The following is a 137692-nucleotide window of genomic DNA, read 5'->3' as shown; positions in this document are numbered from 1 at the left end:
ACACCTATCTCAACCATACATTTCCACAGTCATCTTCTTGAACTGAAGCTCTAATTGCACTCTTTTGTCTTCAGTGCATTTTCTTTGCCTCTTTTTCAGCCTGCAAACATGTCAAAAGATCAACCGTTGAGATTAAGCTAACTTAGGGTGCATTTGGAAGAACGGTTGGAACTGGAGTGATTAATCGCAAAAATTTCAACTGGAGAGGTAAGTGTCTGGTGCGATTTTAACTGCTCTAATCTTGCTACACTCCGAAACGCACACCCTTAATAGTAGAATTGTTTATGTTATTAGAATCATTTCTTACCGCTTTGACCACTCGGTCGAATGCATCTGGTCCATAGGTATCTATGAACCTCTCCACAGATTTCCTGGCATCGAGGCTCATCATCTGGAGAGCCTTCCTCTGTGTCTCGGGGTAGTTTGTGTTTACCAGACCCCCGACTTTCACATATTTCCTCACATACTTCTCATATATATAAGCTGCTCCATTGAAAATTGGCAGAACCAACCAGAGACAGAACACGAGCTTGATGAATGTCCAGAACGGAAACCTGGACACATGAAACACGAAACCTTATATCACAGTGATTAAAAGATTTATATTTGGTGTGATATGTCATATGTTTATGTTTTCTTACCATTGTAGGACTTGCCAAAAGGATAACTCAAACAGGGTTATGAAGGAGTAGAGAACCCAATAGGTCAGCCACTGCTGGTCATCCAGCGTCGAAGGGCTCTCTATAGCCCTCATCGATGCATACCTGTCATGACCACCGGGTTGAACTACATTAGGTTAAGGTATAGTCAAGTCGAGTATATAAAACCGAGAAGAATGTTGACTCACAGAGGGTACAGAAGCATCACGCCCGGGCTAGTTTTCAACCAAGATGATCAAACAAAAGGTTTCAGTTAATTCCTCAGAGGATCAAAAACATTAAAAGCTCGATATGCATAATATTACTAGTAAGCGAAAATCTACCCGACTAATGCATTCATGTTTCTAACAATAGCTGCAGCAGCACCCATAGAATATGCAACTTCTTTGGCTCCTTTGAGACTTGAGATTGTTCTCTTTTTTCTCTGAGGTATTGAATACAGGTGAGAAGGAAAGCTCACAGGTGCCAAAATCTGGTAATAGGGGCTGCCAGAAGCCCAGTGGGATTTATCTGCAGAAGAAAGAATATGATGCTGTGAAAGGAAAGCATAGCTTTTGTGATTGGTCAAAGCCTTCTTTTCTGCATCAACAAGAAAACTATGTAGCAAGTAATGGCAACAAGAAAAGAACATGACCATCAACCTTAATCTATCTTCTAAACATTTTTTACTTAATGACAACATATTAATACTTACATATGCCAATATTCGATAGTTATAACAAACTCAATAAAAGATGTAGAGTTCAGGTATAATTAAGAATTCTTTGGCCCTGTTTGGTAACATAGTTAGCCTATCAGCTAATTTTGACTTATTTGACCACTATTAGCTGTTTGACTTGGTTAAATATTTAATATAAGTGTTTGATTAATTAACTTTTTGTAATCGGTTATTGCTCCAAAATGCTAAAATTCAAAATACTACTTAAAGTAACTTTTTTAATAAACTTTTATTTTTTTAACAGTAAAGAAATCCATTAACAAGCTTCAAAAAATAGGTTTCAACAATAAAAGGAGGGAGGGGAAGAGAGTCACTCCTTGCCATCAGACATAGAAAAAGATTCCCGGACTAACAGATGGACAATACTAATATGGTGGCTATCAGCATGTAAAAAAAGTAATTTTGCATGTAATTAGTTATTAGCTAACTAATTTATCAAACATCTTTTCATAATCAGCTAATACTATCAATTAATCAAGCTCACTAATCCAATTAGATAACAACTATTTACCAAACACTCCATTTGACTAATTTGAGTACTAACAACTATTTACCAAACACCCCATTTGACTAATTTGACTGGAGTTGCCTCTGTTCTTGTTTTGGTTCAATTGGAACATGTCACTTTAACAAGGGTAAAATTGTAAAATACATGTATTACTCAATAATATAATAATAATAAATGGGCTTGTAATGAGATGAGGCCTAATGGGCTTTGACAGTATGTTCATCGTGGTGGGCCGGCATCGGGTTGGCGCCTTCCAATCCAAAAATTTGCTCCATTCAACCAATTTCTCACGCTGACACATATCTCGGCTTAACGAAACCGTCTCTCTCTCTTTCTCTCTCGCTCGCTCTTTCTCGCTCACACAAACACTTACTCGTATTTACTACAAACACACACATGCCTGAACAGCTGTGGGAACAAACCCTAACCCAGGTCCCTTGAAGATTCTTTAGTACTCTCTCTCTCTTTCTCGTGTGTGTATATTTATATTTATTCATGTTTTGCAATTGAATACGATATTTCTGCATTTATTTATTTGTATCGGGGACCCGAAGTCCGAATTGCAGCTTTCTAGGGTTATTTTGTTCGGATATGGTTACCGGCGTGCCACTTCCCGATCCGACACCTTTTGTTGGGTTTTAATAAGAAGAGTCTGCCTCTTTAGCCTGATTACTAATTACTTATCACTTTTTTGTCGAATCGGGTTCTGGGTTCGGGTGAGACCCGTTATCGGGATGCTGGGTCGGGCGCTTCTTCTTTGAACTTTGAACTGGCTCTCCAATTTTTCAGCTTCCCTTGTGTTTGCCCCTTCTTTGAGTGTTAGTATGTGGAATTCAGTAGCTTTAAATGTTTGTAATTTCGAAATGGAACTTTTGCTCCATAACTGCAGCATAAAAATGGGTTCTTTTTGTAATTCCGTAACTGTAGTTCATAGGTGATTTTCATCCAAAGAATAAAAGTAGTTTAATTTGGGATTTAATATGAAAATTATATAAAATACAATTTTGACAGAGTAGGTATACTTGTCAGATATTTGGACAGAATATGACAAATTCATTTGTCAAATATTATAGTGGTTCTTATTTTATGCTGTTTTAAGTGGTGTTTATTTTCTGCTTTTTGGAGAAAAGTAAAGTATGGTTGTGGGAATTTAGTTTGCTTGCATGGTTGAGTAATAGTGCCGCAAGAACTTGGGCTGATTGATTGTGAAGATATGCTTTTGAAGTTAGAGATGAGATAAACAGAAATGCTAATTGAGGAGCTATTTGTGCAACTATTAGTAACAGGAATGGAGTTTTTTTGACCTCTTAAATTAAATGCGTGAGTTATAAAAGCAGGTGCTATTGGATGTTTAGTTTTTGGTTGGGGCAACCAGTACTATTCTAAGTCAAAACTCAAGACACTGATGGGAGTAGGTTGTAGTTCTTGTTGATGTTGTATACAATGTCTTCTTCTGAAGTGTCGTCTTTTATCTTATTTGGTTTTAACCTGTGAACACTCTTTTTGTGAGATGTTTTCTATGAGCTAGTTGGAGCTCTTTTTTCTGTTGACCTTATTCCTGGTTGTTTAAGATTGCACCGCACCTATTTACAACCCATATAAGTTATTTGAGAACTCAAAGTGTCTCAAAATGTGTAGATTTTGGATAAGCCATTGAAGACCATAAGTAATTTGCATGTTCATGCAAGTGAATTTGATTTTTGATGTGGTTTCTTTCTAATACTCACAAATGTTAGTGTTTGGATTGACTTTGATCGAAATGAATTTGGGGTCATGGGTGCCCAACAGCAGAGCTGAATGCCTTAATTATTCTTTCTATTTACAGATGTATAGCAGTATAGATACGTTCCATTTCTTTTCCCCCCTTTATATATTGAGACTATCATTTTATTAGAGCTAAAAATTGTTGACTTGTTTAACCTACTCTAACATCTTCCTTAACAATGATATCAGGTGTTGGTAGACTATCAGGAAAGCAATGGAGATAGCAGATGATTCAGTCATAGTCAATTCTAGTAGACTGAAATCAGTCGTTTGGAATGATTTTGATAGGGTCAGGAAAGGTGATACTTTCATAGCTATTTGTAGGCACTGTAATAGGAAACTTAGCGGGTCAAGTACCAGTGGAACTTCGCATTTGAGGAATCATTTAATCAGATGTAGAAGAAGATCTAACCAAGACATAAGCCAGTTGCTAACGAGGGGCAAGAGAAAGGAAACAACTTTTGCTGTTGCAAATTTTAGTTTCGATCAAGAGCACAGAAATGATGAAGCAGTCAGCATTGTAAGAACTAAGCTAGATCAAAACTGCGTAAAAGATGGGATTGAAGGTGGAAGTTTTAATTTTGATAACAGAAGGAGTCGGCTTGATCTTGCTCGCATGATCATATTACATGGCTATCCTTTGGCTATGGTTGAGCATACTGGCTTTAGGATATTTGCTAGAGATCTTCAACCCTTGTTTGATATCCCAACATTTGATGGAGTTGAGGCTGATTGTAGGGAAATTTATTTGAAGGAGAGACAAAAAGTATATGAGGAGTTGGATAAACTGCCAGGGATATGCCTAAGTGCTGATACATGGACTGCTAATGGAGATGCTGAATATTTATGCTTGACAGCACATTATATTGATGATTCTTGGCAGTTGAAGAAGAAGATTCTGAACTTTTTAATGATTGATCCTTCCCAAACAGAGGACGTGCTTTCAGAAATTATCATGACAAGTCTAAGAAATTGGGATATTGATCGAAAATTGTTTTCGATGACATTTGATAACTATTCTATCTATGACAAAATTGTTAGCAGAATCAGAGAGCAACTCTGCCAGCACAGGTTTCTCCTTTGTGATGGACAATTATTTGATATACGTTGTGCAGCAAATTTGATCAAGTTGATGGTCCAAGATACTTTGGAGAAGTCATGTGAGATACTCAGCAAAGTTCGGGAAAGTGTTCAGTATGTTCAACGCTCTCAGGCAACACAAGAAAAGTTCAATGAGATGGTTCAACTTGCTGGAATTAATAGCCAGAAAGTGCTACGTCTTGATAATAAGCATCAGTGGAGTTCCACATACATTATGCTTGAAGCTGCTTTAGAATACAAAGATGCATTTCCCCTTTTGCAAGAACATGACCCTCAGTATGGAGTGTGCCCTTCTATTGCAGAGTGGGACAGGGCAAATTCCGTCACTACCTTTTTAAAGCACTTTTACGATGTTTCCAATGTTTTTGCGGGAAGCAAGTATTCTACTGCAAATATGTATTTCCCAGAAATTTGTGATATTCATTTGCAGTTGATTGAATGGTGTCAAAACTCGGATGATTTTATTCATTCTTTGGCATTAAAAATGAAAAATAGATTTGATGAATATTGGAAGAAGTGCAGCTTGGCCCTGGCAATTGCAGCTATCTTAGATCCGCGCTTCAAGATGAAACTGCTTGAGTACTACTATCCACAGATTTATGGTGCCGAGTCTCCAAAATGCATTGATATTGTTTCAAACTGTATGAAGGCTCTGTATCATGGCCATGCTATCTATTCACCATTAGCTTCTCATGGTCCGGGAGATGATCGCGGGTCTGATTCTAGAGATCGGCTAACAGGTTATGACCGATTCCTCTATGAAACTTCAGAGAGTCAAAATATTAAATCAGACTTGGACAAATATTTGGAGGAACCACTGTTCCCTCGGAATGTTGATTTTAACATATTGAATTGGTGGAAGGTTCACACACCGAGATATCCCATTTTATCCATGATGGCTAGCAACATTCTAGGAATTCCCCTGTCAAAAGTTTCGCTTGAGTTTATCTACGACACTGGAAATAGAGCAGTTGACAGTGCTCGGGGTTCACTAAGATCCGATACTCTGCAAGCGTTGATGTGTGCCCAGGACTGGATGCGCCCCGAACTTGAAGGTTAATATCTCCACATTACTCTCTGATTTTAACCGTTCTTTTATCTGCTACCAACATACATTCATCATTTATGTGACTGCTGCAACAGATTCCAAGGCTTCATTGAGCTCCGCTACTTTGGCCGAACGCTATGATCCAAAATGACCGCAAGATTTTGGTGTGCTTTTGCGATTCAAGCATTGCCGTACTTTTGCACACAATCTGTACATACTTTTGTCAGGAGGTCTGTACCTCTTCTTTTATCCTCTTTCCATGCCAAGACTCTAGAATTAGTTAGTTTTACATTCCATCTTGTTGAAAAAAGGTTGCACAAATTTTGGGATCTCCATTTTCATTAATTGTTACCCCTAACTCCCTCCTGGTGCAACTGTAAATAGAGCATGGATATTGCTGTGGGCTTGATTTTGAACATAAGAAATTTTGGCTATGGTGTTCCATCCATGGCTGATGGCGCTTTTCGGCCGCCATCACTCTCTTTTTGCTCAGGTAGTCATCTCTTCTTCTTCTTCTTCATCCTCAACATTGTTTTTCAATTCTGAACCTCACTAACTGTTACTATGATAATCTGATTCCAATTTTCAGCCCACTTTTTATTTCAAGATTGCACCTTTTATGTCCATGGCTGCACAGTTTGCTGCTGAAGTTGCTGATACATTTCAGAGATGAAGGCAAAACCAAAAACAAAATCCCCTCTCATGTACCAAAAATGGGTACATCTGTGATTTTCCTAGACATTGACATTGATGTGAGTCGGCAGTCTTTTGTCACAGATTATCCAATTTTTGTACCTTGTTAAAAAAAACACATTGATTTTCGTACAAGCGATTTGTCTATTTTTATATTTTTCTAATTTTTTTTGAGTACTATTGACTCTTTTAAAGCGTAAGCATAGTATCTGTTAAATATACTTTCTCAATCAGTTGTAGTTCAGAGAGTTAATACTCCATCACCAGGGTTTGATCATGCGATCTTCTCTCATAGAGATTAGAGAGTTACAGAGGTGTCAAACTGTCAATTGAACATAAGGCGTTAAAATTTAAAATATTGGATACAGATCAAATTTTGTCAAAATTACGCTTGGGTTTTACTTTTAATAATGATAGCCAAAAAAAAAAAAAAAAAAAAAAAAAAAAAAACTAAGAATTTCTACTCCAAAGGGTCTGCATATGTGTAGATTGGACTGAGATAATATCAACAAAAATTGAATTCATGAATCTCTGATACAAAAATTATATTTTATTCACTCAATTATCTTTTTTTTGAAGCATTTTATTTTAATTAATTAATAAATAAATTTTTACTCGAACTCATTTGCAAACTAATTTTATCTATTTTTTGGGTTTCAAAAATTGAAAATTTTAACGGTGCAAACTAATTTTATCTAATTTTTTGGGTTTTAAAATTAAAAAATTTGACGGAGTCTTAAATGGAGTTGAATGTTAGACTGATTGGATTTACTTCCTCAGAAATGAATTTATAGAACTGAGAATTAATTTTGTAAAAGTGAAACATAATAATGTAAATAAAAATAAATGCTGATTTTAGCAAAAACCCTTAAGTCTTGATACTCGCATTAAGGCGCGTGTACATAAGCCTAAAACTCCTATTTTTAGATGCAAGTATGAAGTATCACCACCGAAAAACTTCAATCTAGATCGACTGGAGATTTGTACAAATAGTTCGAGGTAAATATTCTCATTTCAGTATATTTCATAACTATTGTGATCTCAATTCATTGTTTTCTTCGTATTATACTCAAATCATTCCATGTCCATAAACTGCTTGATAAAACGATTCACTCTCACTCAACTCACAGATACTGTATTAATTTGCTATGCGAAAATTCCAAATAAAGAGAATTCAAAACATGTTTGACTTAATTTCATCACGTTTACAGTCTACTTGAGACATAAAGTAATTTTCTTTTGTGTTCTTGGAATGCAAATGGGATTAGAATGAAGTCTAATTATGATGATGATATGAAACCTGGAATTTTAATACTGGCCTTGCTGATTGGAAAGAAAATGTTCTCTATCTATGAAGATGGGTTTGTGATTTGTGAAGTATTTAATGAATTTTACATTTGTTGCTCTGTATAGAAATATGATGAGAATTTTGTTTTAAATTAGCTGTGGTTTGTTCAAAGAGAGCAGAGAAGAGGATTTGGTTAGAGGACTGATGCTGTGATGTTAAGAGTTTTGACAGTTTATATGGTCAAATTAGTGAGATCAGAAGAATATTAGGATGCATTTCATTTTTGATTTTTTTTTTTGGGGGTGGAAAAACTAATGGCATTGTCACATTTTGTATCTTGTAGACATGTTTAAACGTGGAAACAGGTTACAGAAGCAATCGAGCAACACTCAGTATATTCGGTTGACAGTTTTAGGTGTATTTTTCTTATTTCTGTGTGTCTCGTTTATTTTGTTCGGGAGAAGTGATGAAAGATCTGGTACCTCACCGCCAATATTGAAGCAAAATTCAAACAGTTTGAGTTCTGGTGTTAAGTTAGACCCCACTGTTGAAATCAAGAATGGGACGGATTTGATATGGCAAATACCTGACATGCCAAAGGCGGTTCTGTTTATTGCACATGGTTGTAATGGCAGAGCGGCCAACTTTTGGGATAAATCGTCGAAGTGCCCAAATTGTGTTGGTCTTCCTGAAGAAAGGCTTGTTGTAGTTAAAGCTCTTGCTAGAAAGTTTGCGGTTCTTGCCATATCAAGTGCAGGAAGGTGCTGGTCGTTTGGAGCAGAAAGGCATACCGTTAAAGATATTATCAAATGGTGGGTTGCAAGACAAAAGCTCGAAAACCTGCCTCTTGTAGCTCTGGGTGCTTCCTCGGGTGGATACTTTGTTTCTCTTCTTGCTACAGAAGTACAATTTAGTAGCATTACTCTAATGATTGCCGAAGGATTGTTTGATAAAATTGATACTACAAAGGGATACCCGCCAACCCTCTTTGTGCACATGCCCAAAGATGGAGCTAGAAATCTTAGCATCGAAAAATTCCTTGTACGTTTGAAGGGGAATGGCGTTGATGTTGCAGAGATCAAGTGCATGGAATTCCCACTGTCGTCTGAATTCTTAGCTGAGCGTATTCAAGGTCTCGATCTGAGCACCTCGGTGAAACTGTTTGGGGTATTTCAGGAGAAGGGTTTTGTAAACAAGAGCGGTTATATGACAAAAGACGGACGAGCAATACAATGGAATGGAGCCTTCAAGGAGATGAAGTCTCTTCTTCCAGATATGTCTTTAGCCAAACACATTCAAGAAGAAATGAATCTCGCCTATGGATACCACGAAATGACAAGCTTGCAGTCGGAGCAAATCTTCGACTGGTTTGAATCTCACATGACCAAATATGCAATTTGATGCCAGCAAGAATGCTAAAAGCCTAAAACCACATTTGTTGGTTTCAAACTTTCAAACAGTGCTCTCAACTGATCCTATTGCTATTTTTCATGAGATTCAAACTGTAATAGTATCTGGAAATGACAGCATATTTACTGCAGCCTGTAGAAACATGGTCATGTCAAAAAGTCCAAACTTTCCTTGTTGGTCAAAGAGTGTATAGTGCCATACCCCCCAAATGGTAAACTGCCCATCTGCCCCTCTGTGCTGGATAAGTTATCTTTTTACAATTGAAGGAAATGCAGAAGACATTGAGAACAGAATATAGAGTTCCTATTATTATTATTACCTTGATATGGCTTTTCAATTCCTTTTCTTTTTTCATTTTTTTTTCTCATTTCTCCATTGTTTTCTGTAATCAGGTCAAATCAAAAAGTATGTCCTCAAGCCATGTTAACATGTATGTCCTGACTTGCAATACAAAACAATTTTGGCTGAGGTTTCTTTATCACATGTATGTAGTAAATGTTTATGCACCATAGTTCCCAAATTGTTAATGATCATTTGCTGTTGTTTGGGTGACGAGGGAAACAGACAACCACTATCTGTGAGGGTGCACTAAGTAAATCCCGCATTGTGACCCAAGCTGGTAAAAGACCAGAACGAGGTAAACCCGTCTAGGTTACGTATAGGCTATAGCTAATCAGGTCAAATAAAAAAGGCCAATAGACTCAGTTGTTGGTTCTATGTGTTTGATGCTTTTTCCTTACAAATTCTGATGTTTTATGACATTCTTGAATTCTGTCAAAACAGAACAAACCAATCCTTAACAGATAAACCAATATAAATTAATCATAAGCAACCCACAAGACAACATGAGACTACATTCCCTGCTGAAAAGCAAATTCCCATGCCAACAGATACTACATAGGTCCAAGATTGCACAATGTGCAAACTTCAAACACCACTACAAGTTCCAGGATAACTAGAAAGAAAACCCAAACCAAAAAAAAAATGAAGAAAAATTTCATACAACATAAATTGAGCTATAGCAAATCAGCAACTGTAAGTTAAATACAGCTATTAATATGCTACACGGACCGATGGCTTCATTCCTTACTTCAACAACAACAACAATGTACTTATCACTCTACATGTCCAACCACAGCAAACTGCAAAATCCTCCAGGCGTTAACGCTGAACTGCCCGAGATCTCTGAAGCAACCATTGCTCCCGGTTCTTGATCTGGCCTGCAGAAACATGTATCGGGGTTTAGTCTTGAAGGAGACACACCCGTGCTAATAATCACTAATTAGTAGTAATTAAGTGGAGTATTAACATGATTGGATAAAATGGATAGTTTCATTTGCTGTATTAGTTAACTGCAAACATGTTCTTACTGCACCTGCAACACAACATGGGTTAGGAAATGACAGCAGAATCAGAGAAACACTACAAAGATTTTCACAAATCCTAAGTTACACACCTAATGCAATGCAGAATTATCATTGCCCAAAAAAGGCAAAATCCCTAGCCCCGGGCTCCCATACCCCTGCCGGACAGGATTTATAGAAGTGGTAAATAGCGGTGACTCAGCGGTCCTTGCCCACAATTTGACTCACAGGAACCAACCGAGCTACCCACCCGAACACATTTAGCCATTATCAGATAAAATTCAACAAGGTTTGGGAAATTACAACAAAATCAAAGGAGAAATACTACAGGGATTTTCACAAATCCTACATTAGACACATACTGCAATGCAGAGCATGCTACATTACCAAAAACATTATTCATAAATAACTTAAAAATTCAACTGTGTCCCTCTCATGCAATTACTGAACTTATATGCACTTTAAATGGCTACCCACCACAAAAGATTCGATCTTTATGCAGAATTGCATATCAGTTTCGAATCTTTTCACTCACAACCCAGAAATTGCAGAAAAAATTTGAGGGATTTCTACTAGTAAAAACTTCAAGAACACAAGCTGATAGAAAAGGGTGTTGTTTGCTCTCACCTCTTGGGGGGATAAAACAACCTAGGGAAAAATTGGGGCCTGAATGCCATGGCAAAACAGCTCAAAAAAACAAAAACCCTAATTGGCTCAGAAAGAGGATGGCAAAGATTGGAGCTTTACATAGGAGAATGAATCAACAAAAACAGTTGCAAATAGTGCAATGTCTTGCTCTTGCCATTGTATAGACAGGCAGATGTGTAGTTTATGTCTGATGATGTTTTGTGGGGGTTTAAAAAGGGATTTGTTTGCCCTCCCCTTTCTCATTCTCGGATTACCCGAAAAACGAGGTGCACCAAGGATTAAGCCGGAACGGCTACATTAGCATCACAAGTCTACACTCATAAATTCATAAAGTAGGTCTCCCCCTCTCACTTGTGTGCTGGCGCTTTGCTCAACACCCCAACACCCTTCAAAATTAAATTTTGACTTCTACTCCCTCTCTAATCTCTATCCACCTCTATTGGCACCCCAAAAAACGTGATAATAAAACTCTTTATATTCATTATCTGTGTATACATTGATGGATTTTATACGATGTCACAAAAATAATACGTCAAATATAAAAAAGAAAAAAATATTAGCACGTAAAGGAAGGAGAAGAGTGGAGGATAGTTGCGGTCCTTGCGGGCAGACTAGCTGTCCGCCGTTCTTGATGTGCTTAGTGGCATGTGCTAGACGTGGCACCAGCTCAGTACATGCACGTGTTGCGTCACGCATCTTTTGTTTATTTATGGAATGTATGTGTGCGAAATTCTTTGGTTAGTAAAATAAGTAAATATATGTTATTGACCTACATTATTTGTAATTTAATTAAAAAAAATTACCATGTCTAATAACTAAGTTAGGAATTTTGTTATGTGGGATTGGAAAGTAAGAGTACTTTTATAAATCAAAATACTATTCATAAATTATTATGTTATAATAATCTTTTACACTTACTCGTATTTTGATATATAAATACATACACACACACATATATATTGTTACTTTTTTTTTTTTTGTTAATTTTAATATATTGTGGAGTCAATTGTTGCGTTTTGTAAATGCGATGTGTGCAACCATTTCAAAATTTATGGGATTTTTTAATAATATGTTTCTCTTTTATTTTTATATTTTTTCATCCTCGTGTATACCTATAAAAAAATTCATTTTTAATCATCAACTATTGTAATATTGTTACATTTAGCTCTACTCTTTCTTGACATCTTTAGATCATTGACTTTCATTTGATTGCCACAATTAATCATTAATTTAAATTTTATCATTAACTTTTTACATATTTGATTGGTGTCACCCATTTTAGGTTTATGAAATTATGTGTAATTTGTTTCCTTTTTTTTTTTTTTCTGTGCGCGCGATGATATAGGTTGTAATAAATTATGGAGTCAAACCGTTACTCTTTACAAATGTGATTGGTGCCATCAATTTTAGGTTTATGAAATTTTGTGTAATTTGTTACTTTTTTGTCGAGTTAAGCTATATTAAAACGTGTAGTCAAACCGTTACTTGTTACAAACGTGAATGGCGCCACCCAATTTTAAGTTTATGGATTTTTGTGTAATTTGTTACTTTTTTTTGGTTAATTTCGATTGAAATATAATGCGTAATGCGTTGTCAAATCGTTACGTTTTGTCAACAGGGTTTGCGCAGACCATTCTAGGTTTATGCAATTTTGTGTAATCTATTTCTCTTTTTTTTTTTTTCATCCTCGTGTATACTTAGGGAAAAAAAGAGAGATAAGTGAAGGACAATTGTAAATAGATTGGCCACCACTTTTGATGTGCCCAGCGACAAGTGTAACACGTGGCACCAGCTCGCCACATGCACGTGTTGCGTTCGTACATCTTTTATTTATTTATGGAGTATATGTTGCAAGAAAATTTTGGTTAGTAAAATGAAGTAAATGATATTGTGATTGGTGCTACCACTTTTAGGTTTATGTAATTTTGTGTAATTTATTACTACGTACTTTTTTGTTAGGTTAGGTTGTATTAAAATGTGGAGTCAAACCGTTACTTTTTATAAAAGTGATTGGGGCCATCCATTTTATGAATTTTTGTGTAATTTGTTACTTTTTTGTTAAGTTAGGTTGTAATATAATGTAGAGTCAAACCGTTATGTTTTGTATGTGTGACTTGTCCAACTCATTCTACGTTTATGGATTTTGTTTAATATGTTTTTCTTTTACTTTTATTATTTTTTTCATTCCCATGTATATTTGAAAACAAAAATCATTTTTATTCATAAGCTATTGCGGTATTGTTATATTTAGTTATACTCTTATAATTTGGCCGCATTACATCCTTGACTTTCATTTATTTGCTACAATTAATTTTTAATTTAAATTTCATCGTTAATCCTTTTACAAATGTGATTGGTGTCACCCAAGGCTCTTTCTAAATTAAAAATTTATATTAAAATGATTAACAATTATGTTGTGTGTTTTTGTATCTTGTGTTAGTGTTATGAAATTTTGTACTTAATTAAGAGTATGAATTTTGTACCTTGAACAAACTAATAATTATGTCTTATGTTATAATTTATATGTTTTGTGTTGTGAAATTCGATACCTATGAATACAAATTATGTACCTAAATCATATTTGAAAAATAAGTAAATTATAACATGTGTATGTGTGTATATATATATATATATATAGAGTTTATTTTCTTGGATATTTCTCAAAATAATGAAAATTTAAAGATTATGTGGCTATGAATGGGCTTGAAGTGGATTTGAAGCCATGAATTTTCATGAAGCCCAGATAGAATCTTTGTTTTGTAGTTGGTAAGATGTATTGTGAGTTGTTATATTGTGAACTGCAGTTCTAAGCGGTGTATAAATTGTGTATTTTTAGTATTGAAATTGTAAACATCGAAAATATAAATTGTGCTTCTAAGTTAAAACACATAACAATTATAGAAAGAAATGTGAATACAAAACAAGATAATCAGGCTATCCTTAACCCAAAAATTTCTCTCATTTTTTAAAATGGGTCTCACTTCCACATCATCAAATTTGTAAATTCTTCATTATTTGATATTTTCATATTATATTATAAATATAATAACTAAATAATATAATAGGAAATAAAAAAGATAAAAAAGTACACAAATCATATTTACCATGCTTTTTTCCCACTTTTTCATTCTCTCTCCTCTGGCTAATTTAGCAATTTTTCTCTCCTATTGCAACACACATGGCATTAAATAATAATAAATAAAAAAAACTCTCTCTTGCCACATAAATTAGAAAGGGGGAGATTGGCAGGGTTGAGGACAACCTCAATTACATATAGATTAACATTGTGTGTTCGTAGTATATAAATTGTGAATTTTTAAAAAGTAAATTGTGAACATTTAGTATGGGTCCACCTTACAAAATGAACTCGGGTCCACCGAATAATTTGCCATGTATTGTAGCACTAAACATATTTTAAAAAGAAACCTTTCCCGGATGATTAGCCCAAATTTGTGCCTAACGTTTCTTTTTCATATAAAAAGAAAATTAAAACATTAAAATGATCTTTCTCCTACATTATTAGGTTCAAGGTGATTAAACATTAAAACACAGATTTTCAAAAAAAAAAAAAACATTAAAACACATCCTTTAATTCTATTCAACTTTTCGGCTAACTCGTCTTATGATCTTTCTCCTACTAATTATTAGTTTCTTTTTTTTTTTAATAATAATAATTTTTATGGAAGACGAAACTGAGAAGGGCAGGCAAATGAAAGGCAAAGAGAACTAAATTAAAAGATATTTGGTATCTGAAAAAAATGATATTCTATCTCTTAAAGAAAGAGGAATTGATATATTAGCAATGCGAGTAAGACACGTCAAGTCAAAGCTTAATTATCAGTTCTTTTCATTCTAAAGTCTGAAAATGATATCATCCATTTGTCTACTTGGATAGGTGGTCCATCAATATTGTTATGACCTAATTCTGACTTTTATTATTTTTATTTCGTATTTTTGGAGAAATAATAGATAATGTACTTGAGTACATAGGAGCTCAGATACACAGAGCTCTTACCTACTCTTTTTAAGAATTGTTTTTGATGTTGTTGTTGAGGAAATAAGGTTTCCTTTTTTGATGATATGGTCTGACCGGCTGAGGTAGTGCTTTGATCTTTTGGGTTATGGCTAGAAAGGGTATTTTTTTGTAATACTTGAGTTTAATTTGACGGGTTTTTTAATATGATATGTTGTATGTAAGTAGAGTAGGCAGTTCAGTAAAAAATTCAATTCAAATATACGTGAAGACAAAATATATTGTCTTGAATTGGGCACATGTCAAGTAATTATCAGCCAACATAGTGAGAATTTGGGTGTAGGGGCAGAGACAGTGATGGTATAGTACACGTATTAATTGTAACAAGTTACGCACTTCAAATTAGCGGCCAAAACAGAAAAAACCTAGGCGTAAATGGTGACATAGTATGCATTCGATCATATTAACCATAGCATACCATACACTCCTTCCCCATTATTGGTTGTAACTAGACGACAAGTTTACCAAATTGTATGAATAGAAAGTAACATCCAAATAGACATGCAATCTTCTACAATTTGTATACACAATATACTGAAAGGCCCTTAGTCGGTTATTAATATTACATTTATATTTATTTAACATGACTATTTAGTCTAATTAAATCGTGTTTAAAATTAACACCTCGATCTGAAACTAAAACTCAGCATAATATAATTAACCAACATGGATCAATAAGATGCAACCAACTATTTGGTCATCAATGTGACTTATGTGTCAATGTTACTTGTGTGGTCCTTCAACAATTAACCAGCATACCTACACCTATTTTAGCTGCTAATTAATGTTAAACTTCCTTTCCTAAAAAACAGCAGAAAACGATGGAAATTTGAGGTAACACATTTGCTTCCTATGTTTTTTTGTTAACAATCATTATCTATGTTGTACGCACCACTTAAAAAATGTTGCTTTCTTACCTGCATTAGTAAAAATACTTGTGGTTTATAATAACGTACAATGCCTTGATTCAATGCATAGTGTGAGAAAAATGTGAGTTGTGATGCAACTAATTGAAGTGGCTCTCCTAGATGAGAGGCCATGGGTTTAATTACGAATTGAAGTGGCTCTCCTAGATGAGAGTCCATGGGTTTAAGTCCCAGTAAAGGCGGTATGGATTCTTTGTGCTTCAATAGGTTGAGAAAGTCGTTATGAACCGATACTATATTGTAACAGAGTCACTAGTATTTAATTACGAGCATGAATAACGTAAAATTAGATAAAATTTATGTTGAAGTAAATAATTGATACATTTTAAACATTCATAGATAGAATTGTAGAAAATTTAGTATTTTTTTATCCTATAGTATAAAATTAAAGAAAAGAACAAAAGCAAATAAATTAAACAAAGCATAATCTAGCTAGTAGCCACGCGGCCCACGCCCACACTATTAGTGGCGGCTAAGAACGCTTTGATTCCATCTGGCGAATTCTCTATAACTCACAACCCAAAATATTCCTCTGTCATATATATGTGTTTTCAGGCATCCCGTATGCAGGAAAATTTGTCTCTCAATGAATATGTCACGGACTGCAATAATACCATGTCCTTTCTAATCAACTCACGAATGGCACAAATGATATTCAGATATAAGCATACGAGTCCCTATCATGCAGTAAATTCAACAATTCAATATTATGGGTGACATGAGGCTTCAAACTTCTGACCTTTGATATGTGTTTGTGTTTAACATTGATTTACTTTTTGATGTACTCCTAACAACACATGAATCATAGTATGAGTATGACTCTTATAGTAAATCAAAAAATATATTTTGTTTTACCTAAAAGTTTAAATTGATAATTAAATTATACACTTATAGGTAACGTTCAGGTGTAAATACTATTATTATTGTGTTAAAATAAGTTTTTAGTGGAACTATTTTATAGTATGATTTCATTATAAAATTGATAAACACAAAAACAATATCCTCAAAAGAGGTTATGTCCTACCAAGAGTTTTGTCATTTATTGGTGATTGATTGAGATTCTATCAATCCAAGTTTTTTTAGATAAAAGAAAGAAAGAAATACGAGTGAAATTCCAGATGGAGGGTCAAAGGAGAATGGAATAAAAATGAGGACACTCTCCTCCATCAAAACTGCTGTGTTTGGAAAAAAAATAATAAAGGCCAAAAGGTTTTAATTTCAACCAATCAATTATCAAATATCAATTGCTACTTTTCTCTCCCAACTTTATTTATATCTTATTACAATAAATAAATAAATAAATAAATATGCAAAAGAAAAAAAAAAAAACAGCTTTTCTCTACTCCTATGATGTCTGTTGTTATTCTCTCCTTTGGTCTTTCCACCAACCCTTCACCCATAAAATTTCTCCTACCATAAAAAAAATTAATAATAACGTTTTTGTTGGATAATACCCTCAGACCCATCAAAATTAATCAATTCGGAGGTTCAAATAATTTATTACTCTAAGGCAATAGTTATCGTGTTTTACCCCCTTTAAATTTAACTCAACTGAACACAGAGGCTGATGAGACTCGATTCTTAGTCTTTCTTCCCAAACTTCACTCATGTGACCAATTGAGTTGTCCATGCAGGTCCCCTTAAATTTTGTTATACAGGCAAAACAAGTGATTTTTAGTTTATATTATAAGAAATAATGATCAAATCTAGTACTACAAAAATTATGGTAAAGCGACACTAACAATATCAACCATCAATATGGGTCCAATACCATTTGGCCATTCGGTGTTACGTTGTTTGGAATTTATAATTCAGATTGAATTGTTGTAGGAGTTATATTCAATCAATTTATGCAATTTTTAATCTCACGAATAACATGTTTAACAACACACTCTTAATTTCATTGAATAGATACTTTTAACACATTAATCCAAGAAAATTAGTCCAAGACAATGATCTTTCCTATCTTGCCCCTTTAGACTCTCTAGTCTCTACAAGGAAAATAAGGAAAGTGGGGGACCTTCATTCTTTAGAACCACTACACATGTAGATATATCTCTTTGGACCCCTTTCTTGATCTTTTCCATGAATAATGGAGCTTCGTTAATAACTATTAAGTAAACTCAATTATATATATGTATTATTAAATATCACTTCAAAATCGTAACGATATTTATTCTTTTTAGTACTATTGACTCTATTATAAAGTAGTATATGTCTTATACTTTCTCCATTTGCAACCGTCCAAAGAGTCAATACCACTCCACTGAGTTCGATCTTGTGACATTCCCTCAAGGAGAGCCACATATGTGCCTTTTGAGTACAAGGTATTTGACGATATCCATTTATTGTACTTATATCAAAAAATCTAATAGATTATATTTGGACCAGATTTTAAACGCATAACAATACTTAATACGGAGTAATTAAATTTTACATATTATATTATTTACATAACACGATTTTAATGTTGTTGGAAAGAAAAAAAAAAACAAAAAATATTGCAACAATAATGGTTACATCCCAAAATTGCGGCAACATCTATCTGTAATTTGGTGATAAATTGAAGCCCCAAATAACTTGACAACTTTTCGTTCTTATCTTCAACTCTTCCATCCATTCCAGGTTTCCAGCCAAATTCAAATACTACAACAATTTTTTATTTATATTTTGTCTGCACATGCGCATTAAATTCTAAATGTTACACATGCATATTTACAATATTATATCTGCTTATTATATAGATAGATACTAGTTCAAATTTTACCCGTGCTTTCCGTGCGTTCGGTATGAATTCATCATCAGATATGCATAAATGCATTATATAGTGTTTGAAAAATGCACTATAATGAAATGTACTAATGCACCATAAAACGCACCATACACTAAAAGAAATGCACACTTAAGAGTGCATTTCAGAACACTTTTTGGTGCATTTATGTGTATTTAATGGTGAGTGACTGCACAACCGCACGGAAATCACTATCCGTACAAGAACTTGACCTATGTGTGCGTGTGTGGGGGGAGGTTGAAATGTTGAACTGAGAATACATGTCTCATATATCAATTCGGATTGATAAAGGGTTGGAAAACAAAGAAAAAAAATGAGAAAAGAAGTTAAACTTTCGTGATTACAATGGTACACTTAAAAATGTTTGATAGTGTATTTACATATAACTAATATTGCACTTATATAAGTAACTATTATGGATTTTAAGTGCATTATCAGTTATTTGCGAATGGATTATTAAGTGTTTTTCAATGTATCGTCATAGAAGTGACACAATATTTTTTCTTTATTTTCAGCCTTTAATCAACTTAAATGGAAGAATGAAATTAATCTGCACTTTTTACATAGAATATGTGTTCTCATTATGATCCTTCCCATGTCCATATATATGTGTGTGTATAAAATTTTAATGAACATTCCATATTTAGGAAATAGGAAATATATTGTGCTGGTGGTTTACAATAAAATTAATATAAATTAGGAAATATTTGGTTTTTATCTTTTAGTCAAATGATTTCCTAATTAATTGTACAAAAAATTTGGAAGGAAGCACAACATTTTGAGTTCAAGAAAGATGCCTAAATACACATGACACATCTCGTATGTAGTAAAAGTTGATCACTTTGATATTTTATTTATATCTTTGTCTATAATGATTTAATTGAAATAATCAAAATATGTTTTTGTTAGTACTAATTTAAAATAATTTAGAAATCTAATTTGTAATGCTACACCTTTTTATAAAGAAATTAAAGTCTATATCTACCTTTAAGAAGGTCAACAATTGAGGTAAAATGAAAGCATTGAATTTGTGAAAGAATTTTCCTAATTTAACAATAGATTCCTCAATACCAAAGAATCCCTATAATCCATGTGAATAAGGTCTTATCCACATTTAAATATTTTTTATTTTACGAAAAAGTTCACAGCCGTTACTCAAATTAAATGTATGCTCTAGGAAGTAAACAATTTAAATTTCTTATAATTGACCGACTCAAACTAAGAAAATTAATAGACAGTTCCACGAAAAAAATCAAACTTAACACCTTGCAATTACCAAGTCAACTATCCGACACCGCATTTAATTCTTATTTATTAAGAATTTTGTGTATAAAAATGTTACCCTCTTTTTAGAAGATTTTTTTTAAAAAAATTTATGGTTAACATTAAACAAATTTCCTTTTTATTTATTGGGATTCCATAAAGTAGTGTACATGTTTTACGGCATTATCTGTGTTATATTATATATATATAAATAAATGTTGTTTGTATTAATTATATATATATATATACAGAGATTATTGCAGATACAGATACTCGATTTAGTCCTTTTCCTCCAATCATACTCCACTTCCTCTTCTGCCTGTGCGCCTTAACCTTTGTATGTATGATGTGTTGGGACTTCTTCAATTGTGGGTTTCGTCTCTTTTCTTACTATCTAAAGCCAGCTTTCTCTCTCTACTCGCCTCTCTCTCTCTCTCTGCTTTCTGCACTTGTTTTCCGGCGGGAGAGAAGTGAAAGAGTATAAGAAAACAATTTCTCTGCTTCTACGGAACTGTTTTTGGTCTTCGTTTCTCCTTTCATCTCCCCCTCTTATTATATTGAGCTTTGGGACTTGTTGATTCTGCAATAAAGTGTCCAGACTTGTTTGTTTGTGTGTGTGTGTGTGTGTCTATGAGGTACTTCCTGTATATCTTTTTCTCTTTTTTCCAGGTTTTTTTGGGTTATTTTTCTCCAAATTTTCAGTGGGGGTTGGAGTTATGAGTTATGGCTATACCCAATTTGGATTTGCTGAATATAGGATTTGGGTTTTGTAATTTTGGCTGAAATCTTCTGGTATTGGGTTTGGGTTTGGACTTTTTTTATTGTAAAATTCTGGTTGGTTTTGCAAATGGTTGGTGAAGTCAAACATGTTTATCTCTTTGTTAAGTGCTACAGGAATTGATCAATTTGATACAATAGATGACACTGAATTTTTATGGACAGAATTTTTATTTTTTAAAATTTTTTATTTGTTTATATTGAATTATTCTTGCTGATGATGGGTTTGATAGAAAACTAGAAAAGCTTGATTTTTTTTTAATTAACTTTCTGCTACCCATAGTTTCTTAATCTCAGTATAAACAGTTTGTAGTTGCTGATTTGAGTTATAATGATGATTTTATGATTGTCCCAATCTGTTATGTCTCTGAAGTCTGAAGACCTCATTTATGTTTGTTGTCGGTGGTGTTATTGCACTTTAATTGACTGCTGTCTGCTGCTCTTTTATCTTACTGCTTGTTCTTAATTTCCAATTGGATGTGTATATTTTGTTAAAGTTACAATCTTTTTATAGTCTGGATATGTGTTTTTGTTTAGGAAGTGAGAAATGGAGTCGCCTTCGAAGAATCCTGTTTTTGATGACTCTCTAGGTATGGTTTTTTAGCCTAAGCGTGGGCATATCTGCATTTTGTTTGATCTTGTTGTGTAAAGTTACATTAACAAACATTTCAGGGAAAGTGAGAAATGCATGGTCTATCCCCCTTGGAATTGCGGCACACCATGCCTCGACTGATGCAAGCTTGTTCTCGAGCTCATTGCCCGTTCTTCCTCATGAAAAATGTTTGTACAAGCTTTATGTTTCCATTTGGTATATTGTCGTTCGTTTTGGATTATTTCTTAGGGTTTAATTTGATTACCTGCAGTAATCTCGAACAAGACAGAGCAGTGTGGTCAATCAATTGATGATAGCTCGCCTAGCTTAAGTCAATTTCATCTAGAAGATGGAGGTAAATTCCCGTTGGAAGATGAAACGAGTCCACCTGGGAACTTTCTTCCCGGGGATGAGGACGAACTATTAGCGGGCATAATGGATGATTTTGATTTGAACGAGCTGCCTACCCAGCTGGAGGAGTTAGAAGACGATCTCTTTGGCGGGGGAGGATTTGAAATGGAATCCGAGTCCCAAGAAAATCTACTTAACGGCTTTGCCAAGTTAAGTATGTCTCCTGGAAGCAGTATCGCACCTTATGGCTATTCAAACGGTGTAGGAACAGTTGCTGGGGAACATCCGTACGGAGAGCACCCTTCGAGGACATTGTTTGTTAGAAATATTAACAGCAATGTAGAAGACAGCGAATTAAGATCTCTATTCGAGGTACATTTACGTCTGCCAGTTGTTTTCTTGTCTCTAACTCGACCTACCCTCGCTAAAATGCTCCCCGCTTATTACAGTATTGAAAATGATTGGCTGTTCTTATATTAGCATCAGGCACTTCTCATCCTGATTCATTGAATAGTTATTGAATTATTGGTTTTCCCTTGAAGCAATATGGCGATATCAGAACCTTATATACTGCTTGCAAGCACCGAGGATTTGTGATGATATCTTACTATGATATCCGAGCTGCTCGAACTGCTATGCGTGCTCTGCAAAATAAGCCTTTAAGGCGAAGAAAACTTGACATTCATTTTTCAATCCCAAAGGTGTGGACTAAGAGGGCTTTTAAAAAAAAATTAAAAAATAAATATGGTTGACACTTGGCAGTTTGCGATATCAACTTCTGATTAATGTTTTTGGTTGCCACATCCAGGAAAATCCATCGGAGAAAGACATTAACCAAGGAACTCTTGTTGTGTTCAATTTGGATCCTTCAGTATCTAATGAAGACCTTCGTCAAATATTTGGGACTTATGGGGAAGTCAAAGAGGTTTGTATCTCTACTTTTGCTATATTTTGCTGATGTTATCGGTCTATACGAACTCTTTTTATCTTAAAATATGTGTTGTGGACATTCTTGTTGAAAAATGCAGATAAGGGAGACACCACATAAGCGACACCATAAATTCATTGAGTTCTATGACGTTAGAGCTGCTGAGGCAGCTCTTAAAGCTTTAAATAGGAGTGACATTGCTGGGAAGCGGATAAAGCTTGAACCTAGTAGGCCCGGTGGAGCCCGTCGAAAGTATGCAGTTATATCAATTTTTAGTCCACTTGCATTTGGTTATGGATTGCGTGATTTTGTTTGAATCTAGCCATACTTTCTGGGATATGGACCGTCGTGTAATTATTTTTATGAGCATGTTGAAAATTGAAATCCGTTACTAGTCAAGATTACATCAATGCAAACCGCATTTTGGAGCCATATGCTTGACCTCTGATTTACCCCCGTTTTGTTTTATTGTATTTAATAGCTTGATGCAACAATTGACCCTAGAGCTGGAACATGATGATGTTCGAACATTTAGGAATTCGGTTGGTTCACCGATTGCCAATTCTCCGCCAGGTATTTACTTTTCATTCTTGATAGTTTGTGCTCTGCTCGTAATTATGGCTAGTGTGGTATATAAGCTGACGTGATGGCAATATCTAACAGGCAGCTGGCCAAATTTTGGCAGTCCGGTCGAGCCGAATCCGTTGCATAATTTCAGTCAATCTCCTGGTTTGAGAAATCTTAGCCCTGTAAATGGCAATCATATGTCGGGGCTTGCCTCGATCCTTCCCTCCCACCTCTCGAACCCTGTGAAGATTACACCTATTGGTAAAGAGCCTGGACGGGTTAGCCATGTAAATCAGGTAACTAGTAATAATACTAGATCGACCCAAGGAGTAGCTTATCATCATTCTTATTCGCTGAATGAGAATAAACTAAGTTCGAGCTCGGGATCCGTCTCTCTTGGCGACTCGAAGCCATCTGGAATTGGAACGCTTTCTGGTCCTCAGTTTCTTTGGGGAAGTCCGCCTATTCACTCGGAGCGTAACGGATCTTCTGGCTGGCCGACATCGTCAATCGGGAAACCATTTGTATCCAATGCACAAGGACAAGGCTATCCTTATTCCCATAGACAGGGCCCATTCCTTGGGTCACACCATCACGTGGGATCTGCTCCGTCTGGAATTCCCTTGGAAAGGCATTTTGGGTTTTTCCCCGAGTCACCCGAAACATCATATATAAGCCCCGTTTCCTTTAGCAGTGCAAGCTCTAGCCATAATAACGGAAGCCATGTGATGAGTATGGGTTCCCCGGGGGCAATGAATATGGGCGTTGCTTTTGCCGGTAGTTTTACTGAAAGCGGTTCTCCTAGTGCTAGAATGATGCCGTTGTCAAGAAACGTTCCAATATTTTTTGGAAGCGGTTCTTATGGGGGAATTGGGTCGAGTAACGGCGAGGGTTTGATTGATCGTGGTCGAAGTCGTAGAATTGACAGTGCGAACCAGATGGATAACAAAAAACAGTATCAGCTTGATTTGGAGAAGATCATGAACGGGGAAGATCCCAGGACTACTTTGATGATTAAAAACATCCCAAACAAGTAAGAGTATCTCTATTTCCGTCTTGGAACTTAGAATCGCATAATAGTGTTTATTATTAACATTTTATTTTTCTTCCTAAAAGATATACTTCAAAGATGCTACTCACAGCAATTGATGAGACCCATAAAAATTCATATGATTTCCTCTACTTGCCTATTGATTTCAAGGTAAGCATAACTATTATTTCCGATTTTCCGTATTTATACTTCCGGGAAATTTTGACTTAAATACAGTTACTAATTATGTTGCCCATGTCCCCAGAACAAGTGTAATGTTGGCTATGCTTTCATCAACATGGTTTCTCCTCAAAGTATTATCTCTTTCTACGAGGTTAATCTTCTTTTCCTAACTATAACGAGTGTTAATAATGCGAAAAAACTGAAAATTTTGCTTCTTGAGAGTGCGACTGTTTCAATGAATTAGTTACTGCGAGGTTGTGCTCTCTTTGTCGGGAATTGCTTAACATAATGGTGTCCCTTTTAAACATCTCTTATGGGTACAATAATTGCTTCAACTCGAAACATTTGTGCAGATATTCAATGGGAAAAAGTGGGAAAAGTTTAATAGCGAAAAAGTTGCCTCATTGGCTTATGCGAGAATCCAGGGAAAAGCGGCTTTAGTTGCTCACTTTCAGAACTCGAGCTTAATGAACGAAGACAAATGGTGTCGCCCGATTCTGTTCCAGTCCGAGGGCCAAGAGCCAGCTGAAGAGGTAACGATAATTGTTTATGAATCTACACATAATCTACACATTTGTGAATCCACTCTACCCTTTCTAATGAATCGCCTTCTTTACCTTTACCGATTATTGACTTTGGGTCGTTCTTGGGTTTATCAGGAACCGTTGCTGTCCAGCAACCTAAATATTTTTATCCGCCATCTTGATGGGTCGTACTCGGGAGATTCCCTTGATAGTCCCAAGGGCAATAGTCTTGAAGAGAAGCCTACATTCACGCTTGAAAACAATGGCGGTGGGTTCTAACTGTTAATATGTATTCCAAAAACGTACATACTAAACTTACTAGTGGAACAGCGGGGGAGTACCTTGATTGGCTTTGTGCTCGGTGTCTAGTTTTTGTACAAAGGACACTCCATGGCGCTTTGTACAAACGATTAAGAAGCAGGGAGCGTTTTACGTTTTGTAGAGCAAATTCGATAACTGACTGTGGTTTCTTCGGGCGAGCGTTTTGTGCAATCTCTACTGTCCTTTGTGCTCAAGCTTTGGGGTCATCAGAACTGGTTTGTGGTGTGTTTTACTTATTGTATAAATCAATGTTTAGAGAAGGGTGGAACAGGGCTGTTACCTCAAGTGTATAAATTGCAGACAAACAGACCCTACATCAATTATTGTATCATGTTCTCAAGGAAACTGATTGTATTTATGACATGAATGTAGAGGGTTTTTTTTATCCAACTTTTTGTTTGTTTCAAATCAAATGAATAAATAAAATGAGTTCTTGAATGTTCTGATTTATAAGCCTCTAGGTAAATATGAGTTATATGTTCAGATTACATCTGGTTCTTTGAGAGTTAAACTTAACTCTTTGACCAATTCAGTTGGAGGTTACTCCTATCTCTGGTTATACTCTTGATACGGAAAATATCAGTGTCAATTGATCACACGTTAGAAATTTCAATGGGCATTTCGTGCACCTTGTGCGGCTTGGACGACAGTGTCGATGTTGGGGAACGATAGTGTGCAATATCACCCAATAAAAGTTTACCGACCAACCGGCCAAGTACTTTTGGCAGGGAGTTTGGTTGGGGTGTCACATCTGTTAAAAGATAACGCAGGTGTCTTAAAGATGAGATCAACGAGAACAAAAATCTCGCGCCCGAAGCCGTTAGGCACATCTACCTGGGCGTCACGCATCGCGTCGCCCCCTACTTGACCCTTGGTCGAGCGCGGGAGAGCGAATGTTGGCTTGGTTATACTTAATACAAAAAATATCGGTGTCAATTGATCACACGTCAGAAATTCCAATACAAGTAGACAAGTAAAATGTGCATATATTTATGAAATGACACACAGAAAAGCAAGAGATAAAGGATCAATTTAGCATTTCAGAAGTGAGTTGTTGCAGCACAAGCACTAAAACATTTTGAAGTTTTTCATTGTTCCTGAACTAAACTCCAATTGTAAATTATGGCATAGACCAGAGGGTCACAATTCATATTTGAAGAGTCTCAGCTATGGATCCTGCTAGACTCAACACTTCAAAGGGAGCTTTATTTGCAATGGCTTTTACAGTATGGGGACACGAATCCGTGATCCAAAAGTGGGAAAACGCTTTCTCTGACCGTCCTGAATCACAACAGTTGCAATCAGTAAAACTAGAGGACCGAGGGGGAAGCTGAAACCGATGTTAGAAAACTGAAAAGTATGGACGGTTAGACGGTTACCTCCATCCTTGTGCAGGAAGCGCTCCCATGACCGCTTAGGGAAAACACCGTGGGTGACATAAGCGCTCACCTTAGCCGCCCCGTGGGCTGCCAAAACTTTCTGGAAGGGCCAAAGAGCCGAGTAAGAGCAGCAATACGAGACAATATTATTTATCATATGATACCACATCCATATCATCCACCCCGCTAAAAGTTGTAACCTAGGATAGTATCTTCTACCGAATAGCATATCCCTACATCATTTAGTGCTTTAAAACTAAGCTGTTACCAATGCCTACGAGATTTTGTTCGACTCCATGCACAACAAAAGCCAAACTACCAAAACCGTTCTGTGTGATTCAAACTTTGACACGACTACATTAACAAGAGGAATACCTGGCACTCAATTAGGGTACCTCCCGACTGCACCAAGTCATCAACAATGATCACATGACAACCATCGGGGCTGCCTTCTTTTAGCCTGACTATTCTCTTATCACCTTCCCGAACTTTTGTGCAGATAACCTAAGATTTTTCAAATACCAAACATTCAAGATGGTGCTAAAAAGTTGAAAGAACTATACCTTCGATTCATTGAAGTAAAAAGAAAAAGGAAAAGAAGAAAAAAGAAAAAAGAGTTCTGAATATAAGACTAACAGCAGGGTAGTTGCTGAATTGCTTGTAAAACCGCTTCCAAGCTCCATCATCGGGAAACGCAACAACTATCTGCAAAACAAAAACTACTAAGATGTAAAAGCAATACCAATGCGTTGCATAAAGGAAAACGTTTGTTACTAATCCTTTCTGTACAAGTTTCACCGATGCGAATCCAATCATCAATATTAGACAAACAACAAAAAATAACGTGAGAGCTTGAAACACCCACCTTATCAGATTCTGGAAGCTGCAGAATCCGTTGCTTCAACAAGGGAATTCCAGTCTCAAACAAAGGCAAGACTTGGTCCCCGAAATAAAACCTTTCCTGCAGAAAAAGAGACAACAGAGAGTAGGTCAGAGAAGCACATGAGAACCGTTAATGAGGTGAAGAAACGTCATAGCTTTGGGCTTATAAAAGATATAGCAGCCTCAAACATACAAGATATAGTGCATATTGGATAAATTTGAAACTTTTTACTAGTAAAAGTGAACGAAATTCCAAATTTATTATATGTGCATTTGCCAAAAATACAATATGATTGATTTGTATATCTATCAGACCATGAAGAGATGGGCATAAGTGAAAGAATCAATGGAATCAAGAAAAGCCCTCAATCATAGGAGATAAAGTAGCATACATGAATACAAACAAATATCGAATAAGTACGTAGCTTAAATAGCAAAACTAACCTGCAAGGCATGGATGTCATAGATAACTAAACTGGTTGGACCACCTTTTGATATCGGAATATTGGATAATATTCTTGCCATGGTAAACGCAGTTGCGACATCCCCTTCCTCTTCCATTCTCTCAAAGGAACCAGTTGGAAAGAACGGCAACACTAACGTAAAAGAGGCAACAAAGAGCCTTGGCAGTGCAAATATGACAGAAAGCTGTTCAAAGATCACTGCAGGTGAGCTGAATGACGCAAGAAAGGCAACGTGTTGGCCTCTGATGTTTTGCGCATTGTTTATAAATAGATTTGGAAAACCATCATCAAAACTCCTGAAAAACCATACATCAATCTTTATGAATACATATCCAAATAAGATGCAGAGTATTAAATTTGAGAACCCGAAAGGCAAAAACATTATTCTACAGCCAAGTATTATCATCTCCCTAGAATACCAATCAATCTTGCACTCAACCTCTAAAGGCCTAATATTTCCCTAGAACACCAAATCAATCTTCCACTCAACCTCTAAAGACCTAATTTTTAATCCTACTTATGACATTGAACTACACTTTTGTCAAAAATGGCACCTTCAAGTGTCCTTAATTTAACTTTTTTAAAATAAATATTTTTTGCTCCTTATTGTGATTGCATTAATTCACAGAGAACCAATGAGCAATACTTTTGCCCTTTTCTCTTCCCCACAATCTTTAGCCCAGGAGCCAACTGAACTGACCCTTATCTCTTGATCCATCAACTCCCCATTCTACAAAGAGGTGGAATCTCTCCAAGGAAGACACATTTGACACCAATCCCAGAAGATTGAAGCTTTAACACGAAAGAATCGAAACAAACAAAAAAAAAAAAAACAAGGAAAAAAGGGAAAGAGAACCAAGGGTGTACCTCCAGTTAATGGATTGGAGCTGAATGAAAGGAGACTCAGAAGCGATTTTGCGAGCCACGTCCTCCATCTCTACACAGTAGAAGAGCAGAACCTGCTTCTGCTGCCTCGTCGCCAAAGCTTCTGCAGCAACAACACCCTTGTCTTCCATCTCCACAAGCTCTCTGCTCTCTTCTCTCGCAGTGTTCTTGGGTTGCAAGTGAGTGTGGAATTTCACTTTATTTGAGGGTTTTTGCTTTCTTTCTCACTTTTTGCCGCCAAGAAAAAGGAGGAATTCTAAAAAGGGGTGGCTGCGAACCGTCCAAAACGATGCCTTTATGCGTTTTTTGGGCGCAATCCCCACAATGCAGCTCGGCCTTTTTTCTTGCGCTCGCCCGAAATTCCCTCATGTTCATTGCCGTGCTTAATGGTATTCACGCCCATTTTATGTCAAAATTGAAAATTTTCAATAATTCTTTTTGTAACAATTATTTTTGAGTGATAAAGGAAAATCACCATTAGATACTGGTATAAATATGGATAGTGTTTTTCGTGTAATCGGTGCGAATTCACTATTAAATATGTATAAATGCACCACACAGTGTTGAGAAATGCACCACAATGAAATGCATTACACATCAAAAAATGCACGGTAGTGGTCCACACCTAATGGTGCATTTTCAAACACTTTGTTGTGTATTTATGCATAACTAGTGGTGCGTGATCACACGACCATAGGGAAGCACTATTCGCGTGAGAACATGACCATCATTGTCATTATCCAATGCCTCAACGGTAAACATTGTGTAAATCCCGTATTTTGATCCTAATTGGTAAAAGATTACAAAAAAGTAAGTCAATGTATGTTGTATATAGTTGATTGACACAAACTAATAAATCAATAGGCTGTTTGCACTGAGAGTCGACACGTAACAATTAATAAATAAATGTCATCAACAAACGTTTGATCATTTAGGTTAGATTTGTAGTGAAATAGAGTTCGATCATCTTATATGATTTTGGTTGCTGAAATTCAATGAATTGCTAATTAACTTTTCTTAATAAAATTTTATGATTTTGTGAATTGATCTAACCAATTTTACAAGTTAGTAGGCTAAACAGACTTTAAGTCTTGGTCCTTATTTAGACCAAACTTTGTTGGTGGTCAAAAATACGTGGTCTATGGTTTTAGGTTGTCTGATTTGGTGTTCAAAGATAATTTGTAGCTTAGGATTTTGTCTCTCTACAACAGGTGGATATAGAAGCACATAATATAGTTTTTGGATTTCATAGGTTATGGTTTAAGCTCATAATTTTGGGGTCTTGGGCCAGTTATTTGCCTCTATACTAAACAAGCTAGCATTGCTTAATTGGAGAACATAATCTGTCAAAATGGGCCTAACCTTAATTAGAATGTTCTCTTATTCTAAAGAAATACACCTTAATCTCGAGAACTGAGACATCACGTCCTAAGTACATTATTCAAATTAACAATCATGAAATTCCACGAAATACTCTACAAACAACCGGGCGGGGACAGTATTCCCTTGGATTTTCCAATCACATTTCTACAGCTCGACAGCGCCGGCCCTTCACGAGGGAGGAAGTAACTCAGGTTTATGTCCGCAAGATTAACGTCCTTGCATGGAACCAACGGGCTACATTGCAATGCCAACGCAACCTTCGACGTCGATGTCCCCCAAATGTTGTTGAACGTCACGTCGTTGATCTGCACCTTCGAGTGCATTGATCTCTGCACAAGATAAACCCACAAAGAAATGATAACAGGTTGTGATTGAAAGCTAGAAAATGGATTTTTTTTTTAGTGACGAGGGACCTAACCGACAAAAGATACATAGTTGACTAGCATAAACTAACAAAGCCAATAAGTCGTTTTTATTGGCACTAGGTGCCCTAGTCGTCAAAGTACACATTGGCTAATTAGTTGTTTTTGTTGCCATTAGTACCTAATGGGCAAAAGACACTTAATCAATCGACTCAAATCAAGAAGATCAATAAGTCATACTTGTTAGCACTGGATGCCCTAGTCGTCGAAGGACACATAGACCAATAAGTTGTTCTTGCTACCACTAGGTGCCTAGCTGGCAAACGAGATAGCTGAACCGCTCAAACAAAGAAGGCTACTACTGCTCAGGGTCAAACTTATAACCATGTGGTAATCAAGTCAGACGACTCACTAACATGAACAAAGTCAATAGGTGGCATCTATTGCAAATCGAACTTATAATTTTAGTTACAATGTGAACAGGTAAATTAACTTGGTTGGGATGGCCTGAACTTCTGTTTGTAGATTTGTGGGAATTAAGGTTTTGAGAACTTACGTAGTCGCCACAGCCACCGGGGCAATAATTTTGGTCGATGACTATCGGATTCCTCACATCGATCATGTGAATGTAGCCAAAGAAAACATCAGAGACCAAACTCGACATGGACGGGGCCCACGTCTTGATCCGCACGCCGTTATCCGTGCCGATAAAAGTACAATTTATGACGTGGATGCCGGAGATCAAATCTCCGATGTTCTTTCCGATGCTGCCGATGCTAATGCCGTGGCCGGGGCCGCACGTCACTTGAGAGATCCTGATGTTCCGACTGCCGGCGACCATGGCGACACAGTCATCGCCGGTTTGGATGACGCTGTTGGTGATGTGGATATCGTTGGATAATCCGATCTTGATTCCGTCGGTGTTGGGGCTGTCTTTCGGCGCCGTCAGCCGGACCTTATTGAATCTCAGACCGTTGCACGCAAAGATGTGGAAGTGTGTGTTCTTACTGTTGATTGATTTCAGATGAGTCACTCTCGAGTTGTTCACAAAGTTAAACGTCAATGTCTACCAAAAAAACAAAAACAAAATTATAAATCCCGTCTTGATGGACCACAACTGACCACTACTGAAAATCAAACTTGAAACGATGTGATTACCAAGTTAACAGCTTAACAAATTTGAGTGAGATAATTAATCTCAGTTAATAATAATAATAATAATAATAATAATAAGCAAAACCAAAGGCCCGCGGACCAGCCGGTGGGGCGAACTAGGGGTGTATGAATCCTAGTCCGCGGACTTAACGGACCAGCCCACAGAAGCCCGATAGAAATTAAGCACGTGGTGGGGTGGATCAACCCGCTTTAACAGTACTAGGTACATCCAAAAATGTAAATCTGACTTACCAGATATTATACATACAGTACATAAAATTAACTTAAAAAATTTGGCGTTGTATCAATTTAGAAGTATAATTAGAGTGATCTTACTGCGGGGAGACGGCCACACTGGGAGTTGGTGGAGCAATCATTGTAAGGCCAAGCACGGTGACCTTGACCATCCAAATACCCACCACCTTTCACCACCAAATTGTTCATGTAATTGAACGCAATCCAAGTGTCTGTGTTGAACTCCGACCTCTCTGTAGGAGACTTTAGGGTGCCCTTAATCAAGAAGGCCAATTGATATGCCTTGCATGGTCCACTAAATTTCACTGACCCCAACTTGTACACCCCACTGGGAATCCAAACTCTACTCCTCCCATAAAATTGGCAAGCATCATCCCATGCCCTTAGAAATGCCTGAATTCATCACAATCAGAAAAAGGTTATTTGATTTATGAGAAAATCCTAATTGGTACTCGAAGGTGTGTAACATATATTGTTTATAGCTAACTGAAAGGTCAATAGGTTATTTTCACTAGGAGTCGATCTGCAGTCTTATGGTTACCAAAAGAGAGCAACCCGACCAACTTAAGTTGGGTGAAAACAATTATGATCAATGACAATGGCTAGTACAACTAGGCACATCACTGATGTTGATAAGCACAATATAATTGGCATTTGTGTCAATCAGCACAATATGTGTAACACATAGTGTCAATATGCACAATACATACCCCTGAATTAGTGCAAAAATTATTTATTTTTTTATACAAGTTCGGTCGACATAATATACACGCCCTGCAAATTAGTCCTTAGATGTGATAGCTACAAAGACTTTTTTTTAAGATCAAACCCTACAAGTTAGTCTAAATATTGCCTCAGTGAGGCAAAAACACATACATACACACTCATATACATATACACACACAGACATATATATATAGAGAGAGAGAAAACAGAGGAGAAACTTCAATTCAGAGGATATAAACATTCTGGTTTCAAAGTTAATTAATCAAAAAAACATTCTTGTTATAATCTTCTGGTGATTGAAAGATTTAAGGATGAATTACCTGAACATTGTCAGTTCTTCCATCAGGAACAGCACCATAGTCCAAAACATTGAAGAACCTTGCTGGTAAGGGTTTTGCACCATTGCCTACAGTGAAGAAAATGGCCAACAAAACAACATAGAAAGCTCCGAAACAACGTGGTATGGAGGCCATTTCCTTCTGTCTGATATTCTTGATCTGTGATTATGATTTTTGATTCCTTAACCTACTCATAGCCTAATTTATATAGTGTATATATGTGTTTATATATAGTACATTGATTGTGTTTTAAATGTGTTTATAATAAAATGATAAATGAGAATAATCCCAGTAAGGCATCATCTTACCTAATTTTAATCTTTTTTACCTTACATAATCTTTTTCCTCATTGTATGCTGACAAATAGGTTGTTGCCTTTTATATATAGGGAGAGAGGGGCACAAATTATGCAATAAAAAAAAAAAAAAAAAAAAGGTGGGTCATATCAAGTTGTGGATAGAATTTTTCAATTATGGATATAAAATCAGCTGGGTTGATTGTACAATCGACTTGATAATTATTGTCTATTGACTTTTTTGGTTTGAGTTGATGATTATATAATATGTGGGTGTGTTTAGAAAAAATTACTATTAACTCCAATTAATTCATAATCGGATTATTATCGAATACTATTTAGATGAGCTTTCCGGCCTTTATCATTCCAATTCAAATCTTATTTAATGGGAAATAAGCTCCACTTGAATAATATTGGTACTATCAAATCTTATATGAGAAGATCCTCCAACACTTGTTGATTTATATATTTACAAAGTTCTAACTTAAAATCTTATTAAAAAAAATTAAATCTTTCCACTCAATGGTTGATTGAGGACTCCATATGAGACATGTTTATTGGTTTTCTCGATTTGAACTGGTCAATTATGATAATTTAGGCTGATTTATCTCATTGTGATTTTTTACCGGTTAAAGTCTTTTAGATAGGATTGTGGGGATTCCATAAATCATCAATGAGATGGTTGATTGATAAATTATTCTAACATGGAAAATGCCAAGAAATTGCTCACATGGAAAATTGAGATTCATGTCCATTGATATGTCGTGTCAATGATTTGGCTAACACACAAAATTACTCCGTAATTAACTTGATGATTTACCTATATAATCAACTGCAAGAGAGATATCACATATATTGGCGAGTTCGAGCTTCAGTAGGCGGCCACTTAAAGCGTCTAATGGGCACGTACACTACACACACTCACTCGATGGGCTATGCTGGTGCGCAAAACTTACACTAGCTAAGCAACTTATTTTTTTTTCTCTTTCTTTCTAAGTCAATTAAAAACCTCAAATACTACGAGATACTCTCCCTCTCTTCGGCCTCACCTAACAAATCTAAAAATTCTAATTTGTGTTATTGTTGAGACAGTCTTATACCTCATGGGTTATTTGATGGTATCTTTAGTTACATGTTTATTCTCAATTTATGATAATCATCACTTATTCATAAATATAAGTTGGTAAGATGATGAAGAGCTTATAGGCTAAAGAAAATTCAAATATATAATTGTGGTAAGGGAGCATCCAATTAAATAATGAATTCAACTTTTTTTTTTTGAGAATTACATGGCTATAATTACTCCATGACTTTTCACTGATGTTCACAAAATAGGTCAACAATGTCATGCTCCCTTTTTAATACATGCATGTGCTGTGTTCTCTGCTCTATCTTCTTTACTTCAATTCCACCCAAACCCAGAAAAGGATTAAGTGTTTATTGCATGCTCTTTCAATAATGCATGGCATTCTACCCATGGTGTGAATGAGATGATCAGTCTCTTTCAATACCAATAATATTAGTTTTGACTAGTTAATAGCATTAGCTGATTGTAAAAAAATGTTTGGTAAATTAGTTGTTAGCGAATATATAACTAATTGCATGTAAAATGACTATCAAAAATTGATTCAGAAATTAAAATTGATTTGAGCAATTTTTTGAATTTTAGCTTTTTAGAGCAATAAGTTGTTACAGAAAATTAATTAATTAAACACTCCTATTGACTGTTTAACCAAGTCAAACAGCTAATAAATAGTGTTCAAACAAGCTAAAATTGGTTGATAAGCTAACTGTGTTACAAAACAGTGCCTTAGTGTATTATGACTAAAGAAGCATGTGATTGACAAAAAAAAAAAAAAAAAAGATAATGCATGCCATTCTAGCCTTCTAGAGTTCTAGGTATGTATATATGGGCAAATTATATCATGGGCGGCCAATTTCACATTGCATTGTGGACGTTTATCCAAATAATATTCAGATTATGTATCTGCTGTAAATATATTATGTGTTTCCATTAACATATTATATGCTTGTAAATAGATTGAAGAAACATAATATTTAATTATAGACACATAATATGTTAATAACAGGTAAATAATATGTCGTTAACATATTAAGTATTTATAATTAATATATGTTTTCAATTTATTTACATACACACAATTTATTATCTATATACACATAATTTTTAAATCAAAATTTATAATGTTCCGTGGACCGTAACATAGTCAATGGTATAACAATCAGTAGATATGTGTGTATAGCTTATAGCATGGAAAAAGGTTATAATGAAATGAAATAATGCCATTATGTTAACAGTTGTTTAATTTTACTATCTTTTCGAGTTTTCGGCGTTCAACACGTACTTCAATAACTAATAATCCGATATCCCAATCTTCATTCCCAAATTTCGTAGAAAAACCGTATCACTTTAAACGGTGAACAATGAACATACGTGGGAACTTCTATCAACTTAGGACTTCTCTAGTTCTTTGGATATGTCTTTTATCGATTATTAGTACTAATGATAATGTAAGATTTTTTTTTTTTAAATAAAGAAACTAATTCATTAATCATAGGCTAAAAAGTTTACAATAAAAATTAATGGAATGGTCAAGCATTCCTTACCGTCAAACATAGAAATAACTTTCTTAGTAATGCTGGCTGTTTCACAAATTTGAAGTTGTTCGAACCCACAACCTCCTATATTGAGGGAGCAACTTGATATCACTGGACCACAATGTGCCAATGTCCTTGGCAATTTATTATCTAAATATATAATAAAATATTTTGTCCGAAGAGGGAGGGCCGACAACCTCGACCTATTCGGACCTCGTCGACGAGGACTAGAGCAACGTGGGGAAAGCCGAACTGGAAAGAACGTTGTTGTCGTTATGTTGTAATCCATGAACGTCGTCGAGGCTAAGTTCACAAAGGAGAAGGATCGAATTTTGGGTTGCAATATATAACATTAATTGTTATAATTTATATAATTCTATATCGATCTAAATATTTTTATAATATTATAATAAATCAATTATATGCAACGCATGTGAAATGCACGTGCGTTACGGGTGAAAATATTAGTATAACTAAAAATAGCATATATGAATTGTATCAACTACCATCCACACCAGTCACAAGTACAAAACTTTATAAATTTATAGATAATAATAAACCGCAGATTTCCCTACTTTTAAGCATGAACATGGAAAAGACCCTCATCATGGGTTCAACAAAATAAGTCAATGCTCTCAAAGTAATCATCAATCCATGCTCATCAACACTTACACAACCACCAATCCACCAACACTTAAACACACAACAAAAAAAACACCAATAATCCTTAAAAAACCCTCAAAGATTATTATGTTCCTGTTTTTGGACCAACGACGCCACCATCTCTTGAAACATTCCGTAATCAAACTGCGGTTGCGGCGGCGCGTGGCCGCCGTGGCTCTGCTGATAATCGTACATTATGGGAGGCGGGAAATGCGGCGCCACGGCGGGGTACATTTGGTTGGCGAAGAGGTCCCGGGGCGGCGGCTGAGGCGCTGAGGATGGAAAGAAGGAGGGCGGCGAGGAGAACATGGCGGCGGCGTTTCCCCGGAGCGTGGCGGGGCAGTGGTGGTTGTGCTGGCCTTCGTAGGTGGTGATGACGGTGGTTGGGTCTTGGTGCGATCTCTCCACACGCTTCTTCACTGGGCATTTTTGAGTGGTGCATTTGTAATAGCTCCTATATAAGTACGTTGTGATTAGCTTACACGCAACCTTGCCTCATACTTTTCCTTACTTTTTGGTATTTAATGTGGACTCAAACCTTAACATTACCAAAGACTAAAACCTTAACATTACCAAAGACTAAAGCCTTAACCTTCCCAAACAATTTTTGGGTTTTCTTAAAATTCTATATACCCTGCAACAAAATTATAGAATAACTCTATTACAATGTAGTATTGTCCTGAAACACAAAGAGTCAATCAATACCCCTTGCACTAAGTTACAACTTGGTATCACTAGACAACTAGACCACAAGGTCTTGGCAAATTATCTATATTTAATTGAATACCCGTAAAATTTTAACACAAAATATCTTCCATGGGTGGCATTCACTTAAATCAAGAATCTTGGCCCATTACTATAGGCTACCCCAGCTGAATTAGTCGAATAGTTGACTTCAAAATCACAAGATTTATCAAATGTCAACTCTTTTGAAGGAGTTGTCTGATCTATTCACATTTTTAGTTTGAGTTAGTCAATTATAGACAACCTAAACAACTGATTTACCTCCTTATAGTCATTTACTAACCTGCACCCTAAGCTTTGATAATAACGAAAATGTATTACACATTCACTATAAAGAAAATGAAAAAGATTAAATCAACTAACCTAGGGAAAGGGCTGTTCTTGACTGCCTTTTGTCCATATTTTCTCCATCTATATCCATCTTCAAGATTATCAATCTCACTTTTAGTGATGAAGGCAAATCGAGGCTCCCTTTGCTTTTTCTCCTCTTTCTTCTTGCCTTTGTTCCTGAAAGAATTAGCAGCAAATTAAACCTAGTTTCTATATGCAAAAAATGGACTGCCATTTTAGTTCATGATGAACATATATATAGGTGCACCACTGTATATATATGGGTCAAAATTAGGGTTTCTGCGTATCATGCCAAGACTTGATCTTTGATTAACCAATTAATTGAATCGTGGCCTGGGGAGAACCAAAACAAAGGTAATATACTAATATTCATTACAATGAATGATTTGAGACAGAAAATTCCTACTAATTTCAGTGCAATTTCGCCTAAATTTTGGTATTAAAAATAGTTGAAAAGACTGGTAATAGTCCACCTTTGAACTAATCATGCCCAATACTAACACTAATTAATTAACCTAATTAATCCACGTTGGCTTGCTAAAATATATACCAGTTAAATAATCAATCAGCATTCTTGCTTGCAATAAAGATATTTAGAACACAGATTAAATAAGCCACTTATTGACTTTCTTGGTTTGAGTCGATCAACCGTAGATCAGACTGGTTTATCTTTTTTGTGGTTTAGCCATAGACCAGACTGGTTTACCTCTTTATGGTTTAAAAGAAGAGTTTGTCCCGTACAAAGATTGAAGTAGTCGTTCTTGATTTTTCTTGTCACTCAAAAAAATTAAATAAAATAAAATTAAAAATAATTTAAATTAAACCTACATTTTCTTGGACTTGTCCTCTCCATCTTCACACTCTACACCCTCTAGATTCTTGCTGCTCTTTGAAGAATCTTCTTCTCCTCCGGCGGCCTCACTGGAGGAGGAAGACGCCGGCGGCTGCCCAACGGAAGCGCTGCTCTTTCTAGAGCATTCTTGAACGTGGTGGTCCGAGGAAGGAGGGCCGACAACCTCGGACCTCGTCGAAGAGGACCAAAGCAACGTGGGAAAACCCGAACTGGAAACAACGTTGTAGTTCACGAAAGGAGAAGAAGGATCGAATTCTGGGTGCGGGAGATTCGATGAATACAGAGAAGGGTTTCGATGATCATCGCCGTCGTCACCAATGAACGGATTAAACCCGGTGTGATCATGGTAAAACTGGTTTTCAGACATGGATCCAAACAAGGGTTTTCAAGATTTTTGGTATATGTGAATGTGAACAAAAAAAGGGTTGCTTTATTATTGATCCAAAAGGGTTACTTGTATAGCTTGAGAACTGAAGAGAGAGAGATAGAGACAAAAAGGTGTGTTGAGTTAGCTAGAGAGAATGGAAAAAAAATGGATGGTTGTCCTTGTTGGAGAAGAATGGAATTTTGAGGTACTAAACAAGCTAGAAAGATAGATAGAGTGGACCGACCTTATAATGCAACTTAAAAGCTAATTTATTACCCTACTTATAAGCTTATTGATTAACCCTTTTTAGATATTAAAAGACCAACACGTATCACACTTTAATTAATAACATAGTTATTGGAATAATGGAATTCTATGGAACGTATCCAATCACGTATCACACGTTAATTAATCACATAATTATTAAAATTTCATGAAATGTTAACGTATTCAATAGCGATTGGATGTCTTGTAAACTAGTTAGATTATATATATCTTTACAAATCACATCATATTAAATAGTACACGGTATGATGATATGTATAAACGTTATACAACTACGTACCATTTTCCTAGAATACGTGTTGTTAGGAGATATAAATTGACCCATAGGCCCCCAAATACCATTTTCCTTGATCTATCACAAAATGGTTGATCATCATATTGGTATGCATTAATAATTAGATTTTTAGCTTGTGACCACTAATTCAGAGTTAAATTATTTGAGAATTTCATTTTGCGAGAGTTTTTCCAGAGTAACTTATTATTCTATTAGCAATACTGGAATAAAAATATATAAAAATCAGGTTAATTAACAACACTTTGGGTGTTCATAAAGTTTTTTTTTTTAAAAAAAAATAATTTCTATTTGAAAATAACAACAACAATATAATAATCTAACATATTCACACTTGGTCGTACGTTGCACTAGTAATAAAAGACTGCTTTTAAGCACATCACGGCGGTCGTCATACGAAATTTGAGGAGTGGAATTTTCACATGCGTGTAATGGTATCCCGATCAAAAAGTTATCCAGTTTTATATCCAAAAGGTTATAGTTCCAGTCCTTTTCTATTATAAATATATTGGTATATAAAATAATTTTAGTTGATTTAAATAAAAAGAAGATTATTATAATTAAATGTGTATGTCCATATCACGTATAAACTTGATAATATTATTGCAAACACGAGTCTTGACTTGAAATTTTAGTGGATCGGATGAAGTAAAGTATAAAATGCCTTTCAATGATCTATATGAGTTCCCTAGGATGCTTACTATAATTTCTGGCATGGCAAACGTATCAAAGTTTTTAACTCTCCCTCAATTAATCAAATCAACTTGTTGATCTATGTATCAAGGCATAATTGTCTAGAGAGAAAATTTTAAGATACTAGTCAATTAGTATCGATGTCTCTTGTATTAACTATTGAGTATAAGTGTATAACCTAAAAGTGACTGCAAATCTTTTATTGAGTTCAAACCGAGAATGTTAATAAATAACTTTCACAAGGGTTTGAAACCAGGCCAACGCTTAACCAACTCAACTAAAGTTAACCCGGTATTGTTTGATCTAATCCTATAATTAGTTGTAGGTGTTTTTTTCATTTTTTTTTCTAAAAGCTATATTTAAAAAGAAAAAAAAAAGTGAGTAAAAACACATGTATCAGAAATTGACACCTGTGGGTTGGCACCGTCGTCACCAGAAGCAGGTGAGGAAGACGAAATGGTGGCAGTCAAAGTGTTATAATATATATTGAAGGTGGGAAAAAGCTGCCTTTTTAGGAGCCTGCCTCTCATACGTGTCTGCTAACGGGCACCGTTGCTTGACCGGAGACAACAACACACGTGCCGCGTTCTACAATTTTTCCGTTACCCCTCCGATCCATACTTACCGTTGCAGTTAATATTTTCGGTCCAACCACAAAACTTTATATTACACATAAAAAAAATATAAAATGTTGTGTCATAATTGAGCGAGGTACCAGTGAGACGGGTCAAATTTATGATAATTGTTTGTTACTAATGATATTTTAAATAAATTTATTATTGGAATATATTACACTTGTCTTGATTCTCGAAGTACATTTTCGAATTTCATAATACAAGAAGGCGTTGGATTCGCTTAAATGGAAAAGTGACTTGCATAATGTCCTCTCATTTATCCCATATTCCTATATACTTTAGCCATGCACGATAGTGTAGATTTTTTTTAATTTTTTGGTGGGAACGATAGTGTAGATGCATAGCGTGACTGGTCTAATTGGCCTATAGATAAGTGTCATGTATTCCTCATTGACAAGATTTTCGGCTTGTGTCCTAATATGCATGTAGCTTTACAAAAATCAATTAATCTATTAGAGAATGAGAATTTAATTAGGTCCGTACTTTAAATAAATAAATAAAACCTAACACCAGCTCAGAAACTTAGATTATATGAAAAAATGTTGGATACAAAGAGGGATAATAGACCTCTAGACACAAGAATCAGCTGTCCTAGCAAGAGAATGGACCAACATGGCAACACATTCGCTGATCTCCGAATAAAATGGAAGGGCACTGATTCAAAGTGTCTTGCTAACCTACGAAATTCTTCGATTACACAAGCAGCATAAGAAAAGTCTTGCGAGAGAGACCATTTAGGAGGTGACAAACATTGAGACAATCTAACTCGATTAAACTCGTTGCCACCCATTAACCTTCAACCATGCCAATGCTTCCTTAACCCCTAGTACCTCAGCCTCAGCTAAATGGGATCATTAGTGCCATCTACTTGACAGATCACTTGTTACTAAGTGCTTAGCTTAATAGCTTTCCAATAAGTTGAGGACTTCTCAATGTAAAATATTCAACAGATCACATGTACAAGGAATCATCTACAGTTAATAATATTGATTCTTTTACTTGTTTGAATGGTATATGTTTTCAACTAGATAAAAATTAATGTTAGCACTAAACAAAATAAAAATCCCAAAAAAAAAATAAAAATCCTAAGAATATAGGCTCATGATTGACTCCGACGTCATGGCACTATCATTACTTCCCGAATTTTGTGGCGTATTTCCTTTACAATCATACGTACCAAGTAATAATTTGGTCAAACTTCTAATTTCTATAGTATGATACGTAACCTACTAATGTAACGACAAAATATTCAACAATAATACATCAATTTTGGTATGATACGTAATAGTATTGTATGTTTAGTGTATTATGCGTTTTGTTAGTAATATTTAGGCTATGTTTGGCAAACCTAGCTGAAAAGGTAGCTGAAAGCTTAAAAGTAGCTGAAAACTGAAAAGCTATAAGCTCGAAGCTGAAACCTGAGGAGCTGGTATGCTTAAAAGTGTTTGGTAAAATTAACTTTTTGATAAGCTGATAAATGTAAAAAAGACTAAAAAAGACATCTTCATACAATTTAAATAATTTTAAATTTAAATAGGTTAGTTTATATATTAAAATATAAAATAATAAAATCAATATATTTAAATAAAATATAAAGTAAGAACATATATTTGAAAATATATAAAGTAAAAAAAAATATTTATAATTCATAAGATTAGTTCATACAAAAATTAATGTTCAAACATAAATATCAAACTTAAATTACAACCAAACATAATGAAAAGAAAATATCAAAGGGGTTTTAATTGAGAGGGGTAAAGGATGTCATTTATTTAAAATAATAAGAATAATGATGGAAAAAAGTTAAAAAGCTACTAGCTTATTTTGAAAAGCTACCCCAAGTAGCGTTTCAAAATAAGCTCTTATTTTAAGCTACTAGCTTATTTTGAGAACATTACCAAACAGAACTTATAGCTTATTAATAGCTTAAAATAAGCTATAAGCTCCTAAATAAGCTCTGTCCAACAGAGCCTTAGATGAGATAATCTGCATTTCTTTCAACTTAATTAAATAAAAAATATCCTTATCCAACATAAATAATTAAATATAATTAGTCTCACTATTGTATGGTTTTAACACTTCGATCGAAGAAACTTGTGATCAATAAAGAAAAAAAAATTATTATTATTATTATTATCATCATCATCATCATCATCATCATCATCATCTCCACAACCGTTTCATTTTAAGATATTGTTGGTGTGTCTTTCTCTTGTTTTATGTAGTTTGGTTCTGTTTGTCTCTGTTATACTTTAAAAAAGAGTCACGCATATGACACTAATAATGTAGTTATGTACATTTTTAAAATTTTAAATTGAAAATGTAAAAAAGGGAAGAGGGAGACCACCCCTTATTGAGAAATGAGTGAGCTACACGTCGAACAAGTTTTCAATAGAATTTTATTATTATTTTTTTCATTTTCATCTTTTAGTCCAATCCATATCATTGCTTCATCCTGTGCTGCGCTTCCCCACCAGCAACTAGTGATGATATGAAAAAACATGCATGTTAACGTACTATTGAACACATCCATTTATGTATCCATGGCTAGCTAGTTTCGATGTGTACATAGGAAAACAACAAAAAAGACATAAACAACAATGTATCTAGGGTCAGTTCGTTCATATCAAATGAAGCTCGCGTGAGATTTCCATGAACGGATATATCTCCAAGAGCTGTCGTTTTTTGCCTGCTCAAATATGAATAAAGTTGTAGTGGATTCACATTTCACACAAATCGAAAAATAATGTTACAATAATACCATATATAGTTTAAAATTAAAAAGTTGTTCATATTTAATTGTATATACAACTTATACTAATAGAGTTATACAATAAGACAATCAGTACAATAATCTAAGTTCTGATTAGATTTGTGAATTTTTCTGTCTTCAAAGGTTAGGAAACTGGCCATCAAGACATAGTTCCACAGGAGAGATGGATCAATTCCTCCGCCATTACTTCAGACATCACATCAGCATCCAGCATGGGTCATGATCAACCTGAGCCACCAGCTACATGTTGCAATTAATATTATATTAGTCCTGTTCGAAAGATTCCAAAGTTATGCTTCCTGCCAGCTAATATGAATAGAGGCGGCAAATTATACTGTGCACCACGGTGCACATTGCAATGTGCACCACGTATCTAAACGACGTCGTTTTGAGCATTGTAAACTAATCGTCCGTTTTTTTGGAAATCACGTTTCCCGTTTCGGCCGGTCTCTGTATTTATGTTAATATTCTGTGTATTCCAGGCAATCATTCTGTGTATTATAGGCAACCGTTCTGTGTATTATAGGAAACCGTTATGTGTATCCATGTTAGTAACACATGTTGTGATTTCATGTTAGTAACACATGTTCTGATGTGTTTGTGCATTCGAATGTTTAGGAGGATGAGTTCTGTGTATTTTGTGTAAATATTATGTGTATTCATGTTATTAACACAAGTTGTGATTTGTTTGTGCATTCGAATGTTAGGAGGATGAGTTCTGTGTATTATGGGCATCAATATTCTGCGTATTATGGGTAAACATTCTGTGTATTCTAGACAAACCTTCTGTGTATTCTATATAATGATTATGTGTATTATAGATAATGAATTCCCTGGAGTCATTCGCATCCACTAACATCTGTGTATTTTGTGTCAATATTCTGTGTATTCTGGGCAAACATTCTGTGTATTCTAGGCAAACGTTCTGTGTATTATAGATAATGATTATGTGTATTATAGATAATGAATTTCGTGAGTCATTCGCGTCCGCGTCTACTAATACTGAAACGACGTCGTTTTACGTACGTTGTGCACATTGCTATGTGCACCGTGGTGCAGGGTATAACGATTGAATAGAGGCGACCACTAGCTTGTCAATGTTTTTTTACTTTTTAATACACTTTTTGACTTGATAGATAATCCAAAACTCACTTTGTATTTAGAGAATTATACTTGAACTTATCGATATTATTAATGAAAATTCTACATTCAATTGTATTTACTTCATATTTTACAGTGTATAGATTTCATATCTAATTACATTATTACATATGGAGTTATAAATATATTTTATTATTTATTTTTTATTTTTAAAAGTGACATTTTTCTCTATAACATTGTAAAAAAAAAAAATCGATATTTACGTAAAAATGATGTGCTTTTTTAACTTATAATTTTTTGTGGTACCCCCACAAGTTGTAGGACGCAGGACCCAAAAATCTTTGTTACTTTTTGGCGCATCTATCCATTGCATTATTATTGCCTACAAACATGGAAAAAAGGTTTTATGCAAAACTTTCTACTATTTTATGACGGCTCCATCATGCGAAGATGGAAATTATGTTTTTTTATATAAATATTTTATCATGAGAAGATGGAAATTATGTTTATTTTTTAATATTTTATAATGTGAAAATACACAAATAAATTCCCCATTCATTGTTTAATTTGTTTTCATACTTTTGGGTAGAGACATGTAACCAACCCACTAATTAAGGATGTTTTAATACTTTTGGGTAGAGGCATGGAATCCTTAAAATCGCTATCTAAATGTGAGTAGGTTGCTTATTGATAACCGTTTTAAATCAGTAGCTAATCGATAATTTTATTCGAAGTTAAATTTAAAATTTTGTAGTTATCAAGTCAACTGTATGACAAACTTGGCATAATAAATCTTTGTGTCTTCTTGCTAATAGCTATTTTAATTGCACATAGTGTCTCTAACGATGACTAATTTGACTAGGGTAATATGTTATTTAACACCTAATTCGAATAGCATTAAGTATAATACAACGATTAACTTAATCGAGTCGATTTTATTGGTCTATCTATCTTCTAATGAATTTAAATGAATGGGATAGTATCATATCGCAGCTGAAGTTCTTGGAGGAAAGTGATGGATGTGAAGTGTAACACGCTGTACTGAGAAACGTGATTAAGATGGAGAGGAGAGGGGGAAAAAAGGATGAAAAGGACAGAAGCAATCACTTAGGCGTGGCTTCATGAAATGACCTAAGAAAGTATAACCAAGTCCCATGTTACTTTTGGGGATTTTGTCTGCTGCTTTTTTGTTTTGTCCAAGGAATAGAGGATGGCTTAATTTGAATCCTCTAATTCGATGCATTAATCCAACTAATGAGGGCTAGGAATTTGAATCTTACCCAAAATTTGAAAATAGAAGTATAGATTTTAACTTGTTGTAAATACGAGTGTACAAGTAAGGTCTGTTAGAATGTCGATTTGAAGCATATTCTGTGATTTATCTCATGCACATGTGTCTCGGAAAAGAAAGGGGAAGAAGATTTAAGTTTAGAGTTTAAACTCATTAATCCAACTAATGCACATCTAATTTTGTTATTAGTTGACATTATGTATCGAGTCCTGACAATCTTAATACAGTGAAAGCAACACCGTACCCAATGTGACCCAATGTGGTAAGCTCGTTGCATTGTGAGCACCAGGTATTAATCTTCCTATATATAAGAAGACGATGAGTCATTATGGTTTACCTCTCCATTATTCTATGGAGTCGGGATATTAGGGCTTGAGGGGGAAGGCATGCCTTTTGTACCTTAGTTGGCATTTTGTGTAGGTTGGGTTTGCATTAAATGAATGAAATAGCAAGTTGGGTATTCTCACATTTATCAGTTATCACCATGTGCCTCCATGCCAACATGTGATTCTCAAGTGGAACTGTGGGAGTAATGATTCAACTTTTCTTCATCATTTTAAGTTACCAAAATGCATGTATACATTAGTGTGTCTCCATACATACAATGAAACAAATTAAAGAAAGATTCATCATGCATGTATCATAAATTAACCAGTTGACCAATTCAAAATATGGTTAATAACTTACTTTGCAATAGTTGTTTGACGAAGGCTTGGAGGGTCAAATCCAGCATCATATCATTAAAACGTAACTGCCTAACATTAGTTGTTATGTAAATGTAAATACGTATGAACAGATACTACATTGTAACATAATCACTAGTATTCAAACATCTTATGGTCAAGTAATATAACTGTGGCTCTCCTAAACGGAACGTCACATGTTCAAATCCCAGTCGAGTAGTAAATGCTTGATTTGTGTCGTTATGTCTTTTAGAGTAGTAGACTAGTAGTAAATGCTGAAATGATGCATACTTGATCTTATAGCAGCCAATATGCGAAATTAGTATCATAGCATGTTTAGAAGAGGCTTATATGGTTCAGTAATTGTAAATCGTGCCAAACATTCCCCAAGTCTCTATATGGGCCTAATGGGTCACTTGTTATGGTAATAAATATAAGTCCCAATAGGCCCAAAAGACAAGCACTATCTTAGACATGGATCTCCTTATGGGCCTCAATTGTAAATTATGTAATCAAATTTAAAAACAAAACAAAAAAGAAAATTGTTTTTTTTTTTTGAATACTACTGACTCTATTACAATGCAGTATCTATTCATAACTACTTTCTCAACTTATTGAAGCACAAGAGTCAATATTGACTCCACTGAGGCTTGAACCCACCACCTCCCGCACTGGACCACAAGGTCCTTGGCAAAGAAAATTGTTATAAGGTCCATTTGTAAACCCAAAAATATTTTTAGAAAAATAACTCTTTTTTAAAAAAAATATATTTTTTCATTTTATAGTGTTTAGTTGAACGCGTAGTCACTACTTAAAGATGTGCATTAAGTAAACTTTGCTCGTATATAATTATACACAAGCACACTAGGAAGATCACGTGCAATAAGCTTAAACTCAACTAAAATATCACTAACAAGAATCGAGTTCATAATTTTTTTGATATAAAAATTATACTCACGTTTTACCCACTTGATCACTCATTTCGAGAAGTAGGGACTAAAGAAAAGTACAAAAATACAGCTAACATTAATTGAAAAATTGTTATCTTGTACTTGCTGCATATGTGACATCTGCCCAAGGCCTACCCTACTCTCCCATCCAATAATTCATCAAAGGTGGTCCTGAGATTCATTTATTGCAACCTTCTCAAAAATTGACTGATAGGCACCGGACAATTACGAGAGGAGTCAAAGCCAAAGTTGCCATCCAACGGCTTTGTCGTTTAAAGCTGCGTTTGGTTATGTTATGTTACATAGCCTAAATAACATGAAAATTAACATTTTTTCAGTCAAATTTGTCGCAAAATCAATTTAATACAATTTATTTTTGTATATCATATTTATCCAGTACACACTCATCAATATAACTTGATCACGACAAGAATTAATGTGCCAGAAAAAATTTCGTTTCAAGAATTTGAAATAAAACAATAATCTCACTAAAGAGTTTGTAGTGTAATGTCATATGAGTCTAAAATTTCAAACTGGGCAAAACTGAAGTCATTATCATTTGTGGGCATGTACGATTTTCCTTTCGAATGAGGCTAAATTTTCATTTAGGACAACAAACACAACCAGCAGCTAATAATGTTGATTGGATTCAATGATACTTGCACACAATTTTCTTTTTTTTTCCTTAAAAATTGGTTTAGACACATCCCAATCATTTGGGTCCCACAAGGAATCTTCTTTATGGTCTCTCTCCTCCCTTGTCCTCAATTATTAGGACTGTCTGAGCTTACCATCATCCCTTGTGGATTCAGGTTGGTCCATTGTCATTGGTAAAGAGAGAAGGCAATGAAATCAATGAATCATTGTTGGGCCGAAGTCGGAAGGGTCAATTCCAGTATTATGTCATCAGTATAGAAAGTCAAGATGGTCAATTCCAGTATCATGTCATTAGTATATGTAGTACTGATTGTTACGCAACTATTACTATCAACTATAACTTTTCACATAATGGTAAAAAGAATGTCAATAGACCAGCCTGAAGTCAGGAGAGTCAATTCTAGCATCATGTCATCGGTATATATAGTACTGATTGCTATATGAGTATCTGTTACTCAAGTAAAAGGTAATGTAGTTGCATATCTATATACCGATTGCTATATGAGTATCTATTACTCAAGTAAAAGGTAATGTAGTTGCATATCTACCATAAGGTATATAGTAGTGAACGTTTGATCGTAAAAACGATTAAGGGTGATATGATTGATCCATAAAACCCTAATGAATGAATGACTGAGGGGAAGACATGACATTCAAGAACAAGAACATAAACTCAACAAAAAACCTTAAAAGAGACAGAATGATCTCAAGGTGTCATGTATTGAAGGGCAACAAAACACAATAACTTAAAAACTGTACAGTAATGATCTCAATCTTGATCTCTACTACATAACGCTCCCCTTCGATTCTGGCAGCTCGCTGCCTAATGGTTGTACTAAATCTACATTGAAAGAACAGCCAACGACTCAAGATTTAAAGCAACACTATCATCCATGTGGTTATCTGTCACGCACAGGAATCTCTTATCTTCAAACAAACGTTTGAAAAGAGCCCACAATTATTCACCGGGGTCATGTGTCTGTGAGTCTGTCTGTTCCTATCCATGGACGCTGTCTGACTGTCCCGCTCTGCTTTCCACATCCGTTGAACAGCAACCGTCCTTTATCGAGTCAATTTCCATGCTCGCTGTTCGACTTTTTCTGTTCCTACGGTCCTGAACCAATGCATATATAATATAAAAGCTTAAGCTCTGGCACACTGCAACCTCCCGCTTTTACAACTTTCTACGACTATATAACTCATTTGCCATATATAGTCATCAGACCATGATAATAATCCATCAGTAAAACGTAGTGTGAATACTTTTTTTATTTTTTATTTTTTTGTGTTATTGTGATAAGTCTCTACCCTATAGTTAGACGGTGGATACTCTCGTTAGGAATGATACCAAAATGCAGTAAAAAAGAAGAGATAAGGGCATGTTGTAAGAACTAGGCAACTGAAAACTCGAGATTTTGAGGAAAGAAACGGGAATGCACCTCGCGATAAGGGAATTCATCTGCTTCCAGCATCCGAACGACCTGACTCATTTTAGGCCGCTTTTCAGAGTCGGGATCCACGCATCTAAGAGCCACCAGAAGTGCACGTTTCAGAGAGCGGGTACTAGGTTTAGCTTCGAGGTTAGGGTCCACGACTTCCTCGGCTCTGCGGTACCCAACCATCATTTTGAGCCACTCGACAAGATTGACCTGTCAAGGGGACACATCAGTTACTAAACCGAGCATTGACACACACAAACACCAAAAGGTTATCGGGATTCGGGGGGGATTGGGTGGGGGAAGGCGTTAAGGTTAGACTACCTCATTAGCGGGCCGACCATAGTCCACCGGGTCTCTTCCAGTAATTGCTTCGAGTAGTAACACACCAAAACTGTAAATGTCGCTCTTTTCGTTCAACAACCCAGTATTTGCATATTCCGGAGCCACATAGCTGAAAAACATACAAGAAAACGAGAATTTTGACTCTGTTCAACCATTAAAATCAGTGAATGCCTTTGAAAGCGAATACATAATAGACAGAACATAGCAAAAAAATCATACCCAAATGTTCCCATTACTCTCGTTGTTATGTGACTTTCTCCAGAGTCCAAGAGCTTTGCCAGTCCAAAATCCGAAACCTTGGAGTTAAAGTCACTATCAATAAGAATATTGCTGGATTTTATGTCTCTGTGCACAACTTTAGGCTCTATAGCCTCGTGTAGGTATGAAAGCCTGCAAGAAATATATTTTATTCTCGATTATACGTTTGTAATTGCAATAAAACAAATTAAGAAGTACGCAATCAGTACAAAGTTAGAGCCCGAAAAGGGGAGACATAAGGTACAAATTGAATCAGATGCGATGGATAGTTGAACTTACGCCTTAGCAGTACCGAGAAGAATCTTCATACGAGCTTCCCAAGTAAGGGTACCATGTTGTCTCATGCCTCCATGAAGCCACTGCTCCAAATTCCCGTTGTTAACATACTCGTACACCAGCATCCTTCAAGAGAATATATAACGAATAACTTCGGGAAACAGATATGCAATTCGGAATAACGGTTTTAACCAAGAAGATGCTCACCTATGAACACCTTCTATGCAATAACCAAGAAGGCGCACAAGATTCTTGTGTCGAACATGGCCAATGGCCTCCACTTCAACCCTGAATTCTTTCTCTGCTTGCCCACTGAAGGGAAATCGGTCATTTAACGATAAATGAAAGAAAACGGGGAAAAAATAAATTATAAAGTCAATACTCACAGATTATTTAGGAGCTTCTTTACTGCTACTTCTGTCCCGTTAATCAATCTACCTTTATAAACAACTCCATAGCCTCCTTCTCCAATCACATTCTCTGCAGAAAAACGGTTCGTTGCAAGCTCAAGATCTCTAAGCGTGAACCAGTGGCCCCACCCGAGATGTGAAACCTCGGGCAAGCCAATCAAAGGAGATGCCATGGGAAGTCCATAAGAAGAAGACTGCTTTCGAACGGTTCCCGAGCTACCTTCCTCCCCCGATTGTGAACTAAATCCCCTTTCGTGATGGTAAATGGAGCTGCATTGACTGATGTTATCCCCGTCACTCGATTTACTCCTATCTAAATGAGCTATCAGTTTCTCAGAATTCTTCTCGCTCGATTTATCATGGATAGTTAGAAACAAACTTTCAGGCTGATCATTTACAGCAACTCTATCAATCTTGATATCCTTCGAGACGTTAGGTATTTGATAATGTGAGTACTTGTCAAGTTTTCGTCTAGATTTTCTCTGAAACGTTACCCATACTGACAAAAGACATAGAATCCCAACGATGAACACACCAACACAAATACCAATGATAACCCATAGTTTTAGACCAAAAAATGATGTCCTCTTCGACAATTCAGCATTTAAATCCCCCGATGACATTTTCAGCAAAAAACGATATGCAAAGGCAAAATCTGTCTATGTCCTCTACTTTTCGAACTCCGATTTACTCCATTGCTATCCTGAATCCCAGAAACACGATGGAATTAAACGTGTAAGGAAGCTGCAAACATATCTCCCCAATTTTATCGATTATATAGCGGTTTGGAATGCTTAAAGAAGCCACAAATCAGCACATCTAATTCAACATCCAAAACCTAGAGACTATGAGGAAAAGTTTTCCAGTTTCCACTGTAACAACTATAAAGGCACAAACTTTATGGCAAAAACTGAAATCACAACACACAAGTATAAAATTATGTATATTGCAAACATATATATGTACTTGACCTAACCAATAAATGAAGTTCTGAATTCATCTGAAGCAATTTTGTGAAAAAGAAGCTAAAATTTACCATGTCTAAAGTCAACATCCTCAACAACACACAGTACCCAGAAGTATAAAAGGTGATTTTTTTCCCCCAATAATGCAACTAAAAAGGAATAAACTTTGATATCACCACTAGGGATGGAAGTACACAGAGTCACAGACATTACAGTCATTCTTGAATAAACATTCATACACAGTACAACAACCTTCTACTGCCCCAAAAAATTAATTAATCCATAAACTCAAGTAAATGAAAAAACATCAAATATTCCAAATTCTTACTAGCATTGACAAAATTAAAGAGGGCTGAACTCCAATTACCCAGAAATCTTTATCCTGGAAATGGGAATACAATTGAAAGAAGAAAGAAAGAAAGAAACAAAGGCATGACTTAACACCAAAGCAAATGAAACATAAAGACAGATAATTGGATCTGATATAAAGTGATTCAAAGGAGAAAAAGAAGGGGAATTACCTCCAGAAAAGAAAAAGAAAGGGAGAAACCTAACCCCTCTGATCTTCCTCTTTGAGAGAAGCCAAAGGAGTAAAGAAAAAGCCTCTTTTTCCACCAGAGACCCAACAAGCATAGATGGATAAGCCAATGCAGAGATGAAACACAAACACAAACACAACACTCAAAGAACCCACAAAAGCCAAAGCCAAAGCCACAGTTTTTTCTCTGCAGATGAGTAGTTCAGAAGCAGAAGAAAGGGGGGAAAAATGGAAATGGGCTAATGTGGTCCAAAAAAGAATTGATGAAAACAATACAATTCCTCAAACACGGCCAGACAAAAAATCTAATCTTTCTCACGGACAACTGTAGAGAGAGAAACAGATGCCAAAAATGGTAGGGTGGGTTAACACAGTTTGGTATGGTGGTGTGAAATGTGGGGTGCAAAGGGACCTCTCAAAGCAAAGCTGGATAGAAAGCTTGGTTTGCAATGGAGGAAACCTGAGAGAGAGAAAGATAGAGAGAGAGAGAGTAAAGGAAAAGCAAAAGTGGTGAACACACAGCATTTATATCGTGGCAAATGCTAACCATAGCAAATGATATCTACAGTAACGTTTACAGACAATATCAATTTTTTATTCTGATTTTCATTATTATTGATTATACCTGTATTTAGGGGGAAGATTATACCTGTATTTACATTATACTAGTTCAACTTCATATTTATTGCTAAATTATAATTTACCTTACAATATTAAGATAGGTGGATGAGATAAATCGTGAATGTGTTTTAATTGATTTATAAATCTTCAAATGCTTGTACTAGTGTTCACAACTAGATATGTCAATTTTAGTTCAAAACCGATGAGCTAGCCCGATAAAATCAAATAATTTTAGGGTTATGACCAATAAAATTTAGGTTGGTAAAAAATTATCAAGTTTAGCCCGAAATCGATAAGTTTGGTGGTTCAGACGGACTAGCTTGAAATTAAGTGGGTTGGCTCTATAGCCCGAGTTACTCAATGAGTCAATGCTACTATTTGTTTCACAATTAACGTGTAACAAAATATATGTATGAGTTTGTACAGTTGTAAATAAGTTTATTTTTAATAGAGAAAATGGATTAAATAGGTCCTCAAGCTTTACCTAACAAATCAATTAGACCCCCTAAACTTTTTAAATGTGCAATTACACCAATCAACATTTTATTTTGATGCAACGAAGCTCAAAAATCAGTTAATGATCTGCTATCACATGTCACTAGGGTTTCGACAACATTTCTAACAATAAAGCGACCAACAATTGGTGAACGGTCGATGGTCGCTTTTGAAGTACGGAAAAGGCGACCCGGTGGCCGCCTTCTTCTAGAAAAGACAATCCAGTGGAGAAGGCGACATTGGTCTCTTACTTCATTCTTCAAAAGCGACCCACGACTATTCACCGGTTACTTTGTTGTCTGAAATGTCGCCGGTGGGTTATACTTACAATACGACCAAATGTGTATCTCCTTCCATGCGACTACTAGCAAAACAAAATTGACAATTGTGTCTCAAGACTACTATCATTTAATTATGTCTATATCTTTTGTGCTTGTTGTGCTAAAAATATTATATATTTTTCAAATTTTGTCGGATATTAAATATCAAATCTGTAATTATTACTTGTATTGCCACTATATAATTATGACATGACTAATTACTTGAACCGGAGGCCAAGGATCTTGTGGTCCAGTGGCATCAAATCCTTCCCTTTATATGGGAGGTAGTGGGTTCGAACCTTAGTATCAGCAATACTGATTCTTGTGCTTCAATAGGTTGAGAAAGTAGTTATGAACAAATACTACAATCTAATAGAGTCAGTAGTATTCAAAAAAAAAAAATTACTTGAACCGAAGTTAATTATTTATGGTCATATTATCATTCAAGCATATAGTTTTCACTAATTAGCAATACTTACCGAATATAATTAACTAATTCAAAAGTAATTATCATATATTGCATATCACACTATTAGATGTCATGAATTTTGACAATTTATAAATAATTTAAATATTAAATATTTAAACTGTAAGCAATAGTAATTATTATTCATTTAACTATATTTTACTGTATTTAAAAAAAAACTATATTTTACTGTATTCATAACTTCATATATTATTATTATTATTATATACAAAAAAAAAATCATAATTAACATTGTACATTTCAGTTAATGCATCCAAATTAGAAGAACTTTACTATTATTTTAGTATTAAATTGTAGAGTGATGCTATTTTTTTTTTCATTTTTTTTGGTGGCGATAGAAATCTGTTGTCACTATCCAATGATATGCATGAGATAAATATCGCTCTTATGTAATAGCCCACAAACTATACAAGAGAGACAAATTACACAGGGATGACCTTTGCGATGGCCTTTGATCGAGGGACGTTGGTGGGCCATGACTAACGTAGGCAAATGGTATGCGTCTAATCTTTGCTAATATCGTATCGGTCAAGTTTATCGGATAAGATCTTCTTAGTGCAGTGAACATGGTCGGGATTTGTTTGGGCTATTACACATGAGTGGATTGATTTGTACGTAAGCGCGTTTGCATGCTATTATACAATAGTGAAGTTACTTAGTGTACGTCATAAAATAATGACTGCTAATTTCTCTCATTACCCAAAATAAAGAAAAATATTATTTTTCTAAATTTCTAAACTGTAATACATGTGTTCCAATTGTACTATTTACTCAATTACTCCGTATTAATTGATGGTTGTAGATTTGTGTGGGTGATAATGGCAAATGTATTCTTTTGGAATATGCTTATTGTTTTCCATTTATAGTACGAGATGAAATAATTTGTCGAAAACATACTTATTTTTTTTTCTCTTTTAGTACGAGATGAAATAATTTGTTGAATTTTTGAGTACTACAGACTCTGTTAGTATGTAATATCTGTTCATGTCAATAACTAATGACCTCTCATGTGAAAAAATCACCATATGCCATTAGACCACAAATTTGTTGAGTAATAATTAGTAGTTTAATAATACAAATATTGGTTTTCAAAAAAAATAATACAAATATTGTATTCCTAGGATATTAATAAATAAATAATTTTATTATATTTTAATTTAAAGTCAGGGAGTTTTTGTATGAGTTGTATGTTGCAGAATTCTGTGACCACTGACCTCAGCTGCTCAGCAGTATGAGAAATTGAAAAACGCAAAAAATAAAATAAAATAAAATAAAAAGTCAGAGAAATTGGGCATTTAATAGAAGCACAAAAGGCATGGTTGGCATCACTGTGCTCGAGAAACATAGGGTGGGCAGTTATTTAGTGCTTGACAGCTTTCAAGTATTTACTTTTTTTTTTTTTGGGTTTTTCAAAAAGTTCTTTTTATACGTTAATTCTAAGCCTTCAAAATTTATGTTCAAAAATATTGGAGGAAGTAAATCGCAAGTCATCTAATTAGTCTTTAGTTCCACCCTTGTCTATATGTTCTGCAGACAAATAGTATTCATCACCTCTAATCAATTTTTTGAATTTTAGATCTCTCAATATTTTTTTTTAATTTGAACTCTAAAATTAACATCCTAGATCTCTCAAACTTAAAATGTAGAGACTGGTAAATGAGATTAATAATGAATTATGTCTGAAATGACGCAAATTATATTATAGATCAGGGTTTACCATGTGCATTGTAGACATTGATTCCAATGATGTATCTTTAGTTAATAGAATACGTATTTGTAAATAAATTAAATATTTATAATATGTGTTAAAATTTTATGGTCTAGTGACATCAAGTTGCATTTTTATATGAGAGGTTGTGAGTTTAAGTCTTAGTAGATGCAATACAAATTTATAATTTTATACTTTTTGGTTCTTAATAGCAAAATTTGTGAACTTATTTCAAGTTAATTAATGAACTTATTTCAAGTTAATTAATCAATTCTTGTGTCTAGAAATGGGAAAAATAATTTTTTGTCCGCATGCCAAGATGCCACGCTTAAATACAGCTCAAATTTTGGAGTCATTAAAAGGAGAAAGGTGGTAGCATGACCTCATTGGACTGCCACAGCCTATGATATTTTGTGCTCATAATTGAATTTCATGGTTTTGGGAATAATGAAGTCTATTATATTAACGTTGTTGTCTCTCTAGCTTTAAGGTAATCAAATAAAATAAAATCATTTTTTCCCATTCGTTTCGTTTCAAATATCAAAATCCTTTTAGATGTGAATTATTATTATTATTATTGTTATTATACTCAAACTTTTTTCTAAAAACTAATACAATGAGATTTTAAAATGAAATTGATGAGGTTATACAGTAAGTCTATTATATTAATTTATGTTTTGATATTTCCCGACATATGTGGTTGAGAAGTTGCATCACTTGCATTGTAGACAAATATGTCAATTTCATTGCCACTGCTCCTGACATTACATCAATATATACACATGTCACTAGAAGTCACTAACCACATCCTATCATATTAGACTTGTAGGGAGATTCAAGCGTTGCGTAACTTGTGTTCCCTACTATGTTATTATAAATATGAATTTCCACCAATCACTAATCACATCCCATCATATTAGAACTGTTTGAGCTCATTTTATACCTAGGGAATTTTCACTTGAACTTATCACATCATTTGATTCCACATAAATTATACTCTTCATATATTATACTTATCATACAAATACCCATATCTTATAATGTCATCATATGCTATATATTTTACTTCCGTGCATGTCAAAACCTAATGAGTTAGTTTAGTTATTTCCCTTGGACTTTATGTTAATATCAAAGCAAATTGTTATTGAAATTATAATCTTTGTATTCCATTGACGTATTGTTTAGTAACTCTATAATACTCATCTACACATAAAATTATAATCACCACTTCAATTTTCATTTTTAGAGATTTTTTTTTGAAGAATCATTTTTAGAGATTTTATTTAATTAATATTTATTCCCTCCTCTCCTCCCCCTCGCTCTCCGGTGATAAGGCGGCTTTGCCTAGCTTAAGTGGATATGTTCAATTGAGCATATCCACAAAGAAGTAAATGTGTGCATTGATTGAATGACATCACATTTGGGCTCCGAACAACTTAATTTGCTTACATTGTATACTATATAAGATAGAGTCAAGTTGTTATTTTACTTTACACATATATTACGCGTTCTAAATTTATGCAATCTCGTATTATTTATTATTATTTTTCCATTATTATGTATTAAGAAAAAAACAACAAAAAAAAAAGTTGAGATTTCAAATATATTAATTAAAAAATGAAAGAAAAAGTCCAATCGTGGATGGAGGGACTTGCGTAGTCAACAAATTATCCTAAAGCCCCCTCTAATGGTGGGGGAAAACCGAAAAAGTCATTGATTTTGGACAATAGACTTTTCATTAAAGTATGGCTCCTACAAATCCTTTTCTATCTTCCCAAAATTTCGACAAGATTAATTAACTAAATTGATGTGCCTAATCATATAACAAGTAAATTTAACCTGGTCGTTAAATAGGTCGAGTTGTTGAAATATGATTCTCGTACTGTAAAGTTATGACTTCAATTTTTATCAATACTCTCTTAATTGAGTTTATTACATAGGGTCTTAATGGTATAATTTACTTATTATGTATAGTTTGCAGACTATTACACAACATTATAGTTTACCCAATACACACCATCAAGTAATAGTGACGGTGAGTTTCTCTAGTCACAAAAAAAAAGTAAATTTAACCTTAAATACACACATAAAGGTTAAATATTTTAGTTTTTATTTATGTTTAATTTGTTTTAAAATAACCATATATATTTGGTCCAAAATATTTGAATCGAATAAGATTAATTTTTTTAAGTAAAGAATCAAAAATAAAAATATCATTACGGAATAATATAGAGGGTGACTAGTTGGCTTAAGTGGATAAAATCAATCTTGGCCGTTAACTAAGAGAATCTCACATGGGAATGTGATCTATGTTTTAAAACCTTATATTGCATAGTAACAAAACCTTGCACGTGCACCACATGTATGGCACGTGGGAATATCTTTATACTAGGATTAGCAAAAAAAAGAATTAAAAAGAATTGGCAGCAGCAAGCAGCAGCTTTTGCAAGTAGCCAATCTAATTTTTTCCTTTTTTTTCTTTTTTCAATTATTAATTATCCCATGAAGAATTAATACATTATTATTTTAAAAAACAATTGACAAGAATCAGCTGAGATCAAATCCTAATCCCAATCAATAATATACAACTGGACAACGTAACATTCCTTGCAATTTAAATAAAGAAAAAGAGAAAAAGAAGCAAGCTTTTACAACTTTTGTTGTATAAAAAATTCGTTTAAAAATGTTATAATATTTTATTTTTTGAAAAAATTCAGTCATTATTTAAAAAGTGCACTTTGACAAAATTCGCCTTGTAATCCCAACTCAGGCCACAAGCATTGTTGTAATCTTTGATTCCGTGTGATGTTAACGGTCGTGTTGCAAATTTGCAAGTCTAACCAAAACACTAAACCCCAAAATAATGTTTGCAGTTTTAGCGATTTCGAGTAAAACACGATGTTTTGACTCAGTCAAAACACTAAATATGGTCAAATATGCCAATAACCAAACAAGGCCTAAGAGCTAAACATTTTATGATTTTTATCAACATCATGCTTTGTGAATTTGAAACAAATAATAATCTTTAACTCGTTATTTTTATATTTCAAAAATAACAATTTAGGATTTTGACATGGCAATTTATAAAAAATGAGTAAAAATAGCACAATCCTTGTTGAAATTGATTCCTAATAACAACAAATTAAAATTCACTCAACAAATTACTGACAGAGTTTCCAGACCAGCTAACAACATATTTGTAAGCAAAAAGGATTTGAGTTACTCATGTCTCCACATATTTGGATATGGTGATTTAAATACCTGAAGAAGTGCTTTCTTTCTGTTGAATCTAGCTTGAATAGACTGTGTTGATGATAGACTCCAAGCCTCGGGTCTTTCCCTTCTTTGGCAGCTCGTTTTCTCAAATCAAAGAGTAAACCGGCTCCAAACGAATTGGCATTGCTTTTGTCCACCAGAATCAGAAGGATCACCTGTCAAATGGAATCAAAAGCAGAACAAGCAAGGAACGAGAAAGAAAGTGCTGCATACCTGAAGAAGAAGCCCCAGATTCAGGCTTGCAGGAAGCTTCTTGTTGGGGTGTGATGTTTTATCCTATACTCCATCAACATCTCTTTCCTCTTATCCTCATCCATTTGAAAATATGAAAAAATGTTTATTATAGTAATAGAACTAAGTAACTATTGGTTAACGTAAATATTTAATGCAAATATTTTAAACTTAAATAAAGCTCAAATATCTCACTAGAAATCCAAAATACCTTTGATTAGTACACAACAAAAAATTTGCAAGAAGAATGTCTAATGAAGCCTATTTTCCACTATTTACAGTCACCAGAGCTCTACTAAGCAATACAAAAACAACATCAAGTTCACCCTTCATTTTGTATCATATGAAGAAGAAATGAGCAGAGGTTCAGGTCCATACTACATGACTGTTAGCACAAAGGTATTTGAAGTTACTCCTGTTCCCACTGTGGAGGATATGCTGATTTAAATACTTGAAGAAGCACCTTTCTCTTTGTCAAATCAAGCTTGAATAGGCTGTGTTCCCGATAGACTCCGAGCTTCAGGGCTTCTTTCCCTTCTTTGGCAGCTTGTTCTCGCAAATCAGAGAGTGAATCGGCTCCGAAGGAATCTACATTGCTTTTATCTGTCTTAACTGCAGATTCATCCATGGGCATTGCTGATTGCTGCTTGCTTTCTTCAGCATTGCCTTCTTTTTTGGTATCCTCATTACCATCAGTACTTCTGCTTCCCCACCATTTATAAGAGATTGCTGACAAGCCATCTGATGGAAATCCATATTTAAATTCATCAGAACCAGCTGTAGTTCCTTTTGGCAAGTTACCACTTAGCAAATGCTGGGAACTCAAAGTTTGAGCAGTCTTGCTTCCTTGTTGCTGGGAAGCAGCTGCGGATTTTGGCATTTCCTGTCCAGCACTACTGCCTTTGTTTTGCAATGGGGAGCCTCTACAATGAAATAAGTATTAAACACTAAAATCAAAGGCATATAGAAAGTGAGAATTGAAAATCAGAATGAAACAGACAAGAAGTTGATGGAAGCTAATTCATAAGGTCCTCTGTTGGTGGAATTCAGATCATATTAAGTACAAGTGTTCACATGATTTTTCAGTTCCCAATTTCAGAATTCATAATGACAAGGAAAATATGCGTATTTGGAATGACAATGGCAACTATATATACTACCAACAAATTTGCCTTCCTTTATCTCCATTATTATGCATCTATCAAGCTCAGGTTTCTCAATTAGGTTTGGTGCTAGTCAAATTAAAAGGCTCTACTCCCCAAAATAAATTTACCTAATCCAACAAGTTCTTTATCACGCACAAAAAGTGGGTTAATGACTGAAATGGGACGAAAAATAGGAGAGTGGAGAAAAATAGAACGATTTTAAAAGCTGGACAAAAATGGGAAAAGAGCATTTGGGACTTGCGTTTGAGGTCAGAACGCAAGTCCCAAATGCGTTTGTCATTATTATTATTTTTTCAATCGTTGACCACAAAAGCAAGTGGGACTTGCGTTAAGAGCTTTGGTCTCCTTCTCCTGCGACCAGAGAAGGCGACTCTTTTTTTTTTCTTTTCTTTTCTTTCTTTTTTTTAAATGATGAACGCAAGTTCCACTTGCGTTTTTGAAGTATTTTATACTTCAAACGCAAGGACAACGATTAAAAAAATAATAATAACAATAACAACCGCATTTGGGACTTGCGTTTCTGACCTCAAATGCAAGTCCCAAATGCTCTTTTCCCTTTTTTGTCCAGCTTTTAAAATCACCCTATTTTTGTCCACTCCCCTATTTTTTGTCCCATTTCAGTCATTAACCCCACAAAAAGCAGCTATAAGGAAATGACTCCCTGTTCTATAAGAGAGACAATATGCAAGAGATTATTAATTAAAAATGCAATATACCTTTTTCAAAAAAAATTTAAAAAAATGCAATATACCTAATTCTAAGGAAGCTGCAAAAATATATTGCACAGCTGTTATTCAATCTTTAAGAGATCCCCGCTCATCCATCTCGAGTTCAAAGAAAACCAAGTACTAAAATTGTTAAAATAATAACATCTCATTTCAACTATGAGAAAAAGGGCTGATGCAACCCTACATTAGGATGTTATATGAATTACACTGAATTAGCATGTATAAATCCATGGGCTTGAAGTGTGCCTCCCAAAAATGTAAAATTTGAAACCTAATTAGCTTACTTAGATGTGGACGGAGTAGAATTTGCTGATAGGTTAGGCTTTTCTCCAGCAGGTTTTGGCAATTCAGCATGCTGTTCCTGTTTTTCCTTCGCAGCATCCTTTTTTATTTCCTCAATACTCTTTCCAGAAAGAAACTGAACCTCGCAGACAATTCCAAAGTGAGAACAAGGCAAATTGCAGGATTACCTTTTCCTGAAATAAAAGTTGCATCCAAAGGAGGGCAGGTCCGAGTACTTAACTATCAATATACAAGTAAATATATATGTTTAACTAGTAGCCAACCCCCCCCCCCCCCCCCGGCAATGGTTAAGAACCATTCTCATAGCATATTGTGGCACAGTTTTGAAAGCCATATAATCAACATCATACCTTTCTATATGGCCACCTCACAAGACCATTCTCATAGCATATTTTCTTGAGCACACTAGTACAAACACCTGTAGAATAGAAGTCAATCAGTTCACGTAACAGGTACCAGACGGGACTCGTGAAAGAATACAAATCTGATCTCGTGTAAGAGATAACTCCATGAAACACATAACGCATTACGTGAGATGCACAACCTCCATTCTTACTTATGCCTAATTTTAACTCAAGAGACAACTCCAGAAAATGCTCAAACTTACACCTAACAGTGAATAAATTTGGCAAAAACCGATTGATTCCATGTTATTTTCACTGTATTGAAACGTATCCGATGCAATGCAGGATGATTAGTGCTCATATATGCAGCCAAAATTTGTTCAGACATAGCTAAAATTACTACAACAGTACCATCATGCATAATATTTTGGACTGCGCTACTTCTACTCCGAAGAAATTTGGTTCAAGTCCGACCTAATATGGCCGGACCTCATTGAAGCATGCTCTAAGAAAGGACTAAAAAATTTCACTTGCACATTCACCATATATCCAACGAAAGTTACGAAACCCTAGCTAATCATCATTAAAACGCTATCAGATCTTATATATGGCACGAGATTAGTGAGATACAGAAGCGGAGTTACCTAATGTATCAGCAGCATCGGAGAGGGGCAGAGAGAAGAGCTTTGAAACCTCGTCGAACGAGAGTGATTTGGGATCCGTTTTGATATTCGGGTTCGAACCTGGATTTGAGATCTGAACCGCACTCATAGTTGCCGTTAGACTTGGGCCGCGGCCGCCGGGACGGAGTTTGAATTGGCGGTGAATTTACCCTACTGGATTGAGTTACGTCGGCTGCGGCCGTTACTTTAACCGAGAGTGGGAACGACGATGGATTCGCTTACGAAGGCATGTCGTCACGTGATATCGTGGGAATTTGTTTTGTTTTGTTTTTTTTTTTTTTTCCTGCTTAAGTTAAACTAAACTTATCATAGAATATGTTTGTTTATTTGGCTTGTTAAGCATAGGAGGATCCTGACTAATGTTAATGTGCCAAACAGAATCTCACATCTAACATTTGCTGTTATTTTTTGGCAGGACAACTAGAGGATTGTAATCACATATTTCGCTGCTGCAAAGAATCGCAGAGCATTTGGCGTGCTGTTATGAGCCTAGTGGTAATGTCTAACCTCAGTCGATTAGGTTGGAAAGCTTGGCCGGTAGCGAACATTAGAGGAGACAGCAGAGTGGGGCTTGATAATAGTTGGCCGGCGAGGTTTGCAGTTCGTTTATGGTGGCTATGGAATGGCGCAATGATGCAATATTCAATGAACGTACCACTCCTCTTAGTCAGAAGATTTTTTGGTTTGAGCAAAAGGAGTTGGAGATTACTCAGGCTAGTCAGGTAGTGGATACTATTGTCTCGTGGAAGAAACCGTCGCAAGGGTGGAAAAATGCAACGCCGATGGTAGCTGCTCCACTGTTAGCAATGTCGCTGGGTGTGGTGGTGTGTTGCGTGATCATCACGGTTGTTGGAAAGGATGTCTTATGTCAAAGATTGGCCATTGTTCAGTAGGGGAGGCGGAGGCTTGGGGCGCGCTCCAGGGGTTGCGATTGGCTTATAGTTTGGGTATCCAAAAGCTCATTATTGAATGTGGTTCAAATACTATGATTGATCTTCTGCGAGGTAACACTAAATTGGGAGGCAACTACAGAAACATCATCCAAAGGTGCATTCATGCGACTAGTATGTTCAAAATCTCGAATTCACTCACGTCTGCAGGGAGCAGAACAAGGTTGCTGATGTGTTGGCTAAAGAATCTCTCAACATCAACCGTGATTTGGTTATGCTGGAGGAAACCCCGAATGGGCTGAAGACGAAGATGCATGAGGATCAAATTGGCGCTAGCTTTTATCGGCGAGCTCCTCTCAGTCGGGAGGATGACGATTGCATATAATCTTTTTTTTTTTTTTGGGTGTTCCCCCCTTCTTAAAAAAAAAAATCATAAATTAATTAAGTTAATATTTAATTTAGTCATCGATTATAGTGACTTCTCTTAATTTCGTCTTAAACATAATTGAAAAAATTACTAGGCGTTTCTCAGACACTGGGGGCGCATAACAGGGATTAATCAGCGCCTAGGTGCCCGTATATTTTTTATTTTATTTTTTTAAATTTATATAATTTTTATAAACTATTTAATACTTTAATATTTAATACTAAACTATTAAATATTAACCTATAAAAACAACTATAATTTGAATAATTTAGTGTTATTTCGTTCAAAACGATGTCGTTTTTAATGAAATAATACATTTAAAAAAGAAGGGAACAATGACTAATCGGTGCGCCTATGAGGCCTAGTCGGTCGCTTAGACGGGATTTTTGCAACACTGGTCCTAAATGACATTTTGTGCTTAATTAGGTCTTCAATTTTGATGGTTTTACTCAATTGAGTTTTCTATTAAGATAGCTTGGTAATTTCGCCTGTAGAATCATTGAAGGACGCAAATTGCGAGTATCTTGTCAATCCTCTAGTTTTCATCTCTTGCTTGTATAATTTTGGCACAACAGATCTTCATCACCTCTAATCACTTAAGATTGTCCAATGATGTATTGTCTGGTCATCTTTAACTCCTAAGTTATAAGTTAAGATTTAAGTTTCTTGAGGATTATTTTTTATATCAATTAGTCACTCAATAAAGTGGTTGATTTGGTAATTTGAGAACTAAAATAACCACTTTGTGCAAAAATTAAGAGTTAAAAGATGGTAATACATATAACTCAAAATTAAAATATGTATATAATTATAGGGCAAAAATGTAATTTTCCTTTTCTATAATAGCCCACATATTTTTAAGTTTTTAAAGTTTTAGCCTCAGAGAAGGGTCTAATGAAAAATAAATGATTCTTTCATTTTACTTCCGATCAATTTTCCGAGACTGGTAACGAGGACTGATAGATAGCGCCGACGTTATCCGCCGTGAACAATGGCTTCTCCGGTGATTCAGAGATCACCGTATTCCAGTGCCGCAACAGCCGCAGCTTCCTCTCCGCTACAACGTCTCACCAGTATCAGAGATAGATCCCTCGTCGCGAACCCTACGTCTGCCGGCGGCATAGCTCCGACTCCGACCACTGGCACCTCTCCGGCTTCACTCTCTCCTCCAATTACCTCGCCGCTTGACTCGTTCGCGTCCGATCAGATATTTTCCGCATTCCTGTCGCCGGATTTTGATTCCGCGCGATTCTCCTCTGCGGCTCTGTCGTCCGGATCCGCTGCGTCTCGCATCGAGAAGCTCCAGGAAGGTCTCCGGCTACTTGACCACCAGCTCCGACATGAAGTGCTCTCCCGCCACGAGGATCTGCTCAATCAGCTCTCATCTATTCGCGCGGCGGACTCCGCTCTTTCCTCTCTCCGTTCCTCCGTCTCCTCTCTCCAGTCTTCGCTCCAACGAGTCCGATCCGAGCTCTCCGATCCGCATCGCGTCATTGCCGCCAAGACTCTCCAGCTCTCCAATCTCCACTCTACCACTCAGCTTCTCCAGTCCACAATTCGTTTTCTCCGCCTCTCGAAAAAGCTCCGCGATCTCATGGATGCAACGCAAGACCACGAAAAGCTCGACTTATCGAAAGCTGCACAGCTCCATTACGAGATACTCTCACTCCACAACGAGTACCATTTGTCCGGGATCGATGTAGTGGACTCGGAACTGAAATGGGTGACTGAAACCGGGCAGAAATTACGGGCTGAAGGAATGCGTGTATTGGAGAAGGGAGTTGAAGATCTGAACCAAGCAGAGGTTGGGGCTGGCCTGCAAGTGTTTTACAACATGGGGGAGCTGAGAGGAACTGTGGACGGGCTGGTGAGCAAGTACAAAGGATTGGGCGTGAAGAGTATAAGCTCAGCATTGGATATGAAGGCAATATCTGCAGGTGGAGCATTTGGGCCGGGGGGTGTGCAGAGGAGTGGAACACCGCAGCTTGGGGGAAGCGCAAAGGCCAAGGAAGCTCTGTGGCAAAGGATGAACAGTTGTATGGATCAATTGCATTCCATTGTAGTTGCAATCTGGCATTTACAGAGGGTTTTGTCCAAGAAAAGAGACCCCTTTACTCATGTTTTGCTTCTTGACGAGGTCATGCAGGTGAGTAAAAGCTCTTATTTGTTCTGCTCAAGCTGAATTCATTCTCTAATAGGTGCCATGAAAATCTTAATTTTCAGCTTAAGACAATTTCTGATTGTATTTACTGTGATGCTAAGTGTTTTGAGTAAAAGCCACCTTGATATTGTTGCTGTGATGGTGTGATGGTGGGTTTCTTGGGTCCTATGAGATGACTCCTCTTTGAAGTGAATATTTCTGTGACCATTTGTTTCTTTGCTTACCTTTCTCTGTGCTTACATTTTCACTCTGTGATGATTTTTCCATGGCTGTTGGCACTCATTCAGTTATTCTTTGAGTGTGCTGGTGGTCTATGCAGCATGGATATAGACACAAGGATATGCAAGTTTAAATATAGTGGGTCATGACACATGAGGGATTTATTTTTAGTTACTATTAGTTTATTATCGTTATGGAGAGAACTCAATGCATAGAGATATTTCAAGAAAATAATTTGTTTATTAAGCATCTTTAGCATTTAGCTACTCTAAACAGTTGCATACAGATTTGAGGATTAAAAAGAAAAGAGCAGAAACAAAAGTAAAGACCAACAATTTGAAAATTTGTTGTTCACAAGTTGATTTCATGATTTGCAAAATACACAGCAACACATGCCCAAAAATAAAAAAGAGGACGAGCCCTAGGGAAGGAGGGATGAAATAGTTGGAAGAATCCTCAGTTTCTGTTGAGAATAACCATGATTTTGTGTATTTGGTTGTGAAAAATGGATGAGGGAATTTGAAAGGAACTTTGGTTTCTATTTGCAATTTTTACCTGTTGAAGAGATTCTTCAATCTTAAATCATGTAATAAGCATGTCCCAGTTAGAGGATACACATGCCACCATAAATGTACATGTATCTTCACATGTCCAGCCGTCCAGGTGTCCATATCCAGCATGGAATCCGTGGATATGAGGCCTTAAATTTGGTGTTCATACTTTCTAGCTGGTGACTAGTATTTTTACTTTTATTTTTTGTTTTTCAAGAAGCATTTGGTTTTTTGTGGGGTTTGTTTCCTATGCGGAATTAGATTTCTATTCCTCTTGGCTTATTTCTAATCTCTATGACCTTAGACTGATGAAATTAGAGGATTATTCTGTTAGTACCTTGATGTTTCAAAGCAGGCACTTCCCATGTTTCCAAAATGTAATTATTATTGGGTATTTTTTTTGGGGAGGGGGGTGTTATCCATTATCCTTGAATTCATTTTTGTAATAAATATCATACTATTGGTAAAGATAAGAGGGTTAAACAATCTGGATGTAACTTCATGAGTACCAAGTAGAATATAGTGTTTGCTTTGGATTTATGCAGACATGGCATCATATGCCCTGGTCTCGCAGCTGATTAGTGTTTGCTTTTGATTTATGCAAATTCTATCATATCCCCTGATCTCACAGCTGATTAAAACTGTTTCAAACTCACTTAAAGATATTCTCTTGCAAATTTTGCCTCTCTTTAAATATAAATAAAATTGCTTAAAATGTACTCTGCTGAATAAAAATGCTTGTGATTGTTCAGTCTGGAATTTCTGCCACTTTAATCCTACATTACTTGGCTGTAGACATTTTCTGAATGTTTTCAATCGAGAGAAAAACATTCTGAGCTGAATTCTTAATAAAAAGATCAAAGATGCCCTCCTTTAGAGTGTTGATGCACCAAATGGCATTTTTAGTTTTTGCTTTCTCACTTTTAAAACTCCTATATGTTTCCCACTTTTGACAAATATTTATTTCTGTCACTCATTTAGTTTTCTTGGCCACTTATGTGACTTCATACTTCATCAGGATGGTGATCCTATGCTAACAGTTCGTATTTGGGAGGCCCTTGTGAAATCTTTTGCAAGCCAGATGAAATCCACTTTCACTGCATCAAGTTTTGTGAAAGAGACATTCACGACTGGGTATCCAAAACTTTTGTCTATGGTAGAAAACCTACTTGAAAGAATTTCACGTGATACAGATGTCAAAGGAGTTCCACCAGCTCTCACTTCTGAAGCAAAGGATCAAATGACTTCTGCTATTGAGACATTTCAGACAGCCTTTTTGGCACTCTGCTTGAGTCGCCTGTCTGATCTTGTTAATTCTGTATTTCCCATGTCTACCCGTGGAAGCATTCCCTCAAAGGAACAAATCTCCAGGATTATATCACGAATTCAAGAGGAAATTGAATCAGTACAACTTGATGCTCGGTTGACTCTTCTTGTCTTGCGTGAGATTAACAAAGTTCTGCTTCTGCTTTCTGAAAAAGCGGAATATCAGGTAGATTTTTTTTTTAAAATTTTACTTAGTTATTTATTTTTTTAATCTTGTCAACCCAGTAAAGCAGTGTGCTCATGATTTATGTATTAGAGGCAATAACATTTGCCACAGATCACTTCCTACCTCTTATGGCTTCACGTGGTTTATGCTTCTTTTTCACATTCTACCTTTGTTGTGGTTAACATTTGTCTTATTTTTGGCTCCACCTTGTTCACTAGGTAGATATCAGGGGCTTTTAAGATATCTTTGAGTAGTTTCAAATTTGAATTTCACCTGAATGGTTTGTTTTTACATCACATTTCATGGCAGATATCTGCAGGACCTGAAGCACGACAAGTAACAGGTCCTGCCAATCCAGCACAGCTCAAGAACTTTGCGCTGTGTCAGCATCTGCAAGAAGTTCATGCCCGTGTGTCATCTATGGTGGCAGGACTTCCAAGTATTGCATCTGAAGTTCTTTCTCCTGCATTGGGTACAATATACGGTGTCGCAGGTGATTCAGTGACATCCTTATTCCAAGCAATGCTGGATCGCCTTGAGGCTTGTATTTTACAAATTCACGATCAGAATTTCGGGACTCTCGGCATGGATGCTGCTATGGACAACAATGCATCACCTTACATGGAGGAGCTACAAAAGAGTATTGTTCATTTCCGCGCTGAATTCTTGTCCAGGCTATTGCCCTCTTCGTCAAATGTTGTCTCCACCGGAACAGAAACCATTTGCACTAGACTTGTGAGGAGCATGGCCTCTAGAGTGTTGATATTCTTCATTAGGCACGCCTCACTCGTTAGACCCCTCTCGGAATCAGGCAAGTTGAGAATGGCTAGGGACATGGCCGAGCTGGAATTAGCAGTTGGGCAGAACTTGTTCCCAGTGGAACAGCTCGGTGCACCATACAGAGCACTCCGGGCATTTCGCCCAGTTATCTTCCTCGAAACATCTCAACTGGCATCATCCCCTCTTCTTCAAGATCTTCCACCCAGTGTCATCCTTCACCATCTTTTCTCACGTGGGCCTGACGACCTGCTATCGCCCATGCAAAGGAACAGACTTTCTCCTCTGCAATATTCACTTTGGATGGACTCACAAGGGGAAGATCAGATCTGGAAAGGCATAAAGGCAACTCTAGACGATTATGCTGCAAAGATACGAATGAGAGGAGACAAGGAGTTCAGTCCGGTGTATCCTTTGATGCTGAAACTGGGCTCGTCGCTCTCTGGAAATAATTGAACCCTCGAACAACACACAATCATATGAGAGCGCTGGCAACAATGAAATTTATAGTAAGACGAAAATCCTTCAGACTTCAAAGTAATGAGGGTTCTACAGGTACACATCCCCTCCAAATGGGACTTTTGCCTTACCATTACCCTACAAATGAACTCCTGTTATATTATAGCTTTCCTATTGTAAATCTCACTGCAGGCCATCTTGCCATTTCTTTTTCCAATCTTCTTGATTCTTTATTTGTATTGGAAGATTTGAATCTTCTTGGATGTGTACTAATCTTCCATTAGGAGAAAAAGAGAGACTTTTTGTCAGCTGACCTTCTTGTCAAAACTCAAAGACTGCTCTTTTCAACTTTTGAGCATTATACTTACAAAGATGATTTCAAGCACTTTGAATGTGCAAAAATCTTCAGTTCCCTCTCAATGTGCAAAAATCTAATACACAGAATTTAACTTCACGAGGTACAGGATTCATGTTCATAATACATATACACATAAACACGATATAATGAACATGAATTCTGTACATGAACATAAATTTTGTGTATTATGTTAAGTGATTATGTGTCCTCAGTTATATAATTTTGTGTATTATGAACTTCTGTGTGTTACGAAGTCAAATTCTGTATATTATATATATACATAAATTGCGGAGAGAGAGAATTCTTTGGCAATTTCAAGGATTGACTGCTAACATGTGTGTATCCCCCCACCCCAAACACACCCACTTTAAAAGGTCCAGATGATGATTGGATATATATATTATCCCTAATAGATAAGATATTTAGAAATATCACGTCAAATTATATTTTTTTTGTTCATAATCTAACACTTTATTCATATTTTTAATTATTTGTACATAAATACAATAACTATGAAACAATGTCTCGAGATACTAAAATCTTTTTCCATTTTATTTGGATGCAAATTGCAGCATAACAAGACAACATATTGAATAGTTTTCTTCTGCTTGCGTTTACGATTCCATCGTCTGCATAATTTGCAGCTTCATCACCATTTATAATTAATTCTTTTTCTTTTTCCCCAAATTTATCAACAAAAATTTCCTGGTCAAACCTTAAGAACGGATCAAATTAGGCAACTCCAACCGAGTTGATTAGACAATTAATTTGATAATCACAAGTTTCACGTTCGACCCCCTATGGAAGATAGTCTTATTAGTTTGAGCCGATTATGTTCGGACATTTAATTTGGTAGCCACAAGTTTCACGCTTGCGCTCGACTCCCTATAGAAGGTAATCTTTTTTAGTTTGAGCCAGGATGTTAGGGGCTTAGGGCAACCAGTTTACCTCGATCTTTTTGTCGGCAAGGATTAAAAGATAAATTTTACTTAGAGTCCATAGTCACTTCCTTGTGATCCTTTTGTTGATTAAAATCACAAAACAAGTTTTTATTCCGAACTTATTTTTAGATAGTGATGGCAGATCGACTTTCCATAAATCAAATCCTAAGAATTGACCAAACATTCCCCATTTCATTACTAGCCTCCATGTACAAACAATGATTGGCATATTATCATGACTTTCTCCCATATGCTTGAAAACCGAAAGATGGATAGAGATCGTAAGTACGTGGGAGATAATGAATTAATTAGGATATAATAATTGTTGCCATTTTGGGTTTTTAGTGCAGAATGAGCATCATTTTCAGCATCTTCTTCAAAAACCCAATCTTTCAAGCCACTCATATTTATAGGAGCTCGTAGGATCTTTTCGATAGAAGCAAGGAAAGAAAAACCCCCCTCGTAGATTTCTAGGTGAAGATCGAAAGTGGTGGAGTTTAAGGTTTTCTTAGAAAAAAAAATGGGGAAGAAAACCATGGCTATTGAATCTTCTGCACATTCTCACAAGAAAAAGCAGCAGCTCATCAACAGAAATCTGCAGATTAAGTTGTTGAAGCCCAGAGTTTACATCACAGATTCTTGGAACTTCAAGAGCTTAGTCCAAGAACTCACCGGCAATAATGGCGGTTGCCCGGTTTCCGTGCCGGCGCCGGCGCCGGTGCCTGTTATGGATGACGTGTCGTTCGAATCGTCGGAGGCGAGTGCTCCGGCGACATCTTTTGAAAGTTATGATTATTCCACCGGTCCATGCATGAACCGGACTGATTTTAACACGTTGGAGTCGTGGCTTTTGGAGACGACGATGACGACTGCAGATATGCGTTACGATGATGTTTACGTTCCCATGATGGCTCAAGAAGAAGATGTCTCTGTATATGATTACGATTTGTCTTTTTCATCCCAGGATTTCTCGGTTGTTCTTTTGGAGACCTACTGAAGTACAAATAGCCACTGAGACACGAAACCACCCCTTTGATATGAGAGGGCAATCAGGTGAAACTAGACCCAAGGTCTTGGCAAGTTAATTAGGAATCTTGTTTTGAGGTAAATTGCAGGATATCAAGATTATGTATCTTAAGTGATTGTATAGATTTCTGAATGTACATTAGTGTCTACAACAAGTTTAAATTTATAAGATTATTTTTGGTTGGATAGTTAAGTTGATACTAATTGTTAAGATGTATTTATTATAACTATATTTATTATCACATATCTCATCCTTCTTTCTTTATTTAATAACATGAACATGTTGTATAAAGTCTTTATAGTGTAATTTATCTCTTTCGTATAATTTGCGAGCATTTAAGTAGTGGTTACGGTTCCTGGCTTATCATCCAAAAGAAATGACATGAAAGTATATTATATATGAGAGTAAATGTTGACATGTATTATGCTTTTTCATATTTATATTGATTATACATGGTTAATATTAGTCGGTCTCGTTATTATGACAAATATAATATTTTCTCACTTTATTTAATATTGTATAATCATAAATTATGAGAAATGATGTCAAAGCATATCATTCCCATTCATCAAATAGCTATCAAAATTACGGAGTACTATTTATAACATTTTTTTTTTGTAAAGAAATAATGTTGAAGATATTGTACGTATTAGGGTAGAATAGTATTGTTAGTTTTTGTACATGCATTCATGCTTACTTCAATATTTCTCATAATTTATGATCGAATGATAATGGTTGTTTATAGAAAAGTAAAGGTTTTACTAATAGAGAATTTTCAAAAAAAAAAAATGGAAAATTGAAAACAGTCCAAGGCGTTTACTATGCTTTATTATAATTTTTTTCTTTCAAAATTGAGAACTATTCTCCATTTATGAAGAAATCAGAGACACACTGAAAAAGTGTTCTCTAATTAGGAAACACACCGGTGAACAGTAAAGTCTTTAGTACATCGAATCCTGACCACATCTTTTTTCCTCAATTTTCTTCTTTCTTCGTCACGATTTTCTCTAGTTTTATCACTCGGTCTTCGGAGTCGGACCTCCATAATCATCGACTCAGACAATATGTTAAAAAAGTTTCCTCTATTTAACTATTATTATTATTTTAGATGATGAGAAAAAACATAGTCATTATTCATTATTGGTGTAAATTTTGTTCAATTCTTGTGTAATAACCCACAAATCATACATAAGAGACAAACTACACTAAGAAGATCTAGTGCGACGAATCTGACGAAAAGGTGTTTACAAAAATTAAACTCATGACTTTTGATACGAAAATCATGCTTTATTTATTTGGTCACTTTTTTCGAGGTTATATAAGAATATACTTATCAATACTAACTTATATATTATAGCGTAAATATCAAACAACAAGACTCCATGGCCCAATGAATAAGGCGCTGGTCTACGAAACCAGAGATTCTGGGTTCGATCCCCAGTGGAGTCGTACTGCATTGCCACCCAAAAAGAGCCTTAAAACTCATAAAACCAAGATTCAAACTCTATATTATCCCGTATCAAATCAAAAGTCAATTTAATTGGCAGCTAATACATAGATGAGCAGTCCAAAAAATAATAACACTACTCATCTCACACCTATACATTTTTTTTTTGCACTGCACATATACATGTGCATATATGCATACATTTCGTACACACACTCGTGTACATTCTGCATATATACATATGTGTATGTGCATAACTACATACATCCTTACCAGTTACCAAAACCAACAAATCCGGGTACAAAACAATTTTTTTCGGTAGCAAATCTGCAGCCACTACACGAGGGTATGCACTGGCTAAACCTTACTTCATGTGTAGTATCCCGTAAACTACACAAGAGAGGTAAATCGAAGAGAGGGTAGAAAACGAGATCTTGACTAATTAAGGTTTTTGCCCAACCAATATTTTAGCATACATCTGCCTTTTTCTCATTGTCTGCTACTACTGGGAATGTTTCTTGATCTGTCGTAGGTTGTACTGCTTCATTGCTGCCCAAAATGGAGCCTGCTTTGTTCTTTATATAGTGCCATTTTTCTTGGAAAAGATAGAAGAAGACAAGAAGAGAAATCTGGGTGCTGAAAATTATGGTCCAAATGTTTGTGCTTCTTGATGTTCTCTTGTTGTAGGCTTGCAGGCCAGTGTAGATGTTGATTACTCCCAATAATGAGAGTGCAGTGCCAAGTAACCAGTGTGCAAAAAACCACACACTCCTTGCCTTGCTCCCCCTGTAATGTAAACAAACCCCTAATTAACCCGAGCCCCGGCCAGTCTCATCCTACACGATGCGAATTGAATACCACGTGTAATGTGCGGTTTTGTAATTAGTTTAAACTTTTGGTCTAGATGACAGGAACATGTGAAATTGAGTTCCTATGCAGTGACCTTAGTTCAGGTGTAGCTGCGCCTTAACGTGTGGTAAGTGCGGCCGCACCAATAGTCTTAGGAAACACACAGCAAAAAATGCACACACAAAAAAACACAACATTAGGTACGCATTACCAAAAATACACTATTAGGTATGCATAAACGCACCACACAATGTTCGGAAATGCACAATTAGGTGTGGGGAGGTATGGTGCATTTTTTTTGGGTGTGTTGTGGTTTTGTGATGTATTTGTGCATTCCACTGTTGTGCACTTTCCTAACACTATTGGTGCATTTTTTAAGCGCTGCACCAATTGCACGTTAAGGCGCGACCGCATTTGAGTGAAGTCCATAGGTAGTATTGTAGGATGTGTTTACCTGTGTGGCCGTAGGATTCCAATTAAGGTTTGCAGCCATACGATGATGTAAAGGGCTAATCCTAACCTCTGGTGAGTGTTGCTAAAAGAGTTGTCGAAGTGTTTCAGTGACATTGCTGCTCCTGCTGTTGCAAGGAGGACAGCAAGTATCTGCACAATACATACACATATATTAACCATTTATCACTATAATACTCTAATTAAAAGCATTTTACTAATTGAAGATACTCTGAGAATTTTGGTAAAATCGAACTCGTAACCTTTAAGTACGGTACGAAAATCATGCTTCACCTACTCGAATATACGTTTCTGGACCCGTATACATAATATTGGTTATGTAGCATATATATATCATTTGTCTAGCATCATATGATTAAAGAAATCTTTGCACCTAACTTCACAATTATTGCTCACACCCAATGCTAATTTCAAAAAACTAATAATTAAACTGTTGTGTTAAACAAAAGATGTTTGATTACTCCCTTTTCTTGTCCTACAAGTATCCACCACTGCAATCAATCTTGTAACTAATAAAGTTCATCAACTAATTATAGTTATCTATCAACAACCTGTGGGCTAGCTAGCTAGCTGAATTATTAGACAATGTGAATCATTAATCATTCCTCATTCACAATCATTAAAGCTTAATTAAAGGAGGTTGATTATTTAATTTGACTTTGGTATTAAAAAAAGTTATAAATGTTAAGATGATAACCTGTTGTTAACATTCAAGCTGGTATACTGTTTTCATGCAGATTAAAATGCCAAATAAATAGGGAGACAACCCCAACTAAGTTGGTCAGATTGATAATTTCATAACCACAATGTTACAAGTTCAACTCTTACGTAGGATCGGCCTATTGATCTTTTTGATTTGAGCCGGTCAGTTATTGATAACTTAGGCTGGTTTACCTCATTGTATTGTGCTCCTTTGCGGGCTAGAGTCACAAGTCTGGATTTACTTAATGCATACCCTCAGGTAGTGATTGCGTGTTTCCTGGTTTGAGTTTGTCAGCTATAAGCAACCTAGCTAGGCTCGTTTACTCATTATATAGCCCTTTGCTGGCTAGAATCACAAGGTGAGATTTACACAATACACACTTTCGAATAGTGGCTGCAGTTTCTCTCATCACTCAAAATGTAAAATAAATAAAACTTATTATTAGAGAGAAAATGTGAAGAAAAAAAGTAAGACTTGCCTCTAGGACAACATGTGTATAGAACATGATCTTCACCCTTCTTCCATGTTCCTCTCTGTGAGACATTCTTATCACCAGAATGCCAACAGGCATCAAGAAACCTAGGGAAGCCCAGAGGAGAAACCCATGAAGTTTGATCTCAAACAGCAGCTTTGGATTCACCTGCATAAATTCAACCATGCAAAACCATAAACTCAGGACATTAAAAGAAAGAAAATGAAGAAGAATTGCAGAAGCTAGGGGGGATTATACCTGATGAAGATTGTGTTTGTTGTGTGTGTGGTTCCAATCTCTTTCTGCATGGCCTTGAATCAATGGAAATGGTAGAAGAAGAAGAGTGAAGAAACCAGCAGAGATAGCAGAAGACAGCATTTTGAGGAGAGGTTCCATGTCTGTGATGAAAACTAAGTCTTATGTTTGATGGTTTTAAACTTTTAATGGCTGTTCTAAGCAGAAGAAGATAACCAATGGTGTTGGACACAGAGAGGAAGCACTAGGAATTGTTCCCCTTTTCTTTTGTGTGCTTTCTGCAACTCCTCAATGCCAATATGCCCACAGTTTTCTTTGTCTTCTTTACCTAATCTTTCTGTAAATAAAGAACAAAAACAAACACCATTCTTTAGGTTAAAGTGGGATAATGCTTTATGCTATGACTTATATATGGCCATGGCTTTAATCAGAGAGGGTTTAACTATATATTACTGTGTATTACAAAAAGTGGGAAATGGGCATTTGCTATGTTTTTCAACTATATGGGGACCCTTTTGACAGGCTTTTTTTATCTTGATGGAAAGTAAAGTGGAATTCTCAGAGCAGAGTGGATTCAGGATTGGGTTGGAGGAACACATTTTTCAAAAGAAAATCAAGTAGATTTCCCTTTTCTTGGTACCAACTCTAGTAAGTATTTCTCAGTGTCACACTACTTATTTAGGGGAGTTTTTATTGCAAAAATTGAACCCGAAAAGTTACTAAAAAGAACTAAAGTTTTACTAGACCATGAGGCAATGGTAGCATAGTTGGATATATCTAGTTTAAGTGGTATACACTGGCCAGTGCGTAAACCCTTTTTCTGCGTAATAGCTTACAAACTATACAGTAGAGGTAAACAACACTAAAAAAATTTTGTGCGATGGGAAGTAAACTGCACATATATAAGAATCATGCTCCAGGTACCCACTCAATTCAATCATTCTTTTCGAGGCAAGATTAAATTTGCCCCTCCTAAGATCAAACTGAAAAAATTTATGATATCTGATTAGGATAATGATTTGGATTATTTAAGAAACTGAGGATATGTCTACTTAGGATCTGTTTTCTAATGATGACCTGTACATCACACTTATGTTACATGGAAATGATACACTTAGTACAAAAATGATGAACATATACAGGCAAAAAGATGAAGACAGGAGGAGCATGACACTGCTACCAACTTTTAATTTGGGTGTGGACTAAATCTGTGATTGCTCAAAAGCTATATATCCCTCTGGTCCCTCCATTAACAGGGTAGTGCAATCAGTGTTTGTGTATCATCATTGTAAATTTGGCCTACCTGCTTTGCTTCTTGGCTTATGGGGCATAATGCATGGACCATTGGATATACATAGTCAAGAATATAATATAATCTCTATTGATTTTGATATATATTCATGAAGATTAAGAAAAATAGGCTTTTGGGTTCCAAATGTTGATTGGTGGATAGTTACATTTCGGAGAAATTAAAGTTTACCGTGTTAATTATCACCAGTATGGGTGTTTTTTGCACCCGATAAAACCTAAAAAGTGTTAAGTTTTGTATTTTCCCATTGCTCAGGTAGGTAAAATATGAAAGCTAGCTTTTTCCACATTGAGTGATTTTTCAATTGGTGAAAGACATTCTATAATTGTATTTTATGTAATACATGAGGGCTATATTTGTTGATAGTATGCCTCCAAATGGAGTCTGATCGTTGGATTAGTTTCATCCCATCAGGTTTGAATACTTGTCGACGACACAACGCCCCCAAGTTTTGAAGGTCCAATTTTTTTAAAAAATATTTTATATATAATTCATTATTTTTATACTTGATAATTATTATTTTTAGAATTAATAAATTAGTCTTAATTGTAATAAAGTAAAAAAAAAAATTTAGAAGGAATTGACATTAAAATTTTGGTCAATAAATTTGTATTTATATATGCTCGAAAAATATCGCTATTAAATTAAAATTTTTGAATTGTATATTTTTCTTCGTTGAAATTTTGTGCATTATATTTGGACAAAAAAATTTATTATATTTTTATTTTTGTTATAAAATACAATAATTTGAAGTCCAAATGAATTTGGACTCATTTATAAAGATTTTCTAGGTCTTCTAGACTTTTACCTTTATCTTAGGTCTTTTGGGTTATGTTTCTAACCTTTTTAAATAGAGATATCTATGTATTATCATAGTGAAATCTAAATGTTAAAAATATCTTTCACCTATGTTATTGTTTCTCTATTATAATCTTTTTCTTTCTCATTTTACTCTATTGTATTTAGATTGCATCTTGGAATAAAAACGTTGAAGGTCCAAATTAAACTATTAAACAGACCGTATTTTTAATAAAACAGCAAAATGAGGTCTATATTTGACGATGGTATGCCACCAAATGATTTTGCTTGAAACTCGGTTGGATTGGTCTCATTTCGTAAGGCGTGGATACCAACGCAATATGAAAAAAAAAAAAAAAAAGAGGACATTCTTTAATTATATTATATGTAATACATGCATGAAGGCTATCTTTAATTTGTCGACAGTATGGTATGTATAATTAAGGTTTTTATGGTGTACTTTTTCTTTTAACATGTCACATGCCTTCATATTATGACCTCAGACCAAACTTCAAATCTTTCCACTCCAAATTTGATTTACACCATATGATAAGAATGGATAACATCATCTCATTTTGTGATTATTTTAATTCAAAGTTGGTAGCTAGAGCTGAGCAAATTAAAGCTAGTAAACCTTGGAAATGATTGCACAAATCTAACAGCAAATGAATTAGAGGCTAATTACTTTTTCTTTTCTTTTAATTGAGGAGGAAAATCGCAGCTATATCTGAGCATGTGCACTATGTAAACTCCATAAATTATACACGAGATATAAATTGTATTAAGAAAATCTGGTGCATGCGACGGATTTGATTGAGAGAGTATTTGTAAGAATTAAACTAGAGAACTTTGTATATAAAAATTATGCTGTCACTCATTCAGTCACTCTTTTTTGGAGAGAGAGTAATTACTTGTTAAGAAAAATGATATGGCTAAGAAAATATTGTTGGTTAAAGCTATGATTGGTGCTCTCTAGCTTTCATTATTGTTCTCTAAAGTTGCTTCATATTTTTACTTTCTTTAATGCACTCAAACAAAATGGACCCAAACCATAATGACCAGCCCATGTTCCGCCCCGGCCATCCAAGCTGAACTCAACTAATCAAAAAATTGAACCTAAATCTAATCTTTTTTTGGTCTTAGGATTTGTAGAGTTTAGAGGGTAGTTTTGTGGTAATTGATAAGTTTAAGTATTCTCTAGCTGTTGGAGTTATGGTACGGACCGATTAAGTGGTTGTTGACAAACCAGCCGAGTGATTGTTGGCTGGCCGACCAGGTGATTGTTGATCGACCATCTTTACAAATTAGTCCCTATTTACCCATCAATTGGGTTATGGGTAGGCTTACAAGGTTGTACCCAGGCATTGCCAAGACACCCTCTCCTCCCCACTTACCATGGTTAAAAGACAATGTGTAACTTGTATAAATAGCAAAATTTCACATTTCTTATGCATGCAATCATTCAATAGCTGGTTCACTCAAATTGAGAACGTCAATAAATTGTAAACTTTGTAATTACCAATTCAACAATCAGACCAACTTGACTGGGTGACCTTTGGATCCAAAATCTTACACTATGTTTTCCGGGCAATAAGCATGAAATTATTATTTTTACTTTCTTTAGCTTTTAATAACAATTATTGCAAATTGATGTTAATTAATTGATTAGTGAGGATTTGTGTTGCCGTGAGAATCGGTCTTGGTCCATTTTATTTACACTCTATGGCTTATGTTGGAATTGGGATGGACAAGGAGACAAAGGAAGCTGTAGATGCTGGACTCACATTCCCGTTACATATGCACTACAAAAAATCAGATCTACCTAGAGGTAAATTAATAAAAATGTATAAGTATTTAATTTGTAAGTAAATTCGTAATTATTTTAACTTATTTTTACACCCAATTATCAATTTATTTCTAATTGCACTTCCCTACTACTTGCATATCATTATCAACACTAGGAGTGCGAACGAGTCGAACCGAACTTGAATAGTCAAATCTCAAAACTTGGCTTGACTCGAAAAATCTAAGCTTGGCATGAACTTCACTCGACTCAAGTTCGAGCTATTCGAACTTGGTTTGAATACAATAACTAATTTTTTTTAAAAAAAATAATAATAAATATCATAACAAATAGTATGAAGTCGCGCGCTGGTTGGGAAACACCATAGACGTTTCTCAAAGTGTTTTTATCCCGAGCAAGTTGCTCACTGAAAATATCCTAATGGTAACTGAGGTCGGATATTATTTGAGGCGGAAGCAAGGGGCAACTGGGCTGGGCAATTTGGTTAGAGTGATTAAAACTAATAAAAATAAAAATTAAATAGTTAAGGTACTAAATTGACAATTTTAAAAGTCGTAGATGGCAATTAACAAAACCTTAATAGTGATAGGAGATAAGAGAAATCTTCTCAACATAAAAATTCTATACCTAAACATGGCCTCAAAGTCTTTGGTAAACTTCATAGTACAGTTGGTATAATGATGGCCACCAGCTAATTTAAAAAACGTGTGAAACATTATTCTTTTATGATATGATGTTCATTGTGATGTTGAGTATATTGTTTAAATTTAATAAACATTATATATATATCTTTAAATAATAATAAATTTTTGTTAGCTTCTTATATTAGTCGATAATTAGCTTAATAATAACAAGAATTCAAATTTGACTTTCTTTTAGAGTTGTCTATTCGTCTTCCTGATTTGAGCCGATCAACTATGAACAATCTAGAATGATTTACTTTCTTGTGATTTTGTGACGGCTAGAGTCACAAAGCGAGTTTCACTTAAAGCACGCTCTCGAATAGCAGATGAATTTCACCACACTCCACAAGAGGTAAATTGACAAAAAAAGATTTTAAAATTTTTATTGAGTGTAAAAAGCATCAGTACTGATCGACACCACAATCCCTATCAAATATATATTAATTACTTATATAAAATGATATGGAGTATGATATAGTGTAGAAAGAATGTACTTAATCTTCTTCGCCGCCTGTGGAGTTCGTAGGTCATGTTCCTGGCGAATTGCCAAGCACTTGGAGTGAATTTTCCTCTGCATAGATTAGTCGTTATGTTACAACACTTTTATATCTCGTGTTAGCTAATTGATTTGTTGACGACCTTTTTAAAAAGAAAAAATACGAGAAAATTTGATTATGGTAATACGTTAGGCGGTCAGTTGGCTCCTAGGCAAGATTTTATTACAACACTGTTCAAGTTGTTGATCACAATACAATAGATTAACGTTGTAAAATGTACGGAGTATAATTTATATATTGTGTTCATTTTCTTGTACACTTACTAATCCTATTTAATTTTAAAATTTTCCTTATTCTTGATGTATTAATTATGTATATTATCTTCATCACCTTATAATCTTATTATTTTTATTAGACATTTATTTATTAGTGCAGTCGTTATACCGTTGACCATGGTCCACAATGCATTGTGGACCATGGATCATGGCTGATACTGCAGTTGTATTGAAAAGATACTGCAGGTGTGTTGAACGGATACTGCAGGTGTGTTGAACGGATACTGCAGTTGTGTTGAAAGGGAACTGCAGTTGCGTGAAACAGAGGCCGCGTCATCCGTCTGGAACTGCAGTTGTGTTGAACTGATACTGCAGTTATGTTGAACGGATACTGCAGTTGTGTCGAAAAGATACTGCAGTTGTGTCGAACGGATGAACGGTCTCTGTTCCGCGTAACTGCAGTTTCCTTTCAACACAATTGCAGTATCTTTTCAACACAACTGCACTATCTGCTCAACACAATTGCAGTATCAGCCATGATCATGATCCACAATATAATTTGCGTTATTAGTGTACTATGTAATAATATTTAATTTGATTAGTTATATATATGTGCGTGTTTATTGGAATTAAACGTCGGAATCATCAAATAGTTCTATTAATGCGCCCTGCAGTCAAATTCTTGGAAGTTAATTAGAAGGTAGATATACCAACCCTGGACCCCAGCCGTGTGAACGGCCAAGTTGGTTTTCTCCTAGGACTCTATATTTTATGTTAATATTTTGAAATAAATGAGCCAATCAAACACTTATCATTGTTACACTAAAATTTATAATTAGTACGGGGTATAAAAAATACAACTTCATTTCATTAGATTCGTGTAGTAGTTTGCCTCATATTTTGATAACAGACCCTCAAACTCTCTAAGTCAAAACTTGATACAACAGTTAAATAAATCGTGACAAAGCACTAGTCACTCCAACACAATCAGTCATCCAAAATGATCTCAATTTATATGGAAGTCCTCGAACTAAAAGCTTGCAAGCCCAACAGTAAATCATAAATTCTTGAGGTTTCGTTTTCTCATCAATACACAAATTAGCTTCTAATGCACAAGTTACATTATTGTCCATTTCTAGCTCCTTCAAGATAACTATCTAACACGGGGAGGGAGGTTAGGGGCAACCCGTACTATAAATTTCTTTCATAACATTCGTAATCGTTATCTGAGTCGTTATTCAATTGAAAACTTTTTATTACTTCTTTCTCAATTAGCTAGAGACCATAATAAATGACACAAAACTCAATTCAATTCAAATTAAAAATTTTAGAGAAGCAAACAAATCCATTGGAATCATAATAATTAAATAGGCGAAAATGAAGGGTCGTCAAAGATGTACAACATTGACATCATGCATATCCATGTCGCCTATGTAATATGTATTCATGCGTTGACGTCAAGTCCGGGCTTGATGTTTCCTTATATACGGAGTATAAATCAAACACGTCTCTCACTTCGATTTTTTTTAAATGTAAATTCAGATCTTTCTTCGTCTGTTTAACGGTCTGGATCCACCTGAATGCATAGAACTAGGGATGGCAATTTCAATCCGCCCCGCGGATAATCACCCGAATCCACCCCGCATGGATCGGGTTTTTTTGGGTGATAGTGGGTGGTGGGTCGGGGGTGGATCTTAAAAATGTAAATCCGCGGTGGGTCGGGTTGGATTCGGGTTTTGTGTACGAAACCCGCCTAGCACCCCACCCGACCCACCATGTGTGTATACATATATATAATAGTAAAATAAGTAGTACTAGTATATAGTTTATTATAAAAGTTTCAATAATTTTGGGTAACTTTTTGGTATTTTTATATCTAAACTACTAAATTTATTTTTTTAAATTAACAATTTAGTTATTATATTATAATATTTCTATTATTTTATGTTTTAGTATAACTAATGAATTTTATTGTTTAATTATGTCTATGTAATTTTGATACTCATTATTTTTTGAAAAAAATAATAAATTGATAAGTGGTGGGTACCCGTAGTGGGTACCCGCACCCGGTGGGGGTGGGGATGGATTCTAAAAAAGTCCACCCGATGCGGGTTGGGGGTGGGGGTGGGTGGAGAAAATGAAATGTGGGTCGGGTGATGGATGTAGCCCTCCCCGACCCACACCCGACCCATTGCCATCCCTACATAGAACTCAGGTTATTTCAGAGTTCTTTCCCACAAAGAAACACCTTTGTCACTTAAGTTACCCCTTTAAACTGAACTTTTAAACTTTAAACTATAAATACAAGGATTGAACTTTTAAACTTTAAATACAAAAATCATGTTCAATCCTCTCAATTACTTCTTTCAAAACTGCTTTGATTTTTGAGTTTTAACATAGAATTTTTTTTAAGGGTTGGAGGGGGAACCCTACGCCAATACTAACTATATGGGATGACAATTGAAGCATGGACTCCATCTCAACTAAAAGCCCTCACGTGAACCATAGTCTTTCGAATCCATAACCTTTTGCATGACTCTGATACCAAATTGGAACATGTGCTTCATGTCAACTAAAAGCCTAAACTGATAATTGGACCATACATTTATGTTTATATATTATATATGCTCAACAATGACTTGCTCCAGGTACAGGAACACCTATCAAATCAACGGAATTCAAGTTGTATTTTTTATTATTTTCAGTATTAATTATATTTTCCACAGTTCATAGTTATCTAGACCTACAAAACTACTATAAATTCCGGGAGATCATATTTCTTATACTCACACTAGCCATAATAACCCACAAAAGGAGCTATCAAGAATCATGGCCGGGGTAATTCCATCATCACTCTTTTTTCTTCTTCCTTAGCTTTCTTCTTATTCTTCTTCTTCTTGATATCAAGCTGAGTTTATTTATTTATTTTTGTGTGTTGGATTATATAATATTAGCAAAAAGCAGTGATTAAACTTGAGGTGAATGGGAAGAGGCCAGCTTCAATAGCAAAGAAGATGGGAGTGGGTATGTTGAAGACGATTCTGCCATTCGAGTTCGTATCAGAATGCTTTAACCACACTGCTCCCCAGAATAAAAGCAAAGCCATGCAGATAGCAGTGGGATTCCATGGTGAGATCATTATCACATAAATTCAATTCCACACTTTTATATATATATATTGATGTTAGTATTTGATATGCTGTTAATTACAATCATATATGGTATACATAATAAATAATACTGAATACAATATAATCCGCATTGCAACGTGTATCCAATGATAGGTAAAAGTGCAACCGTCTTGAGTGCAATTTTACTTGCTGTTATTGTATGCATTTGTAGAGTCGCACATATTGAGTGCATATCTATGAATACATTATGTAGGTTTGTTTACTTTGTAGTTGCATGTAAATATGGTTGCAGAAGGCGCTAACTAGCCCCTAGCGTCTAGGCGGCGACCTATAAAAATAAAAAAATTGTGCATGTTTGTGAGTATATGTACCTAGTCGGCCGAGTTAGGCACTAGTCGCCCGCCTAGGAAGCAATTCGGCTGGGCTTAGGGTCGTCTACAGTCAAGGCGACCTAGGCGGCTGATTTTTGCAACAGTGCAGATAGATAAGACATTTTTTTCTATGAAAAGTTTGAATTGGTTACTAAATTATCACTAGTTTAAGCCGATAAATAATGAACAACTTAGGTTCGTTTTCCTTTTACCAACTAGAATCATAATGTAGAGTTTATCTAGTACACACCTTCAGACACTGATTACGAGTTGTGGGTGCAGGAGTGAACTCGGCAGGACTGGAAGGGGAAGGAAAGGATGAGCTAGTTGTGAAAGGAGTATTCGATGCGGTGGAGCTGGTGGCGTTGCTGAGGGAAAGGGTCGGCGGAGCCACCATTAAGAGCGTGGGTCCTGAAGAGGAAAAGAAGAAAGAAGAACCCAAAAAGGAAGATCCCAAGAAAGATGATGATAAGAAGCCGCCGGAAAATTCAGCAGTCGTGCATCCTTGGCCTTCTCAGCCATTAGTATTATACGAGATTCCTGAATATACGCCGAGATGCTTCCCTTTCTGATTTTATATATATATATATATATATATATATATATATATATATATATATATATATATATATATATATATATTATATTATATTCTGCTAGGTTCCAAATTTCGGAATGAAGGAGTTTACATCCAAAATTTGGTGGACGTTTTTGAATCTAAATATGCAATAATAATAGTGAAATTTTGAGTTTTATTCTTCAATTCATTGTTGAATATGTTATATTTTATATTTTGGTAAAAGTTTTGAATAAGTATTACTCATCTTTTTTATGTGTCTGGTCTAATTAATGAGATTCTTTATTTATTTGTATATTTACATACTCATGCCTGAACACATATAGATATAGAAGTAATCGAATTTAATTTGTTTGTTTAAGATGACTAAACATTGAAAAATTGAGAAAAAATGTGATACTATTGTCGTATGTACAACACAACACTCACACTAATCATATACTATACATAATAGAATGTCAAGTTTTATATTAAATGATATATGGAACAAAATATAAAAGGTTACATCCCAATCATGAAAATATGAGGCAAGATAAATATAGTGTAGACTGTAGAAAGAGTAGTCTTCTCCGCCGGCTATATAGGGAGTCAATTACATTAATTTGTGATGAATTACCATGCATTTGGTGTGAATTTTCCTTCGTGTAAATCAGGGCCTTTTTTTGATTTGCGTGGCCCTGTGCTAGTAAATAAATGAGGCCCTATCAAAATATAAATAAACTGCGAATTGAAGAAAAGTGATTCGCGTGAATATTACGTAGTAGAATTTTTTTTTGAATAATACGTAGTAGAATTTAGATCAGTCATGGAAACCTAATTTTGAACAAATATAATCACAAATACATATATTAACTATTGAGACAGGGCTAGACTAGGGGCCCCCAAAATTTTGAGGCCCTGTGCTGTTGCCCATCTTGCACGTCCTAAAATCCGGCCCTGGTGTAAATTAGTCGTTACCACTCAATCTTATTCTAATTGATTGTTGACTAGATTGTTTTTTGTTTTGTTTTGTTTTGTTTTGTTTTGTTTTGTTTTGTTTTCCCTCATACACAACAAATAATGCTATTTTCCCTCTAATGTTGCACTGTACTCCTGATGTGGCAATAAAGCTTAAGTGATGACTGAGTAGTTGGAGCATGATTCTCGTACAGTCGTACCATAAAATAATAAGCTTGATTCTTGTTAATATTTTCACAGTCTAGTCATCACACTTGATTTTCTTAATATATCGCAATAAAAATCTTTGATGAATTGCACAATGTTTTGGATTTTATAATCATCAAGTTGGGTGAATTTAGTTTAATTTAAATGTGAACATATTAATTATTGATGGAAACAGGAATTGTGAAGATGGTTTCGGCACGTTGAGACTTGAAATGAATCAAGTCTATCATCTAGAAATTACTAATAGTGACAAAGCTAGTATCGGTAATAGTTGACTAGTAGTACGACCTAACATAATAGACATTTAGAAAATAAATCACTTATTTATTATTAATTTCTTTTTTCTCCACTAAGTTTGCAATTAGTAACGGGATTAGTCAACTCATGATGCTAATTAAGAGATAATACCCGATTACAATTAGTACCAGTGTACCACAATAATAAAGATGAAAAAAAGAGAATTGACTTGTAAGCTAAGCACTTTATGATTTAAGAAACAGTTATCGCTATAGATTCCTTCAATATGTAAATTATGTATTTTTTTATCCGAATTCACCTTATTGCAATGTGGACTCGGATCTACATAAATTTTTTGCCCTATTCTCCTTACTCATCTCGTTAAAAAATACATTCTAAAATCTTACTCCTAATTTTATTTTTTTCGTAGGCCTATCCTATGTTTATCCTGTTTTTAGTTTTTTTTTTTTTTTTGTATATATTCATATTTCTCATCACAATACAATTAACTCGGTCAAATATAATAACTTTTATATTTGAGTGGTCTTTTTGTACGTCAACAGATTTATTTTAATTATATACTCCGTATAAAAAATGGAATTAAACATCCCAATCATCAAATAATTTTCTTAATGCACCTTCCAGTCAAACAATTGGACAGTAGATAACAACCATGGACCACATATAGCCGTGTGAACGACGCTGTGTTTTTCTCCTAGCACTCGAATATTTTACGTTAATATTTTGAATTAAACGACAGGGAAAAAAATCTTATTTAAAAGTAACGAATTACTTCATTATATTCCAAGATCTAATGATCAATAATCTCATTAAATAATAAGTGATTCATAGTCAAATAATTCAGACATTATTCCGAGTGAAGTTTTCAACGAGTATAGTATATATATAACTGTTTTTCTTTTTTTTTTTTGAAAATTATAACTCTGTTTATTATATTCAAATTTAAATTTCTTTTAAGTATGACGAAAAAAAGAAGAAGAAGTCAACAACTATATATTCACGCGCCAAGCGGGCTGTAAGTTTGCTACATGACCTTCGCAATCACCATGTTTAGTTGTGTTAGACTGGGGCTTGGAATGTTGAGTTCAACATTCTAGCATCGAAACACATTCACTACTAAGTAATATAACTTGTGGTATAGTGATAATCGTTTAATCTGAGCAGAGCTGGTTTTTTTTTATTTGCGTGGCCCTGTGCTGCTAAATAAGTGAGACTTTATCAAAGTATAAATAAATTGCGAATTGAAGAAAAATTACAAAGAGAAAAATGCAAAAAAATCTAATTTTAGGCCAATATAATCACAAATACATATACTAACTAGCTATTAGGTTAGGGTTGGACTAAGGACCCCTAAATTTTGGGACCCTGTGCGGTCGCGTATCTTGCACGCCCTAAAATCCGGTCCTGAATCTGAGCTTCACTATCTAAGCGCTAAACTCAAACGGAGACTCATTCCATCCGAAACCTAATTAAATTGGAGAAAATAATGAAGCTAAGGTCGAGAATTCAAAGATGTACAACATTGTTGAGATGATGCATGATGACGCATGTGGTCTATGTATGCATGTGTTGACGTTAATCCCTGGATTGATTAGTCTTATAAATCAAATTATAGAATCACTCTACCTTAATTAGCTCAATAGTTATACCATGGACTCGGAGTCCACATTGTGTTAAAAATACACAATTTATATACTAAATATTTACAATTTACCTATTAAATGTTCACAATTTAAATTGTGAACATTCATTATGTAAATTGTGTATGTATTTTTTGTCCGAATCCACCTTGTAATGTGAACTCTGATCTACAAAATAATTTGCCTACCTTGCTCATAACAACATAAATTAAGTTGCTTTGTCTCGGCCTGGATGGTCGACTTTTCATGGAATCATTGCATTATGAATTTTAACCTATAACGATAATAATACAAATATAAAATAATCCCATTTGCATTATTTTATTTATTTATTTATTTTTATTATTGTACGCATCTCAGAATCATCTACAGTTCTACCCCCACTAAACTACTATAAATTCCGAGGTCTCGTATTTCTTTTACTCCCATTAAAACATAACCCACATTTATTAGCTTAAGCTACAATCATGGCCGAGGTATATATCTATCATCACTCTTTTTGTTCTTCCATATAATTTTTTTTTATTAATTTCATTTCACTTTATATTATATGAAGCTGAATTTATTTATTTATTTTTGTGATTTGGATCAGCAAAAAGTGGTGATTAAGCTTGAGGTGAATGGGGAGAGGCCAGCTTCATTAGCAAGGAGGATGGGAGTGGGTATGTTGAAGACGATGCTGCCATTCGAATGCGTATCAGGACACTTTAAACACTCTGCTGACCAAAATAAAAGCAAAGCCATGCAGATTGCAGTGGGATTTGGTGAGATCACTAACACTAATTTAACATCATATATATGATCACAACTTCTACTACTATACCATGTTTACACCAAAGCTATCAACAGCTACCTAAATGTGGGCTCAGAATAAAACCAGGCCAATTCTGTACCCTAGTTGATAGATAAACTAGCCTAACTTGTCCAAAGTTAACCAGCTTAAACTGTGAAGGTTAATAGGCCACTACACCGGCCCCATCGGAAGTGAAATTTTGATTTTCTAATTACTAAACCAACAATCCCATAAGCTTGGTTGGAGTTGCCTACACCTTAGCTTACCCGAAAGTTTTTTCTGGATAAAACATGTCTTGTGACCCTAATCAACAAAGTATGATAAACCAGTCTAGGTTGCACATAGTTAACCAGCTCAAACCGAGAAGGCTAATAGGTCACTCCCACCGAAAATCAAACTTATAATTTTGTTGTTACCAAACCAGCAACCCAACTAGGTTGTATATAATTAACCAGTTCAAACCCGGAAAGCTAATAGGTCACTCCCATCGAAAGTCAAACTTATAATAACTTTGTTGTTACCAAACCAGTAACCAGTTCAAATCGAGAAGGCTAATAGGTCACTCAGCTCCCACCAAAAGTCAAACTTATAACTTTATTCTTACTAAACTGGCAAACCAGCAACCCAACTAACTCGGCTGGGTTGCCCTACACCATAGAATTGTCTTATATATCTCTGGGTGCGTGCAGGAGTGAATTCGACCGCACTGGAAGGCGAAGGAAAGGATGAGTTAGTAGTGAAAGGAGTAATCGATGCGGCGGAGCTGGTGAGGGTGCTGAGGGACAAGGTAGGCGGCGCTCATATTAAGAGCGTCGGGCCGGCAGATGATAAGAAAGAGAAAGAGAAGAAAGAGAAGGAGGCAAAGGAGAAGGAGGAAAAGGAAAGGATGGAGAAGATGATGAGTTCTGGATTGGTGTATCCTTGGCCACATCATCAACCATTGATATACGAGGTTCCTGATTACAGCCCTCGTGGCTGCTTCTTCTGATGATCGATCAATCAATCCATATATATATATACATAAATATATAGTTGCATACATATGCAACATATATGCATGCATGCATGTCTTACATATAGTCTGCTAGCTTAGCAGTTTGGGATACTTGATGAGTAATCGAGCTGCTAATGCAACTGTTTGTGCGTATGCTCCTGAGTGGTATGTAATATATATACAATTTTTTTTTTTTATATCTTTTTTCATATCGATACACTCACTGATTTACCTTGCATGATGCACGACGAAAAGAGGTATTAAATATAATTACTAGTGAATATTTACTATTGCGCTATAGCTTTTGTGGTGAAATCAAAACATTAATTTGCTTGAGTTTACTATTATTAATTCTTGTTGAGCATTATATTAGTCTATCCATTTTAGTTGAGACTACATGTCCTTCAATAAAATTACCTTTCTAGCTACACATTGAGCATATATTGATATATCATCCACTTATTAATCATTTTAAACTTATTAGTCTATGAAATTAATCTCATTACTTGGCAAATTCTGAATTCACTGGAACCTAATAAAAATCGTTAATTAACCTTAATTACTTACCATAATTGCTTATAATAAGTCAATTTTATCAAAACTTCAACACTTAGCTAGTGGGCCATTTGGGGTAATAACTAATAGAGTTAGTGAGTTATTTAAATGGATTTTCTCGATTTGAATTGTTCAATTATTGATAATTTATATTAATTTGTCTCTTTATAATTCTTTACTTCCGACTAAGATTAAAAAAATAGTTTTATTTAGAAGATATATACATTCAGATAACAATTACAAAATTTCTAGTAAATCGAAATATCTGTGTTCATCGTAATATGTACGCATGAATGACACTATGACAGACGACTGATCAAAGGAGTTTTTTTGAATTGAACAAATCAAAGGAAATTCTTGTCTGGAACTCGCAACGTCGCAACCCTATGAAGGCTCTGTGGAAAGTGTCGATAAGGATCGGAGTTGAGTATTGAACGGACGGGGTCTGGTTGGCCGTTAATTAGTATTGCGTTGGGTCCCACCTAATTAAATCTGATGTTACTTGTGTTTTAGCCTTTTTCCTACTAACGATGTTGATTTTTTTTATTTTTTTTTTGTAAATACTTATTTTAAGATTTTTCTTTAAATAAAAAAGTGTAGGTTTGCATTTTACAGATTTTTGTTAAAAATAATTGTTTTTAGATGTTAATTTTCAAGAAAATTGATAACATTATTATTATTATTATTATTATGGTGTGAGCAACCTTATTCATTGAAGAGTTAAATCAATTTAGGTTGCACAAAAATAAGAAGATAGACATATAAAGTGTGGCTGAGTGAGTGCATCATAATTTTTATATTAAGGCAAAAACTTGTGTGAGATCGTCTCACCGTGAGACGGATCGGATTGGGTCGGGTCAAGATGTAAATGTAACACTTATAGGCACAAATTGTCATACTAATCAGGAATAAAAATTTTGTTACTTATACGGGTAAATGTAATACTTTTTCTCTTATAAGTAACAAAAATTGTATTCCTGATTAGTGTTATATTTGAGCATATAAGTATGAAATTTGCACATATAAGTGTCACATTTGCATGGTGTTTCGACCCGACCCGTCTCACGAATAAGGATCCGTGAGACGGTCTCACACAAGTGTGACCCTTATATTAAAATATCACAAGTTTAATTTTCACCAATACTTTTTCTATTGAGTCATAAGAATCATATTTCATACGTATAAAAAAATATTTCTTTTATTGATTTACTATTCTACACAATATTATATTCCATGTGCATCCAAAGAATGAAATCTAGCCCATGCTTATCCAATAAATGATTAATTAGTTCCGAAATGAGTAGATAAGTGTGTGAAGTACGACTCTCATACTTGAAAGTCACAGGTATGATTTTCCTTCTTTGACCCTTTCTTTATCGAACTCATCATACATTTTCTTAGTTTTTTTCTTGTATAGTATAGTTAGTTTATTGAGGAAAATTATTTAATTAATTTTTATTTTCAGTCAATGCATTTTCTTGGAATCTTTGGGATAATATTAAATTGGTAATGTAGTTTTCTTGCTCGGGAAAATTTTTCCCATTTATTTTATTTTAATTGCAGAAAATTATATTAGAGGCGGATTTAATTTGTTTTCAATTCACGACAAATAGTAAGTCTGCTGGTATGGTGAAGTCAACCGTAATTATATTATGGTCCACAACTTGGTGTATCCGACTATCAAATAATATAATGTACATTCGGTATACAAATAATATATTTTTAATATATTAAAATATACATTATATTCAAAAAAAATTACATTTGAGTACTAAAAATATTTTTAACATATTAAAAATATATTTTTATTATAGTCCACGTAACACTGTGTGGACTATAATTTTTCAGTCAAGCGTGGGCGACACGTTTAGTTGACAACATCAAAGAACGACCCGGCGGAGACTTGAGCTTCTTCAAAGTCTCCCATGGCCATGGGCCACAGTTTCTGTAGACTAGTCCAACCTTATCAAGTTTTCCGTATTTAATGATTTATTTATGAATAAATTTATAAGAAAACAAGTTACAATGAACGGGCATCTACTACACAGTACATTTTTTTTGAATACTACTGACTCTATTACAATGCAGTATCTGTTCATAACTACTTTTCTCAACCTATTGAAGCACAAGAGTCAATATTGCCCCCGAGGCTTGAACTCACCACCTCCCGTATAAAGGGAAGAGTTTAATGCCACTGGGCCACAAGTACATCATTGGAAAGGATGTTGTAGTCAATGATGTTTACAACAGGCAAGGAGGATGATATATTAGGTTCGAGTGTTCGACATGTCACATGTCTCAGGATATTGACAACAAGTGATTGAAAAATTAAAAATAAAATAAAATTCGGTCATAGTTGTCAAAAATTAATTTTCAAAAATCAGGACAAAACTACGTAGAAATTCACCATAATGTTAAATTTGTTTACTAGCGTTCTCTCCATTTAACCCCTCCATTATAATATAGAACATACACAATCTATATAGTAACTAGACCCTTAAGTTCGTCTATCTAACCACTAGTCATAACTTCCAAGACCAAAATACTTGCACTGCGCCGTGACTGATTATCTTGCTAAGAAACATAGTATACCAGTTTTCAGTGTTTCATATTTAATGTCATCAAGTCAAATGATCCATACTAACGTCCAAAGTCGCATATAATTAATGTAAACATAAATGTAAGAAAGCATCATCACATGACTATAGACCATTCTCTTTCTAACAAGCTTAATTATAAGATAAACTCATCTAAAGTATGACGATGCATTTATATAAGATTGTAATTGTAATACTATATGAAAGATATATTCTTATATAAGTGAATAACAAGATATATAGTTTTTTTTAAAAAAAATGAAAAATGGATCGTTGTTATAATTTTTCGATTATTGCCCGTGACGGTAATAATGGGTTTACCGGTATATTATTATTTGAGTAACTGAGTATCTGAATACAATGTAGCGTATAGTGTTTGGTGTACAAGTGAATTCAGTATCTATTGTCTAGTAAGAAGTGTCAGAAGTGTCCCTCACTATGTGGTTGTGAGGCCTTTTATTCTTTTTCAGCTCAGTAATGGAGCATTGATGAAGAGTTGAACGTTGGACATCAATACGTAAGGTGTTGAATGCTGAGGAACTGAACGTCGGTTGGTTGTAGCTTTTAGGTACACGCAAATACCCGAAGTATTCCGGGGTTATCGATCCACAGGGAATGGTTGGTCAAGCACTAACTCGGATTGATTCTTGTGAAGCTAGTTCGACAATAACATGGTTATAACAACAAAACTAAATAAAAATAAAAACAACAAATGAAGAGAGATATATTAGATGCAACATATGTAAGGATATGGATCGGGTCAATATCTATCATGTGTCAAACAAATGTAGAAAAGAAGTTTTATCCCTTGTGAATGGAGGAAATGCACTAAAGTCCTCGGTGCCACTCTCGTGATCTACCCGAGTGTGCCAAACCGCAAGTTATCTACTCTCGTAGTCTACAAGCGAGGCTCGTCTTAAAGATCCTAAGCAAATCAACATGCCCAAACTCAAGTTAATCCTACAAGTTGTGAGGAGGTAGCCTAAACTAACCTCTAGATTCCAACACGCTGTCACCCGTGAAGGAACCGTTTTGGCTAACTTCTAAATTCCAACCCGCTCTCGCGGTGAAGGAACCGAAGATTAGCCGAGAAATCCCCCTATAATTTATCAAGCTCTCGCATTGTATAAATCAATAGGTGTGGCAAGAGTGTTCTAGCCATGCCCGATTCTCACCGTGACACAACAACAAACAAGCATGTAATTGGATCCATTAATCACACACTTTCAATAACAAGTCTTGCACACAACAACTCATAGAAGCTAAACTAACAATTCATAATAATTGAAGAACGAACAACAATCTAGACATAAACACAATCCATAATCCAAATATAAATAAATTTAAGAACAAGCATCTTGATACAAGGTTAGCTCAAGGTAAATTAAGGGAAGAAATTCCCCTCGATCCATCGGATGAAGCTCATAACCTTGTATCATCCCTCTTCTTATTACAAAATAAATCCTAATCTACTCCTACACTACTAAACAAGCCTCACTTGGAGGTCTACATTTTTAAGGAGAAGAAAAGGAAAAGAGAAGAGGGGAAGGGACTAATCTAATATGAAAATTGGATCTTGAAGAATGGAGAAATGAGGGGTATTTATAGTTGGGCAAAGGCAGGGGCAAAATTGGAATTTTAGACTGCAGAATTATTGTGCCTGGGCAATTTTCTGGAATTTTAGACTGCAGAATTATTGTGCCTGGGCAATTTTCTCGAATTTTAGACTGCAGAATTATTGTGCCTGGGCAATTTTCTCGCCGCGGCGAAAGTGCTGAAATTGTGCCTGGGCAATTTTCTCGCCGCGGCGAAAGTGCTGAAATTTGGGCAGTGTGTAAATTGACAATAGGCGTCTGTTTCAGGACGCAGACAGACGCCTATTGTCCTCCAGAAGTCTGTTTCAGGACGCAGACAGACGCCTATTGTCCTCCAGAAATTCTGCACTTTCTGCAGACAGACGCCTATTGTCCTCCAGAAATTCTGCACTTTCTCTTTTTGCTTTTGGCCCAAATATGCTCCATGTTTCCTTCCATGATTTCATGCCTTTTGTCTTCCACTTTTTACTTTCCACCAAGTTGTTTTGTCATCTTCCCTTTTGTCCACATGCTCATCACACTATTACCACTTTGCATATTTTTTGTCTTCAAAGAATTACATCCTCACGCCACTTTGCCTAATTAACAATAAGATTAGGATTAAATCATCTAATTAACAACAATTATGACACAAAGTTCCTAATTTAATATTATGTTCAATTATATATGATTTTCATCAATTATGATCCATTATGAACATAATATTAATATTAAGTGGTAAATATAGATTTAAATATGGGATAAATATATGATCAAATATGCACTTATCATCGGTCATCAATGCTGAGGAGCTGAACGTTGGCCATCAATGCTGAGGAGTTGGACCGTTGCGCATTGATGCCGAAGAGTGAGGTGTCTTGGTAGTTTGAACGGCAACTGTCTCGGTTATGATAATGGTTCCGGGTCGGGTACCCAATTACCCTGTCACCAGCCCCCCACACCCTAGTTAGCGAGAATGGCTGAGGTAGCTAGGGAGTAATAGCTTGGCACTTGTGCTAAGGACTTGGTATGTTGGATCTTCCAATAACTCTGGTAAGTATAAATTTTTTTTTTTTTTTACGCACCCTCACCTCGGCACCGTGCCGAGGTCACGTGGCTTGTGACTTCGGCACGGGGCCGAGGTCGCATGACCTCGGTGCTGGGCCGAAGTCGTGCTGCGGTGACTTCGGCCAGCGCCGAAGTCGCGCGGTACCGTGACTTCGGCGCTGGCCGAGGTCAAGCGGTACGTTTTTTTTTTTTTTTTTTTTTTTTTTTTTTTTTTACTCTGTGTGTGAGTTCACTTCGATCAGCCGTAGGCTCGGTCAAAGGTCAGCTCTCCCGTCAGGTAGCTAGCGAGATCGGATCTCGTGCCGGCCCTAAGGGATTAGAGTGTGGTGTTTTTTGAATCCAAGCCCTTGGCTGGGCTCAGAAAAACACTCTCCCGTTAGGTAGCTAGCGAGATCGGATCTCGTGCCGGCCCTAAGGGATTAGAGTTTAGATTTTTTATTATTATTTCAACTTTTAACAAAATTGATCTGGGCAGACCATGACCAACTACTGAGTCCTTTTGCTTATGGAGGTGAACGCACAAGTGAAGGAAGCAAAAGCACTTGAAGAGGAAGCAAACGCACTTGAGGAGCAGCGTCACTTGAGGAGGTGATACCACTTGATGAGGTGACACCAGCTTGATGAGGTGACACCCGCTTGATGAGGTGACGCTGCTTGAGGAGCAACGCCACTTGAAAAGGGCGGATGCACTAGATGAGGTGACGCTGCTTGAGGAGCAGCGTCACTTGAGGAGGTGACGCCGCTCATGGAGGTGACACCACTTGAGGTGTTGACGTTGCTCGAGGAGGTAACGCTTAATGTGATTGAGGTGGTGACCTCGCCCGTTTGATGAGGTGCCACTGCTTGAGGAGCAGTGCCACTTGATGAGGTGACGCCCGCTTGAGGAGCAGCGTCACTTGATGAGTTGACGCTGCTTGAGGAGCAGCGCTACTTGATGAGGTGACGCCACTCACCGCTTGAGGAGGTGATGCTGCTCGAGGTGGTGACTCTACTCGAGGTGGTGATGCTGCTCGAGGAGGTGACACCACTTGAGGAGGTGACGCTGCTTGAGGAGCAGCGCCACTTGATGAGGTGACACCCGCTTGATGAGGTGACGTTGCTTGAGGAGCAGCGCCACTTGAAAAGGGCGAATGCACTAGATGAGGTGACGCCCGCTCGTGGAGGTGACGCCACTTAAGGAGGTGACGCTGCTCGAGGTGGTGACACTGCTCGAGGAAGTGACGCTCCTCGAGGTGGTGACGCTGCTCGAGGTGGTGACACTACTCGAGGAAGTGACGCTGCTCGAGGTGGTGACGCTGCTCGAGGTGGTGACACTGGTCGTGGAGGTGACGCCACTTGAGGAGGTGAGGCTGCTCGAGGTGGTGATGCTGCTCGAGGAGGTGACACCACTTGAGGAGGTGACGCTGCTTGAGGAGCAGCGCCACTTGATGAGGTGACACCCACTTGATGAGGTGACACTCGCTTGATGAGGTGATGCTGCTTGAGGAGCAGCGTCACTTGAAAAGGGCGAATGCACTAGATGAGGTGACGCCCGCTCATGGAGGTGACACCACTTAAGGAGGTGACGCTGCTGGAGGTGGTGACATTGGTCGAGGAAGTGACGCTCCTTGAGGTGGTGACGCTGCTTGAGGTGGTGAAACTTGTCGTGGAGGTGACGCCACTTGAGGAGGTGAGGCTGCTCGAGGAGGTGACTCTACTCGAGGTAGGAAGTGACGCTGCTCGAGGAGGTGACTCTGTTGCTTGGAAGTCCACGGCTTGGGTGGGAGCCGCGTTCACTTGATAACGCTGCTTGTGAGTCCATTGCTTGGATGGGAGCAGCGTTCACTAGGTAACGCCACTGCTTGTAAGTCCACTACTTGGATGGGAGTAGTGCTCACTTGATAACGCCACTGCTTGTAAGTCCCCTGCTTGGATGGGAGCAGCGTTCACTGGGTAACGCCACTGCTTACAAGAGGTGAACGCACAAGTGAAGGAGGCAGACGCACTTGAGGAGGAAGCGCCACGTGGTTGTTGTTGAGTTGGCTGTGGAGATCACCCTTGTGGCGATCTCCCACAAGGTTACTGTTGAGCTGTTTACGAAGATCACCCGAGGGGTGACCATTGAGCTGCCCACGAAGATCACCCGAGGGGTGACCATTGTTCACTCGATGAGAACCATGAGAGCTGCTGGATCCGGGATGACCATTGTTCACTCGATGAGAACCATGAGAGCCTGCTAGATCCAGGATGACCATCGACAGTGATGAGATGAGCTGGGTGTTTTGTGATTTGTGAAGTTTGCCTGAGATCTGATCTCGACTCTCAATGAAAGCACCAATGACGGTAATAATGGGTTTACCGGTATATTATTATTTGAGTAACTGAGTATCTGAATACAATGTAGCGTATAGTGTTTGGTGTACAAGTGAATTCAGTATCTATTGTCTAGTAAGAAGTGTCAGAAGTGTCCCTCACTATGTGGTTGTGAGGCCTTTTATTCTTTTTCAGCTCAGTAATGGAGCATTGATGAAGAGTTGAACGTTGGACATCAATACGTAAGGTGTTGAATGCTGAGGAGCTGAACGTCGGTTATCAATGCTGAGGAGCTGAACGTTGGCCATCAATGCTGAGGAGTTGGACCGTTACGCATTGATGCCGAGGAGTGAGGTGTCTTGGTAGTTTGAACGGCAACTGTCTCGGTTATGATAATGGTTCCGGGTCGGGTACCCAATTACCCTGTCAGCACGTAAACATGACATAGCAGTGTTGAAAAATATGAGAACTTTTTAATATCCAAAAGTACAAAGGTTTTGGTCTAATATGTCAATTCTAACCACTTTAGGGATTTAAATTCTTTCATGTTATTATTGACTACTCGCCGAAAGCGATCGGTAACATTGTTGACTACCAACAAAGGTTGGCTAAAAACTTGGTCTAGGGCAAGTTGTTATTCCTGTTCATGAAGTCCCTGTGTAGCTGCCTAGCTAAGGAACATAATAAACAATTTACGAGGTAACCCCAAACAAGTTGGCTGAACAGTAGCTTGGTAACTACAAAGTTTCACATTTAATTCTGTTGCGGGAGCTGTCTATTGAACTTCTTGATTTGCTAGGTAATTTAGGGTGGTTTACCTTCTTGTGGTTCTGTCAGCTAGGATAATAATGCAGCCTTCAGATAGCGATAATAGGCTTTCCCGTAAATAAAAACATAGTACACAATTAGTCAGCGTTCCATATTTAGTGATATGTACCTATAGCGTGTAGATGAAATCGTCTTAATTGGTTGATTGATGGAGGAAATATATAATCACACCAAAAATAATTGATCATAGTACATAACTATTCATTTTTTCATCTTTAGTGAGATGTGGATGTAGATGAAATCGTCCCGATTGATTGATCAAATAAATCTATAATCACGTGTCAAAAACATTTAGTAGCATGTGACCAAGTCAACCAATTCATACTTACGTCCGAAGTCGAATACAATTTAATGTAGACAAAAATGTATGACAACTTTTCCACACTTCAGGCGACATCATCATATTCCTTAAGAAAACTTGGATCTGCTTCATTCCCCATTCAATTCCTTGTTAGCTGCAAACTTCGTCTATATCCTACGGAACAAAACACAGCAATGAACGTACGTTACTACTTACTAGCTAGCTTCATCATCATATTCCTTCGGTCGTCGGGCCGGCTGGTATGGTCGCTGGGATCTGAATATTTTGTATATGATTTTGTTTGGTAATATAGTTAGCTTATCAGTTAATTTTGATTTATTTGACTATTATTAGCTGTTTGACTTGGTTAAACAACTTAACCAATATAAGTGTTTGAATATTTGATTAATTAGCATTTTATAACAGTTTACTGCTCCAAAATGCTAAAATTCAAAGTAACTTTTTCCATCAGTTTTTTGAGAAAGCCATTTTGCATGTAATCAACTATTAGCTAACAACCCAATGTGGTAGCTCAAGTGGCAAGTGAACTCTCTTTGTGGGGAGGAATTTCGGGAGAACCCGGGATCAATTCCCACAGGTGACGATTCCCCTTGGGCCAGCTCCTGTGCCTCTCGGAGCGAACGTGGGTGGACCCCGGACCGTTAAACGGACAGAGAGAAAGACCTGTAAATTTACCAAAAAAAAAAACTCTATTAGCTAACAATTAATTTACCAAACATCTTTCTACAATTAGTTAATATTATCAACTAGTCAAATTCACTAACCCAAACAGCTAATAATCTGTTTAGAACGTGGCAGAAGGTGGTCATCAAACTGTGTGTAAACGAGATGAGGCCTCTCGCCATCTCCAAGAGAATTGGTTTCACTGTGTTGGAGCTGTTCATGCCCTGCCTTGTGCAATGGCAACGCTCCCGGCCCCCTCCAAAAATAAAATTTTGGCAAAGAAGATCGCCGCAGGTCTCGCAGGTAATTACATACTAATTAGCCATATATAATTACGTACTCCTTATTGACAACCACCTTTTAACTTCTCTAATGAAATAGTTCTAAGCATTTATCAAGATTTCATGACTTGAACCTATAATATATTATAAAAATGATTTGAACAAGTATTAAACCTATAATATAGATTTTCATGAACAAGTTTCCATATGGCCTGGGTCTCATTTGTGAGAAAAAAAAGAGTTAAGTTTCATTTATGGTTCCCCTCAAATGGCCAAATATTGGATAAGGGCCCAATTAATGGATAATCATAAGGAAGACTATGGGCCTAAACTAAATGTACATAAAAGTACAATTTGATCGGATATTTGTATTTAAGCAAATTATTATTTGTATCCGGGTTCACCTTGCAATGTGACAATAATTATACCATGGATCCAGTTAAATATCCATACAGAAAATCATTAATTATACCACCCACCCACCACCCCACCACCATTGTATATTTTAAACATTTAAAATTAAAAATAATTATGCTCATTTTTTCAAAAATGAACTAAACATACCAAGATAATTTTTTGGAATGCAACCAAACACCGGAAAGGAAAAATATTTTCCTCCTTTCTAAACACACCCTTAGTATTGGAATTGACTGCAGTATTTGAAATTGATCAATGTATCCGTAAAACTGGATCCCTGATTTTTTTTCTCAAACTTCAACATTGTGATTAACTGAGTTACCCATGCTAGTCATTTTTCCTAATTTTAATATGGTAATAGGATGCCGTGACCTTCTTGTTCTCAATAACTCAAAGGTAGTCGGTATGTAGTTTGTCTTTCAATTCCAAACTAGTTTGGTACTTAATGCCTAATTGATATGTACTTTTAAGTTTTAATCCATTCACCCACCATTGAAAAATCAAGATTATTAAATTCAGACCATGATAATTGAATATAATTATTTGCAACTTTAGTACGATGACTATTAAAACATCTGATTATTTAATATTTTTTTGGTCATATTTAATATAATGTATGAGTTTTACTTTTTACCTATGTAATCCTTTAGATCAAATTATTGCTAGAGCATAGTTGAATTATATTGTCTAACATTTCAGTTCGAAATCTTATGTTTTCTCCCAAAAGTGTCAAGGTGCTCAAGTCGACGTGGTTCTTAATTAAAAATGTCATGTATTCAGATTGTGTTGCATTTGCTTCGAATAATTTGAATCATACATTTTGCGGCTGCTAACAAATAAAAATCTATGTAACTATTTTAAGTTATGATGTGTAACAATAACTTATACCTTTGGTTCACGAAATGCAAATTATACGCAGACAAAGAGATTGCACTACAAGTCTTTATGCTTACATCCTCCATTCTAAGTTCTAAAATTCATAGTTCCTTAACAAATATGTTAACAACCCAAGAATTTTGAAGACATGGTCGGTTTGACTTCATCTTCGGCTAACCATTTTAATTTTTGGCCCCGTGACTTCAATTCGGCTATATATCATAATAAATGCACCATCCAACGACCCTGGGATCGATCATGTTAACAATATCTTTCTGGTGTAGTATATATATGTTTTGTGTGATTTACAGATTATTACACATGGGTAACATTTATTCAATATTGTACATCTTCGAATAGTAATAACTAACGAGTTTCCTTTCCGCACGGACAGCTTAGTTGGTCACATGAGTGAAGTTTGGGAAGAAAGAGTCTTACCAACAATGGTGTAAAAACAACCTTTCAAAATGAGGGGCTCCTTGTGCCCAGTAAACAAAGGTCTATCATATGTGTTAAGAAGTTTCCTTCTATTATTAAACAAAAAGAAAACAAAAAAAAAAAAGAAGAAAAGAATAAATGCACTATAGATGAATAATAATTAATAATGGACAATTTGCGTAATGGGGTAGCTCAAGTGAGTTCAAGAATTTTGAGAGAACTTTGGTTCAATCTCAGAGCGACCTTGTGCTCAGATGACAGAGTAGTGGCAGAGTATGGGAGAGTCACTACTCTGTCATCTAAGCACCTTGTGCTTGACAAAATTTAATAAGAGGATTTGATCTTTGAACCTATATCAAAATTGTTAAACTAGTTAATTATGCTTTAAATTGTTTGATAAAATTAGTTTTGAGATAAATGTCTAGGTACAGTTTTTGGCCATGAACTAGTCAGAGACACTTTCCATGCCATTGCCTTGAAGATGACCAGAACTTTGGGTCCCAAAAGTTTACGTGTGTGTACAAATCTTTATGACGCTGCGGCGGCAGTGCAATTATTGCGGCTAGCCAGAGGACGATGCTTCTTTGTTCTAACTTCTATCCATCTTTTTGAAACTTTTTTCACAAACCACACGACCAGGCCAACGCCATCAATTAATCGTCTATAAATACCTCTCAAATCCTTCATTCTTTAGCAAACACCACACCACAACTCTCTCTCTCTCTGTAACATCATAGTACGCAAAACCCAGAAAATGAAGGTACGTAATTTGCGAGAAATTAAAACAAACCAATTAATTTAGTTAGGATGGTTAGTGACCTTAGCAGCTTTAATTTGATCGATGTTTGATGGGTTTCGTTTTTGCAGCAAAAGGTGGTCATTAAGCTTTCTATGAACAATCACAAGTCTCGTGCCAAAGCCTTGAAGATCGCCGTCGGTCAGCAAGGTAAGAACTAAGAACTTTTTTTTTTTTTTTTTTTTTAGTGTTACTGACTTTGTTACAATGCAGTATATGTTCATAACTATTTTCTTAACTTACTAAAGCACAAAGTGTCAATACTGCATCCACTGACAGCAATGTAGTCGAGAGTAATTGTGTTTTTTTTTAATGTTCAGGAGTGGAGTCTGTAGCCATAAAGGGGAAGGAAAATAACCAGTTAGAGGTGGTGGGACAGGTGGACGCGGTGGTGCTAGCCACTCTGCTAAGGAAGTGCTTGGGCAAGGCGGAGCTGGTGAGCGTTGGGGCCGCCGCCGGCGACAAAAATGCAAACAAGGCCGAGACTCCGGCGGCCCAAGTGCAACATTATGGGTATATCTACCCTTCTTATTCCCAGTACGTGGTGCCGTACCACATGTATTAATTCATTAGCTATTAGGAGTATTACCCCTGTTACTTCTTTTTTTTTTTGTCGTCTAAAAGTGTGCTAGCCGATAAGCAGAAAATTAATATTCCGTCCTAACGATCAGCACACTATGTGATAGTGAATCGATTAGCACACTAAGTGATAGTGGACTGGCCAAATAGTTTGTAATGCAAAACAGTAACAAATGGAACAACGGTGATTATATATAATTAAAGAAGAAAAGATTATTAGAAAACGCTTTGATTGGATACGAATCTCGAGCGTGTTTAGCGTATTCATACTCCACTTACTTTATTATTCTTTTTCGCACGATTATTTACATTGACCACACAAGGTGACCACTCTAACTGCAGGCTCAAATCATGCCATCTCGAATGTTATATAGGCTCAAACTTAAGCTCAAATTAAGCTGAAAAAACATAAATATGATTCATTAGGATTTTGTGGTTGTGATGAGGATGTGTAATTACTGTTGAACAATCACACTTTTTAAATGGTCAAATATGCCTATTTTTAGGAGTTCCAATTAGTATTTACAAATCATGAATTAATTTGCGAAATTTCAAAAATAAAAGGAGTTAAATTAATCTATATTGTAATTAATTTCAAAGCTATAGGAGTTGGAAGATGATTTGAAATTAGATTTGTAAATATTGTAATTAATATGTATCTTACACATGCAATTTAGACGTATTCAGTAGAATTTGAAGAGGAGTAGAAATTAGATTTTTTATTTTTTTTCGGTACATCAGAAGCCCTCACAAGAGAGCATTATCTAATACGTAAAAACGGCGTGCCATGAGCATCGGCGTAGAAATTAGGGTGTGTTTGATTCACACATGAGAATCAGAATCGGTATGGGTATCAAATACTTGGTAAGGGTAATGGGTTTTGGTGAAAGTATTTTGCATATTTGGTAGTATGGTAGAATGAGAATGATTATTAATAGTTGGAGAAAAAATAAGGAAGAGAAATGAAACTCTTATTTAATAAGGGTATGAATTTTTCAATTAATGGGGGTATTCCAAACTTATAGTAGTATTCCAAGAGCTACGTAACAACAGCAGTCCCAACAGCATCGACATGGTGGGAGTGTCCAGCCATTCCATTGAGTCCGGCATCCCGATAAACACTTCATTCTTCCGGGGGCTCTTGTTTTTCCTCTTCCTTTCAATTTTAGCATCCTTTTTCTTCAAGTTCTCGCTGGGACCTTCCCAGGTTTTTGTATGCACTTGCCTCCAAAACCCGTGCACTCGTTCTACGAACCCCAATCATGATTCAAAAGGAGAAACCAATCCAATTGTACCAACTTTTACCGCGGATTGAAAATGAAAAGGTTTAGGATGAGAATAGAATATCCCACTTGAGAATTTCGTCGAACACCTTAATTGCATCGCGAAGACAATAATCGCTTTCAGAAATTTCGAGAACCAACGAATTACAAGTAGGAAATGGATATGCTCGTGCTCGGCATATAGAATGTGTTCAGAGAGCGTTTGCGAGGGTTACCAATTGGTCAGGCGGAGGGGCAGAATTGGGAAACGCAAAAATACGGTGAAACTGGATCGAACACGTAACTTGACGCTCTCCCAACTAAGCTATCCGCAGTTAAGTCAATTGACAGTTCTCCGTATAAATTTATTTTTTGCCCCCAAAACTATTAAACTAAAATCCTCACTTAATACTTTTTCCATTGTGCCAAAGACCTTGTGGTTTAGTGGCACCCGGTTACACTCCCATATGGAAGGGGGTGTGTTCGAGCCTCAGTGGAGTCGACTGTTGACACGTCGAAATTTTTTTTTAACAATTGAAAAAAAAAAACTAGAAAGCAGTAATGTGCAATTTATGACTTGTTCGAAGATCTTATTCTGCTAATATATCGTTAGACACACATCTACTATGTCTATATTGTTTCTCATCGAAACGTGCATATACACTTAAAAAAAAGTGACTTCTTCTTTGAACAGTAAAGAAGGAAATGAGTTTGAGCCTACCTAATATTTGTCATACACGCTAGGTAACCAAAGTATGCAAAGACAGATGGAGAAAAATTGCTTTCACACCATGGAGCAGATACTTGATCAGACTTGACAACTTTTTCTTCCTAACCCTAAAATGCCACAGTAACAATACAATGTTCCTTTGGATGAGAGATCCTCACTGGCAGTCTTTGATCCTCCGAGGCGTACAATGTAGCATTGCCTCCAAGGTAGATCCTTAGCAGCGGATCTAGAATAATAGATGAGTTCATTTTTAGTAGTCAGAATTCTCCTAATTTTCATTTATAATGTCAATCAATCACAATATATCATGTCACATTTAACAAGTGTCACTTTTATACAAAGAAAAAAAAAGAGCACATGCTTCAATTTCAATTTAGTATCAGAGCATTCTTCAATTTCAATTTGGTATCAGAGTATGAATCTGACAAAGCTTTTCGTTGAGATGGTATCAGAGCATAAATATAATATAAACATAAATGTGCAGTGGTGTTTATATGTCAGCATATATATGGATGGAGCACAAGTTGATATCAGAGCATTGGGATGGAGCACATGCTTCAATTTCAATTTGGTATCAGAGCAGGATTTTAGTTAGCTTTTAGTTGAGATGGTATCAGAGCATAAATATGCACAGAACCCACCACCAAATTCTAGCACTGACTCTACACACACATTTATTCCTAGTATATATGTATCACAAACAATGGAGCTTTTTGACATTCTTAAATCAAACAAAAAAATAATCAATCTCCTTAATATTATACTTACATGCACATCATGCACAACCCTACTAGGGAGTCCTCGCAGCTCAATGCCGCTATTTTTAAATCAAACCAATAAATAATTAATCTCCTTAATATTATACTTACCTGCACATCATACACAACCCTACTAGGGAGTCCTCGCAGCTCAATGATGCGGTCAGAAATGATCATCCTACTAATATCTTCTTGCCACTAAGCATACGAAAGCTAGCGAAAAGGGCGAGCAGCCTCTCACAACTAATGTCAAGAAGCATGTTTTGGTTTTGTAGAATCCCATGCCATATGGATGGGGGACATTGAGCTGGTCCCGAACATACATATGAATCTGATCCTTGCGATGTACAACAAACATAGCTCTGGTAATAAAAAAACATATGGGTAGGGTAAGTATTAGATATTTTTAAAGCACATTATACTAAATTGAATGGAATATACGTACAAGTAACTTTTGCAAGCACATGTAGGTCTGCCGGATTTTGTTCAGGTGGTCCAATAAACCTAAAATTAATATGGCCATTGTGGGTCATAATACAAGTGTATACATCAAGATTTTGTGTGTGGAGTATAAAGCGGAGTACACATAGTACTTTCCTACTACATGTACTCCAAAATCTTACACCCTCAATTTTACTTTCTGATGTTGTGGCTCTAATAAGCTATTTTTTCATGTGAGTGTCAATACAAGTGTCTACATCAAGATTTTAGTGTGTAGTAAATAAAATTTATGAGTATAAAGTAGGAGTACACATAGTATTTTCCTACATGTACTCCAAATCTTACATCCTCAATTTTACTCCCTGAAATGGTGAGCTCTTATAAGATATTTTTTTCATGTGGGTCTCAATACAAGTGTCTACATAAAGATTTTGTGTGTGGAGTAAAAGTTGAGAGTATAAAATGGGAGTACACAGTTTTTTTCTACAATATGTACTTCATAATCTCACCCTCAATTTTACTCCTTAATGTGGCGAGCTCTGGTAAGGTATTTTTTTCATGTGGGTCCCAATACAAGTGTCTACATAAAGATTTTGTGTGTGAGAATAAAAGTTGAAAGTATAAAGTGAGAGTACATATAGTATTTTCCTAATTGAGTTCAACTACATGTGGGACAGGATATATCCAGTCAAAACATAGCCACATTGCTTGGCGAGAGGCTAAGATCCGCGAGCTCGAATAGAAGGTCGAAGTAGCCGAGAAGAAGATCACTAGGGCTGTTACAAACTACAAGGTCTCTCTGCCCTTTCTCAACGATGTAGTGGCGTTGCCTGGGTTGTTGGCTACCCTTGTTTTCGGAGATCAGGGAACCCTTCTTCGGGTCATTACTCGGTGCCGAGCTATGGGAGGAGCTCGTGCGAGCGTATTGTAAGTAGGTTTTCCTATGTGGTAAGTGAAAAATGCAGACCGACGTTTGGGAAGCCCTTACCAAGGCCAGTGATATGATTATCTCGCCACAATCTTGGGCATTATGCCAGACGAAGTGCCTAAGCTCGGTCCCGTCATATATAGAGCCCGCACCGATCACGTTCACCTTGAAACAACACACAACTGAGACAGAGAAGACTCCTCAGTGAGAGTGAAGTAACCATGCTCGGGAGCCCGGGAGCCCGACCCCATTTGTGTCGGGCATAAATATTGTTGGAGTATGAACTCTGGGAGCTCGGCCCCCGTTTGTGCCGAGCATCTTACTTGGTGCCCTTTGGGCTTTTAATTGATCTTCTATTAGTCCTTTGTGTTTTTGCTTGAAATTTTTCATTATACTTATTTAGATCAGGTCGGTCTTGCTGACCACAAGGTGTAGGCATTTTATTCTTAGAGTCTTCGTTCAGGGTCTTAACAATCGGTGATCCATGTTTTGATTGGATCAGAACCGTGGTCCCCTCCAGGTTGAGTTATAATCTGTATGATTTCACCACTATGATGTTACACTTTGTCTCACGTTGCCTTTCTTTTCCAACACCTAGGGTTGGAGCCTGTCAATTTTGTCTCTTCGACTTAGTTTCATAGGGTTCAAGTCGGATAGTTAAGTCCATTATTCACTTAGAGCTTGGTAGGTTTTAAACCACAGTTAAAAATTCTACCGTTCTCACGTTCTTTCATCTTGATGATGAGATCAGTACCACAAGGGGTAATACAAGGCCAACTCAGGGTACTCCAAGCGTAAGCTTTCGCTAAACCGAGCTTCTCAATTTAGTCTCACTTTTCGTCCCTTAACCATACATTGGATCATGGACTTCTTGATTTTCAGTGCGTTGGATAGGGAGTTCGGGACCAATGGTGGCCGGCTACTATTATGACTACGAGGTCGAATGATGGTACTATGGTCGGCTATCGCCTAAAGTTGCCAATATTGGTTGGTTTTGACCTAAAATTAACATGATTGACCAGTTTAAGCATGAGGTCGGCAGGGCATATGGACGTTAATGTTGTTTTGAAGTTTGGTTTTGGCATTTTCTTATGTTATGTTTGAAGTTTGGTATATGTTTGGAATTTAGTCTTTCTGGGTCCATTACCAGCCCCCACTCATTGTGGTACTAAGGTCGGCACCACAAGGGAGTAATATGAGGTCGTGTATTATACTCGAACCAAAACGTAGCTCTAAGTTCATAATGAAAATGGTCGGTTACACGAAGGTTCTGGTTTACATTATTAATTAGATGTTGAACTAATCAACACGGGGGAACATGTGCTCAGGTTTAAATTTTTGTCCCGAAATACACAGAACGATTACTTAGAATACATGGAACTCATATCCTAACATTTTGGTATGGGGTGCACAATGCATTCATTGTGCATCGTGGTGCACAATATAAATTGCCGCATGAAGCATTGTGGATTGATTGTGAAAGACTCTGGATCTGAATTTGGGCTTGGACTACCAATTGCATGAAACTGGGTTAAGCCCATTAAATAAAGTATTTTTCGGGGGGTTTTTTTTTGTTTGGTTAATTTTTTTTTTTATGCGGAGTTCAACGTGTATCCAACAGAACACGCCAGTAATTTCGTGTCGTATATTCGAAAGCCTCGCTGGAAGCTCTGCAAATTTGCAAATCTTCTCTTCTCTTTCGCTTCCTTTCCGTTTTCTTCCTGTGGAAAAAAAAGATAGAGAGAGAGAGAATCTCTCTGGCCTGATTTCTCTCACACGTCTTCGCAATCATTATCGTTTTCATTCATTATTATTTTGAATTCCAGCGCAGATACAAATTTTCATTGATTCATCGCAATTCAGATCTCTAAGCCGGAGCTAAACGATGTCGTACGCCTACCTCTTCAAGTACATCATCATCGGCGACACCGGTAACTTTCCTCCGTTTATATGCTATTTTTCATTTTACGCTGTCTGCTTTGAATTTTCAAATTTACTTCTGAATTGACGGTTTTCTGTATGGATCGAATGTTGAATTTACTATGAGTGAAATTTGCTTATAATTTTGTTAGTTTTGGATTCATTAAGTGTTTATAGATCTCAGGCCTTGTGCTACGTTAACCAGAGAAATTATTTCATAGCTGGCTAAAAAGTTCTGTTAATACGAGTATGGATCCGATTAGTATGCTGAAATAGAAGCTAAAACTTGGCATTGTTATTTTTCTTAACTCAATAATGCATACGTAAACCATGTGCTACGAAATTTACATGTTCTGGTGGTTGCAAGCCCCAGGCCTGCTAGTTTCTCAATGCAACCATATCTTAAAGTGTTCATAGGTGTATTCCGAGTGATGTTATTTTTGTATATGCATTGACCTCTATGCCAGAAATGTTTGAAGAAATATAATTCATGAAATGAATATTTTGTTACACAGGTGTTGGGAAATCATGCCTTCTTTTGCAATTTACTGACAAACGCTTTCAACCTGTTCATGATTTGACCATTGGTGTCGAATTTGGTGCTAGAATGATTACGATTGACAACAAGCCAATTAAACTACAGATTTGGGACACGGTTAGTTTCTTCCTTTTCTAGTAAATGTGACATTTGTAAGTTGTAACAGCTTCTTCCTGATGGTTCAGGGCTAATGCCATATGTTGGTCACAAGGAATCTAATACGGAGTACATTCTTTCAGCAAATGTTTTGAATTCTACCATTGTTCTTATCTACATACTTTTACCATTTTTGAATATTCCGTTGCAAATGAGTTGATTCTGATTGTACCCATCACCTGTTGCTTCAGGCTGGTCAAGAATCATTTAGATCTATTACAAGGTCTTACTACAGAGGTGCTGCTGGTGCATTACTAGTTTATGATATCACAAGGTATAGATACTGTCTGGATTATCTGAGCTTTTCTTCTTATTCCTGAATATGTTTAGCTTTTTAGTGACATTTTATTTTATATTGTAAACTTTTAACTTTTAAGAAAGGTCTGACCTCTAATCAGTAATTAGCCTTTGGTATATTCATCTTAACAATTATTTTTTGATAAACTTGTTACTGTACTAGTGATGAGTATTGATTTCGTTTCTCATTTTTCTAAAATATCTTTAGGCGGGAAACTTTTAATCACCTTGCTAGTTGGTTGGAAGATGCAAGGCAGCATGCAAATGCAAACATGACAGTAATGTTGATAGGGAACAAGTGTGATCTTGCTCACAGAAGAGCTGTTAGCACAGAGGAAGGCGAGCAGTTTGCCAAGGAAAACGGTTTAATATTTATGGAGGCCTCTGCTAAAACAGCACAGAATGTGGAGGAGGTGAATCTTCACTCAGCCACTGATGCCTTCTTGACTGGTGTCAGGAATTTGCTTACGTTTTTTAAAAGATTGATTGGATGCTTATGCTTTTTGGTTTTTTTTTGGTAGGCATTTATCAGAACCGCCTCAACAATATATAAGAAAATACAGGAGGGAGTTTTTGACGTATCAAATGAGGTAATCTTATCTTTAATATGTGCATATCTCAAACTTTTATTTATTTAAGTAATGAAGTACTTCGGCTTTGATTCAATATGCAAGTGACTGACTTGTACTGATACTTTGGTGGCTGCATTGTGTTTGGGTCTTGCCAAATCTATTGAGGGAGGGGAAGAAAGTATAAGTGTCAGGGATTGGTGTGTGGTGGGGTTTCCAAAGTTTCCCTCTTTTCCTTTCTTATTCTTAGTTTTCTCGTCATGTTTTTCATTAACAAGTGTCAGGAATTGGTAACCAATAGAAATCTCATCTTTAACCTATATGTATGTTCTAGTATCATAATTAAGCTCTCACTCAAAGGAATGTTCCATTTTAGGTCATTTTTAATGTCATCATTTCAAGTAAACAAAACTCTGGCTCTAATGCTGGGACTTTGGTTTCTTTATTATGCAGTCTTATGGGATAAAGGTTGGTTATGGTGGCATCCCGGGGCCATCAATCGGAAGAGATGGAGCTCCTGCTCCAGGAGGGGGTTGCTGCAGCTGAAAATGGGACGTAATTTCTTTTCAGTAATGCTTGTTTCATTGTTAATTCGTGACTAATTGTTCTTTGTTTTTCAATTGTTCAAAAGCTTACATGTATACGTGGTGTATAATGTAATACAACAGCCAGCATTATGGATGTGAATAGAGTGTTTCAAATTAAACTTGAATCCAGAATCCTGCTTATTTCGAGAATTACTACCATTCTCAATAAATAAATAAATAAATCATGAGATGTGTTGAACGTTCTACAAGTTTTTCACAGTTGTATGAATAATGACTAGCACATGATACTGTTATAGAACATAGGAGCATTGAATCTGGTGCTTGGGCTGATCGATTAATGGCATGATGCAATGCATTCACTGTATAGCGTGTGATTGCAGGCACTGCCCGGGCATTAGATCTTGGTTTATGGTCTGCATTTCACGTGGGGTGACCATTTTGTGCCGTTTTCGTCAGCCACTTAAATGGACCAACATCCCCTGAGGAGGACCTGCAAATTCAGACTTAGATACACTAATTATAGGGGCATATGATATTGTGATTGGAGAATGGCTGGTGAAAATTTCAGCCGTTAATTCTAAACAGTAGACAGTATGGCCGTCTATGAATGATAACGATCTTTAAGCTGAAGATGGGCAAAACAATATGGATCGTCTATTCGTCTACTAGTATCTGTCTCTTTCCCTATCCTGCTTGTCTACACCACAATCGTAAAGACGAGAGAAGTCTGCATTCATTAACTGAGTCTGTATCATGTAAATTTTATCTTGTAATTTTAACTGATAAAAAATTAGGAGAAAATCAGCCTAAATTGTTTATAGCTCATAACTTACTAGTTCAGACTAAGAAGGCTAATAAAACATCTTCGTTACCAAATTAACATCTTCACTAACTTGTAACGTTTGCATGGTCAGGATACACCAACTTTGGTTGTGATGATGATATCATATCATAAACAAACCCTCCAAAAAGTCACTTGCAAGTTGGCACTTTGTGACAGAACCACCCTGCTTAATTGCTCATAATCAGCTAAATTATTATTACTACTATTACTTTATAAAATATTTTACCCCATATCATATAATTTGGCCAACAAAACAATATGTTCTCTTTTATCTCATTTTATCTGTCCTACTCATTATATATTAGTTAAACCAACTCTTTTTCTTTGTATTTTATTTAGTATTTTTTATTTATTTTTAAATTTAATTTTTTTGTGTTTATTAGTATTTTTAATGTAATTTTTAAATATATAAATTTGTATACTATATAAATAATATTATGAAAAATTAAATTAAAAATAATTTCAATCAATTATCGTTAATCGAACTAGACAAATAAAAGTATAAAATTGAACTAGATAAATAAAATGGAACGAAAGGAAAAAGGTGTATATATAATATAAAGATATATAAGTAACGGTGCAAAGGAGCCGATTAGATATTTTCAGTAATCACAAGTCACATGTGATCATATCATGTGTATTTTTCATATAAAATAAAACTAGTATTCCCCACCCTGATTTTTGCTCTAAACTTCCAAATATACCCTTGGTCACGCAAATGCTAGCCGCTGGTTTGGAAGGGCAAACCGTAAATGTTGACAAATTCTTTGGCAATTAGGTAATAGCTGTCACCTATTTGAACACTTACTATAAAAGGACGCTTAGTTTCTGTCCAAATTTCAACAGAATCACTCGCTTCCACACACTCCAAAGTCCGCAGAGAGCTCAGAGTGGTAGCGCGGCATTAAAATGGCAGCAGCGACGATCGGAGCTTTGTCGTCTCCGTATACCGGCGGCGTTGGGGAGAGAATCGACGGTGATGTTAGCAAGGCGTCGTTCCGGAGGTTGTCGTTCGCGTCGTCTCATCTCTCTGGCGATAAGCTGATGCCATTGCCTCCTCGACGGCTTCGTTCCGGCGGTAAATCCTCCGAGGTTCGGACTGCTCCGTTCATCGTTTCTCCAAAGGCTGTTTCCGATTCGCAGAATTCGCAGACTTGTCTAGATCCTGATGCTAGCCGAGTAAGCACTCTCAACCGTTTCATATAAGCGTGTTAACTGCCAAAGTTATTTATATACATATGTCTTTTGCATGTATGTATGAATGTATACACGCAGTACATCGATATCGATATTAATGTCTCTGAGTATATGTATTATCATAATCGCAAAACAATTTTGATCTGTATTTAATGAAATTTTACCTTTTTTGAAATCATTATGAAATTAAAATACTGATTCCCATTAGAAAGTCTGAATATTATATGTATCGCTATGTGATGTGTGTTGTTCATTGCTTTAGTTTGAAGTTTTTTTACAGCTCGTTTCCAGATCCAACATCCTCTCCATCTTCCTGCATTTATTACTATTATATTCAGAAATAACTCATAGAGGTATTTTATTGTAGAGATATCTCATTTGCAAGCAGCTAGTTTATTTATTAATTTTTTAGCAGTGCATTTTTGTCAGGTGCAATTAGTATCTCATGATATTTCAATTGCTTCTTTTCTGCATTTTTTTTGGTTCAATTATGTGCTCTGTGTATGTTATGGTTTATGTCTTATGAGTCTCTAAATTATATTTCTCTGAACACTTGATTTTTGTGTTATAATATACTGTTAAAGATGGTATAACCAATTTTGATTCCGATAGAAATAAGAAAACAGTAAAGTTGAATGAGTTGTATGTTCACCAATAAAGCTGACTGATTTGTTTGTTCTAGACAAAAAGACCCATTTGATTATTCTTTTCTTTGGCAAAGCAATGTTTAAGCTATTTTTACATGGGAACAAACTGCAAGCATTTGATTATACTGTTTTGAATAAAAAGAAGCAAACACTCATCTTTCCCTCCTGACTTTAAGCACTAAAGGAGCATTAACTTCACATGAATAAGAATTATAATGGATTTTGTCCATTTAATGTATCACAGAGTGTCTTGGGAATTATCCTCGGAGGTGGTGCTGGGACCAGACTCTATCCTCTCACAAAGAAGCGGGCAAAGCCAGCTGTTCCACTTGGAGCAAATTATCGTCTAATTGATATCCCTGTGAGCAATTGCTTGAACAGTAACATATCCAAGATCTATGTTCTTACACAATTTAACTCTGCATCACTTAATCGTCACCTCTCACGGGCATATGCAAGTAACATGGGTGGTTACAAAAATGAAGGCTTTGTGGAAGTTCTTGCTGCTCAGCAAAGTCCTGAGAACCCCAATTGGTTCCAGGTATTCACTTCAATCATCATAATACCAATGTAATTGCTGTCAATAGGAATGATTCAGCTCAAGCATTATTATTATTATTCATACATAATTTATATAGTTCTTTTCTTGTTTTAATTGTATAGTTTGAGGATTATATTAATGACCACCAACTGTTGAAACCTAAATGAAGTGTTACTACTGAGTCCATAATGCCATAAAGTGACATGCTATTCAATTATCTGGCAGGGTACTGCTGATGCAGTCAGACAATATCTATGGCTTTTTGAGGAGCACAATGTTCTTGAATTCCTGGTTCTCGCTGGAGATCACCTATACCGAATGGATTATGAGAGGTTCATTCAAGCCCACAGAGAAACAGATGCGGATATTACAGTTGCTGCACTGCCAATGGATGAGAAACGTGCCACTGCCTTTGGTCTCATGAAGATTGATGAAGAAGGAAGGATTATTGAATTTGCAGAGAAACCAAAAGGAGAACAGTTGAAAGCTATGAAGGTAAAAAATTAAGAAAGGTGCATTCACACATTTAGGTAATGGATTTCGAGTTCTAATCTGTTAAATAAATTAAGAAATTTCTGTTTCTCTCTGTTCAGGTTGATACCACTATTTTAGGTCTTGATGATCAGAGAGCTAAAGAGATGCCTTATATTGCAAGTATGGGAATATATGTTGTAAGTAAAGATGTGATGGTTAACTTACTTCGACAAAAGTTCCCTGGAGCAAATGATTTTGGAAGTGAAGTTATTCCTGGTGCAACATCCATTGGATTGAGAGTATGTGCCTTCTCTCCTAAAATTCTTTTTGCCCTCCATATTCTAATATGAGACTTCTCAAAATACACTGCAACATACCTTTATAGAAGTTTTAGTGCAATAGGCAGATGAAATTTGCCTGTCATGCATCAATCAGTAGCTCTATGTGAAGTCTCACTGTTTATCTGTACAGGTTCAAGCTTATTTGTTTGATGGCTACTGGGAGGATATTGGTACAATTGAAGCCTTCTATAATGCCAATTTGGGAATCACAAAAAAGCCTGTGCCAGATTTCAGGTAATTATTGTAGACTGATTTCTTGACTGTGCTGCTTTAATTTAAAGCACTCACAGTCTTCAATGCCTTCTTGAAGCTTCTATGACCGATCAGCTCCCATTTACACTCAACCTCGATATTTACCTCCTTCTAAAATGCTTGATGCTGATGTCACAGACAGCGTTATTGGTGAAGGTTGTGTAATCAAGGTAAGTGAATTGAACTTTGGTTGTAAATCCTTACATATTATAATTTATTTGGTGCAACCTTATATTGGTCTAGTTTGCCCACCAGGAAAAGAAAAAGCATCATAATTTGTGTCCTTGCACATCATAGTGTGATGCTTCTACTTTTTCCGAGAGGCTTAAAAACTATTTTGATCTGAGAATTCACTTGTTTTTATTGGATTCGTTTCAGTACATCATGACTAACCTTACTCTACACTGTACTATGAAACCTATCTGGTCTGTCTTCACAAGTGTGTTGTTGGTGCAGAACTGTAAAATTCACCATTCTGTGGTTGGACTTAGATCATGCATATCGGAGGGAGCAATTATAGAAGATACATTATTGATGGGAGCTGATTACTATGAGGTAATCATCCATGTAGATACCGAATGAATTTGCATTCCTGTCGGGCTAAAATCGGCTTTTGGGCAGGATGCGACATTTTATTAGTTCATGATCCAATGGATATCATACTCTTTGTTGTTATGTTTCTTTCTTTAGTAATTTATAGCCATTTTTTCACATCCTTTGGTTTCTTGCTTCAGACGGATGCTGACAGGAGGCTTCTGGCTGCAAAGGGAAGTGTTCCAATTGGAATTGGCAGGAATTCACACATCAAAAGAGCAATCATTGACAAGAATGCACGTATTGGGAATGATGTGAAGGTTCAATACCATATAGTTTTCTGCTCTTCTCCTCTTTTTGCTTTTAAAAACTTGGCCATTAATCTAGTGAACTGACTTATGTCAAAGTTTATACCCAGTCTTACTGTGTAACATAAAGAAGCAGCTAACTTGACTCTTGATTGTTTCAGATCATTAACAATGACAATGTTCAAGAAGCAGCTAGGGAAACTGAAGGATATTTCATTAAAAGTGGAATCGTCACAATCATCAAGGATGCATTGATTCCCAGTGGAACCATAATCTAGAAATATTTGAAAATCATATGTACATGATTACTGTAGTGTAGCCGTTTGAGAGACTAATGATGCATTCTGTTAAACCTTCGTTTTAGTTTTAAAATTTTAAATAATAAAGCATCATCGGCATCTCTATGCTGTTTTTTTCCCAGCCTATGGCGTTTAATTGGCTAGGATTGAGTTGATAGGCAATACAGGTAAAAACTCTTGAGCCAACTTCCCTCAAAGCTATTCGATGGCTCTTTTGTTTCGCTACCAGCCGGCATTACAAAAGATTTCCTCTCCTTCACATATACGTGGAAGATATAGCCCACTCAGACAAAGAGTCCTAAAGGCTTATAAAGAAAAAATAAATTATACCAAACAGCTATTAGCTAACAACTAATTTACCCAATCACTTTTCTACAATAAACTAATGTTATTAACTATTCATACTCTCTAACACAATCAACTAACAACCATCTACCAAACAGGGCCCGTGTCTAACTAATAAACAAAAGTTGGACTAAAGAAAAGGATCATAAGTAACAAGGAAACTAATTTAGAAATATAGGAGACAAACCAAAATGGTTTTCATTTTAAGAGTAGCATATTTGCAAAATGACTTCCTGAATTTTATCTGAAGCACAAGGTTCTCCATTTGTCCTTGAGATCAGTTGGCATACGGGTTGGATGAAACACATGACGACCAAAGTCTAAGATCTTCCTCCAAGGGATATTTTTGTTAGCTGTCGCTGAGAATTTATGAACACCTTCCTGTAGCCCACAATACATAACCACATTAGAAGCTGATATACCAAGTTGGCAAGTTCTTCCATATTAACCTAAAGTTTATTGTAAAAACTTTTCTGATCTCTTTTCCATGGTTTAGAATTCCTTTTGGAAGGAGGCAGGGGGTGGGGTACCAGTTCTTATTATGAAAATAAGATAGAGAAAAAGTTGCAGTGGAAATTGGGAATATTTGCCTCAAGCATTTCTTCCTCTTCAGTGCTCCACATTAATTTTTGACGTCTTCCATTTGGAAATTGATTTCTCCTGCAGCAAGGAAATAAGTTCAGAAGCAACAGTAAAGAGAACATAGTAAAGGAGAAGTTAAATATTTATATGCAAGAATAATATGTGCACATAAAAGTAAGTTATTTCTCTAGTAGCTGAACACTCACTGCCACGGTTCAGCTTGTTTCGACTTGTCAGGGGAACTAGTCTCCCCAGTTAGCCCTGAAACTTTCTTTGGTGAGAAAGTTGTCCGGCTTGACCTTTCAGAATCCAAATTTGAAGGTTGACCCTCAATTTCATTTGTTTCTGTATTGCGGTTGCGTCGTCCCAAAACAGCCTCAAATTCTCTAGATGTTGAAGCACGAGTCTCATCCCTTCTCTTGGCTTTCATACGCAACTGGGATTCAGGTTCTTCATTCGCGAAGGGCACTGCAGATTCACCTCCCTGCATCTGCTCAGCTTCTGCACCACCACCAGCTTCATTTTCTTTCCTCCCAGCTTTCATTTGTACAGCAGCTTTCTTCATGCTGTTCTTTTCTCGTACAGGTATTTCTATCGGGTGGCAATCTTCAGCATCTCTATCTAGTAGCTGGTCATCAACCTCTGGTTCGTTTTCTGCAAGCATTAGTTTTGCTTTTGCCCTAATTTTCTTTTTTCTATCAGGTTTCTTTATCATATTGTGGTTGCTTCGTCTCAAAACAGCCTCAAATTCTCTAAATGTTGAAGCACCAGTTTCAACCCTTCTCTTGGCTTTCAAATGTAACTGGGATTCAGGTTCTTCGTTCATGAAGGATGCTGCAGATTCACGTGCTTTTCCCTGCATCTGGTCAGCTTTTGCACCACCACCATCTTCATTTTCCTTCCCGCCAGCTTGCATTTGTGCAGCTTTCTTCGTGATGTTCTCTTCTCTTTCAGGTATTTCTCTCAGGTGGCCATCTCCTTGGCAATCTTCAACATCTCTATCTAGTAGTTGGTCATCAACTACTGGTTCATTTTCTGCAAGCATTTGATTTGCTTTTTTTCTAATTTTCTTTCCTCTATCAGGTGTCTCAGCCAGGTGGTCATCTTTTTTATGATCTTCAACACCTCTCTCTAGTTGAAGGTCATCAACCTCTGTTTCATTTTCTGCTCGCATTTGTTTAGCTTTTTTCCTAGTTTTCTTTTCTCTTTCGGGTATCTCACTCAAGTCACCATCTTCTTGATGATCTTCAAAGTCTCTATCTAGCTGTTGGTCATCAGCCTCAGGTTCATTTTCTGCTAGCACTCGTTTAGCCTTTCTCCTAATTTTCTTCTCTCTTTCAGGTATCTCACTCAGGTGGTCATCTTTTTTATGATCTTCAACACCTCTATCTAGTTGTTGGTCGTCAACCTCTGTTTCATTTTCTGCTCGCATTTGTTTAGCTTTTTTCCTAGTTTTCTTTTCTCTTTCAGGTATCTCCCTCAAGTGACCATCTTCTTGATGATTTTCAAAGTCTCTATCTAGCTGTTGGGCATCAGCCTCAGGTTCATTTTCTGCTAGCACTCGTTTAGCCTTTTTCCTAGTCTTCTTTTCTCTTTCAGGTATCTCACTCGAGTGGCCATCTTCCTGACGATCTTCAACATCTCGATCTATTTGTTGGTTATCAACCTCTGGTTCATGCTCTGTTTGCATCCCTTCGCCGACTTTATTGCATTTACTTTGCAAGAAACCAGTACGTTCTTCAGGTGATGATTTGTCAGCCCTTTTTGATGGTGATTTCCCCATAGATGGTTGCACTAGTTTGTCACCGATAGTCACTTCAGGTGATGATTTGTCAGCCCTTTTTGATGGTGATTTCCCCGTAGATGGTTGCACTACTTTGTCACCAATAGTCACCTCATTATCCAGAAATCGGGACAGAGCTTGCTTTTTAAGCATAGCATCTTCCCTTGCTTTACAGGATTCTACAGTAGCTTGCCTATATAAACAGTATGGGCAATAAAAGTTTCCCCTGTCATCAAATTTAGCCGGGCATCCCATGCACTCCTCATGAACAACTATAGGGCAGTTACTGTCACTACAAACCAACACCTTGCCACCACCTCTATCACATTTTATGCAAAATCCTCCTTTCTCTGGCCAACCCATTTCCTTGTTGTTTTCATGATTACTAATCTCCGTGCACATCTCTCTCACCACTTGAACACAGAACTCACATCTACAGATAGATTAAAAAAAATCATTAGATTAACTGACTGGAGTCTCATTGCAAACAAAATTACTTGCTCCAAACATCTAGCTTTGCAATTATCATGACATAATGTACTGTAATCATTCAAACTTATGCTTATATGAAATTCCTTCTCAGTCAGTCTCTTCACTAAAATAATAAACATGTATCCTCAAACACTGCATACTTTGAAACAACAGATTCCAATTACATTACGATCTACTAGGTTTCTTCTGTTGACTACACTAAACAAGCATCCAATCCAGCCAAAATGCTACCATGGATATCAGTATACCTTTGGCGTTTAGAATTCCTATAATGGAATACTAACAAACGCCAAAGAAGGAAGCAATGTCTTAATTTATAAATCTCTGAGTAACTCTTCTCATAAACTTAATGCAGGGAATTTGAAACTGAATTCCGACACTTGAATCGAAAAAAACAAAAACACAAAGTAAATGAGAAGTCAATAGTGCGACGGTGTGCGTGGTGTGATAGTTACCTGAAACGCTACATGAAGGAGTTGCGATACGAGTCTGAGGCGGGCGACAACGGCGGCGAAGAGCTCGAATCGAGTTCCGAACCACTCGGCTGGAAATGGAAAAATGGTGAAGAAGTAGGGTTTTCGTATGAGAGAGATTCAGCTATGAATTCGAGTTTAGATAAACTGTGAAAAGCTTGTGTAGAAAGATTCGGAAAGTTCATATAAACAGTATTTAGTATTTAACACTTGGCTGATATTTCCCTGCGAGACCATAGAATTTGGAGTTTGGGAAGTCTCTTCCGCCTGGGATTTTGCAAAAACTAACGGAAGTTCTCCCCAATTTTATTTTATTTTTGTTTTTGGGGAGTTTTTTTCAGTGTTAGTAGTTTGACCTATGTTACCTGGACCATTAATTCGTTGCATAAATAAATATGTACTCGTATAAGGAGTCTAACTCGAATCAAACATTTATCCTCATCTCTAAAAAAAAAATTATGTATATTAAATATTTTCACACTGAACTAATGCCTATATTTCACATTACTTTCAAAAATAAACTATGAAATGTTTGGTAAATAGTTGTTAACTAATTGGGTTAATGATTTGACTAATTGATAGTTTTAGTTGATTGTAAAAAAATATTTGATAAATTAACTATTAGCTGATTACATGTAAACTGACTTTCTAAAAAGGTTTATCGAAAAGTTGTTTTGAGCAGCTTCTTGAATTTTAACGTTTTAGAGCAATAAACTGTTACTAAAAAAAAAGCTAATTAATCCAACATTTTAGTGTTTTGGAGCCTGTTACAAAAAGCTAAATCAAACATTCAATTGGTTGTTTAACCAAATCAAATAATTAATAATGGTCAAACAAACTAAAATTAGCTGATAAAATATGTTCCTAAACTGAGCCTATATCCTATCAATAAATTTGTAATTCACTATTATTTTTTGTACATTCTTATAATTTCAATTTATTTTCAAAATATATTATAATAATAATAATAATATTATTATTATTATTATAGTGACTTGAATTTTAAAAGAAACAAATGAATTAATTATTATATTTTTTAAAAAACAAACAAACAAACTAGTGGTGCGGTGCCATATGCTGATATGCGCAGTGCAGCTGCCAGGCGTAACAATATCTGCTATATCAACATTTGGGTGTGTTTGGAAGCCCGGAAGAATCATTTTCCCGGCTTCAAGTGTTTGGCTAACTACAATATGCGTTTCAATACATGTCCAAAACAACTGGAATGGACGAGCTACACAAAGCTTAAATGCAGAAAGATGAAGAAAAGGCAGAATACATTGACCAGCATTAAACAGCTAAAATCGATACAAATGAAACATTTTTAGCATCGAGAATATCAAGAACAAGAATTGATATCTTAGCAGGCCTTCAGGGCAACCAGCTTCTGAGAATCTCTTCATTCATTTGGCAACCACCGCGTGAGAAATTGAGCAATAAAGCTTTCTCTCTGTCAAGAATTGGCTATCTAAATCCTCAGTCAATCTTCACTGAGGAGAAGAGGTAATGGACGAAGTAAAATGATGTGAGAAGACCGATGGTGCCAGTAGCGAGCATGATTGCAACAGCCATTATCAGTGAATAGCCGAGATACAGTATAGCAGACACTGGCCCGCTCAGGCTCTGAAGGTCAAAGACTAAGTAATTAACGGAATACAAGAACACGTACAGAGAGACAGAACCTGAGGCATAGAATGCTTTCCACCACCACATCCAATCCTCGACGCAGAGATGCATGTAAGTGAGGACAAGAGAGACTTCGGCACAAATAATGACCAAAAGCAGGAGAACAATGAACAGGAAACCAAAGACATAGTAGAACCGACCAAGCCAGATACTAGAGAGGATAAAGAAAAGTTCAATGAAGAGGGTTCCAAATGGAAGAGTTCCAGCTCCAAGGATAAGAAGCCATGATGGATATTTGCGCGCAGGGATCTCCCTAGGAATTTGGTTAGTTCGCACTGGGTACTGGATAGGTTCTGCTCGTGTGCCAAGATGTCCTCCCAGGAGAGTGAGAGGCACTGAAATGCAGAACCAGAGGGCTATGAGTTCGAAATACAAGGAAATGGGTAGGGCACCGGTGCTGTTGCTTCCCCAAAGAATAAAATTCAGCGTTGTGAGAATAACAAAAACAATCCCTGGAAAGAAGCATGCAATTGCCCATGAAACTGACTTCCATCCGTCTGAAGTCCCCTTGATAGTTCTCCATAGTCGCACACCAACATAACCAGCTGCAATTCCCAAGAACAGGTAAAGCATTATCATTCCTGTTAGCAGCATACCCCGAGAAGCTGGTGACATGAAACCAAGAGCAGCAAAAAGAATAGTTACAACTGTCATTCCAGTAATCTGAACCCCATCTCCAATCATAATGCAGAGTAGCTTTGAGTGATTTGGTTCTCTGAACACATCACCTACCACAAGCTTCCAGCCAGAAAGTTCCTCATTCATCTGTGCCTGAGCTTCTTTGTCCAATTCCTCATACCTTGTTAAATCCCTTCTCACAGTTCTCAAAAAGATTACGAAAACAATTCCAGCCAAGAAGAAGATCACCATCAATGAGTTAAGAATCGAGAACCAGTGAACACGATCACCTTCCATCTTGAGATAAGCATCCCATCGAGATGGCCATCTAATGTCGCTTTTCACAAAGTCAACCTCATAAGTGAATGATATCCTCTGCTGCTCCCTTATAATTTGAGACCTCTCAATCTCCAATGGACAGTTTATAGATGTGCTGTTATCATACATGTGAAGTTTTGTCATCTGTTCAAGGTCATATTTAACACTGCAAGGGACCACCTCAAAACCAACAATTTCATAACCTGCAGTCTTCTTCTTATCAGTTTCTGAAATAACACCCATACCTTCTTCCCCAGTACCAATTATCTCCACTCCAGCTCCCTCATACTCATGAATCAGAACTCTAAATTTCAGGTGGTTAATGATGTAATCTTCTTTACTATTTGGTGGTGCGTAGCCAACTGGAAACCCAGTCCACTGTATCTTCATTCCATTTTGGTTGGCATATCTCAAAGCAGGCAAGTTATCCAGGATCATATTCACCTGATAAAGCTCATGGGTCCTCTGTTTCAAGAGCTTTACCTCATTCTCATTTAGAGGGGGGGTAGTGCAGAGGTAAATAGATTCATTAACATTCATCCTGAAACGGTAGGGAGAGTTATCAATCTGATCTCCCATTAACAGTTCTCCAAGATTCTCAGCACTTTTCTTGATGCCATTCTGAGGTTTGCAGTAAGGAAGACTATAATAGCTGAAGGGTAGCTCAGTCTCAATTGAGGTTAATGAGTTCACTTTGACAACAATTTCATCACCAGTGGAGTATGTATGCATGTAGGTACCCGGCAAATAAAACCCATTACAAGCATGTGAAATGAGAACAAAATATACGAATGCAGCCAAGTATCTCCTTCCCAAGATTGATGACAATGCCATTGCTAGACAAGATGAAGGAGACAGGCCCTCTAAGCCACTGGTAGTAACACAGAAATCATCAATCTACAAAATTCAGCATCAAATATTCAAAATTATTGTCAATAATATGTTTCCACTACATTAAGCAAAACCAAAAAGGGAAGAAATATAAATAACTAAATAAATAAGGAAAAGGAAAAGGAAGTGGAAAATGAACCCCACAAAATCATATGCAATCAGCTCTCAACAACTAAAAGTATAACTCAATTGACCATTCACTAACCTAAAGATGGAAATTCATAAACACAATAAGAAGTATACAATTGCAGAACAAGCACCTTCGTCTCGATTTACATGGACAACACAAATCAGGCATTCAACGACCATACATCCATTTTTATATAGAAGCAGAAATTCCAGCAAACAAAACTCAGGCTACATGCCTACAGTGCCCCGCACAGCATAAAAATACATGTGCCAGTAAACGCAATATCACTATGTCAGAAACGAACACACAAACAGCACCGAGCATACACGAAACTGAAGACACCATATATCATACGCATATCTGTTACACGACGTAGTAGTAGCTAAACTGAATCCAGATACATTAAACAGGAAAACAACTCAACGCAATGCTCGTACGCAGAACATGCAAATCCAGACTCTCCAAACCGAATACAGAAAACAACTGCATTTCCAAAATTACGAATTAACATGGATCTAAAATTCACCACAAGACGCCGACACCGACACCGACACCGACACCGCCACACAATGCCATTCCCGAACTTGTTGCTGCTAACAAATTCGGTGTATAATCGAGATAGATCTACGGAAATGCGTACCGGAGCTGGATCTGGAAATGAAGAGCGAGCTCAGAGCGAATCAGCTCGGCAAAACTTGTCGGTGAGATCGTGCCGGTTAGCCTTCGATGATTGAGAATGGTGGGGAGAGGAAGGAGTAGTGAAAGAGCGCGTGAACTGTGAAGAAATGAAGATGGCAAGCGTAAGCAATAAAACTATAGGCGTTAGGTACTGTTTGGGGATAGCGCTATATGGCGTGAATGCGTGATATGAGATTTATTTGCTTCAATATAATTGGAAAATTTTAAGTTACTGGGCCAACTGCTGCATTTTCCCAATTTGGACCGGATGGGCGCTTTATTATGGGCTCAATTTAACTACTAAATTAGAACACAAGATTATAAGTTCAACTTCCAGTTGAGTGATTTATTAGCTTTTTAAATTTAAGTCAATATTATTTTTTTTATCTTTTACCAGCTAAAATCACAATGTAAATTTTACTTAGAGCATACCCACCACGGGGAGTGAATGCAGATTCCCTCGTCACAATAAACTCTAGTGCGATTTTACCTCTCTTAGTTTGTGAGCTATTACATAGAATTAGTGCATGCCTAGTGCAATTTCACCTCTCCTGGTTTGTGAGTTATTACATAGGTATGCGTAGTATTCACCATCATGTAGTTGTTGCATATTTTTATCACCACCCCAAATAGTGAACTATTATATTTTCTTATACTTGTTTACTCGCACGGCGGTTATAAATTTTCATCGTCACCCAAAATAGTAAACAACTATATTTTCTTATAATTCCCTATTACCTTAACACATGTTTATTTTTTAGCGTATTACTCCGTAGTATATTACAAGTTTATTTTTGAATTATCACTCATTCATTTTTAGTATGTTCATTATATTTCCATGCATATTGATTTGTACTTTATAGATGTTCTTTTTTAGTATTTTGTACGCCAAAATAAATATGCAATACATTAAAAATAGCACATGTACTACTTACTCTATTACAATACAGTATCTATTCATAATTATGAGTTAATATCGCCTTCACTGAGGCTCAAATTCACAACCTCCCAAATGAGAGAATAACTTGATGCCATGAATCACAAGGTCCTTGACAAACCCAGGTAAATTAGTTATTCTATATTTAGTTCCAAATCCTATTTCTTCATTTTATTCTGATAATAATGATAAACTACATCAAAAATTAAAAAATGAGAGTAAAACTTAATATTGAAGATATTTTTTTTGGTGTACAATATATGACATTATAACAAAATCTTTGCCCACAAGCATTGACAGTCTTCTGTATCTGTCCCATCTCTTGGGCCTTTTTGCCTAAATGAGGTCTTTCTCAAGCAGTGAAGCACAATCTTCTTATGCATCGTTTTCCCTCTAATTATCCCATCTCTCTTTCATCGAACACTTCGGTGACATCAACTAAACTCGGAGAGATAAACCTGCTTACAACCTTCAAAGGTAACACCTTTCCAATTTCCAGCGCACAGAACTGCACTTATTCACACTGGGTTTCTCTAATATGTAATAAATTCACAACCTTTTTTACTTGATTTCTTTAGCGAGTTTCACATTTCGGCGCAGTTTTGGATTGTTCATCTCTGTATACTCGACTCCATCATAATTGAATTGGTGAGGAGTTTATAGAGTGACAGTTAGACAGAGGGGAAGTGATACTTAGGAATTCGAATTTTGTTGAATTTCTGTATCTTAGGGTAGTTCTGCTGTTGGGATTTGGGAATTGGGAGTGCTTAATGAGATAATTATTGTGTAAACCAATGGCTAGTATTACATCTCCAGTAAATTTGGGAAGCATATGCAGCTGTCATAGGGGACAAATTGAAGGGTCATATACACTGGTTAGAAGGGTTTCTTTTGGTAAAGATTTTAGAAGTTTTCATAGGATTAGGATTGGTAGGAGATGGAGATACATGTCTGTTTGTAGACACTCAGTTATCACTGATTATATTGCTGATCAGGGGACTTCAACATCCCTTGATTTGTCGCGAGGAAGTAGTAAGGATGCTGCCGTTGATGATCCTTTATTGAGGTCTATTCCTAGACCTCAGCTAAAGTATGGGCTGAAAGCTGGTCCTCCTTTAAGCACGAGTTCTTTAACTTGGAATGGGGCAAAAACCGGCCAGTTTTCAGATGGTGACAAGGGAGGCAATAATGGGGAAGATAAAAACGAGGTGATTGAGTCCCTTGGAGAGGCATTGGAGAAGGCAGAGAAGCTAGAAACTAGTACTAAGGTCCCTATTAAGAAACTACCAGCCAGCACAAATTACTCGGTGGCTGGTCCCAATAGGAAGTCTAAAACATTAAAGAGTGTCTGGGTGAAGGGGAATCCAGCAGGTGTTGTGAAAAAAGTTGTTAAGAAACCTCTTAAACGAGAACAAAAAATTGACACAAGGGGGAAGGCTGAGTTTGAACCTGTTTCCCCTCTTAGGCCTCATCAGTTGCCTCAAAAAGTCCAACCAAAGGTACAAGCAAAGCAGCCTGTAGCTCCTCCATCTGTAATAAAGAAACCAGTTATCTTGAATGGTGTGGGTGCAGTAGCTAAGTCCCCAACTGCTGATGCGATTGAATTAGCTGCAAAGAACAAAGAACACAAACCAATTTTGATTGATAAGTTTGCCACTAAAAAGCCTGCACCTGATCCTCCTATTGCTCGAGTGGTTTTAACCCCTCCAAAACCCAGGAAGAGCCCTCCATTTGGGAAGTCCAAGGAGGAGTTTCATAAAAAGAGTGGTGCATCAGGAGGACCGCGTAGGCGTGCAGTTAATGATGACTATGATGAGATTCCTGATGAAGAGGTGTCAGAACTTGATGTTTCCATACCCTCTGCTGCTAAAGCACGGAAAGGCAGAAAGTGGACCAAGGCAAGTCGCAAGGCAGTGAGATTGCAAGCAGCCAAAAAGGCTGCTCCTGTCAAAGTAGAAATTTTGGAGGTTAATGAAGCAGGTATGTCAACAGAGGAGTTGGCATACAATTTAGCCATGAGTGAAGGCCAAATTCTTGGTTACTTGTACACAAAGGGAATCAAACCTGATGGTGTTCAAACACTTAGCAAAGACATGGTGAAGATGATATGCAAAGAGTATGAAGTGGAAGTTATTGATGCTGATCCTGTTCGGGTAGAAGAAATGGCTAAAAAGAAGGAAATTTTAGATGATGATGATGTAGGCAAATTAGAAGATAGACCACCTGTTGTCACAATAATGGGCCATGTAGATCATGGAAAGGTAAATCATCAAAGCTCATAATCTCAACCTTATGAAATTATTATGTTAACATCAATGAGGAGGATCTAGCTAATTTATGTTCCTGATTTTTTGCTTGACAGACAACTCTTTTGGATTACATTCGAAATAGCAAGGTATATGTGCACTTCTGCCCCGGTTTAATGCTTAGAAATCATGGTTTCTTCATGACATGGTTATTCCTTTGGGGAAGCATGTCCTGAACATGACTACAAGGATTGTGATTCATCATTTCTTCTAGTGTAGTTGCAAACTGAACCCTAACTGGTAGATATTTAGGTGGCAGCATCTGAAGCTGGTGGGATTACTCAAGGAATTGGTGCATATAAGGTGAAGGTACCTATAGATGGCAGGCTCCAGACATGTGTCTTCCTTGATACTCCTGGACATGAGGTATGCTTAGCATTAATTTTGTTTCTGCATCCATATCTTTAACCCTGATTTGCACTCACTATGGAACAGACATAGAAGATTAGAGGGTAGTAGTTGACCTTTCCAAAGTGATTACTGATTATTACTCTGTATGACAGTTTGACAATTGATTTTGTAGGCCTTTGGAGCAATGAGAGCTCGTGGAGCTAGAGTCACCGACATTGCTATCATTGTGGTAGCTGCTGATGATGGGATACGGCCTCAGACAAATGAGGCCATTGCTCACGCCAAGGCAGCTGGAGTTCCAATTGTGATTGCCATAAATAAGGTTTTCTGGAGATAAGGGCATTTGATGTCATATTTTTGTTTCTTATTTTCAGGAGTCAGGACTGATGAGTTCCGTTTATTTTTCTTCTGCTATTTCAGATTGATAAGGATGGAGCTAATCCAGAGCGAGTCATGCAAGATCTTTCCTCGATAGGTTTGATGCCTGTAGATTGGGGTGGTGACATCCCAATGGTTAAGGTAGTGAAACATATGCACATAGTGGGTTGGTGTTATTCACATCATTTCTTATAGTCATGTATTTATATCTTTTAACAGGTCAGTGCTCTCAAAGGAGAGAATATAGATGATTTGCTGGAAACTGCCATGCTTGTAGCTGAGGTTAGTAAAATTGAATTCATGATCTTCTTGGCTATTTTAAACTAATATATAAGCATTTTACACTGTACACTTCAGGTATTGTCGTGCACAAAAATGTCATCTTTGTGTTTATGCAAGAAAAATACTGTTTTTTTTTTTTTTTTTCCTGTATTGGATTGGTATAACTAGGAAATCCTCTTCCCTCCACCCTTACTACCACCCCCAACCATTTCTTGAATGTCTATGACTTGTAATATTGAATGGTTAAAACTTGGATTTTTGAATACTGTCCTAAATTTGTTTAACTACCTCCTCCTCTCTCTCGCTCTCTCACACACACATTAATCTATGTGCTTTGTATTTAACTTATTGATTTGTTTGTAACGTGCAGCTTCAAGAGTTGAAGGCTAATCCTCACAGAAATGCCAAGGGAACTGTGATTGAAGCCAGTCTTGATAAATCAAAAGGACCCATAGCTACATTCATTGTACAGAATGGGACATTAAAAAGGCAAGATGTGGTGGTTTGTGGTGAGGCTTTTGGAAAGGTTAGTGAACAAAGGAGTTGACATTTTGGTTGCTCTTGATTCCTGAGAGCTGATAACTTGGTTCATTGATATCAACTTAATGCCTGATTTGAAAAAAATTCCCCTGCGTGTTTATTTTTAGATTCGTGCTTTATTTGACGACAATGAGAAACGTGTTGACGAAGCTGGACCTTCCATACCTGTACAGGTATGCAATTCCCATTTGTCACTTCCCGTTTAAAGATTCGCCAGTATATTACTTTTTTCTGATATTTAACTTAGTTTTAGTAAGCATTGGATTCTTTTCAGCATATTTAATACTCCGTAGTAACTTTTAGGACTTTAGTTGACTCCTTGATCTGAAACATGTTTTGGATGATTCAACAGGTAATTGGGTTGAATACTGTTCCAATTGCTGGTGATGAATTCGAGGTGGTTGGCTCCCTTGATATTGCTCGTAAAAAGGCCGAGGAACGGGCAGAATCCTTGAGAAATGAGCGTATATCATCTAAGGCTGGAGAAGGGAAAGTTACACTATCTTCATTTGCTTCTGCTGTTTCATCAGGAAAGCTTACTGGGCTAGACTTGCACCAACTGAATATTATTCTCAAAGTTGATTTTCAGGTATTCGTATTAATTTCAATGCCAAATTAATTAAAGTAAGCAGAGTATTTAGTTTCAAGAAGAACCAGACAAAGAAAAAAGAAAATAAAAGAGAGGTCTGAAAAAAAAATAAAAAGACTATAAGAAAAACTTTGCTAGAGTAGTTTGCCAATCCTTTTGAATTTCTGTCATTTGAAATATTTGGAGAAGAATCCGTATTTTCTCTTAAGAAGAAGCAGAAAAAGAAAAAGAAAATAAAAGAGAGGTCTGAAAATATCTACCCGAAGAGAAGTGAGAATCTTTGGCTCCACATCAGAATCAATCTGCAGCAGAAAATTACTCAAAAATAGGATATTGGAAACCAAGAAATGGAGCCATAATTTAATGTGAAAAATAGGATATTGAAAACCATGCAAATAAGTAAATGAATAAACATTAGGGATATCAGAAAGTTGTTCGTTATCAATTTTATATTTTGCACACTAACTAAATTTTCCTAGATTTGGGGTTTCTCTTGGGTGTTTATTGTTATTTGGTGCTAAAGTGAAACCATACAACTATGGTTAGGGATCAATTGAGGCTGTCAGACAAGCTCTCCAGGTGCTACCCCAGGATAATGTTACCCTGAAGTTCCTATTGCAATCCACAGGAGATGTTAGCACCAGCGATATTGATCTTGCTCATGCAAGTAAAGCAATTATTTTTGGATTTAATGTCAAGGCGCCGGGCTCTGTCAAAAGCTATGCAGACAACAAATGTGTTGAGATCCGATTATACAGAGTCATATATGAACTCATAGATGATGTGCGAAATGCGATGGAAGGACTCCTGGAACCTGTTGAGGTAAGCCATATTTCTGTGCTGTCCTGTCTTAAGTTCCTTGGAATTAAATTACAACAAAACATTGCATGTTGTGAGTGTGCCCACGATTCCACGAACAATCCATATTGGATGAAGGGTGCCTGGTGGTGTTGAAGCCAATATCACATTTTCCCGTGCTTGGAGCTGATTGGTCTATAGTATTTTTAAAGAATTAAAATTTTCTGCCATAAAAAGTATGAACTTGCCGTAGTTCTTAGTTCAGCTAAGCTATCAATGTCGAGTTGTCATATATCATCTATTGTTTGTCTTCTGTGAATTTGAATGCGTGAACTGGGTTTCATTTTTGCAGGAACAAGTGCCAATTGGTTCAGCTGAAGTGCGGGCAGTGTTCAGCAGTGGTAGTGGCCGTGTTGCTGGATGCATGGTAACCGAGGGAAAAGTAGTGAAAGAACATGGAATTCGGGTTGTTAGGAAAGGTAAAGAAGTCCATGTCGGTGTCCTCGATTCACTACGACGAGTAAAGGAGATAGTGAAAGAGGTATACTCTCGATATTTTCATATTTCATGAAAGCGTTCGTTATACTTCAAGATGACAGCAAACAATACTCAATAGTTGTTATTTAATGCATGAAAAATGGGGAAAGAAAGTCAAATGTTAACATTTGTTCTTGAACAGGTAACTGCTGGATTAGAGTGTGGAATTGGCATTAAGGATTTTGATGAGTTTGAGGTTGGAGATACCCTTCAAGCCTTCAATGCAACACAAAAGAGAAGAACACTTGAGGAAGCATCTGCCTCAATTGCCGCAGCACTTGAAAAAGTGGGGATAGATCTATGAAAGGAATCAAGGCAGGCTAAATATCACAACTTTCAGATGGATAACTAGTTGGCTTTTGGCTTATACGGGGATAGATCTATGAAAGGAATAAAAGCAAGTTGGCTTTTATCAATACCAACCGGTCCAACAATTTTGTCATAAACTTCACAACTTTCAAATAGAGCTAGCACGCCTACGCCTACCAATCTTGCATACTGGCACAGAAAATTACAATGCAGATGACCTTATCTTGCATACTGGCACAGAAAATTACAAACAATTTTGTCATAAACTTCACAACTTTCAAATAGAGCTAGCACGCCTACGCCTACCAATCTTGCATACTGGCATAGAAAATTACAATGCAGATGACCTTATCTTGTATACTGGCACAGAAAATTACAATGCAGATGGCCTTTGCTGATTGCCTGTCTTAAAGACTGTTAGTGAAAGGGTTAAGGACCAAGGGTTGCCCCATCTTTATATTTTTGAGTTCAATGACATCTTTATATTTTTGAGTTCAATGACTTAATTGAAAATTAGTGTGTAGTTGGAAGACTTGGAAAAAAGGACTTTTTTCTACAGTTATGAAAGTCTGAAGTTCAAAAAAAATATTGATGTGATATGAACATCAATAAAGAACTAAATATATATACATACAACACGAATTAAAATACACACTCCAAAAAATGTATTAATCAAATAAATAAATAAATCCTTTCAATAATAATAAGGATATATTAGTTGTTTGGAGAATGTATTCATCAAATAAAATTATAAGACAAAGATATTGTCTAAGATGAAGTACATGGCAGGATACAGTTTGGGATACATAGATGAGCCTAGAGGCAACTTGCATATTTCAAATTTTCTCCAACTCTGTCTTCTAAAGTTATAAAATAAAATTGAAAGACAGATGTTCCGTCTCACTAGCACAGCAATCTCGCCAACATGATTAGTAGCAACGAACAAAATCATCTTATTAAAATCATGAATCTCTTGCATTGGGATGGGAATGAAAATCAGATATTGTTTCTTCCATGCCAATTCCTCAAGGATCCATATTGCCATACCGTAGCGCAAGTTGTCGCTTATAAGATCAACAATAGCTAATCGACCATCCACCTCTACCAATCCAGATCTACCACTATCCACGCCTGCTGGCCCCTCTACCAATCCAGGTATAGTAGCTGGAGGAGGAGGAGGTGTAACTGAAAAATTCTCAACTCTAACATCAAATGTTACTATTTCACCTTTATTCAATGAATTAAGGGAATAGATAATGCCGTCAATATGAACACTAGTACGAAAATAAAAATGATTATTAAAACAAGTGCAAGGATGGAAGGCGGGAGACGAATGAATCTCCCTCCATGATTTATCCACGCCCAGTGTAAAAACCCAATGCTTTACCAAAACATGCCGGTTGTAAGAGCGATTGGTATAGTGTACTGACTTCAACACCTTGTATCTTCTCGAGACTGAATCAAAACCTAAGAGCCCAAAAGCGGTCATCCTGCTCCCGGAATCGCGCCCAACACTTGGAATACTTGATGGAAGAGAGATATGCTTTCGGGTACTAAGGTTGTGAATAGCAATGGCGTCTCCGAGTCGTGAGTATGTGCAGAAACAAATTAGGCCGTCCACCGAAGAGCTTATATAAACCTTTTGAAAGAGATTACCGTCGTCGTCGATATAGCGGAGACGATTGGCATGGAGTATTCCTTGGTTTTCTTCAGAATAATTTATTGTGTAATGCCAACGGAGTCTACCGTCTTCTACGCAGATCGGCAAAGAGATTAGAATGCTCATCCTACTGCTAGGAAGGGTTAAGGACCAGTTGCGGTGCAGATCGGCAAAGGAATGATCAACAATCAGATAACAAAAGAATTCCGAAACACACTTGAATCGCACCAGAGATTTGGCAGGGAGTTTACTCAGAATTTGGACGAAGATCTCTTGTGAAAGCAAATCCACCGATGCCCACTTTGAAAAACTCATCGCTCCTCTTCGGCCTTGGGTCTGCAAATCCACCAAAGATGCTTATATAGTTGCAGTTCATACCTCGAAGTCCTAACCCTAATCTTATACATTTGGGGCGGTGTCGCTTTCTCACCGCCCCAAGGCCCAATCTCTGAAAAAGGACTATTTTTTTTTTTTTTTTTTTTTGAGAATAGAAGAACTGTTATGAAATAAAAGGAAAATGGTGGATGTCCAAGCAAGGATTCGAGCCCTTGATCTCTTGTTCATATATTGGGAGTCCATCCATTGAACCGCATACACTATTGTTGTTGATGTTATGTCTATACGTATATAACTGCCTGCTGAAAGTCTTGAGCAACAAAACAACAAAACTAGGTGAAGCCTACAGGAATCGAACACAGGATCTCCGGGCGAAGCTTATCCTTTTAGGCTTCAGCTTATCCATTTAGACTAGCTCAATTATATGTCTGTTACTGTACATTTAATATTTGATAATACAATTTCGGCACTATAAATACCCCCTCAAACTCTTTGTAAAATCTATCCCAGAATCATAAATGAATGCTTCTTCCTCCTTCTCCATCTCTAGATTCTTCATTTAGTTTCTTCAGAATATCATAGTTAATATTCATATTTTATAACACGTTATCAGCACGAATGCTTTACCCTAAACCCACGACAATCACTTTCACCATTTTTTCCGGCGAAAACCAAACCCACGACACCATTTTTTCCGGCCAGACCAAAGAAGAAATGTTGAAATGAAGCTAGTACTAATTTTTCGTTCTTCTTCTTAATTCATACGTACTACGGAGTATTATATATATATATATATTATATATTATTATTATTATTATTATAATATAAATAATAAATAAATAAATAATGGTGGGGGACATTCAGCCGTCCCCCACACTATATATATATATATATATATATAATTATATATATATAATATGGTAGCAGCAGCCCGAAAGCTGCTGCTACCTTTGCATTATAATAGGGGACTTTGTCCCCTACTATATTATATACTCTATATATAATTATATTATAATAATATATGTTCTATTGTGTATTATATATACATATAATATATTTATGTGTGTGGTAGTGGCGTGTAGTATATATATAATATTATATGTATGTATATAATAATATTATATATATATATATATATATATATATATATATATATATATATATATATAATATATGTATTTATATTTGATTTAATTGATGATTAAATTTTGAGAGCATTTGAAATATGAAATATTGTGACAAGCATTTTTATGGTAAATGCTATAAATATTGTGTGACAATTAATTTTGTGTCACAATTTGCTCTCTTGTACTATGGCCTTGTGAATCAGCATAAAATAAAATTTGGCATAATAAATATTATGCTTTTGGCCATAAAGTTTTGTTGGAAAATAGCATGAAAATGGCAATTTAAGTGGCTATTTTGTGGTACAAATTAATGTGGGGTCCACTTCCGATTCGGGTCGGGTCAAAGTGGATTCGGGTTCTTCGTAGTTAGACGAAGAGATTGATATATTGTACGCACAAAACGGATAATGGGTGAATGAGAAATTGGTTCTCAAAGTTGACCCATTTGAGTTGAAAAATGGTGGGAAAAGCTTTAGAATGAAGCTTTGTCCCACATTGGTTTGGAAAGGGAATTTGCACCACTATTTATACAAGTGCCTTATTTAAGCTTAGAATTTGCACCACTATTTATACAAGTGCCTTATTTAAGCTTAGTGAATTGTATAGCATAGAGGCTCTCTCTCGCGCGCAGGGGGGGGGTGCAAATCAAATCCCAGAATGAGTTCGAAAAGGCTTGAACTCGTGTGCGCCGGCACCTGCGGGCATAAGTTATGCCAAACTTTTCGAGACTTTTTCCAACACGAAGCCACTAGGATTCGGACTCCACTAGTCCTCGGACAGTGTAGTGAGTACCGTGGGAGGTAGCAAATAAGGTTTTAAGGACAGTGTAGTGAGTACACGACTCAAGCTTACCCTTGTCCAGAAATTCCTTTCGTATTTTGTGCTTGTTATTTTCAGGAAATATTATTTTCGTAATATATTTCCTAACAAGCTTAAAACCTTATTTCTCTGTTTATCTCGAAAAAAAAATAGAGAATCCTGCACTTCCAGTTTATGAAGGTGAAAATGTTGTTGAGAACAACAGTGGTGGGAACGGCAACGAAGTTGCACATTCTCAGGCACCAGTGAACGTTGGTTCACAAAATGGTGTGGGCATTGAGGGCTATATCCCTACGATGCGGGTACCTTCGGTACCAAGTGGTTCGGCCGAAAGGCCGGAGAAGTTCACTGGTTCGAACTTCAAGAGGTGGCAGCAAAAGATGCTGTTCTACCTGGCAACTCTCGGCTTGGCAAGGTTCTTGACCGAGAAAGTGCCTTAATTGAAGCAAGATGATCCACAATCCGTGATGGCAGTTGGGTTTTGGAAGGATTCGGACTTCCTTTGCCGCAACTACATCCTAAACGGATTGTGTGATGCACTTTACGATGTATATCGTAAAATTGGCACAGCGAAAGCGCTGTGGGAAGCCTTGGATCATAAGTATAAAAGTGAGGATGCCGGCGCAAAGAAATTTGTTGTTGGCCGATTCCTGGACTTTAAAATGGTTGATTCTAAGACCGTGCTAAGTCAGGTTGAAGATTTACAGTTAATCTTTGATGAAATCCGTGACGAAGGCATGCAAATTAGTGAGTCCTTTCTCGTGGCATCGATGATCCACTTGCTGCCTCCAGGGTGGAAGGACTTCAAAAACTACCTTAAGCACAAGCGAAAGGAGATGAACCTGGAGGACCTGATCCAGCGATTCAGAATTGAGGAGGGGAACAGGAAAACTGACGGGAAGGGTC

General features: G+C 36.3%; 21 protein-coding genes, 1 long non-coding RNA gene and 1 other non-coding gene across 30 annotated transcripts in view; 12 read left to right on the top strand and 11 right to left on the bottom strand.

Annotated features, from left to right (window-relative positions):
• The window catches only part of LOC115996861 (HVA22-like protein f), a 1185-nt gene extending 89 nt beyond the window's left edge, over positions 1 to 1096 (bottom strand). The window contains exons 1-5 of one of the 2 annotated variants that reach the window (XM_031236296.1): positions 983 to 1096; positions 848 to 874; positions 642 to 764; positions 308 to 554; positions 1 to 100 (exon numbers count right to left, since the gene is read on the bottom strand). The exon at positions 1 to 100 is cut by the window's left edge and continues 89 nt beyond it. In XM_031236296.1, the coding sequence (XP_031092156.1) occupies positions 71 to 100; positions 308 to 554; positions 642 to 764; positions 848 to 874; positions 983 to 1029 (474 nt within the window). In that variant the 5' untranslated portion in view covers positions 1030 to 1096 and the 3' untranslated portion in view covers positions 1 to 70. Of the gene's footprint in view, positions 555 to 641; positions 765 to 847; positions 875 to 982 lie in introns of both variants that reach the window. The other variant, XM_031236295.1, reaches the window with a different exon arrangement.
• The window catches only part of LOC115996860 (integrin-linked protein kinase 1), a 5585-nt gene extending 4276 nt beyond the window's left edge, over positions 1 to 1309 (top strand). Inside the window, exons 12-13 of the mRNA XM_031236294.1 lie at positions 1 to 207; positions 650 to 1309. The exon at positions 1 to 207 is cut by the window's left edge and continues 381 nt beyond it. The gene's annotated coding sequence lies outside the window, so the exon portion shown is untranslated. The remainder of the gene's footprint in view (positions 208 to 649) is intronic.
• A 776-nt stretch (positions 1310 to 2085) lies between these two features.
• On the top strand, positions 2086 to 6655 carry LOC115996670 (zinc finger BED domain-containing protein DAYSLEEPER-like). 3 transcript variants are annotated; one of them, XM_031236021.1, is made up of 5 exons: positions 2086 to 2336; positions 3839 to 5805; positions 5894 to 6028; positions 6183 to 6291; positions 6388 to 6655. In XM_031236021.1, the coding sequence occupies exons 2-3, from the start codon at positions 3864 to 3866 to the stop codon at positions 5947 to 5949; spliced, it is 1998 nt and encodes a 665-aa protein (XP_031091881.1). In that variant the 5' UTR covers positions 2086 to 2336; positions 3839 to 3863; the 3' UTR covers positions 5950 to 6028; positions 6183 to 6291; positions 6388 to 6655. The 3 variants fall into 3 exon arrangements, with proteins under 3 accessions (XP_031091881.1, XP_031091882.1, XP_031091880.1); XM_031236022.1 differs by having other exon boundaries at positions 2086 to 2317; positions 5894 to 6291; XM_031236020.1 differs by having other exon boundaries at positions 5894 to 6291.
• A 723-nt stretch (positions 6656 to 7378) lies between these two features.
• Positions 7379 to 9722, top strand: LOC115996249. Its single transcript, XM_031235406.1, has 2 exons — positions 7379 to 7490; positions 8123 to 9722. The coding sequence occupies exon 2, from the start codon at positions 8125 to 8127 to the stop codon at positions 9178 to 9180; it is 1056 nt and encodes a 351-aa protein (XP_031091266.1). The 5' UTR covers positions 7379 to 7490; positions 8123 to 8124; the 3' UTR covers positions 9181 to 9722.
• A 263-nt stretch (positions 9723 to 9985) lies between these two features.
• On the bottom strand, positions 9986 to 11575 carry LOC115997413. Its single transcript, XR_004093733.1, has 2 exons — positions 11181 to 11575; positions 9986 to 10409 (listed from the first exon to the last, which is right to left on the bottom strand). It is a non-coding gene; the product is annotated as an uncharacterized LOC115997413 (long non-coding RNA).
• Positions 11576 to 20558: 8983 nt separating this feature from the next.
• On the top strand, positions 20559 to 25935 carry LOC115996471 (protein MEI2-like 5). Of its 2 annotated transcripts, none has more exons than XM_031235700.1 (13): positions 20559 to 20582; positions 21529 to 21581; positions 21664 to 21771; positions 21855 to 22306; positions 22477 to 22635; positions 22743 to 22859; positions 22963 to 23114; positions 23344 to 23435; positions 23526 to 24462; positions 24546 to 24630; positions 24725 to 24793; positions 24996 to 25175; positions 25302 to 25935. In XM_031235700.1, exons 2-13 carry the CDS (start codon positions 21539 to 21541, stop codon positions 25443 to 25445), a joined length of 2538 nt encoding a protein of 845 aa, XP_031091560.1. In that variant the 5' UTR covers positions 20559 to 20582; positions 21529 to 21538; the 3' UTR covers positions 25446 to 25935. The 2 variants fall into 2 exon arrangements, with proteins under 2 accessions (XP_031091560.1, XP_031091559.1); XM_031235699.1 differs by lacking the exon at positions 20559 to 20582 and adding an exon at positions 20589 to 20849.
• Positions 25936 to 26453: 518 nt separating this feature from the next.
• Positions 26454 to 29446, bottom strand: LOC115995677 (ribose-phosphate pyrophosphokinase 4). Its single transcript, XM_031234779.1, has 7 exons — positions 29080 to 29446; positions 28193 to 28508; positions 27732 to 27827; positions 27503 to 27571; positions 27242 to 27370; positions 26867 to 26966; positions 26454 to 26768 (listed from the first exon to the last, which is right to left on the bottom strand). The coding sequence occupies exons 1-7, from the start codon at positions 29226 to 29228 to the stop codon at positions 26635 to 26637; spliced, it is 993 nt and encodes a 330-aa protein (XP_031090639.1). The 5' UTR covers positions 29229 to 29446; the 3' UTR covers positions 26454 to 26634.
• Positions 29447 to 30441: 995 nt separating this feature from the next.
• Positions 30442 to 33587, bottom strand: LOC115995676 (exopolygalacturonase-like). Its single transcript, XM_031234778.1, has 4 exons — positions 33299 to 33587; positions 32334 to 32645; positions 31399 to 31908; positions 30442 to 30809 (listed from the first exon to the last, which is right to left on the bottom strand). The coding sequence occupies exons 1-4, from the start codon at positions 33449 to 33451 to the stop codon at positions 30573 to 30575; spliced, it is 1212 nt and encodes a 403-aa protein (XP_031090638.1). The 5' UTR covers positions 33452 to 33587; the 3' UTR covers positions 30442 to 30572.
• A 3113-nt stretch (positions 33588 to 36700) lies between these two features.
• LOC115996417 (WRKY transcription factor 71-like) lies at positions 36701 to 39402 on the bottom strand. The gene is made up of 3 exons (XM_031235621.1): positions 38817 to 39402; positions 38001 to 38144; positions 36701 to 37347 (listed from the first exon to the last, which is right to left on the bottom strand). The coding sequence occupies exons 1-3, from the start codon at positions 39206 to 39208 to the stop codon at positions 36969 to 36971; spliced, it is 915 nt and encodes a 304-aa protein (XP_031091481.1). The 5' UTR covers positions 39209 to 39402; the 3' UTR covers positions 36701 to 36968.
• A 9818-nt stretch (positions 39403 to 49220) lies between these two features.
• On the bottom strand, positions 49221 to 53297 carry LOC115996835 (probable receptor-like protein kinase At2g42960). Its single transcript, XM_031236260.1, has 8 exons — positions 52780 to 53297; positions 51270 to 51996; positions 51091 to 51195; positions 50887 to 51009; positions 50569 to 50739; positions 50329 to 50458; positions 50008 to 50217; positions 49221 to 49682 (listed from the first exon to the last, which is right to left on the bottom strand). Exons 2-8 carry the CDS (start codon positions 51914 to 51916, stop codon positions 49566 to 49568), a joined length of 1503 nt encoding a protein of 500 aa, XP_031092120.1. The 5' UTR covers positions 51917 to 51996; positions 52780 to 53297; the 3' UTR covers positions 49221 to 49565.
• Positions 53298 to 60089: 6792 nt separating this feature from the next.
• Positions 60090 to 63711, bottom strand: LOC115995608 (protein RKD2). Its single transcript, XM_031234695.1, has 4 exons — positions 63120 to 63711; positions 62482 to 62549; positions 62113 to 62246; positions 60090 to 60857 (listed from the first exon to the last, which is right to left on the bottom strand). Exons 1-4 carry the CDS (start codon positions 63244 to 63246, stop codon positions 60344 to 60346), a joined length of 843 nt encoding a protein of 280 aa, XP_031090555.1. The 5' UTR covers positions 63247 to 63711; the 3' UTR covers positions 60090 to 60343.
• Positions 63712 to 65372: 1661 nt separating this feature from the next.
• Positions 65373 to 70536, top strand: LOC115996778 (conserved oligomeric Golgi complex subunit 5). Its single transcript, XM_031236182.1, has 3 exons — positions 65373 to 66621; positions 68425 to 68898; positions 69208 to 70536. Exons 1-3 carry the CDS (start codon positions 65467 to 65469, stop codon positions 70129 to 70131), a joined length of 2553 nt encoding a protein of 850 aa, XP_031092042.1. The 5' UTR covers positions 65373 to 65466; the 3' UTR covers positions 70132 to 70536.
• Positions 70537 to 73836: 3300 nt separating this feature from the next.
• TRNAR-ACG lies at positions 73837 to 73909 on the top strand. Its single transcript has one exon. It is a non-coding gene; the product is annotated as a tRNA-Arg (tRNA).
• Positions 73910 to 73942: 33 nt separating this feature from the next.
• LOC115996346 (cytochrome b561 domain-containing protein At2g30890-like) lies at positions 73943 to 77057 on the bottom strand. Its single transcript, XM_031235553.1, has 4 exons — positions 76661 to 77057; positions 76409 to 76570; positions 75211 to 75359; positions 73943 to 74693 (listed from the first exon to the last, which is right to left on the bottom strand). Exons 1-4 carry the CDS (start codon positions 76796 to 76798, stop codon positions 74375 to 74377), a joined length of 768 nt encoding a protein of 255 aa, XP_031091413.1. The 5' UTR covers positions 76799 to 77057; the 3' UTR covers positions 73943 to 74374.
• Positions 77058 to 84720: 7663 nt separating this feature from the next.
• LOC115996339 (heavy metal-associated isoprenylated plant protein 47-like) lies at positions 84721 to 86126 on the top strand. The gene is made up of 3 exons (XM_031235546.1): positions 84721 to 84861; positions 84978 to 85152; positions 85808 to 86126. The coding sequence occupies exons 1-3, from the start codon at positions 84853 to 84855 to the stop codon at positions 86095 to 86097; spliced, it is 474 nt and encodes a 157-aa protein (XP_031091406.1). The 5' UTR covers positions 84721 to 84852; the 3' UTR covers positions 86098 to 86126.
• A 3456-nt stretch (positions 86127 to 89582) lies between these two features.
• Positions 89583 to 91249, top strand: LOC115997179. Its single transcript, XM_031236687.1, has 3 exons — positions 89583 to 89640; positions 89757 to 89928; positions 90647 to 91249. Exons 1-3 carry the CDS (start codon positions 89632 to 89634, stop codon positions 90943 to 90945), a joined length of 480 nt encoding a protein of 159 aa, XP_031092547.1. The 5' UTR covers positions 89583 to 89631; the 3' UTR covers positions 90946 to 91249.
• A 12296-nt stretch (positions 91250 to 103545) lies between these two features.
• LOC115997306 lies at positions 103546 to 104480 on the top strand. The gene is made up of 3 exons (XM_031236842.1): positions 103546 to 103622; positions 103730 to 103808; positions 103979 to 104480. The coding sequence occupies exons 1-3, from the start codon at positions 103617 to 103619 to the stop codon at positions 104221 to 104223; spliced, it is 330 nt and encodes a 109-aa protein (XP_031092702.1). The 5' UTR covers positions 103546 to 103616; the 3' UTR covers positions 104224 to 104480.
• Positions 104481 to 109983: 5503 nt separating this feature from the next.
• Positions 109984 to 112627, top strand: LOC115995628 (ras-related protein RABB1c-like). The gene is made up of 6 exons (XM_031234724.1): positions 109984 to 110287; positions 110792 to 110931; positions 111162 to 111244; positions 111476 to 111680; positions 111789 to 111857; positions 112290 to 112627. The coding sequence occupies exons 1-6, from the start codon at positions 110242 to 110244 to the stop codon at positions 112380 to 112382; spliced, it is 636 nt and encodes a 211-aa protein (XP_031090584.1). The 5' UTR covers positions 109984 to 110241; the 3' UTR covers positions 112383 to 112627.
• Positions 112628 to 114075: 1448 nt separating this feature from the next.
• On the top strand, positions 114076 to 117942 carry LOC115995746 (glucose-1-phosphate adenylyltransferase small subunit 2, chloroplastic). Its single transcript, XM_031234871.1, has 9 exons — positions 114076 to 114407; positions 115317 to 115613; positions 115839 to 116108; positions 116207 to 116386; positions 116559 to 116662; positions 116739 to 116850; positions 117137 to 117235; positions 117415 to 117534; positions 117684 to 117942. The coding sequence occupies exons 1-9, from the start codon at positions 114138 to 114140 to the stop codon at positions 117798 to 117800; spliced, it is 1569 nt and encodes a 522-aa protein (XP_031090731.1). The 5' UTR covers positions 114076 to 114137; the 3' UTR covers positions 117801 to 117942.
• A 234-nt stretch (positions 117943 to 118176) lies between these two features.
• On the bottom strand, positions 118177 to 121827 carry LOC115995745 (zinc finger CCCH domain-containing protein 13-like). 2 transcript variants are annotated; one of them, XM_031234870.1, is made up of 5 exons: positions 121479 to 121827; positions 120325 to 120964; positions 118955 to 120264; positions 118757 to 118826; positions 118177 to 118547 (listed from the first exon to the last, which is right to left on the bottom strand). In XM_031234870.1, the coding sequence occupies exons 2-5, from the start codon at positions 120931 to 120933 to the stop codon at positions 118407 to 118409; spliced, it is 2130 nt and encodes a 709-aa protein (XP_031090730.1). In that variant the 5' UTR covers positions 120934 to 120964; positions 121479 to 121827; the 3' UTR covers positions 118177 to 118406. The 2 variants fall into 2 exon arrangements, with proteins under 2 accessions (XP_031090730.1, XP_031090729.1); XM_031234869.1 differs by having other exon boundaries at positions 118955 to 120964.
• Positions 121828 to 122496: 669 nt separating this feature from the next.
• LOC115995588 (transmembrane 9 superfamily member 12) lies at positions 122497 to 125979 on the bottom strand. 2 transcript variants are annotated; one of them, XM_031234665.1, is made up of 2 exons: positions 125666 to 125979; positions 122497 to 125015 (listed from the first exon to the last, which is right to left on the bottom strand). In XM_031234665.1, the coding sequence occupies exon 2, from the start codon at positions 124950 to 124952 to the stop codon at positions 122973 to 122975; it is 1980 nt and encodes a 659-aa protein (XP_031090525.1). In that variant the 5' UTR covers positions 124953 to 125015; positions 125666 to 125979; the 3' UTR covers positions 122497 to 122972. The 2 variants fall into 2 exon arrangements, with proteins under 2 accessions (XP_031090525.1, XP_031090524.1); XM_031234664.1 differs by having other exon boundaries at positions 125780 to 125979.
• A 1079-nt stretch (positions 125980 to 127058) lies between these two features.
• LOC115996665 (translation initiation factor IF-2, chloroplastic-like) lies at positions 127059 to 133342 on the top strand. Of its 2 annotated transcripts, XM_031236014.1 has the most exons (13): positions 127059 to 127231; positions 127333 to 129015; positions 129117 to 129149; positions 129313 to 129426; positions 129584 to 129733; positions 129832 to 129930; positions 130009 to 130071; positions 130442 to 130597; positions 130719 to 130784; positions 130964 to 131200; positions 131747 to 132022; positions 132351 to 132539; positions 132678 to 133342. In XM_031236014.1, exons 2-13 carry the CDS (start codon positions 127549 to 127551, stop codon positions 132837 to 132839), a joined length of 3012 nt encoding a protein of 1003 aa, XP_031091874.1. In that variant the 5' UTR covers positions 127059 to 127231; positions 127333 to 127548; the 3' UTR covers positions 132840 to 133342. The 2 variants fall into 2 exon arrangements, with proteins under 2 accessions (XP_031091874.1, XP_031091872.1); XM_031236012.1 differs by having other exon boundaries at positions 127059 to 129015.
• A 194-nt stretch (positions 133343 to 133536) lies between these two features.
• Positions 133537 to 134893, bottom strand: LOC115995780 (putative F-box protein At1g32420). The gene has a single exon (XM_031234917.1). It carries the CDS (start codon positions 134817 to 134819, stop codon positions 133593 to 133595), a length of 1227 nt encoding a protein of 408 aa, XP_031090777.1. The 5' UTR covers positions 134820 to 134893; the 3' UTR covers positions 133537 to 133592.
• Positions 134894 to 137692: the final 2799 nt, after the last annotated feature.

Source organism: Ipomoea triloba, chromosome 11 (genome assembly GCF_003576645.1).
Source record: "Ipomoea triloba cultivar NCNSP0323 chromosome 11, ASM357664v1".
Lineage (NCBI taxonomy): Eukaryota > Viridiplantae > Streptophyta > Magnoliopsida > Solanales > Convolvulaceae > Ipomoea > Ipomoea triloba.
This window is presented reverse-complemented; position numbering and strand designations above follow the sequence as displayed.

Excerpts from the sequence above, each read along its gene's own strand:
- LOC115996249 (XM_031235406.1), top strand. The coding sequence starts at position 8,125 with ATGTTTAAACGTGGAAACAGGTTACAGAAGCAATCGAGCAACACTCAG.
- LOC115995588 (XM_031234665.1), bottom strand. The coding sequence starts at position 124,952 with ATGGCATTGTCATCAATCTTGGGAAGGAGATACTTGGCTGCATTCGTA.
- LOC115996778 (XM_031236182.1), top strand. The coding sequence starts at position 65,467 with ATGGCTTCTCCGGTGATTCAGAGATCACCGTATTCCAGTGCCGCAACA. Across the intron at positions 66,622-68,424 it reads TTCTTGACGAGGTCATGCAG|GATGGTGATCCTATGCTAAC; the intron begins GTGAGTAAAAGC and ends ATACTTCATCAG. Across the intron at positions 68,899-69,207 it reads CTGAAAAAGCGGAATATCAG|ATATCTGCAGGACCTGAAGC; the intron begins GTAGATTTTTTT and ends ATTTCATGGCAG.
- LOC115995676 (XM_031234778.1), bottom strand. The coding sequence starts at position 33,451 with ATGGCCTCCATACCACGTTGTTTCGGAGCTTTCTATGTTGTTTTGTTG. Across the intron at positions 32,646-33,298 it reads GAAGAACTGACAATGTTCAG|GCATTTCTAAGGGCATGGGA; the intron begins GTAATTCATCCT and ends TGATGAATTCAG. Across the intron at positions 30,810-31,398 it reads CCGGTGGCTGTGGCGACTAC|AGATCAATGCACTCGAAGGT; the intron begins GTAAGTTCTCAA and ends TATCTTGTGCAG.
- LOC115995746 (XM_031234871.1), top strand. The coding sequence starts at position 114,138 with ATGGCAGCAGCGACGATCGGAGCTTTGTCGTCTCCGTATACCGGCGGC. Across the intron at positions 116,851-117,136 it reads GTGAAGGTTGTGTAATCAAG|AACTGTAAAATTCACCATTC; the intron begins GTAAGTGAATTG and ends TTGTTGGTGCAG. Across the intron at positions 117,535-117,683 it reads GTATTGGGAATGATGTGAAG|ATCATTAACAATGACAATGT; the intron begins GTTCAATACCAT and ends TGATTGTTTCAG.
- LOC115996835 (XM_031236260.1), bottom strand. The coding sequence starts at position 51,916 with ATGTCATCGGGGGATTTAAATGCTGAATTGTCGAAGAGGACATCATTT. Across the intron at positions 51,010-51,090 it reads TGCATAGAAGGTGTTCATAG|GATGCTGGTGTACGAGTATG; the intron begins GTGAGCATCTTC and ends ATTCTCTTGAAG. Across the intron at positions 50,459-50,568 it reads AGAGTAATGGGAACATTTGG|CTATGTGGCTCCGGAATATG; the intron begins GTATGATTTTTT and ends TATGTTTTTCAG.
- LOC115996417 (XM_031235621.1), bottom strand. The coding sequence starts at position 39,208 with ATGTCTGAAAACCAGTTTTACCATGATCACACCGGGTTTAATCCGTTC. Across the intron at positions 38,145-38,816 it reads GAGGACAAGTCCAAGAAAAT|GAACAAAGGCAAGAAGAAAG; the intron begins GTAGGTTTAATT and ends TAATTCTTTCAG. Across the intron at positions 37,348-38,000 it reads AAGAACAGCCCTTTCCCTAG|GAGCTATTACAAATGCACCA; the intron begins GTTAGTTGATTT and ends GTACTTATATAG.
- LOC115995780 (XM_031234917.1), bottom strand. The coding sequence starts at position 134,819 with ATGAGTTTTTCAAAGTGGGCATCGGTGGATTTGCTTTCACAAGAGATC.
- LOC115995628 (XM_031234724.1), top strand. The coding sequence starts at position 110,242 with ATGTCGTACGCCTACCTCTTCAAGTACATCATCATCGGCGACACCG. Across the intron at positions 110,932-111,161 it reads AACTACAGATTTGGGACACG|GCTGGTCAAGAATCATTTAG; the intron begins GTTAGTTTCTTC and ends CTGTTGCTTCAG. Across the intron at positions 111,681-111,788 it reads CAGCACAGAATGTGGAGGAG|GCATTTATCAGAACCGCCTC; the intron begins GTGAATCTTCAC and ends TTTTTTTGGTAG.
- LOC115995677 (XM_031234779.1), bottom strand. The coding sequence starts at position 29,228 with ATGGAAGACAAGGGTGTTGTTGCTGCAGAAGCTTTGGCGACGAGGCAG. Across the intron at positions 28,509-29,079 it reads CTCCAATCCATTAACTGGAG|GAGTTTTGATGATGGTTTTC; the intron begins GTACACCCTTGG and ends ATGGTTTTTCAG. Across the intron at positions 26,769-26,866 it reads CTTCCTGCACAAGGATGGAG|GACGGTCAGAGAAAGCGTTT; the intron begins GTAACCGTCTAA and ends GTTGTGATTCAG.
- LOC115996339 (XM_031235546.1), top strand. Across the intron at positions 85,153-85,807 it reads GATAGCAGTGGGATTCCATG|GAGTGAACTCGGCAGGACTG; the intron begins GTGAGATCATTA and ends TTGTGGGTGCAG.
- LOC115997179 (XM_031236687.1), top strand. Across the intron at positions 89,929-90,646 it reads GCAGATTGCAGTGGGATTTG|GAGTGAATTCGACCGCACTG; the intron begins GTGAGATCACTA and ends GGGTGCGTGCAG.
- LOC115996346 (XM_031235553.1), bottom strand. The coding sequence starts at position 76,798 with ATGGAACCTCTCCTCAAAATGCTGTCTTCTGCTATCTCTGCTGGTTTC. Across the intron at positions 75,360-76,408 it reads ATACACATGTTGTCCTAGAG|ATACTTGCTGTCCTCCTTGC; the intron begins GCAAGTCTTACT and ends TGTATTGTGCAG. Across the intron at positions 74,694-75,210 it reads GGAATCCTACGGCCACACAG|GGGGAGCAAGGCAAGGAGTG; the intron begins GTAAACACATCC and ends TTTACATTACAG.
- LOC115995745 (XM_031234869.1), bottom strand. The coding sequence starts at position 120,933 with ATGTGCACGGAGATTAGTAATCATGAAAACAACAAGGAAATGGGTTGG. Across the intron at positions 118,827-118,954 it reads AAACAAGCTGAACCGTGGCA|GAGAAATCAATTTCCAAATG; the intron begins GTGAGTGTTCAG and ends TCCTTGCTGCAG. Across the intron at positions 118,548-118,756 it reads AAGAGGAAGAAATGCTTGAG|GAAGGTGTTCATAAATTCTC; the intron begins GCAAATATTCCC and ends TGTGGGCTACAG.
- LOC115996670 (XM_031236022.1), top strand. The coding sequence starts at position 3,864 with ATGGAGATAGCAGATGATTCAGTCATAGTCAATTCTAGTAGACTGAAA. Across the intron at positions 5,806-5,893 it reads GATGCGCCCCGAACTTGAAG|ATTCCAAGGCTTCATTGAGC; the intron begins GTTAATATCTCC and ends CTGCTGCAACAG.
- LOC115997306 (XM_031236842.1), top strand. Across the intron at positions 103,809-103,978 it reads GATCGCCGTCGGTCAGCAAG|GAGTGGAGTCTGTAGCCATA; the intron begins GTAAGAACTAAG and ends TTTAATGTTCAG.
- LOC115995608 (XM_031234695.1), bottom strand. The coding sequence starts at position 63,246 with ATGAGTGCGGTTCAGATCTCAAATCCAGGTTCGAACCCGAATATCAAA. Across the intron at positions 62,550-63,119 it reads CGATGCTGCTGATACATTAG|GTGTTTGTACTAGTGTGCTC; the intron begins GTAACTCCGCTT and ends TCTATTCTACAG. Across the intron at positions 62,247-62,481 it reads TGAGGTGGCCATATAGAAAG|TTTCTTTCTGGAAAGAGTAT; the intron begins GTATGATGTTGA and ends TGCGAGGTTCAG.
- LOC115996665 (XM_031236014.1), top strand. The coding sequence starts at position 127,549 with ATGGCTAGTATTACATCTCCAGTAAATTTGGGAAGCATATGCAGCTGT. Across the intron at positions 130,072-130,441 it reads CTGCCATGCTTGTAGCTGAG|CTTCAAGAGTTGAAGGCTAA; the intron begins GTTAGTAAAATT and ends TGTAACGTGCAG. Across the intron at positions 130,785-130,963 it reads GACCTTCCATACCTGTACAG|GTAATTGGGTTGAATACTGT; the intron begins GTATGCAATTCC and ends ATGATTCAACAG.
- LOC115996471 (XM_031235700.1), top strand. The coding sequence starts at position 21,539 with ATGGAGTCGCCTTCGAAGAATCCTGTTTTTGATGACTCTCTAG. Across the intron at positions 22,636-22,742 it reads TTCATTTTTCAATCCCAAAG|GAAAATCCATCGGAGAAAGA; the intron begins GTGTGGACTAAG and ends TGCCACATCCAG. Across the intron at positions 25,176-25,301 it reads GCCAAGAGCCAGCTGAAGAG|GAACCGTTGCTGTCCAGCAA; the intron begins GTAACGATAATT and ends TGGGTTTATCAG.